This window comes from Sciurus vulgaris (genome assembly GCF_902686455.1).
Source record: "Sciurus vulgaris genome assembly, chromosome: 6".
In the NCBI taxonomy this organism is placed as follows: domain Eukaryota; kingdom Metazoa; phylum Chordata; class Mammalia; order Rodentia; family Sciuridae; genus Sciurus; species Sciurus vulgaris.
In genome coordinates, this window is record NC_136466.1 from 45,075,495 (window position 1) to 45,219,673 (window position 144,179).

The following is a 144,179-nucleotide window of genomic DNA, read 5'->3' on the forward strand; positions in this document are numbered from 1 at the left end:
CTACCTTGTATTCTATCAGATCATAATGGATTGAAATTAGAAATAAATGACAGAATAAAAAACAGAAACTTCTCCAATACCTGGAGATTAAATAATACGCTATTATATGATGAATGGACAACAGAGGACATCAGGAGGGAAATAAAAAAATTCTTAGAAGTAAACAAGAACAAAGACACACCGTATCAAAATCTCTGGGACACTATGAAAGCAATACTTAGAGGAAGATTTATTTCAGGAAGCGCATTCAACAAAAGAAGTAAAAATCAACAAATAAACGACTTAACACTACAGCTCAAAGCCCTAGAAAAAGAAGAGCAGACCAACACCAAAAGTTGTAAAAGACAGGAAATAATTAAAATCAGAGCTGAAATCAACGAAATTGAAACAAAAGAAACAATCAAAAAAATTAACAAAATAAAGAGTTGGTTCTTAGAAAAAATAAACAAAATTGATAAACCCTTAGCCACACTAACAAAGAGAAAGAGAGAGAAAACTCAAATTATTAAAATTCGGAATGAACAAGGAAATATCACTACAGACACGAGTGAAATACAAAACATAATTAGAAGCTATTTTGAAAATCTACACTCCAAGAAAACAGAAAACCTTGAAGACATCAACAAGTTTCTAGAGACATATGAATTACCTAAACTGAACGAGGAGGACATACACAACTTAAATAAATGAATTTCAAGCAATGAAATAGAAGAAGTCATCAAAAGCCTACCAACAAAGAAAAGTCCGGGACCAGATGGGTTCTCAGCCAAGTTCTTTAAAGAAAACCTTTAAAGAAGAGCTCATTCCAATACTCCTCAAAGTATTCCATGAAATAGAAGAGGAGGGAACCCTCCCAAACTCATTCTATGAAGCCAATATCACCCTGATACCTAAACCAGACAGAGACACATCGAGGAAAGAAAATTTCAGACTAATATCCTTAATGAACATCGAAGCAAAAATTCTCAACAAAATTTTAGCAAATCACATGCAAAAATATATTAAAAAGATAGTATGCCACAATCAAGTGGGTTTTATCCCAGTGGTGCAAGGTTGGTTCAACATCAGGAAATCAATAAATGTCATTTACCATATCAACAGACTTAAAGTTAAGAATCACATGATTTTTTCGATACATGCAGAAAAATCATTCAATAAAATACAGCATCCCTTCATTCTCAAAACACTAGAAAAAATAGGGATAGTGGGAACATTCCTTAACGTTGTAAAGGCCATTTATGCTAAGCCCATGGCTAATATCATTCTAAATGGTGAAAAACTGAAAGCATTCCCCCTAAAAACTGGAACAAGGCAGGGATGCCCTCTTTCACCACTTCTATTCAACATCGTTCTTGAGACTCTGGCCAGAGCAATTAGACAAACCAAAGAAATTAAAGGGATACAAATTGGAAAAGAAGAACTCAAACTATCCCTGTTCGCTGATGACATGATTATATATTTAGAGGAACCTGGAAATTCCACCAGAAAACTCTTAGAACTCATAAGTGAATTCAGTAAAGTAGCAGGTTACAAGATCAATGCCCATAAATCCAACGCATTTTTATACATAAGTGATGAATCTTCAGAAAGAGAAATTAGGAAAACTACCCCATTCACAGTAGCCTCGAAAAAAATAAAATACTTGGGAATCAATCTCACAAAAGAGGTGAAAGACCTCTACAATGAGAACTATACAACACTAAAGAAAAAAATTAAAGAACACCTTAGAAGATGGAAAGATCTTCCATGTTCTTGGATGGCAGAATTAATATTGTCAAAATGGCCATACTACCTAAAGTGCTATACAAATTCAATGCAATTCCAATTAAAATCCCAATGACGTACCTTACAGAAATAGAGCAAGCAATTATGAAATTCATCTGGAAGAATAAGAAACCCAGAATAGCTAAAGCAATCCTTAGCAGGAAGAGTGAAACAGGGGGTATTGCAATACCAGATCTTCAACTCTACTACAAAGCAATAGTAACAAAAACGGCATGGTATTGGTACCAAAATAGAAAGGTAGATCAATGGTACAGAATAGAGGACATAGACACAAACCCAAATAAATATAATTTTCTCATACTAGACAAAGGTGCCAAAAATATGCAATGGAGAAAAGATAGCCTCTTCAACAAATGGTGCTGGGAAAACTGGAAATCCATATGCAACAGAATGAAACTAAACCCCTATCTCTCGCCCTGCACAAAACTCAACTCAAAATGGATCAAGGACCTTGGAATCAGACCAGAGACCCTGCATCTTATAGAAGAAAAAGTAGGTCCAAACCTTCAACTTGTTGGCTTAGGATCAGACTTCCTTACCAGGACTCCCATAGCACAAGAAATAAAAGCTAGAATCAACCACTGGGATAGATTCAAACTAAAAAGCTTTTTCTCAGCAAAGGAAACTATCATTTATGTGAAGAGAGAGCCTACAGAGTGGGAGAATATCTTTGCCACTCATACTTCAGATAGAGCACTAATTTCCAGAATATATAAAGAACTCAAAAAACTCTACACTAAGAATACAAATAATCCAATCAACAAATGGGCTAAGGAAATGAACAGACACTTCACAGAAGATCTACAAGCAATCAACAGATATATGAAAAAATGTTCAACATCTCTAGTAATAAGAGAAATGCAAATCAAAACTACCCTAAGATTCCATCTCACCCCAATTAGAATGGCGATTAACAAGAACACAAGCAACAAAAGGGTTGGCGAGGATGTGGGGAAAAAGGTACACTCATACATTGCTGGTGGGGTTGCAAATCAGTTCAGCCACTCTGGAAAGCAGTATGGAGATTCCTCAGAAAGCTTGGAATGGAACCACATTTGACCCAGCTATCCCACTCCTTGGCCTATACCCAAAGGACTTAAAATCAGCATAGTACAGAGATACAGCCACATCAAAGTTCACAGCTGCTCAATTCACAATAGCCAGATTGTGGAACCAACCTAGATGCCCTTCAATTGATGAATGGAAAAAGAAACTGTGAGATATACACACACACACACACACACAATGGAATATTACTCAGCCATAAATAATGATAAAATTATGGCATTTGCAGGCAAATTGATGAAAGTGGAGAATATCATGCTGAGATAAGCCAATTTCAAAAAACCAAAGAACAAATGATCTCGCTGATAAGCGGATGATGACACATAATGGGGGGGGGGGAGTGGTTAGTGTTAGGGTTAGGGTTAGGTTTAGGGTTAGGGTTAGAGAGGGGGACAAGAATGGAGAAAGGAAGGACTGTATAGAGGGAAAAAAGGGGTGGGAGGGGTGAGGGGGAAGGGAAAAAAAATAACAGAATGAATCAAACAACATTACCCTATGTAAATTTATGATTACCCAAATGGTATGCCTTTACTCCATGTACAAACAGAGAAACAACATGTATCCCATTTGTTTACAATTAAAATAATAATAATAAAAAAATTTCTAAACATATGTGTGCTTAATACAATTACCTATGAAGTTGTAGCTAGAACTAGACACTTAGAAAGCACAAAGTCTCTTTTGATACTCTTTTACTTAAATAGTCAAATAGATTTTTTTATTAAAACCAGGATTTGACATGAAAAAAATATAATGTGTTCAGTTAGGATTCTTTGATTGTGAGCATAGAAACTAACACCAGCTATTTAGACCGGGGGGAAGAAGTATTTATCAGACTATGGCAACAGACACTTGGTAAAGAATAGTTGGAGAACCAGGTCTCAGTGGGCATAGGAACCAGGCTGCTCTGGCAATCAGTATAGTTGAAATCAACAGGTGTCTCTTAAAAATGGCATTGTTGCATTTGAATGAGAGCCCGCCATGTTTTAGAGTATGTATTGAATCCAGGTTTGAATCCTGAGATTGTGGATCTGATGGACCTTCCTTAGTCAGCACTGGCAGGACAATCCCACTAAGATTGAAATCACTGGGACAGTTAGTCTCCAAAACAAAATCATGAATCTGGGCCCAGAAGACAAAAACAGGTGATGCCGGGTGGTGGTAGGGAGAGGGATTAATGCCCACTGTAGACTCTGGTGACTTACTGGTAAAGATATTTTTGTCTTTGTCATGCACTTTCAAGTATCAATTTCATGACAGTGACTAATTAATACATTACCTTAACGTACTGTGGATTGGCTTAGCAACCAGGACAGACACTTGGCATAGTGATTGTCACGAATTTGCACCACAGGGAGTGTCCTGAGTTCCACTGAAGAAACTGTCTCCATTTCCTTCCTGAGCACAGCAAATTCTTTGCATCTACTTCTCACACTGCGTAAGCCATATATTTATTCTTTTATTTATTATTTTACTTACTTATTTGCAGTGGTGGGAATCAAACCCAGGGACTCATGCATGCTAGACCCTACTAGCTAGCAACACCCCCAGCTCTATTTTGTGTTGTATTTTAACATTCAGGTGCACCTTAGACTCTGTACTCTTAAAAATCATTTCTTTTCTACTTTAGCACTATTATTTCAGAGAGAAATGTGTATTCCACCGAATGTTTCCTCCTAGGAGTCTCTAAATAGACCAATGTTTTTAAATTTGCTTTTTCATTGTGAATTTATTTTTGTGTTCCAAGTAAATAAAAAAATCATACACAGAGTTCTTTGGATCTTTCCTTTAATTTTATGATTCTGACAACTAAGGGAATATTTGTTTTTACCTTTTTATGAAAAATTTAAAATAATAATTTAGAACAGTTTTAAGCTTCAATTTAAAAAATTCCATCATCACTCACACTGTTAATTTCTCGTGTCAGTCACTGACACTGTGCTTCCAAGAGGGACAGAAATGACCTGGTGCTCATCAGAAAGGCAGGTTTTGTTCTGTAACTATTAAGAACAAGACTAACATTTGTCTAGAGTTCCTGATTCCTCCCCTTCTCACACTCTGCTCATTCAGCCCCTCAGACATTCTTTAAGAGCTGCTGCTAGGCACCAGCCTATGTCCATCTTCTCCCCATTTCCCTAGTGAGTCCCCTAGTCCCAACCTCCTTCATCTTTTGTCTGGACTACAGAGAGAGCCTCCTAAAGGTTTCCCAGTTTCAACTCACAGCAATGGATTCTCCAGGCGGCAGCCAGAGTTATTCAATAACACAGAGCATGTCAGTTCCAGGTCAGAACCTTGCATGACTTCCCAACACACCCAGAATAAAATCCACTCTCCTCCACAGAGCCGGCATGACCTGGTGTAATGCCCCCGTCAGCCTCTCCCACTTGTGTTTCATCTCCTTGCTTTGCTGTTCTTTGAATCATAGGCTACAGCCCGTGTCAGCAGCTTGTGCATGCTGTTCCCTCTGCTGCCCACACTCTGCCTCCAGAAGCCCATATCCCTTGCTCCTTCCTGCCTCTCAGGTCTTAGTCCCAAAAGTAGGTCCTGGAGACCCATCATCTTTTCTCTACTGCCCCCTCCTATTCTCACTCACTCTCCATCCCTCTGCATTGGGATTTTCTGTAAAGCACCTAATCTGAAATTACTTTTCACATATCTCTCTTCCACAGGAAAATAAGCTGCAGGAGAATAAAAACTTAGTCTTAATCACTATTGATTCTCCAGCCCCTGAAATGCTGCCTGTCAGGTAGTATGCTTTTGTAATTCTTGTTGAAGGAATGCATTTCCCTATTTCTGAATACAGTGTTCGTCTCCACGAGCTACTTATGAACCCAGTTTTCATAAGGGAGAAACTGATGTGAGTATTGAAAAGGTGAGGGTGAGAATCTAGAAATGAGGTGGGATAACAGAAATGAAAATGGAAAAGACTCTGGAGACTCCAGTCACTTCAGGTAGCCTCCTACATGGTTTCAGCTTATATGGTCACCAGAAGACTGTAACTTCCTACTCTCAGTCTCTCCCAGATCTTCAGCAAGAGGCAGTCACATGAGGGTGTATTACCTGAACAGATTGAAAAATGACTAGAAAGTGCCGATTTGTTAGCAGACAAGAAAAAAAAAATTCCCCAGAAATCAAGGCCTTCCTAAAACTCCAATACCATGTCTGAACATTTTGGAATTTGCCCCGTCACCTTTGCAATGGTGGCCTGGCTTGGACCCTGCTTTAGATTCTGAAATGGGAAGTGGACACAGGGCAAGTGTAGTGGCAAAAATTCAGCATTTAAAGTCACGAGCACTGCTGCTAGCCTTGTGACTTATTTAGGTCACATTTCAGATGAACTCATTTTCTCATCTGTAAAGTGGAAATAATAAAGAGTCTGCAAGATGTGGCTGAGCCCCATGTCCAGCCTCATGCTTCTGTGGAAGTGCTGGGTGCATGCTAGCTTCCTTCTATCCTTCAGACTCTGTAGTTCTTTTCCTTTCATTCAAACACAAAAGAATGATCTAGCAAGCCATATATGCTTTTAGAGCATCAATATATAAGCTTTTAAGGTTTGTTTTCTGAGTCTCACATAATCAAATGAGTTATGTCTAATCAACCACAGATGTGGTTTTCTGTGGCTACTTGCAGCCTTCAATTTTGAAAATACATTGCCTTTGCTGCATTTTATTCTCAGTGCATCACTAAAATGACAAGCGGCTTTCCTCAGAGTGTATCAGGAATTCTGTTTCTTAGCAACGCCCCTCCCACAGGCAATAAAAGACAGAACATAATTCCCTTTGGGCATTAGGAGTCTGCTCATAATACCGAAAATGGCCAATTTCCCCTTAGATGCAGAATTACTACTCAATTCTCCACTTTTGGAAGACAATACAATGAGACCCTTCGAAGTAAAGCTTTTGAAAAGACTAACACATTTCTCATCCAGGGCCTACTATTTCATGGCTTAGTTTAAAGGATATTACAGAATCTTGATTTATTAAGTCTCATGGCTTTGCTTGTCATGATTCAAAACTAAGAATGAAGCTTCTCTAATTCTAAGCCTTCTCCTCCTCCTAGCTCCTAAATTCATCTTTCAAGAAAGTATTTCTACTTACTTGTTTTGAATACCACCTGTTCTCTTCAGTTTTATATTCTTGATTTCAGAAAATAAATATTTTACATTTTCGATCAAGTATAAAATAAGCTTATTACAGAGTAAAGTTCATTTAAAGGTCAAAATCCAAATAAATCTAGTTTAATTTAAAATATTTTAATAATCTAATTTTCCACCAAATAATAATAGATACTCATTTATTAAGACATTATTATGTGCTCTACTTAGCTTACAATGCCTTATTTACTCCTCTTAAAAACCTTGTGAGATAAGTATTAATTCTCATCAACCATGAAATTGAAGCTTAGAAAAGTTAATTAATTAGCTCCAGGTCATACAGCTAGTAAATAAAGACCCATGTGCTAAGCCTATATTAATCTTTACTTTCTGATACTTTATTAATTCCTTTTTAAAAAATTGTGTTCTGTACATCACTGCCTTTGAGCAGTTTGTGGAATATAATTGAGTGAATAAACAAAATCACACATAATTTTACATTCTAAAAAAGGTGTTGTTCAGTAGTTGCCCAAGGAAACTTGAACACATCTAAAATTAATACTTAGTCCTCTAACAGTCTAGTTGTGTGTCATAAAGAAGGTATGCTAAATGAATTCGGTATAGTAAAAAGAAGCCAATGAGCTGTGAGTTATTTTCTGAACAGATAAGTTTCTTACCACCAAAGCCCAGCTATTTCTCTGCCCTTTGATAATCAGGGTAATTGACCACACCTTCTCTATGTCTGCAATTTTGTCATACCCTGTGGGTTACTAGGCAACTAGCAAGCAAAACAAATGTGGTCACCATTATTTAAAGTGTGTTCCCATCTGATGGATCTAATTTTTTCTTTGACATCTGACACTTGAATGGCTTGCATTTTCAATGACTAAAAACAGTCTTGCCATAATAAGAAGCCATTCCATAACAAGAGCACTCCAGCAAATACACTCTTACTGCAATTGTCTCAATCTAACAATATGCATTATTACTTGGCTAGACACTAAATAGTGCCTTGGGAGGGATCTCTCTCTATTCCTATATATAGAAATGTATGCATGTAAATAAGTATATATATATATATGTATATTAAATAGATTGTCTTAGAAGTCAATATATAATATACATGTACATTAAATGAAGTGCTTGTGATGAAAGAATATATTAAATTTATGCTTCTTTTAACTACCCTGGGATATGAGTCCATTGGTAGAGGCATGCAATGTTATCTTAAAGGGCTATTTAAACATTAGATGCTTCAAATATGAGTGAATGATAAAAATAAAAGTTGTACACAAAACTAACCGATGAGTGAATTTTCCTAATAAATTAGAGGAAATACTTTGTGCAAGCTCTTACCGTCCTTTCACGTGGACCTCTCAGGAGTGTTTGCCCTACAGTCTGTGACTACAAATGAAGATAGGCTCAATGACTCAAAAGGTTCTCAGCTCCAAATCTTGGCCTCATTACAGGTTGCTTCAAGCAACTGTGGCAGAGGAAAGATAACATTTGCATTCAGAACTGAATTCCATGGGTATATCCATGGTCACATATGATTCTCAGCGCAATTATAATTCTATACTTTTCTGATCTGTTAACAAAGGGTGACTGAATTCTAGGGAGAATATCAATATAAGAATGATCTTGAATCAGTTCTAACTTATAGAACAGTCATTTTGTACTGATAACCCAGGACAAATTTTAAATGAAAATGATGGACTGACTTAGTTCAGGCCACTCTCCTGCTTCAAACATAGAAATGCCAGATAAATATTTTTTTTAAATTTGTTTTTGTGGCATTGGGAATTAAACTCATTTTCCACTGAGCTCCATCCCCAACCCATTTTAATTTTAATTTTGAGACAGGGTCTCACACTCAGCTGAGACTGTCCTTGAATTTGTCAAGTCTGGTTTTGACTTTGTGATCCTACTGCCTCAGCTTCCAGAGTAGCACGGATTATAGTCATGTACCACCAAGCCTTAAATTACACAGATGAGCTTGAAAGAAAAATCCTTATGTTTCAACACCAGCATCAATGGGGGCAGGTAGGTCTGATGGCTAAGGACTGAGGGCTTAGTACCTATAGGAGGCAACTCCATGAGTTGTCTGTTAGACAAGGAGCTGGAACAGAAATTCACACATAATGTCAGGAACTTGGAAAGACTTCTTTAGGTAAACGGGGCCAAAAAACTTTAGCCTTCTAATCCCAGGGGAGCAGCAGGGAACTTACATTGTCTGACCATTACTCTGTGTTGAGTTAGAAAACAAACTGTTCCTTTGAAAAACCAAAACTTTAAGCCTACACATTATATGGAATCCACATCCCTTTTCTTATAAGGTGCCCAAGCTGGAAATTTAATATAAAAAACTGATTCTGGAACTCCTAGGGCTCTGGTTCCCCTGTAGGGATACTCCCCAAACCCTGGACTTACAGATTTCATACCTGAGAAACATCAACTGCTGAACACAGCTCGAAAGCAAAGTTATAACTGTCATTTGGAAAGAATTCATCATGAAATGAGCACTATCACTATCAGGAGGGTTAGCACCCTAAGAACTTGAGATAGGACCACTAAAGAAGATGGTGAAGTGGGGATATTTAAAATGAAAAGATGTGTAAGAAATGAAAAAAAAAAAAAAAAAAAAAAAAGAAAACAGGCAACTGGAAAAAAATAGAACTTATAGAAATAAAAAAATAAGCACTGAGATTTATAAACTTAGTACATGTGTTAGTAGACTAGATAGGAGAAAACAGAATTTGTTAAAGATTTGAGAAAGTCACATCTAGTACAGATTGGTGGGAGACATGAGAAAAGTCAACAAAGAATAATTGGAAAATATAGCATTGATATATAATAATAATAATAATACAATGGGGGTTTCAGAAGAAAAGAATAAAAAGGAGGAAGAGTCAGCAAAGATAATAACAGGTGATAATTTTCCAGGCCTAAAGAAAAACATGAGTGTATAGAGTAATGGAACATACTGAGTTTTAAGCAGGATAAAAAATCCAAACCTAGTCCCATCATAATGCAACTGAAGAATATCAAAAACAGAAAATCTAAAAGAAAATGAGAAAAAAAAATTATTACGATGGAACAAAGAATGACAGGAATCAACCCAACTAATGGCTAAAGACAATGGATTAGTGTCTTCAGATTGCTGAGGAGAAGTTGGACATGGTGGCACATGCCTTTAATCCCAGCAGCTCCAGAGGCTAAAGCAGGACTGCAAGTTCAAAGCCAGCCTCAGCAACTTAGCAAGGCCCTGAGTAATAGAGCAAGACACTGTCTCAAAAAACAAAACAACAACAAAAAACGGTTGAGTATGTGGCTCAGTGCTTAAGTGCCCCTGGGTTCAAAAAAAACACTCCTTGCTACGCCCCCCCCGCCAAAAAAAAAAAGAATGCTGAGGAGAAACTGTCAGATACACAGTTTAACACACAGCACCATCCTTTCCTGCCCTCAAAAGAAGAATATTAAAAGAAGAGTGTAGAGAGAACACCTCCTATTCATTACTTGGGATGCAAGTAATGAATGGTACCATCAACAAAATTGGTAAGTGCATTTGAGCGCAAACTACAACAGTAACAAAATGACCCATTTGGGTGGAAGCAAGGTTAAAATCAAGATGAAGCAAACAGATTTATGACATTTAAGAAATGAGGACGATGTGGTAAGAGTTAAAACATCTTAACTTGTGTACGTATAGCTCTGTTAAGCCAGCATGCATGCTATATCAGTTTCCTAGGACTGTCATAAAAATTTCCCTCAAACTCAAAGTCTTAAAACTACAGAAATGTATTCTTTCATCATTTTTGAAGCCAGAAGTCCAAAATCAAGGTGTTTCTGGGGTTGCTTCCTTTTTTGTGTACTTGTACCACCTATTAAGTCAAACAGGAAGCTCCAAGAAGAGAAGCTGTTCTGTTCCTCTCTACCAGCTCCTGGTGACTGACAGCAACCGTTGATCTTCCTAACTCATAGCTATATCACTGTGTGTTCATGTAGCCTTGCCCTTTTCTGTGCCTTCTTTTGTTTCTTATAAGGACATTCATCGTTGCATTCAGGTCCTGCCTGAACCCAAGATGACCTCATCTCAAGATCTTTGCTTTAACTACATATGCACGTATCCTTACTCCAGATAAAAGTTGGGTTCTGAAGTTCTGGGTGCACATATCTTTTGGGTACCACAATGCAACCCAGTACTTGTGTTAAAAAATGTAAAGGTATGGGGAAGGGGGATAACAGAAATCTATTGGATTAGACAAAGAAAAATGAAGGGAAGGGAGAGGGGAGGGGAATAGGAAAGACAGTAGAATTGTTCATGACTTTCCTAGCCTTGTATTTGTACACAAGACCAGGATAACTCCACATCGTGTATGACCACAAAAGTGGGAATATAAATAGAGTAAGTTATACTCTATGTATGTATATTCTCCCAAAATACATTCTACTGTCATGTTTAACTAAAAATAAAAAATAAATGTAAAGGTATCCACTAAAAAGTCTTTCTAGAAAAGTAGAATGTGAAGGGTTATTGAAAATAATATTCCTGCAAGACAACTCCCTAAGAAAAAACAGAGGGACAATGCAGCTCAGGAGGAGGGAGAGGAAACTAGCCAAGGATTGACCTCTCAGTAAATCCTTTCCTAATAACAATGGGCCCTAAAGGAAAGGGGCAAATACTGAATGCTGGGCCCTAAATTTTCACCTCCCCCCACTGCACATTAGTTCTAAATGGAAGCACAGTAAATATTGAAACTCTGGGAAACAATGAATCCCAGAGAAAGAAAAGCAATGGGCAAGATTTGAGTACTCATTCCTCGGGATCTGGACTCCTCTCTCCCCAGATAATGAGTTTCAATCTTTTTACGACTACCCTCTTAAGTTAAAGTTTTAACCTGTACAACTAGCCCTGGCTGTCCAAACTCCACGTGCATGATGTCAATCCTCATCGTACCCTATAGAACCAAAATTCCTCTGTAACTGAAGGCCTTTTTCGCATCCAGAAAATGAGCCCCAACAGTGCCCGAGTCTGAGAATGAATAAAAGGTTTCTCTGAATCCGTTGAGGTCTGCACTCGTCATTTTGTGCTTACAGATTGCATAAATTCTAAACAAGTGGTAGTGAAAAAGAAAAAGAGAAAACAATCTCCTTGTCTTATTAAGATAGGAAAGAAGGAATAAAAGTTAAATAAAAACACAGTAAGTTTGAATGGTAGAAGTTCAAATAAATTAGGACTTATTTTACATGTAAACAAGTTAAAATACAATTATTTAAAAAGCCAACTTAGATTAAAAGCAAAACAAAATAAAATACACATACCATAAATAGTTACAGGTTTGAGCTCATTCAGTACTTTCCTCAGTGTCTTAGCAAGGCTGAAAAGCAATTTTATCGAATGTGCTCAAATTGTTTTCACCTGTGACAACAGGAAGACAAAACTGCAAAGGCTAGAGAATAAAAAGAAAAGAAAAAAATCCCTTTCGAGCCAAATTTCTCCTTTCCATATAGTAAGTAGTTAGGGAGTTAATTTTTCTGAATCAGTTTCAAGATTTTTTGTTTTTAAAAAAGGTTTTTAAAAATATGTTTAGCTATAGATGGACAAAATACCTTTATTTATTTTTATTGTTGCTGAGGATTGAACCCAGTGCCTCACACATGGTAGGAAAGCCCTCTACCCCTGAACTACAACCCCAGCCTAGATTTCTTTCTTTCTTTTTTTTTTTAATAGTACTTCTAAATGACTTAAAAGATTTAAACTGTTAAGATTTATTTTTCATCCCCCACTCATCTTTATTCTTTAGCCAAATCCATGTCTTAATAATAATAATAATACATTCTTTGAAATTCCTGACTACAAAGAATAGATCTTGTTACCAAACCTGATAGACTATGACTGATTTTCAATCATGGTGAGCACAATTTCTGAATGCACAGCATGGGCCAGTTTTAATGAGTTCAGAATACAAAAAAAAAAAAAAAAAAAAAAAAAAGGCACTTGCAAACACATAAAGGATAACTCCTATGATTTTATCAAAGGAAAGAAATACACATTGCCAAATAAAGTATAAAATAGAAGTTTCGAGCACAATAGTGATGTCAAAAAATGAAGAAAACTCAGTCAATAGACTGCACTTTTCTCCTTTTGATAAGAAGATGAGATAGACAGTCCTAAGAGTGTGAACAATGGTGGTGGTTGTTTTTTAAAGTGGACAGTGAAAAATTTTAATTCAGGACCTATCTCAATTCTTATTGAACCAAAAAATCAGAAAAAAAAAAATCCTCTGCCTTTCAGAATATAGTTGAAAATTAACTTGGTTTGCCTCCCCTAATATACTACTCACTCTGGAATGGCAGGATTGTATTATTCATCATTACATCTTTAACTCACTGGATAGTGCTTAATGGTAAATAAATTTTTGAATATTGTGAACTTCAGGATAAATTCCCCCAAAACATTTCTCTTAGGTCATAGACTCTTTCCCCTATATCTTTACATTTGTAGACCAGAGGAGGTTATGTTCCAACAGTCTGATCCCAAAATATTCTTTCCTGTCATGTTATATGTAAAAAATGTAGTTAGGGACTTCAAAAAGATAATGCCTTCAATACAGAGCACTATGAGGTATTACAAAGTCTCTTATTTTGACTTTCAGCATAAGTTAAGGTGCTTCCTTATTTAAACATAGGGAGTATTTCTTTTTAATAAACACACTTGAAAAGATAATGAAGACTCTTTCCTAACCTCACTTCCTCCTATTCCTGATGATGCTTAAATGTCACTTTATTTTTAAAGCCTTATTCAAAATGGCAAAATCATCAACTGATATTTTTTGTTTCAGTGATCACAATTTTAAAAAACCTAAAAAATCAACAAAAGCAATGAAAAGATACTAGTTAGATTTTTTTGAACAATTAGTCAAGACAGGAAGAAGAGAACAGTTGTAAGGGGCAACAGGTTTCTACCTTAAGTGTCTTTAATATGCTTCTTTATTTTGATGAAGTTGAGTAACAGATGGTAATCAGATTTTACATTACCCAGGGCCACTTGATTTAATGCCTATTTAAAATAGTCATTAAAAAAGGTTTGTTGGGAGTTTTTGTTGATGCTGCTTTAACTTTGTAATATTTTCACTGGGTAATATAAGATTGAAGACATAAAGAAACTATATACACTGTACTTTAATAAGCACATCTGATACTGGTGTGCTAGGTTAGCAATTTTCAAGTTACTTTATATGTGTACCAGGACTAGAAAAAATAAGTAACTAAATTATACATAATAGGAAGAGAAAGAAGTTACAAAGAAGGGGGAAAGCTAGAATGAATCTTATAATATTGAATTAGGAGTTGGAGAAAAGACAGTATAAGCTCACATTTATTTCAAATACATACAGATAATACAGAAATCATTATAGATGTGTATATACATGTGTTGGTACACATTCCCAGTTCTGTTCTCTAAGGTCTAGAAGCAACCCAATAGTAGCAACAAGCACATCTAATACCCAAATCTTAAATTCTAAATATTGTTCTCCAGTGAAAGGAACAGGGATCATTGGAGAAATGACTTTCTAGAGCTGGGAGGGACAAAATACAAGATGAATCTGGAGCATTTTTATGTGTGTGTGGGGGGGGGGGGGTGGAAGGGGAGGTACTGGATTTGAAACCAAGCCCTCACTCATGCAAACTGCCATTGAGCTACACTCCCAGCTTGGAACATCTTATGGTTCCAGCAAGTAAGCAAGGATAAGGAGAAAAAAAAAAGTACTCTGATGGTCAAGCCTATAACAACTTGAGCAACAAAACAAATAATTATAGTATTGGGTTGTCACAATAAAATAAAATAAATAAGGGAAAAGGGACAACCCTCATCAGAATTCCAAATATGTGTAGATAGCCCCCTCTCTAGTGGAGCTTAAGTCTTCTCTCCTTGAGTATAGTTTGGACACAGTGACTTGTTTCCGCAGAAAAGAATATGGAAAGGGAAAATCGCTTTACAATAGAAAAATCTGGCAGATACCATTTTAACCAAGTGATTGAGGTTAACATCACCAATGATAAGTCACATTGGTCTCGTGTACCACACCTCTGTGGTATTCTTCCCCAGAAAACTATAATCCCTGTATAATTATGAGAAAATATCAGATTAACCTGAATTGAGGGATGTTCTACAAAATATTTTTAAACAGTAATTTAAAATGTCAAAGGTCTAGAAAAACAAGGAAAGATTGAGAAACTGATTAAGGAGAGATGATGACTAAGTGAAGTGCAGTGTGTTGGACTGGGTCTAGGAATAGAAAAAAGACTTTTGTGGAAAAACTAACAAAATCCAAATAAAGTCTCCTAGTTAGTATCATCCTGATGTAAACATCTTAGTTTTGACAACTGTATGTTTATAGGTGTTAGCATTAGGGGAAGCTGAAAGCAGGGTACACAGTAACTCTGTACTAACTTTGAAGCTTTTCTATTAACCTAAAATTAATCCAATTTTTTAAAAAGCTTCTACAACTCTAATTTGTATATTTTATCTGCAAAATAAAAGTTTCTTAATCCATACATGTATTAAAAATTATTATCAATGATGCAGAAAGAACTAAATGCTACAAAATACCTTATTAAAAATCAGACAAATTAGAAAAGCTTAAATGTATTTTATAAGCTCTATAACTAAAAACTTTTCAGTTTCTTTTAAAATCACATTTAGATGAATAGAGGATATCCTAATATCAGCTAATGAAAAGAAGGAATTGTTGCCTATAGGCAAAGAATGTGAGACTATAATTTGTGGGTATGAGGAATATTTCTCTGAAAGGGCATGGCAAATATTCCCTCAACATAAACTTGTTTTTTTCTTAACCCTTTTCAGAATTTACCAAATTTTAGCTACCACTTGCTAATTTAGAATTTTCTATGTCTTGAAAGAACTGAAGATATAAAATGGTGTAGGGCATGGAAGGCAACATATACCTGAACATTAACCGTGTATAACTGGGAAGTGAAACAGGTGGTTTTCTTTCTGTTTTTCTTATTTTCCAGTTTTCTATAGTGGAGGATGCAATAACCATCCTGTGGCACAGTGCAGATATTCAGGGTTCCTGACTGAATGAATACTTAACTGGTATCACTTTTATTAAAGAACCAAAGTGACGATGGCTTCCAGAGGTCTCCACCCAACATCTTCACTGCTGCACTGAAGATGCTGGCCCTGTGGAATGCTGCCCAGGACTCTGGGCACAAGAGGTGACGAATGGAGTTGAAGATGCTCATGATGTTTGGTGACAAAGGAATTTCTACTTTCCCAGAGTCAGATGGTTCAAACAGATAGGGACCATCTGTGAAACAATGGCAAGAGTATACGAAGACCTGAGGTGAAAGTTCTCACTGCAGTGCCCCAGTGGCCACAACTGCAAACACACCCACAGCCAAGTTCTTCACACCCTGCTACTATCCCATCATGTCCACTGGTAACATCTGCTTGGATATACTAAAGAACAAGTGGCCTGCCCCATATTACACCAGGACCATCCCACTATCCAGCATGTACAATACTTTGCACACACATGCTGCGAAACTCTGAACACACCCCAGGGCCTTTAAATACCTGTAAGAAAACTGCTCCAATGTTTCCTGACCTGCCTTCCCCAGCTTTTCTTCCAGTGTTGCTTTCATTTTTTTCTTAGATGGTTCTTTCTTTGGTTTCTGTGTCTTAAGTTAAAGTGTTCTTTTTTAAATTTTACTTTGAGAAAGGGTCTCATTTGAGTTTTCTGTCTGGCCCTAAACCTGTAATCTTCCCACCTCAATCTTCTGAGTAGCTGGGATGGCAGACCTGAGCCCACTGTGCCAAGCTTATTACTTTTGTTTTGCTTCTGTTTGTCTCTATGCTAAGCCCTTGCGAAAAATATATTAAACACATTTGGCTTAAAAAATGAATCAGGGTGGGTGTTAAGTTTTAGGACAGGTATGTATAATCACCAGTAGCCTTTATAATCTACAGTCTGTAAGACAATTATGAAGATGAAAGGATTTAAAAATAAATGCCAGTTCTAAAAACGATTATAATTATGTAAACAAGGGGAGAAAGCTGCTTTAAGAAATTCTATTTGGTCTTCAGAGAAAAAAAAAGTAGATAAATAATGAATTAGCTCAAATATGTCTAAAGCAAATGAAGAACTTCACCAAAGATTGATCAATGGGACATTTTATAATTTTCCTATAACAGAGTGAATCATCTTTCCATTTTTAGTTTTGGCAGTAATAATGTCAAATATTTTCAACCACTCCACTCCTGAACTTATGCTGAAGAGTCTACTAACACACACCCTAACTGCACTAATGAAACTACCTCTCATCAAATCCCTCTTGAATGGGAATCTAGGTCCTAATTCCATTTCTTTTTGCTTCTCCCCAAGGCCCCGAGTACTAGGGATTGAACCCAGGGCCTTGAGCGTGCTAGGCAAGCCCTATCACGGAGCTGCAGTCTCAGCAAATGTATTTCTTTTACAAGCTTAAGTTTTAAATTTTTTAAAGACAGGAAACTTTATTTTTTAGCTCTTGGAATCAAACATAAATGAAGCGTATAAGGAAAATCAGAATTATATAAAGCTGGAAAAATTACATAAAGCTGTGATTTCTTGAGAAAATCCAACTTAAGAGTCTTTAAACATATAAGGTAACATGGTACCCAGGAACCAATTATTTTACTTAACTCCCAAAGTTACAAAGTTCTCAACAAAGACCACTGTATCTTATAGACATTAAAAGATGAAATACAATACCTCGGAGAAATCAGAGTATCTAGAGAGCATACTAAGACTTTTTTTGAGATCCTTAAAAATATAACATTCTTTCCTTATAAATTTGGCAAGATCTCCTTTTAAGTATTTAGTAGAGACAACCATAGACCAATGTTTAAAAAGGCCCTGTCAAAAGGATGTCAAAGGGATCCATGAATGAGGTACATTAGCGATTCAAAAGAGAAAAACTTGTTACGTTGCATTTCAATTCATGCTTGGAGTTTAGAAATAATGGTCAACACATGTTTGGGATCAATTAAAACTTTTTATATTAGGTAACTTAAGACATAAGTAAAAGACAAGGACTACTAGAATTTTATGATTTGTGATAAACATATAAAATTTACCTTTACTGTATCTCTATTACTGTATATGCTTCTGATACTTAGTACCAAAACTACTTTTTAAAAACTGAAGAGATAAAAGCAGTTGTTCTACACATTTCACATCAAAAGACTTCCTGTTCTTTTTATGGTCTTTCCTAGAAAACACTGGAACAAACTATATATAAACCAACTTTTTTACATAGAAGGATTAACAATACATGCTTTCTCTAAAATTCTAAGTGATCATAAATTACTAAATAAGTACTTTTTGAAAAAGGAATCCAGGATTAAAAAAAAAAAAAAAAAAAAAAAAGAGTCCCAGAGCCTACTATCATATGCTTTAAGATAACACCCATCAAGTATTAAGAGTTAATAAGAAAACACTTAAATTTGGTGCAAATTTAATTTTATTAGACCTTACAATGAATGTTGTGGCATATCGTTTTCCATTGTGTGACAATTTATTGGCTGGCATCTGAATACAGTACTTCTTCTGAAAAATACACAATGGGAACTGACAAAAGGGAAAGAAACTAGTAGTTTAGTGATACATGAGGGTGGGGGGAAGAAAAATGAAAAAGATGATGACCAATTTAGTTTCCTTAGTATCTAATTTTATAGTTCCAAGCAACAGGACTGCTGTTACAATGTAAAGAATATGGTATCTCACACAGCTCCCACAATTCTGAGAAAATTAATTACAAGCATTATCATACCTGTAAATTCAGTTTAGGGTTTTTTTTCTGGGCAATATGACTTTAAAGAGCTACTTTCCCAAATATAAATAATTTCCCCAAGTCACAATAAATGGAAGTTTTTAAAATATTACAAATTAAGGAAGCCACTTTGTAAGTGAGCAATCACCTAACTTCTGAATCACAAGGGCACCAAATTATCTTTGCTGATTTGGACTTACACTTGTCAGATTTAAAGACAAGAAAAATGACTTTTAAAATCTATAATCCATTTGTCTTCAGAAAGCAGACTGATATCTGAGCAAAATGACCTTTTACAGAAATTATCAAAACAGTGGAACATCTAAAATTCAAAAGCCCCAACAGGGTATTTTTTGCAGAAATGTAATCAAACTCAAACATTAACTCCAGCCAATACCACCATGCTACAGTTTATTTTGGCTCAAATGAGTACAATTAGTTCAAATATTTACTTATCTGTTCTTAAAATTTAAGAATTTTATTTTATTCAGTCTTACAATTTTAAGAATACTTTCTGATGAAGGCCTTAACAGTATCTGAGGTCGCATTTATGAACCAACTTCCTCTAAAATAAAATCATGGACAACTGTGATCCATTAAACTGATTTTTCAAGAGCTCCCAATGGCATTTGTAGAGAGGGAGAATTGTACCCTAATTGAAATAAGACATTACAGTTATAAAGACTGAGGACTAGTTCTAAGTTTATACCTATTTTTAGTGATGGAAAAATGGTATTTTAAGAAATCCTTATTTTACACTGGAGTTGCACAATTCAAGTTCACCTGTAAAACATTAGATGTGCCTTGCTCTAAGAATGTGTAAAACCCAATCCCTCACCCCTGCCAAAAAAAAGAAGGGGAAAATATTAAATCACTGTAAAAAATCCAATTGTCATCTTTTACCTCCAAACTGAGATGACTTAATATAGATTCACTATACTGGTGAAGTTTTCCTTTTTTAAAGAAAGTAGCTCATGCATATAATTTATATTATAAGGTTAGAGGCAGATGATTTAAAAATATTAATGTCTGATATTTCTAGAACATCTAAATCATAGATTATTCTTAATAAATGTGACAATTGAAATATTTCATCAAATTTGCCCAGAGTAGTAAGAGACAGTAAAACCTCTTCATCAAAAAGTTGGAGAGTGGCCATTGACATCTAATCCTTTTCCAGTGGTGAAATTAAATTTACAACCTAGTAAATGAGTAAGGATACCTTTTAAAAAATCAAACCTCAATTATTTAACCAAAAAGTCTAATGTTCTTTTATTTATTAACTACTCTTCATTACAAGTTTCTACTGAATTAAGATGAAGATAATCTAATGTGACTGTGCATTGAACCTAATGTGACTGTGTGCATGATGACTCTTTAAATAGCATTACATCAACCCTCAGAATAAAACGTCAACCCCAAATCCAGCTCATTTTAACTCACAGGTAAACTGAATTTTTCTCAAATCAATAAGGAGTTTTTTTATTCAGAACAGTTTCATTAAGACATTTTCAGGGCAAATATGCCACCATAAAGTTTATTCTGAATAACAATAAAGTGCTGAATGATAATTACCTGAATCTTTTTTAGTAGTTTTCACTTATCTTTTCTTAAAAGAGCCCTTTCTGTAGAATTAGCAAATCTGTGAAAGGAAACAAAGGGAGGGAGGGAAGGAGGGAGGGAGAGCAGAAGGGAAGGGCTAACTTTCAGTAAAGGAACAGGAAGCACAACAACCTTTTGTGTTTAACTGGGGTGACAAATAACTGAGACCAAAGTAATTCATGCAAGTTATCTTGAAAGGTATACATAAGCTTGAAGAAAGAAAGAACACTGTTACTGACCTTTGATACTACGGCAGTAAATTGCATAAAATACCTTAATTACCCTAGATGCCTAGATCGGGCTTGGCAAGCATCATGCCACCGACATGCTTTAGCTCTTTTTTTGTAACAAAACGTGATTTGCAGTTCAGTGACTGAATATCTCAATGTGACTTATTAAGCTGTGTGATAAACTTTGAGGTTAAATTTAAGCAAATTTTCTACACCTAATCACACCATCAGCACAAGCAGGACAACGCTGGAGCAGCATGAAAGGTGGGTCACTTTGGAGTCTTCCTTTTACTGCATGATATATTAAGATGACAGACCTAAATTTCAACTGGGTTAATGAGTTAGAATAGATCTGTTTCCCAAATTTAGCACACAAAAATTTCTGTGGATTAGAGAAAGAAATCTCAGATGTAAAGGGAAAAAAATCCAAAAAAGCTTGAGCTGAGATAGCAAACCTGCAGCTCTAAAAATTGTCATGCTACAAGAGTATTTTCATAAAATGAACTTTGTAACAAACTTAAGAAAATGGTGTTTTGAGTTGAAGTTGACCAACTGCTGCATAGAAAATATGCTGACATACAACAGTCAAGTTTAAGCCGGTGCATAGAGAAGATAAAGCACTTATGGTAACTGCAAATGGTAACAAGTCCATAAGGTCTGTACTTTGTACTACCTAGCATGGGTCCATAAGGGGAAAAAATGTATTAGAAATGGTTAAGAAAAAATAAATAAAGTGGAAAAGGAAGAGAAGCTTGGAGGAGAGAAGAAAGAAGCAGGAAAGAGACCTTCAATTGTATAAAATTCACAAACCAGTAAAGTATAAAGACACCACTGAAAAACAGTTAACTCTGTCCCGAACAACCAACAGCAAACAAAACCAAAATAGAGAAGCCTTTGGTGGACAACTTTAGAAGTTTGAACATGACATTACAATTTCTCAATAATTCACAAAACAATATATTATATGGTATATTTATATTAAATACTGGGAAACCAATCCTGTAAATTTGATGCTTACAATGCGTTAGCTGATGAGAGCACAATAATATCAAGCTAAATGAATGCTGGTGTTGTCACAACAGTGCTCATTTATGAAACAACTGTTACCAATTCGTGCTTTAACAGTGCTTAAATACAGTCAAATTATCATCTATGAAGTGAAACAAAGGTCTCTAGCTTTTCTGGAATATGCCCTTTATAATATATTCTATGATTCACGATGACACGAGCAGCCAGACACTGTAATGTGGTATGATTTATGGGCTGGATCAAATTCTTAGCTATTTCCTTCTCGTCCAGCAAGTCACTGGCAGTTTGTTTGTGCAAGTTTGTGGCATCAAAATGTGCACCTGATTTAATAAGGAGATTCATGATGTCTGGATGGTTGTTCAAAGCAGCGATATGTAGGGGGCTGTTGTCATCGGAGTCTCTGACATTCACATCAGCACCACATTCTATCAGTATCGCAGTAACTTGCAGAGATGGAAATTTACAAACAGGGTACCGCCCTACACATGTAGTATTCTTGTCCACAGCCAGATGAAGAGGGCTGAAGTTATTCTTTCCCCTTGGATGCAGCTTAAGAAACCTATAGATAGTCTGCTTTTTGAAATGGTCCTGTTCTAGAGTACAAGGTACTTTCTCTAACAAGCAAATTAAGTGCAAAATGATGGAAAGAGCCTTATTTAATTGTAATGGGTCAGCTGGACATTGAGTTTGTTTGATAGCTCGCTCTATTTCAAGAACGCTCTTGCACAGTATACCCATAAGATCATCAAACGTAACAGTAGTACCCAGCAGGCCTTTAGCCCTATCCTGTAGCATAAAGGAGAATAGTTCTGCAAAAGATAATAAGCTGCTGGCGGTCATGGGACTTAAGGGGTCCAAATTGTTCTGTTGCATATCCAAAGCATACTTCCATAGGTTGATGCATCGTTTGAAATTTCCAGAGTCTGCATAGACAGCGCCTCTATATCTAATATAGTAAGAGGTATCAGGATGAGAAGGACCAAGAATACGTTCTCTAATTAACAAGGCCTGCATTCTCATCTCATCAGGATCAGCAATAAGACCTTCTAGCTCTTCTGCACTATTTACCTCCTTGGCATAATCATAAGCCATTATTAGTGTCTGCGGTACTGGTTTACTAATTATATTAGTCCTATCACTGTACCTCATGTTCATTGCCTTTTTCCAGTATTTCAAAGCCCCCAGGAGATCTCTTTTTTTGTCTACAAATGTAGCTCCGAGAAGCTCTAGAGCATTAATACGTTCTGTCTTGCTGGTCTGTGCATGGTGTGTCAGAAAATCCACAATGTTTGTGTGACCAGTCACACTTGCTGAGAGAAGGGGAGTCATTCCATAACCATCTTTTTCCATCTTTGCACAATACATAAGAAGCATCTTCATGATGTCCAAACTTCCAGATTCTGCACAATCATGCAATGCAGTATTACCTTAAAGAGAGGAAAACAGAAAGTAATCTACTTTGAGAGAAAAGGATATCAAGTAATACATATATACACTTTACAATCTAAAGAAAAGCAGATAACACCAAGCCATCCTTAAGTAGGAGACATTTTGATTACAAAGAAAAAAACAATTTTGCTCAGTGCCTCAAATTAAAGTCTGATACACAGCAATAGCTGAAGAAAATATTTGCTAATCTTACTGAATAAATAACATGACCAAATTAGGTATGAAAAGATATGCAGAGTCAACAGATAAAAGAAAGTTAATCTAAGGCCTCTTGGTATTTTTCATTAATGTGTTAAGTGAATATTCTATGATTAAAAACAGATGAAATAAAATTAGCTATTCAGTTTTGCTGACAGTCACTTAACTTTCTGGATCAGCTTCCACATTTCTTGAGGAGAAACCTAGTATTTAACATCTAAGATTATTCTGTTTGCTTCTAATGGAAGTCAGAAAATGCCAAGTGAGCTTCAGCTATTTTAGCCAAAACTTGTGGTTACAAAGTACTTTCCCTAAAAACCTCCGGTAAGAAAAACAAATCCACTAAAATTTGAAAAATATGTGGGTGGTTCAATATGAACTTTAAAAGGAGACATCTGAAGCGTCCTTTCGTAATGAAATATTTCCCATTGTAATTTAATTTTTTAAACGTTCTTTTTAGATGTACTAAATGTTCTAACACTGTCCTGTTCTTCCCACACATGAATTAAAACTGACAACAGGCACTGACACATTAGGAAAAGCCTGTATGAAGCATATTAAGACATAAACATCAGGTATTTTAGCTATGTAAGTCTAATGATAAATATCTTATTAATTATCAAAAGAAATTATCATGCAGATCTTTGATATTTACATACAGTGTTTGCAGAAAATTCAACAGTGAGTCATTCTGGGCATGTCTATAGAAAAACAGTTAATTAACAGGATGCTGAGACTGCCATCCTCAGAAAGACCTACTTGCAAGGTTGACCCTTGGCTGGCATCTGGGAATTTTTAACAGTTCTCTACATTCATATAAAATCCTCCCTAAAGGATAAGGGTAGCTTACTGTGCTCCCTGTATCTGTAATGGATGTCAAACACCTGGTTTCCTTCTAGTCTGAAATTTTAGGTGTTAGGCAGAGTGCCTACATGACCAGCCTCCCAATAAAACCCTAGAACTAAATGTCATGGATTTCCTTGGGTGGTGTATTTTCACTGCTGGGGAGGAGTATGCTCTGAGTACCTCTTCTTGAAAGGGAGAAAGCACAAAAAACCTACACACATATTCTTCTAGATCTTAGCTGCAGCTTTTCCCCTGATGATCAAGTTCTGTGTCCTTATTACAACAATTGTATGGTACGTCACCTACAAACATTGGGGTGACTTTTGGGACCCCTGACACAGCACATGTAGCAAGAAGTTGTTTACACCTTAATACTTCAAATAACAAACCTACTTTGTTCCTAAAATTAGAAAAAAGAGTTATTATCCATTAGGACTTAAAACTTTCCATGTGCTTGTCCTGTTTTGTCTTCCATGATATCTGTGAGGACAACATAATTATTCCAAATATGTTAATTCTGACACAAAATTTCATGATCTACAATGAAATTTGAAAAAATGTACTGAGTGCCTAGAACTTCTGACTATTGAGGTTCATTTGTCTGAAATAATTTCTATTAAACATATCTACTATATCAAATATATTTTTAAACTATTTTGTTAAACTATTTTGAATTGAGAATTATGACTATTCTCATTTCCTCCCAAGACAAAGGCAATAAGCAAAAAGAAATCTCAATAGAAAAAGAAGGCCTAGATGGCATTCTTCTCTATTCAGAGTAGCATAAAATCAAAATAAGAATGCAGTAAAAGGTGGTTTTTAAATTAACTAAATTTCTACATTTCTTGAAATAATACAGCCTATGTGTACTTTGAATACAACCTCATACAGAAAGGTGAGGGGGCAGAGGAAGGAATACTTTAGCATCCAGTATTGGTGATAATGTAATGATCCACCCATTAAGAGCTAAGGAAGGTGAAGAAGCTCTTGTGGTATAATTGGTTAGCAAGTATTATTCCTAAGAACTAGGAAGGATGAAAAATGTATTTTTAAAAATCTCAGCTGGGTGTGGTGGTGCATGCCAGCGGTTTAGGAGGCTAAGGCAGGGGGATGGCAAGTTTGAAGCCAGCCTCAACAGCTTAGTGAGAGGCCCATTATATTTTATAATGATATAATGAGTGAGCAACTCAACAAGACCCTGTCTCAAAATTTAAAAAAAATTAAAAGGGCTGGTGATGTGGCACAGTGCTTAAGCACCCCTAGGTACAATCTCTAGGACAAAACAACTTTTTTTTTTTTGCTTGATAGCATTTATGAGACGACAAGGGGACAATATTCAGAAGTGAAAAAAACTAGAGAGAATCCAGAATTTAGGATGACTTTCATACAATGGTCTCCACCAATTCTAGAAGAGACATTTGAAAACTGAGCAAAACTTCTGACAGCCTTGCAGGGTCTAGAGGCAAAAACTCAAGTCCACAGTCCTCCAAAAAGAGGAACTCTAAAAATTCCTCATACTTTGGGTTACAGCTCCAAAGGATGGAACCTTAGGGAGTTGAGGTAAATTACAAATAGACAAGCCATCACAGGAACTCAAATAGAATTTAATAACAATCCACGATAAGTAGTATATATAATCAAAAGCTATAAGCAAATATAAATACTATTTAAAGGAAGATATTATCATGCTAGGACTCAAATCACTTTTTATGTTGATTATATGTAACAGTTGCTATACCCAATCAAAAAATAATGGACATAAAACACACAACCAGAACACAAAAACTAAGAGAATTAAAGAGCTGAGAGCTAAGTCTATCATGATATCCAATTAATGTAGTTATCAACACAGATTTAAAAGTAATTATGCTTAGCATATTCAAGAGTTTCTTTTTTTTAAATTGAGAATTCAACAGAAATTCTGGCAATTACAGAATATAATCAATCAAATGAACATACTAAAAGTGAAAAACTCAGTGGGTAGCTTTTAAAGGAGGTAACACACAGCTGAATAGAAGATAGGTCTGATGAAATTATACAGAAAAAAGCAAGGATGGAAAAGCAGGAGACTCTGAAGAGACAGGGAACAATGCCAGAAGCATTAAATATACATAAAACCAAAATTCTAGAGAAAGAAAATGGGCCAAAAACAATATTTAAAAAGATGAAGTTGGACACATTTCTGAGGTTGATGAAAGGTTATACTATTAATTTAATAAGTTTTACAAGCATCAAGAAGGATAAATAAAAAGAAAACTACACTGAAGCACAGCACAGCAGAATTGCTGAAAACTAAGGAGAAAGGAAACCCTAAAACTAGAAAAAGGGGGGGAATTGCCTGCAAAAGAACAATTTGACAGCAAAGTTCTAACTGGGAACAACAGAAGCCAGGAGATATAGAATGGTACTTAAAAGCACTAAAGAAAAGTAAACTGCCCACTTAGAATTTTATATCCACATCATGAATAAATGTGAAATTTTAGGTTAGAAAGAAAAAACCAGAAACTAAAATATTTATTACTAGCAGACCTAATATCATGGGAGTATTCTTTAGACGATGACGACGATGACAAAGAATGCAAAACAGGTAGCACAAATAAAAATGAAAAAAGTAGCTAGATTTAAACTCAGCTATATCAGTAATTACATTAGACAAATGTCTAAAAACACAAAATATGAAAACTCAAGAGATGCTACATGTAAGACCCGTCTTAAATATAAGGGTAAAGAAATGTTGGAAGTGAAAAGGTGGTAAAAGTATGCCCTATATAAAAACTAACCACAAAAATATAACCCATATAAAAAATACCCTATGTAAAAACTAACCATACCTCTCTGATATTAAATTATTCAAGTAGACTTTAAAGCAAAATACATGATTAGACAAAGGAAATATTTTATAATGATAAAATTCAAAATACAAAGATGCAATAACCCCAAATTTGTTTTCACCTAATAATATAGGTTTGAATTATATAAAGCAAGAGTCAAAAGAACTATAAGGAAAATCATACAAATCCACAAACAGTACAACTGAATATACCTTTCACTATAGAAGATCAAAATCGGTAAAGATAAACAAAATTTTACAATCATTAACATACTTGATTTAATAAGGACTAAGCAGCTAAAGAATCCCATTTTTTCCAAGGCTATATGAAGTATATACAAACACTCGTCACATTTTGGACCATAAAAAGAGTTTCAACAAATGTAAAAAAAAAGACTACAACAAAGTTAGATATCAAAAACAAAAAGATAACCAGAATAATCTCTGCATATTTGAAATTTAAAAGTTCACAAAATAACCTGAGTCAAAGACCAATAGAAATTTTAAAGTACTTTGATGGAATGACAACGTAAACATTAAATAACTAATCTTGTGGGATGTAAAACCTGAACTTAGAGGAAAATGCACATACTCTTAAGTGCCTATATTAGAAAAGAAGAAAGACAACAATAAGTATCCGTTTCAAGAAGTTATTTGGGGAGTGGGGAGAACAAAGCCCAGAAAAAGAAGCAAATAATAAAAATTAGAAATGAATGAAAACGGGAAAAGTATGCTAGTACGGTATTTTTTACTTTCTTAACATTTTATTAGCTGTTGCACCTTTTTAATCTTCTAAGTATGCAAGGTAGAGAAGATATTCTACATACAAATAAAATACAGATAAGTGGTAAAACATAAACTCATGTCACACAAATGCCACTTTAGTGTAATGATCATTTCTAAGATCATGTGTTAAATTCCAATCACACTAAACTCCAGTAAATAAGTTACATATAATACAAGCCAAACCTATCATAAAACTTGAACCAATCACAAAACTTTACAACTCAAAAACTTTCATACAAGAATTCTTCTAAGAAAACACAACAAAATCTTTAAGCTGGTTTTCAAAATTCTACAGCATTGATTCTCAAAGCACTATTTATGTGGAGAAGAGGGTATTGGAAAGAAATTTATAGTTCAGAAAGCATGTTACGTTAAATAAAGATTACATCTTCATTAGCCTAGATACACTTAAGATATGCTTTAGTATGTGGATTTTAAATGACAGATATATTTCCCCATCCCAAAGCCTCCAGCCTCATTTCTCATTACCACTGCTGTGAATGATTCGTCATGCATCTAGCCAAGGGGATGGCAAAGGTTAGAGTACTTTAGGATTTTCGGGCCATAAGATCTCAGTAGAACTTTGCCAAGTAGAATGAAAGTATCTACAGGAAATATGTTAAATTAGTAAACACAACTGATTTTCAACAAAACTTTATTTATGAACTTTGAGATTTTTCATTAACATGAAATATTTCTCATTCGACTTTTTTTTCAACTACTAAAGACTGTAGAGCTAAAAAATGTAAAAAAAAAAAAAAAAAAGAAAAAAAGAAAAAAGCTATTCTTAACTCTCTCAGGTAGTAAGTACTAAGTAGAGTTGACCCATTTGCCAAGACAATATCAACACTTGCCCCACACTTTAACATATTCTACATATGCTTTTATATTACTCCATCCTATTTCTCCCAGCACGAGTTCATTTCTTCCTCCATGCATCTGCTCTTGATTTTCTATAATGCACTTTTTTTCTTTACCTTTCTAACTTCTTTTATTATTATCAACTTCTTGTTCTTCAAGTGCCACCAGAATTTCAGCTACTCAAAGAGGCCTTCTTGGTTATACCATATCAATTTGTCATTCTGGGAATGCCTGGTGACTAATGCATCTCTCATCCTGGTAGATACTCAATATTAACATTTACTATTACAACATTACCTTACACTAGTATAATACTGCTGCTTCACAAATAGATTTTCTTAACTGTCTATTCCTCAAGTAAAAGATCCTGTATTGTTTCTATCCCAGGAGCAAGTAGCACACTGCTAAGGCTTAGGTAGATTCTAAATTTTTAATACTTGATATCACCCAAAGTGATTCAAATGTAGCTTTTGAGGACAAAATAAGCTCAAGAAGTACAATTAAGAGATCTCAATTACACAACAGATTAAGCAGGTAATACTACACTTTCATATCCTGAAAGACCCTAATGCTTCCCCTTGCCCCCACACCCCCAGGGAGTGAACCAAGGGGCACTTAACCACTGAGCCACATTCCAAGCCCTTTATTGCGAGACAAGATCTCACTAAATTGCTTAGAACCTCACTGGCCTCAAAGTTGCAATCCTCTTGCCTTAGCCTCTCCAGTTGCTGAGACACCACATCTGGCAAGATAAATTTTTAAATTATATCCCTGGTCCACTACTTAAAGTTTGGAAAAGAAAGACTTAATTTTTTTTTTTTTTTAAAGCACAATTTTAAAGCTAATGTAATTTTGTGTCGTCTCTCCAAGTTGTACTTTTTAAAAATTACATTATTATTATTATTACTATTATTATACTGGGAATTGAACCCAGGAGCATTCTACCACTGAGCTACATTCCCAGCCCTTATTTTTCGAGACAGGTTCTCATTAAAATACCTAAGCTGGCCTCAAACTTTCAATCCTCTTGCCTCAGCTTTTCAGGTAGCTGGGATTACAAGGCATATACCACCGCACCCAGTAAATTAATTTCAATTTAATTTGATGAATTAATTTTATTTATTTAATTTATTTATTTTTGCAGTGACAAGGATTGAACCCAGGACTCTGCATATGTTAGACAAGTGCTCTACCTCTCAGCTACACCCTCCAGCCAAATTGATTTTCAACTAATACACAAAAATAATAAAATTGTACATATTGCCAGGTGTGGTGGCACACACAGGTAATTCCAGCAACATGAGAGGCTTAGGTAAGAGAATCAAAAGTTTGAGGCCAGCCTCAGCAACTTTAGAAGATCCTATCTCAAAATTAAAAAAAATAAAAAGGGTTGGGGATGTGGCTCAGTAGTTAAGAACCTTTGGTTCAATCCTTGGGGGGAAAAATGTATATCTTAATGAGGTAACATGATGTTTCCATATATGTATACTTTGTATAATGTTTAAATCAGGCTAAAACCCTATCTTTTCAAATATATATCATTTCTTTATGGTAAAAACTTTAAAAATCCTTTCTTCCAATTTTTTGAAACATATTTTATCTACAGTATATTGTTTGTTGACAAAGTCTTAATCTGTACATAAACAACTGCTTCCTGCTTTTCACCAGCATCTTGGGCATTTTGCCATATTAATGTTACTACATGGTCTGGATAGGCTCTATAAACTATAAAGATACTACATAATTGTTCTTACAGATTAATAGTAAAAAATTAAGGGAATGTGCCAAATTTATATAAATATTTTCTTGTCGATGGACATCTGCATTGCTTAGAATTTTCACTATTAAAATTAGTGCCTAAGTCGGGCCTGGTGGCACACGCCTGTAACCCCAGCGGCTCGGGAGGCTGAGGCAGGAAGATTAAGAGTTCAAAGTCAGCTTCAGCAAAATCGAGGTACTAAGCAACTCAGTGAGACCCTGTATCTAAATAAAATACAAAATAGGGCTGGGGATGTCGGCTCAGTGGTTGAGTGACCCTGAGTTCAATCCCTGGTAACTCTCGCCAAAAAAAATTAGTGCCTAAAAAACAGTAAGGACATATGGCCAAAGATGGCCAGAGAATGGGGGAGGAGTTAAACACAAAAGGGGCTAGAAGAAAATTTTTGTTATTGTAGCAGTACAATATTTTGCTCTATCTGTTGTTTCACCCGAGAGTGTTAGATATACTTTAAGTACTGAATACAATTTCTTGTGAAAAATTATTTTAACACCCAAATTTAAAAAGTTGCTATGTTCTTGTGATTGATCTGGGTTGTTACACATCAAAGACTGTCAAAGTCATGCTTATTTTTTAAACTTTAGGTTCATAGCAATGTATGCCAATTACTACAGATTCAACTCAGGCATTTCTCAAGTTTTTAAGCCCCTTAAAAATATTCCTTTAATAAAATGACTGTTCTTCCAGAAGAATTGCATTAGCACCTCAGTATGTCTTCCTCTTGTGGTCTAAAAGACAATTAAAAAATTGAATAGAATTCAAATATAAATAATATCAGGCATCCTAGATGAGATCAAGGATTTAATATTTAATAAATTCACCTTTAACTAAGGCAAAAAAGAGTGAAAAATAAAAACACAATATTACACTATTCTCAATACCTGTTCAAGAAAAGGTTCATTTGGAGAAAAAAAATTTAAGACACTGATTTTATAGTGGAAGTTTTTATGATTTCTCAAAAGACACATTTGTTAAATGGACATCCCTTTAAAATCAAGCTAATGGCACAACATAAACTATTAATTCAATTAAAGCATTTCTGTAGAAAGCTAAAATAAAATTATGTAAATACATTAATTTTCAACTATAAAAGAACACAGAAACTGTACTTAGTACAGTTATTAAATTTGGAAAAATGAAAAGTAGCCATATTTGTTGGAATGTTTGGGGATGGCTATCAAGCACAGAAAACTATCGGAAAAGCTCATGCATGAAAGCATAGTAATATTCCTCAAGAAGTGTCTTAAGTATGAATCTTCAGTGATGTTAATTTTACAGACACCTGTTTTTTGATAGCAGGCACATTAAAAGAGAAGTCATGCTCAACTGTGAAAAGTTTCCTAAAATGATGTGAATGTTTTCTCAAAGTAGATAAGCCAGAAACATACCATACATATTTGGATAAGAAACAGTCTGAAGCTTAAGATTCTCTTTATCCATTCTTTAGATGTTTTGGTTTGACTTAATGATAAAGGCATGCACTTGTTACACCACCTAAATTGTACAAGAACTTTTGAAGGTTTATGGAAAATAATATTCCTACAAGACAGCTCCCCCAAGAAAAATGGAGTGACAGTGTGGCATGGGAGGAGGGAGGGAAATTAGCTAAACATTAAACCTCTCCCAGTACATCCTTTCCTAATAACAATGCGCCTTGAAGGAAAGTGACAGATACTGAAAGCTGGGCCCTGGACTTTGACCTTCCCCCAGTGCAAATTAGTCCTAAATGGAGGCACAGCAAATATTGAAACTCTGGAAAACAATGGATCCCACAGAAAGAAAAGCAATGGGCAAGATTTGATTACTCATCCCTTGGGATCAGGGCTTCTATCTCCCCAGATTTACAACTTTCCTAAATTAAAGTTTTAACCTGTACAACTAGCCCCTACTTATTCAACTGCATGTCTGCAGTCTCCAATGAAACTATAAAACCCAGACTCCTTTGGTACCAGGGGCAAGGGTCATCACCATACCCAGAAAATGGACCCTCCACTGCCTGACTGATTGACTTCACCCCAGATTAAAGGAAAGCTTGCTAATCCGAGGTTTGTTTCCTGTCTACTGTCACCATCATTTGCGGCCCAGGAGCTTCCAACTTCAATTTAGCAAATGTAGATATCTCAATTTGCATAAAATTACTACAACTCACCAGAATCACAATTAGGTTTCTAAGTTATCCCCAAATTAATAGAATTAAGCAGGTTTTCAATAAAACAGAAATGTTCTCATAAGAATTGCAAAATATTTAATGCAGGCAAAATGCCTATTATAATTTAAATTGCTTTTCTATCAACAATTCAACAGATTTCGCTCTCTGTAAAGTCCTTAAAAGTTCACAATTTTATGTATGTGTGTACATATGTATGTGTGTGTTTTAGTACAAGTCAAGATTAAAGTTGTGTTTTTCAAACTTAAATATACAAAATCAGAAGCTGAGTAAAATGTAGATTGTACCTCAGTTGTTATCTGGGGTGGTTCCAAGTGATGTCTATGGTGCTGGTCCTTGAGAAGCAAAGAGTTAAAGGAGGAATCTTATATTCTCATTTGCTACAGATATATTTGTCATAGCTAACATACCCAAGAGCTACATCAAGTATGTAAGTTTAAAAGGAGGGCTAGGTTGCAGCCCTATTTTATACTGTACAGAAATGAAATGCTAGCGGCGCAGTGGCACATGCCTATAACCCTGGAGGCTCAGGAAGCTGAGGCAGGAGGATCTCAAGTTCAAAGCCAGCCTCACCAAAAGGCACTAAGCAACTCAGTGAGACCCTGTCTCTAAATAAAATACAAAGTAGGACTGGGGATGTGACTCAGTGGTTGAGTGCCCCTGATGAGTTCAATCCCTGGTAACAAAACAAAACAAAAACAAAAAAAGTCAACCTGTAAAATAAAAATCCAAATTTCTATAAATAATACCATCAAAAGTGAGAAAACAATCCACAGATTGGGAGAAAACTATTAGCAAATCACATATCTTATAAAGATTTTTTATTCCAAATAAATAAACAACTCTTGAAACTAGATAATAAAAAACTCAATTTTAAAAACATAAAAAATGAAGATACTTCTCCAAAGAAGATACATAAATGCTAAATATGCATATGAATTAAGTACATGAAAAGATGCTAAACATCATTATCCACTGAAAAAACATGAACCAAAATCACAGTGAAATACCACTTCATATTTCCTAGGATGGCTATGTAACAAGTGCTAGAGAGGGTGTGGAAAAACTGAAACTCTCCAACATTGCCTACAGAAATCCAACTCATTTATTCAACAAGTTGCTTTGAAAACAGTTGGGAGTTCAGTTCCTCAAATGGTTAGAGTTACCAGATGACACAACAGTTCGCCTCCTAGATGTATGACCAAAAGAAATGAAAATTTATATATAAATGAATTTATACATAAATATCCACAATAGCATTACTCATAAAAGCTAAAAAGTAGAAATAATCAAATGTTCTTCAATTACTGAATGGATAAAAGTAATGTATCTATACTAATGGAATATTATTCAGCAATAAACTAAGCGCAATGGCTCATGGCTGGCAGAGGCCAAGGAGGCTGAGGCAGGAAGGTCACAGCTTCAAAGTCAGTCACTCAGTCACCTAGTGAGGCTCTAAGCAACTCAGCGAGACCCTGTCTCTAAATAAAATATAAGATAGGGCTAAGAGAATGTGGCTCAGTGGTTAAGTGGCACTGGGTCCAATCCCTGGTACCAAAAAAAAAAAAAAAAAAAAAAAAAAAGTCACAAAAGACTACACATACAAGACAGAAGATTAGTGGTCACTTAACACTAGTACCAGTTTCAGGATGGAGGGCAGGGTAGAAGTGGTAATTGTTATGGATTTTTTAGGGAGGATGAAAAGTTGATTTGAGGTGATGGGGGCACAACTCAACATACTAAAAAAGTCACTGAATTGTTTAAATGAGTGAGTGGCATATGAATAAAGCTATTTATTATTTTTATTTTATTTATTTATCTATTTACTTATTTTTTAAATTTAGTTTGGTACCAGGGATTGAACTCAGGGGCACTCAAAACACTGAGTAACATCCCCAGCCCTATTTTATATTTTATTTAGAGTCAGGATCTCACTGAATTGCTCAGCATCCCACCATTGCTGAGGCTGGCTTTGAACTCTATCTAGATCCTCCTATCTCAGTCTCTGGAGCCGCTGGGATTACAGGTGTGTGCTACCATGCCCAGCACTATTTTTATTTTTTATTTTTACAGTGTTGAGGAACAAACACAGCCCAGCACATGCTACGCAAGCACTCTACCACTGAGCTATATCTCTAGCTCATTCAATAAAGCTTTCTAAAAATTCAGTTGATATCAAAAATACTTGTGGTTTTGATAAAAGTGCATTTTGATTAACAAAGAGCAATTAAAGGATCTTATATTGTAAGATTAGTCTGGAAACATTATTATCTCTCCTCTTCAACCTTTCTTCACACCAACCTACTTTTCCTCAACTTTGAAGACAGACTGAGCTGAAGTGGGTCTAGAAGAGACCCACTAATGGAGATGGAGGTTGGGGTACAGTTCAAATACAGGACAATGCTGATCCAAGTATTTCATTCCTGCATGACTATAATTTATATGCACTGAGAGAGCTGAAAAGAATATAGAGAAAGAAACAAAGTAGGCTATCAAAGCAGTACTAGAATATTTCTCTACTTTTGAATGTTTCTTTTTCACATCTATATTCTATCTCGTGAGATACTCAAGGACAATAGTTTATATATTAAAAAAAAAAAGAGAGAGAGAGAGAGAGAGCCAGGTGGAGCAACTTAGAGAGATCTGTCTCATAAAACAAAAAAAAAAAAAAAAAAAAAAATTTTAGAAAAAAAAAAATTAAAGGGCTGGGTATGTAGCTCAGTGCTAGAGTAACCCTGGGTTCAATCCCCAATACAACAAAAAGAGAAACAAATTGTGCCAAGGTACTTAGGGCTCTCTTCATTAATTCTTTGTATAAGGCACTAAACTTAGAAATGCACATAAATTTTATAATATAGGTCCTGGAACTCACAACAAAGTTAAATGCTAAAAAATATTTGCATCCACAAAGGTAAAATGCAGGATCAGGACTTGGTTTTGAAAAGGGTCTTGATGTAAAGTAGAATTTTCAAGGCTAGGTAGAGCTAAGGGATGAGGACTCAATAATTTAATATCTGTAAAAATCTCATCTAAAGACTGAAAACATTACAATTCAGACTTCATGGCAATCTTTCCTGGCCAACGTAGTTCGCCAACTCTCTATTCAATTACAACTCTTCTCAAAAGGAGGGGGTAAAGGGAGGAAGACAGATATTTTAGGTTAACATTCATGGAACTTCTTTATCTGGACCTCGCCCTACCTTTTCACACCAATCTTCTATCACATATATTATTTCTGTTACCTCAATATCATAAAACTAGAACATCAAAGACTTCCTGAATTTTATTTTAAGCAAACAAATTTAATTAATCGACATAAATCTGATAAACAAGAACCCAGTGAGGGGGCTATATACACCTAAAGGTCAAAAAGCAAAACTTAACCTTTGTCTTAAATTAATGTTGCTGCCACCAACTCAGAAATAGCAGCAGTATCTGGAATTACTTATTCTCATCAATTCAATTCTCACCTTTCAATTCTGTGAGGATTCACAGTTCAAAATCCAAACTCCACGGACAGAGGATTTCATGAATACTTCCACAGTGAACTCGATCTAGCTTACCCAACTAAGATGTTAAATCTCCCTAAGGATACAGACAAATGTGCCAGGAGATACAAGAGGGAAAAGAAATAACATGGAACTTCAAGATTTGGGATTAAAATGTTAATGAATTCAGTTTGTATTATTTAAACATTATTAAATCAAAATAAAACCAGAAACTAGGAAGACTTGGATGTTGTAGAACTCTGATTTGGAATGATAATCCACGTAAGTATGGTGAAATGGATGTGTGAAAATAAGTGCTAAGGAAAGTTGTCCACACCAGTAAAAAAAAGAACACACACACACAGAGATGTCACTGAGTATAGAGAAATTTTTAATCCATTCCTACTCCCTTTTATTTACCTCTCAAGTAGGAGTTTTGAGATAATAAAAGTTGAGTTCTCTAAGAAAACAGAGAACTTCAGTTTTCGACACTCTCAGATAATATTAAAGTACACTAAAATAAGCCTATATACCATTATCTTAGTCTATATCTTTATACCAAAGTTTTTAATTTATAGGGGAAATTCTCTTAAAATTTATGTGCATTTATGATGAGGGAAGAAATAGGATTTTAAAAAAATATTTCCTTGACTAAAATACAGCCATACTCTAAAATGACTATATTATGGGAGATAAGTCCTAGAATGTCTTGGATTTGCTTTGAACTACTTCAGAGAACAAAAGAAGGGATAAAACATTTTTTTAAAAACTGGCATATGAAGATAATTGTTGAAGTAAGGTGATAGGTACAAATATGGTTCAATATCATACATGTGGTTCTCTCCAATTATTAGGAAATTTCCATAAGTAAAAGAAAAAAAAAGCCCAAATTAGCTCTTTCTCAAATCTTTCTTAATGCTAACTATGCCTGTCCTATACCTATACACATTTCTCTTTTCTAAACCCCTTCAAAGTTCCACTTATACTACTCATTTTTGACAATTACTATCTTACTTGGTTATTTCAAGTCTTCATGAATCCATTTATCTCCATACAGAAAGGACCACAAAATACACTGCCATCAAGGAGCCTACAATCTTTCCTCTCTGAAATCCAGCTCATTCATTCAATAATCTCATTTACCAAATACCCACTATGGACCAGATACTCTTCCTAATGCATGTGACAAACATCAGGTCTCTGGCCTTAGAGAATCACAGTGTAGTAGAATGCAGTTAAATCAGTTATTTTTCTGCTGAAAAACTTGCTGGCTTACTACCATGACATGACAAATAAAATTAAACTCCTTTGTCTAAAATTCATTCATCCAAATATGCCTCCTTTCCAATTCCTGGACCCTCCAAGCATAATTCTCAATGTCCCAAGCCTAGAAAAGTACCCAACACTCTCAACAGATGTGAACACAACAATCCTTTCAAGGCTCATTTGATGATGCATTCCTAATCAGTACACTCTTCTTCCAAAATTCTACAAGATAACTTGTTTTTACCATTCCTTTAGCAGATGACAATTATGATACCCTGAACATCCCCCAACATATTCAACATAATGCCTTGTCTACAGAAAGTGCCACCTTAAATATTATCAATTTACTTCATTACCTTTAGTATCTAATATGATTGACCCATGAATAAGCAGTGTCCTCTAGGCTTAATCTCCTAATCCCAACATAGAAAGTGATGTTCCTAGCATTTTCAACTGCTCAACTGGAGGGTTTAAAGTAACTTCACTTCAGATCTGCAAAGTCCTATTGAGTCCAAACAAAACAAAAACAAAAACAAAAATCCCAAACAAAGAAAGCTAATGACTATGACCCTGAAGTGCTGGGAAGAACTCTAAGAAAGCTAACTAATGCTTATCTAATTACTTCTGATTTGGAGTCTTTAGTTTTAAATAGAAATCAACTCTTGTCTCAAAAATCAATTGTAATGAGTGCTCAACTATAGAGGTATTCCTGAATATCTCAAAGATTTTCTCCCCTTTTAGAGCACTATGGGGAAAAAAAAGGAACCCATCGTTCCCCTGGATAACAAAATTTTGCTAGGGATAAAATATTTCCAAATATCTAATAGTCGAAAGCACTTCTATTGCACTTACCATATTGTAGTTTAAGTATCTGTTTATGAACCTGTTTGTCCAATCAAACCTAAAAAGCAGAAAATCAAGGACTGGACATCTTGTCTTACTCTTCTTTGTATACCCTATGTCTTACAACCTGGCACACTGAGGGATTCAAGAAATGCTCAACTAATGAATGAATTCCACCTTAAGTTAAAACATGTTCAAAATGCTAACAGCCTGTTAAAAAGTAATGGAAAGAGTTTAAATAGTATATTTAAATGTTAACTACCTGTTAAAAAGTAATGGAATGTAGAAGTCACATGCATTTTGTATTTAAGCAGACCAAACACAATCTATTGGCATTTTCTTTTTTCAGAGTATCTCTATGGATGAAATGTAAAGTGTCCTAAGAAATTGGGCTGGGGATGGAGCTCAGTGGAAAAACCCTTGTTTAGCATGCAGGAGGCCCTAGCACAGCACCATACACACACCATTAAAAAAAGAGAAAGACATTAGTCCATTTTATCCCTAGTCATATCAGTATTTTCCACTTTTTGGGTGCAGCTTCTTTGCTGTTATCTCAAATCCTTCTCCTGTGTCCCTACCTCAGTTTCAAGTGGTTCCTGCTTTTTCCAATTACCATTCACCAACTAAAAACAAAAAACCCCAAAGAGTTAATGAGAGAATAATGACCAAAGAATCAAAGCTTTGGGATCTAAGTGAAGGAGGGTGCATATTCATGTGAATCTGCCCCCAACATTCATAAAGAATCATTCTTGAAATTAAGTGCCACCATGAAAAAAGTTAGAAGTGCTGTACAAAAGTAATAAAAATCTCTATAATATGTATCTATATAAAACTAAGGCTATCTGAAACAACTTCTGGTATGCAATTGTCTTCTCATATGTACTCTATTTTTTTTTTTTTAAGGAGTACATGTTAGATATTGATCCTGGGGAAAAAATGACTTAGAATTAGCAGACCACTTGACAAAAATGGAGCATTCACAACCTCACATACAAAGATTAGGATGGTGATAAAGGGAACATTCTTTTGAAATAGCTTAGAGGTAATCAAATATTATTCAGTTTATTAGGAGGAAATGCTGATAAAAATGAGGTATTTATATTCTAGCTCTCTCATACACTATGGCTCCAGAAATATACAAAGCAGCTTAAAAAACAAGGGAAATAATACCAGTCTCATCTCTCCAGTGAAACGAGTTTAAAACATACCCAGATTTGACTTAAATATAAGTTTACCAATAATCTGAACATCATTAAGCTGTTTTAAAAACAGTCAAAAGAAATAAACAAAAAATCCAACAAGCTTAAACAAGCAGCTATATCTTTTAATCCTTCCACTTCACCAAATTCAAAAGCATTCCTAATATTAACATGGTTAGAGAAATTTGTTCTCTTGAAACAAGCGTGATGTTCTTCAAAAGGATGACATTTTAAAAAGCCAGTTTTGTCTTTTGATCCAACAACCTACCTCTAATCAGAAATAAAAACATTTATAAGAAAGAATGTTTACAGAAACTTTGTCATACTGAAAAAACAGAAGCAACATAAAACTCCATTTAAATTAGAGCTATAATTAATGACATTAAAGATAACACATTAAGCTAAAAAAAGGTTATAGAACGACATGTAAAACTGCATACATATATATGTATGCAAAATTAAAAAACATCTTTGGATTAACTGAGTGCTGGGAGTTTGTGAGATTTTCATACTTGCTCTGAAAAAGAATTTCTGAAAATCATTATTTTGTAACATTTTTACAATAAACCTTTAAAAAAAAAAAAAAAGGTCATACTATCTTCAGTAAACATGCTCATTCACTAATGTAGTGCCCCCCAAAATATGTGGTTTAACCTCTCTGAAAGGCAATCCAACACTACCACAATTATAAACACATCACTTTGATTCAGCAGTTCCAAATTCAGGTATTTATACTTCAGCTATTCTCATACAAGTATACAAAGACACATTTTTGTTCAAGAATGTCCAAGGTAGCATTGTTTACATTAGCACAATATGGGATGAGACCTAAACATCTATTAATAGTGACTGGATAAATTATGTACATTCATACAATGAAATACTGTACAGTTGTGAAAGAAGATTAAGGTAGCTATGTGTGTTGGAGAGAATAAGAGCCAAGGTAAATTACGGCTTTAAAAAAAAGAACAGTGAGTAGAAAGACAGGAGAGGGATGTACAGACAGTATGCTTATATTTGCATAGACTACCTAGGAGGACAAAACAAATAGTGGTTTCTTGTGTGTTGAAGGTCTAGAAATCAGGGGTAATAACACTTATTTTTCACTGTAAACACTGTAATCCACTTTATAATATTTGAAATTTTTTAACAAGTATTTATGCTTTTAAATTTTAATAGCTTTTCAAAATTAAGCAGTAAATTACTGTTATTGGATAGAATTATTTAAGTAAAATACAGTTTTCAAGAATCAAAATTATGCTATGAAAAATAGTTGCTTTTAAGGGTTTAAAAAGTTCTAAATTATCACTTGCTCCTTGTGGTTTATTAAAATAGATGAAACTTAAACACAATTGTAAACCTAAGCTCTTCTCTGAACAAAGGTCTTTACATTGTTGCTAGTCAACAAATTCACATTTAACAGTCCTTGTTTTGCTCCCTCCATACTGAAGCAGTTTTTAAAAATCTGTTTTCTCTTTTGCTATATTTAACCTATGTTCTACATAAAAAGATTTTCTATTGACCACAAGTAAATGTGGAATCAGGGAACAGATATTCTCCTTTTCCACTGATATTAATCCTTTCAGGTCAGTTTGGCCTAGTCTTCCTGGAGAGTAACAAATGAAATGCCTACCTAGAACAAACAAAATGATGACTCACTAACTATAGTAGTTTCTACAACAAGGATGTTCTTAAAAACAAAAAAATAAAAAGCTTGCAGAAAATTATATTACCTTTAACTACAGTCCCAAACAGATTAAATTATAAACCTAAAGGCTAGGTCAATTACCATTAACATGCTCTGTAACTTTGGCGAAAAAATTCTTTGGAAGTTATTCCAAATAAAAGAACACACTACTTAACATAGTGAAAGAGATCTTTTATCACAATTGTTCAATGTATTATCTAATATTAGAGAAACATTGAACAAGGTAATACTAGAAGTTATCAAAAAAAAAGGTCAGTAATGGCTTACTCAACACCAATGCTTATAATTATATATCAAACTTCCTTAAAGTAAGTGGTACACACATTAAAAAATTAAAAACAAGGTTGAACTCACCTTTAACACTTTTTCTATTAACATCTGCCCCCTTTTCAAGTAAATACTGAGCAATCTCTTTATGTCCTTTGTAACATGAAATCATCAAGCAGGTATGCCCATGCCGGTTTGACACTTCCAAATCAGCTTTGTGTTCTACAAGGTACTTCACTATTTCCAAGTGGCCATCGAAACATGCAGCTCGAAGAGGAGTTGAATTGGTTAGAGTCGTGTTGTTGACAGATGCTCCATGATTTAACAAAGACTGGACCACCTTCAGATGTCCGGCTGCAGAAGCCGCCCATAAGGGGGGAGCCCCCTCAATGGTTTCCCCATCAAAATTGACAGAGCCCCCGACTTCTATGGAGGCACTGCATTGCTCTAGGAGAAATTCCACCATGTCGAGATGCCCATACCTGGCAGCCATCAAGAGTGGCGTGGCCCCATTTGTTTTTTCAGAGATCAAGGAGGAAACCTCCTCTTTAGATTTGCTTGCCAACAATTTGGTAAGAAGCCGGAGTTTGCCATCCCGCGCTGCGTTAAACACTGCTGTCTTTAGATCCATTTATGTCCAGTTGAGAGACTGTGCTTTATCCTTCAAAGCAAAGCTCCGGCTTAGCTCTATTGATGCAGGCAAGAGTTACAGGAACCAAAGTTCAATGTTAGTCACTGCACCCCAGAACGGATATAAAACCACGGAGAGTATGTTTTCTCCTATTGCCTTCCAACATCTGATAACCAGAGCACCAAACTAGAGAAAGAAAGAAAAAAAAAAAAAAAAAAAAAAGTAGCAATTTTGAATTGTTCATAGGTAAAGGGAAAAACACTGTTTTCTTAATTTCTAACTCTGGGAAGAAACGGGGGAGAAAGTCGTACTTTAGAGGCTATGCTGTCCCCCCCTATACACACACACACGTGGAAAGGAAAATACAAAAGGGTTCACATAGAGACCCAAATGTTTTGGTGGGAGGCCGTCTCTTTCTCGTGTGCGGAAAATTTAAATACTACAGGCAACTGGTTTTCTCCAGCTCTCCAGAGCCAAGCTTTGTTCTAGTTTTGCTTTGCACACACCCAGGGAAAGTACAACCAAAAGAGACAAGGAGGCGAGACAGGTTCAGAAATGTTTCTCTTTCTTGCATCTGCAGAGACGGGCCAAGGGCGCCAGGCTGGAAGGCCTCATTGTGGTTGGGATGGGTTTCGAAAAGGAACAAAAAGGTCGGGCACAACAGTCGTTGGACAGCTAACGCCAAAACCCTCGCTCGAAGGCTTTCCTTCCTTTAAAACTCGACGCTCGCATGAAATCCAGCTGCGTTTTAGCCATTAAGTTCGCCCGCCTCATTCTGTGTCCCCCCCAACCCCGATCTGCGAGTTCCCCAAACCACAATCGCCCCTGGGTAACCCTTGCTCTACCTTTTCCAGACACCGAGAACCCCTCCCTAAGCTATGCGATCGATCACGACCCCCTCCCAGGATCTGACCAGTCCGTGGCCTCCAGCCTGCCGCCCGCCTTCCGCTCCCGGGGGCGCCCTCCTTCCCGCCCAGGCCTCCCAGCCGGCGCTCAGGCCGCGGCCCGGGCCCTGGAAGGCCGCCGCCGCCGCCGCCACTACCTGCCCGGGGGTTAGTCCTCCCCGCTGCCGCTGGCCGCTCGGGCTCGGGCCGCCCCCTTCAAATGGAAACCGTTGTCCCCGCCGCCGCCCGGGCCGCCCTGCTCCGCCTGCGGCCGCACAGTTCCTCCATGCCCCGCGCCCCACAGGAATGAATCCGGCCGCGCTTCTCGCCCCGCCCCGCCGAGCTGCCTCCCGCCCTCCCAGCCTGCTCGGGCTGCAGCGGCTGCAGCGGCTGCCGCGGCGGATGGTGTAATGGGCTGCGGGCCGGGGGCCGGACAAGCCAGAGCAAGGCTTCACATCACTGACGCGGCAGCCGCGCCATTGGGCCGGGGGAGGGCGGCGGCCGCCGCGAGCAACCGCCTAGGGGCGGGGCGGGGCGCCGTGGCTGAGGCGGGGCGCCGTGGGAGGGGAGGCACCGCGAGCTCTCCGAAGGACGTGTCTGCGTGCTGGGGGCGGGGCGCCGTGAGGGGGCGGGGTCGTGCTGCAGCAGCCCTAGGTAGACCGAGAAGCTGCGGAAATCTCGCGTACTCCCCACTTCTCAGTTTCTCCCTGCGCTGCTTTGGGGTTGTTGGGTGCGGTCCCAGGGCGCGCCGAAGAGTAACCAGTTTTACTGTCCCACTCACCTGAACACTTTCAAACTAATCTCTTCTCTGCTTTCTTTGGTGGGCCCTCTATATACCGAGCTCATAATTACACGTCAAAACAAACACTCAAGACAGAAATTTCAGAAAATGAGATTAGCTTTGGAAGCTACCAAACAAGACTTTTTTAAAAAATATGGTCCCTAAAATAATAAAGGCTATAAGGAATAGTAAAACCTAAGAACCGTGTAAATTCAACAAGGTCTAGTCCTTAAATTCTAGATAATAAAACTGTACATGGATGAAAGGAATTACTACTTCATACAGCAGGAGACGTTAAGACCTGGGATGTACAGTATTGAAACAAGGTCGAAGAGGAGTTTAAATGTTAGGGGAATAACAACCTACAATGAATCATGAGAAAACAATTTTTGAAAATGGACCTTCAACTTTTTGAGCACTATTTGACGGGGTTTAAATTCACAACATTCCTTAGTACTACTGGGAAAAAGAATATTAGCATCATCAAAGTGATCATCTTTCTGTTAGAAGCCATGCAACATTAAACACATTTTATTTTAAAAAATCACAACTTCATTTTGCATATTATAATGTTATCTAGGAGTTTATGTAGTTTTACATAATTGAATCAAGATTTTCATACAAATATGTATTTTGCTTTTTAACCTTGGCACACTAAATATTGCTCATATTTTACAGTCTTAGTAATGAGTTTTAAGTGAAGCACAATATTTCTCTTAGGAAATATTAGCCATTATACACTCAATATTAAATTGCCCAAATTTTGAAGTTTAGGTTACTACCACTAAGAAGAAAATACAAAATAATATAAAGGATGAAATCAACCATCGAAAGAAATTAAACAACCAAGAGAACTGTTTATCCCCACCATACAGATCACAACTCTATATTCCTAGGGTATAGCTACCAGGTATGGAGGCCTAACCTGACTTCTCTCTCTCATCTAATTCTATAAGATGATGTAAAACTTTGTATCAGTGGTCTTCAAACTGAGGTGTGTATCCTCCTTAGGCTTTTTAAGGCATGAATTAAATACATTTCCTGAATCTTCAACTTAAACACCTAATATTCTTTTCTAAAATTCTTTGCTGGTGAAGAAATACAGAGTAAGGTGTCTTGCTGGTTCATTTCCCAACTCTTTCACAACAGCTGTATCTTTCTCCATTTGCAAAAAGAAAAGCATATCTCTCACTCATTGAGAGTCTTAAAATGATGTGTCACTCTGAGGTAAAAAACCCCAGGGAATCTTTGCCAGTTCTTTATGGATTTAAAATACTGAGTTGTATTGAGAAATTATATACTTCTAATAGCTGGGTTACAAATTCTTTTCCAAGTCAGATGACTTCCAAATAACTGTTTTCAACAGAATATGACCTAATGGTCACTAAGTAAATTGGAAAGACTTCCAAGAATTGAGTGACACTGATATACAGACAAAAATCCTTATAGACCTATATACTTATTGATGTGAAAACATTTTCTTGGAATTTATAAAAATAAAAAATTGGGAAAAAGACATTGATGCTGAACTGTTTCATTCTAGTAAGAAGTAGTATTTAACCATAAAAGCCTGCACTAATTTTTAAAAAGCACTTTTAATAATTATAATTTATAATTTATTTTGTATTATTTTGGATACTTCATTGTTACTAATAAGTATAATGATGCTTCAGTCTAGAAGAAAATTTTTACTTACATTCTTACAGACATAGAAAATTTAAAAATTTTAAATGGGTTTTCACTGCAGAGATATAATAGTGGATTGATAAAAAATTTAAAAATAAAAATACATTAATTAGGATTTGCTCCTGAGGGATGGAGATATGAAATGGATTTATGGGTGTGAAAAGAAAAAATAAATTATGTGAAATATCCTATGAGTTTCCTCAGATATTTTTAAATATTTGATGGAAAGCATAATTGCTATGGTTTAGATTCATTTATAAGTACAACTGTTTTACTTTAAAATTTTTAATTTTTACAATATGTGGGAAATTGCATCATTTGCAACTACTTACACTTAGAATTAATTTTTTTTCAATGTCAGTTGAAAATATGCAAGAAGGTAGCTTGTGCATATGGACAGAAATATTTGAGGACTTCTGATTTATTAATCAACTTCTCTTGGAAGTTGTTTCTTTTCTAAAGATCGCAGCAATGTCTGTTCTTCCCCCCCTTTTTTTTTTTTCCTTTACAGAGAAACTCAACTAAATTTTCTTTTACTTTTATGCTGAAAGTCCTTTCACTAGGGTTCTAAATATCCACCTCTTCCTTATACCATCACTGTTAAGTCCAGAGGAGACACTGCCCCATACCTGTGAGGGTGGTGGGAGAAGGAATTGGATCAGCAAAGAGGGGGCAACCTTGTTACTAGAATAATGAATATATTCAGATATCTAAGTGTTTTTCTTCTTCTCACACTTAGCCTTGTGATAAGTTTCCAGGAACTCGATTACAGAATGTTTTCTCCATGATCAAAAAATATATATGTATATTTATATATGTGTAATATATGTATATATATGTAATATATGTATACATTACACATATATAAATATGCAAATATATTTTTTCATACTGCTTTCTGGAGAGTTAGACCAATCTGGCATATCACAAGCAAAGGAGTGTCAGCTTTACCAAAACTTTCCCCAATTTTTGAAAATTCTTGCTTAGCATGTGTAAGATGGTATGACAAAGTTTCCAAAATTTGCCTGATCACTCGTTGATTTTTTTAATGTAATTTCCCATAATTAGTAGAGTATTCTATCTACATTATTCCTTCTGAGAATTTTCAGTTATTTAGTTCCTGACAGTCTATGTTTAACCCAGAATCCTCAGTGACATAGTCTGTTTGCATGGTTTTGGTAAACTTTGTTAACTTGGTCTCCTTTGGGGAAAAGCCAGAATTAATTTTAAAAATACCACTAATTTTGAGAGACTAACTGAACAGCAGTTCAATCTAGAAGAATATGAAAGGAACTACTTTCCTGCTTTTGAGAAATTGATAGTCTGCGGGAGATTTGCAACTATAAACAGATTAGAGCAAACTATGTATCAAAACAACAGTGAGAGCCCAAAGTACAGAGCTGCTAACTCTGAGGAGTTGGTGTTAAATTGAATCTTAAAGGATTAATGAGAACAGTCCTGCCACCAGGCAGTAGGAAAGGGGAGGAAACACTACTCAGAAAGCAGGAGAGTTGAGAGAAGCCATGAGGTGACCCCTTGATTCTTCCTCCTTCCTCGTCAGCTAGACAGTGGTACCCTAATCTACCTTTTGAATGTACAGAAGCCCCCACTCCCCTGCATCAAAGTGCATCCTAATACACCTTTTCTCATCTCTGCAGCTCAACCATAATTCACATTGTCTCATTGCCACTGTTCTCAGCGCTTTTAGGAGTGGTGTCTGATTAAGGTTATCTGCTTAAAGCAAGAATATTTTCCTGAGGTACTAGCATTTGTAGAAGGAAACTTGTGAACCCAGATGAATCATTAAATTAAGAAATATGCAGGGCAGCATTTGTTTAGCAGGGTATCCTACTTCTAGGGTATCCCTGGATATTTTGGTCTAGTCTCTAGTTCTCTGATTGATATAAGATGAAGAGACAGTAAATTAGTTACAAATTCTGATCATTTTCTCTTGGCACAGTCTCCCTTTTTGGTATGGTGCTATTATTTTATTCATCATATCATTACAAGCTAGAAATCTTTTTCTTTCTTGTTTTCTTTCTTTATTTCTTTTCTTTTCTTTTCTTTTTTTTTTTTTTTTTGGCACTGGGGATTGAACCAGGAATGCTTAACAACTGAGCCACGTCCCTAGTCCTTTTTAATTTTTTATTTTGAGACAGGGTCTCACTAAATTGTTTAGGGCCTTGCTAAATTGCTGAGATTTGCCTCAAATTTGTATTCTCCTGCCTCAGCCTTTTCAGTTGCTGGGATTATAGGCTTGCTCCACCATACTCAGCACAAGCTAGAAATCATGTATCATTGTAAAAGCGTCTGTTTCTTTCCTTTGTTATCTATTTCCTGAAGTTGTCAGGGCCCTGACTCTAGTTTTCCAGGAGTAATAGATAAGAATGAATTGAAAAGAGTCTTAAGAATCAGCTTCCACCCATTAGTAGCTCCCCACTCCACATTCCAACCAAGCCCATCCAATGACTGGTCAAGCTTTCTCTCATAGACATCCAAGTTTCTTGGAAAGATGAGGATACAGTTGGTAACTTGAGAGCAGAGGATCTGTTCTAAGAAGTTCTAAGGGTGAGACAGATGAAGGAGGCCAGAGTCACCTCAGATATGAGGTCACTGTCAGCAGCAGGCTCTGTGTAGTGTACCAAGAGCAACTGGGACTGATCCCTGGGTGTTGATGACCTTGGCTGCAGCTTCAGTCTCAGTCCTTCCTCCTGTCCTAACCTCTGCCATGACCCTGACTGGCTGCTCACACCTGTATAAGTGTCCATCCAGTCAACCAAGAATAGCTCCAGCCTCACCAGTAATTCCTTGGCTTCATTCCCAGATTGCCTTAGGAATCCAGAAATCATCTGTCCACAACACCTATCCACCTTATTTCATTTTTATCAATTATTGTATACTCTGAATGACTGCCTATCTCCCAGATTTCTCATAATCACATCTGGGTCATTATGCATGTACCTAAAGAAGGTATATTTTACCCAGTCCTTATAAAATGAAAAATCCATCTCCGCTTGCTGCAGCAGAATGGGCCTCTACATTATTGTTTCTTAAATACGGTCCACAGATCTCAAGAAATGTGTTAAAAAGGAACTTTCCTGAGATCAACTTGCAGAAATTCAGATTCACTAATTCTGATGGGAAGCACAAGATTCTGCATTTTTTTATGAAATCCTAAAGATGAGTCCTGTGCCTACCAAGTTTGAAACTCAGAGCCTCATTGTCCCTGTACTCTACTTTCCAAAGAGAAGTTACCATCACAGTTGTAAATCCCTATCACTTGTCCAGCCACTGTGGGTCCCAGCCATATTTTCTTCTCTTTAGTTAGGACCTGCTGGCTAGGGCATGTTAGGCAGAAAAATCCAGGACTGCTACAGAGTTCATTAGCCCAGGCTAGCAATGTATGACTTTATGGCTGATGGACTTCACTACCACTGGTAAGACTCTTTTATCAGAGAGTTTATCAGCCTGGTTCACAGCCTGATGAGCCACACCCTAAATGAGGAACTCTGGTCTTGAGTTCTCTTTCACCACCCAAACTGATGTCAGATGGAGACAGACTGTTATCACTTAAAGACATATGAAACCAAGCCCAAAGTCATAGGAGTCACACTGTATTAGAGAAGGAATAATCAGATGTCTTCTAACTCAGTCTCTATTGCCTTCCCTGCCTGGGTCTTGGGCACTCCCAGGACCTCTCTCTGTCCTGGGGAGAAAGCCTCAGACACTACCTCAAAGCCCCTGCTGGCCAGACCCCAAACATTTTCTGATGCTTTACCTCTTTCAGAGCCTACAAAATGAACTTTTCTTTCACAATCTCACTTCTTTGGTTTTCACATCTGCCCTAGTTCCAGACTCTAATTCAAAGCTGACTTCCCACCACATCCACCAATACTATCCTTCCCTACACAGGAGCTCCCAGGCACCTCCTTGGACACTACTCAACTTGAGGGCCTACTCCCACCATGTGTTGGGATGAATCATTATTGATGATTCATTTTCTGCCAAGAGAAGCTTCTTTAGTACCCCCAAGGTGTTCACAGATCTAGAATTCTCATCCGTCCCACCAGCGAAATCCATTGTTATAGTGTAGAATTTAATTCAGTAAGATGATTCTACTCACTTCACTTCCTATCCCTCTGATTTTCTGAACATCTGGTTATTGCTGCTGACTCTGTGCCTTTCACTCATCTTCAGGTCCTTCCCACACACGCCCAGTGTTTTATGCTGACCTTGTGGAAAAAACCTAGTGCCTCAGCAGGGTCACTTTCCCTGGCCCCAGTCCTACCTGATTCCGATTTCTTTATCCTATCACCAGTTGGCAGTTCCAACATGTCATCCCTGCCTCAGTACTGAACTCAACCCTGATTGTAAGAATTGATTCTTGCTAGAGCCAGCCATGAACATACCTTCAGCTCCAATACTTCTGATTGGAAACCTCCTTGCCAGTTGTTCCCTGATTATGACTGAGGCTGCTATGCCTCTTGTTTATTTTCTATTTTTTAATCTTATTTATTTATTTTTTCAGGCAGGTCTCACTAAGTTGCCCACTCTGGCTTCAAACTCATGATCCTCCTGGCTTGGGCTCCCAAGTAGGTGGGATTACAGATGTGTGCCTCTTTATGAGGATGACTCCTTTCTGGCTCTTCCACTGGCATTATTCTCTGCCACTAGGTTAGAAAGTCGGACTTATGCCAAGTCTTGGCCTCTCTTCCTACCGCATATGTCCAGAGTAGCCCATCATACTTATGACCAAATCTTGAGTTATACTTTCTAACCAGAAGGGGAAGAGCATCTTAGTGCCAGTTCTGTGAGTTCAGTACTCTAGTGGAGCACCCTGGGTAACATCTGAAGACTGACAGAAGATCTGTGCTACAGACTCAAGGTTCTCCCCTTGAGAAGTATAGATCAGGAGCAAACTGGCAGGTGTGACCTTGAAACTGAATACTGCTATACATCCATTCCATTTGGGTTCGTTGCAGCTTACCAGTTAGTCATTCATTTTATTTTGATTAAATTAATATTTTATTTTGTCGATTTATTTTATTTTACTTTTGCAGTACTGATAATTGAACCCAGAGTGTTATACCACTGAATGCATCCCCAACCCTTTTTATTTTTATTTTGAGACAGGGTATCCCTCAGTTGCTGAGGCTAGCCTCAAACTAGCAATCCTCCTGTTCCCATCTCTCAAGTGGCTGGGATTAAAATTGTGTGCCATTGCACCAGATTATTTATTTTAAATAGTAAGTGTTTACCTATGTCCTTCAGACAATCAATTCCTTAGTCTGAGGTACGCAGTCCAAAGTCATCAGACTTAACCTTGTAAGTCCCTCTTGAAAGTACCCTCTGATTGGTCATTGGTGGAGGACAGTCATCCTTCATGCATTCATGCATCTGTCCATTTGTTGATTCATTCAGTCTGTCACTCATTCTTTCAGGAGACATTTATTGCTGACTGCATGTGCTGCCCATGATGAACCTGGAAACGTAGTGTGCACGAGCAAGACAGTGTTGTACATGCCCTCCTGGAGCACTAGACCTGCTTTACCTGGGTTGGGCATGGGATGGGGGAGAAGGCTTTCCACAGGTAGTGTTTTCACAGACAAAGAGGCCATATGAAGAAGGTTCCAGGCAAAGAGAATTGCTCAGAGGCAAGGAAGGGACTGGCTGCTGAAGAACTGAAAGAAGTTCTGCAAAGAGCTGGAAAATAACCTGCAATAGAGGAGCAATGAGAAATAAGAAAATTTTGAAGGAGGCAGGTCATGGAACATCTTAGGAAGTCATGTTCTATCTTTTAAACCTGATGCTATAGCAATAAAACTTTCCTTGGGCAGAACTCAAACCTGAGCAAGTGGGGCAGGAACAGGCCTAGCTCTTACTAACCTTGAGGGTGCCAAATAAAAATAAATTTATGGCTTTTCTAAGAGCAGGCTGAACGTGATGCTGAAATCTGGCTAAGTATCCACAGCCAAGGGGTCCCAAAGGACTATTCTTTTATAATTCTCAAGGACTGCCTTCTGGTAAATGCATAAAAAATAATTTGCCTATGTTCCATCTTGTTCTCAAAAATAAAATCAAAACATAAACAACAAGAACAAAACATATAAGGTCTCAGTGTAGAACGCTTGCCTAGCACATGTGAGGCACTGGGTTCGATCCTCAGTACCACATAAAAATTCATCTACAACTACATCTATAACTAAAAGTATTTTTTTATAAAAGAACAAAACATAAACCCAAACTAATCCACTGGAGCTATTCAGTACCTTCTGGCATTAGAATCCTGTATTTTTCCTGACTAGAAGAGTCCTTCCTGCTACAGTTCTGCTTCATCTTGACATCAAAATAAACAATAATATCCAGGGTGTGTTTGTTTTGCTAAAATTACTAGCCTGGGTCCCTAAATGACAACAATGTAAAATACCCACCTAGTGTTCCTGGGGAAACCCAAAGTTGCTAAAACCCTGAAAAAAATAAAAGAGAGAGGGAGGGAAAAAATGGATGAAAAAGATATTGGGAAAGTAAAATCTTTTGAGCAGTGCCCTGGTTCTGTGGTTAGGGAAGGGAGAAAGACCCAATTTTCAGAAACCATCTCTGGAGGGAAGGACAGATCAATGGAAGTATGACATTGCCTAAAATGTCATTTGTTCCTAAGTTGGTTTTGACTTTGTTGGCATTTTTGTTTTTGGAATAGCTTATAAGGCTTGATGGAATTAGAGAAGTCACAGGCCTTGCTTTGATGAAAGATTTTGTAATTCTTACTTTCTAAAGAGAATATTAGGCTGAGAGCTACAATCTCCCAAAAGTTGATCTTTAGCTATCTTTACAATCTATGTCCTGGGAAAGCAAAATGGTGAAAAGTACTTTTTACTTCTTTTGGTTGATACAGTCTTCAGAGCCAACCCTGTTTCCATCACCAACTGGATGCTGACAGTGATGATGATGATACATTTTTGAGAACTGATTGTTTTCTAGGTCCTGTATCTTATTTTCCATTCATAAATATTCTGAGAAATATGTATTGCTTTGTTTTATTTTGCAGTGCTGAGAATCAAGCCCAGGGCCTCATGCATGTAAGCACTCCAACACTGAGCTACATCCATATGCCCTAAATATATATTTTAAAATTCTGTTTGTAGAGGAAAATGGTCACAAAACTTACTTGCAAGATTTCTGCTGTCCATTTCATGGTGGTGGGTGATATTAGTCAGCTTTTTCAGTGATTCTGTATACAAGGGCTATGCAAATACAAATGCTTTTTTGTTGTTGTTGTTACTGGAGATTGAATCCAGGGGTGCTTAACCACTGAGCCACATCCCCAGTCTTATTTATTTATTTTTTATTTATTTGTTTATTTATTTAATTTATTTTTTTGTGTGGTGCTGGGAATTGAACCCAGAGTTTTGTGCTTGCGAGGCAAGTACTCTACCAACTGAGCTATATCCCCAGCCCCTATTTATTTTTATTTTGAGAAAGGGTCTCATTAAGTTGCTTAGGACCTTGCTAAGTTTCTGGGGCTAGCTTCAAACTCGCGATCCTCCTGCTCCAGCCTTCTGAGTTGCAGAGGTTATAGGAGTGTGCCACCGTACCTGGCTTGCAAAAAGAAAAAAATATTAACATTGTAAGAACTCTTTCATGGATGGGGAACAGAAGGATAGAGAGGTTGAGACTTGAGCTAGTAAATAGCAGGGTGAAATTTGTATCCAATCTGACTCCAGAATTAGGGGCTGCATAGTCCCCTCAGTACAGCATATTTTACCTTGGTGATGGGTACTTGCTAGCCAAGTTGTAATTTTTCCTGCCCCCAAAGTCCCTGGATCCTGGGGCTGAGTTCCTTGGAGGGGTCTTGCCTCTCTGGGACTTGCCTCAAAGCTTGTAGCTAGCAGACCCACATCCCCATCACTGGGAATACACTAATGAGAATGGCCCCTCCATGTTGGTCTTACTCATGGTTTCTGACCTGAGTTTTTCCCTGAGTTGTTTCCTACCTACCTTCTACTCCCATTCCTGACTTGGAGATGCTTAATCCCTGGATTCATTGCCTATTTGTAGACTTATTTGCCCTTTTGATTTGACATGGGACCATGTTTCACTGAATATCTATAAATGACTCATATTGATTATGGTTTGCACTTACCACTTTCATTTTGCTGTTTCTGGCTTAAGTTAATACTTCACCCACAAAAAAACCTGCCTCTGAGCCCTACTCAGGACAGGCATCCATGAGGATGTCCATGCCAGCATGAGACCCAGATATTGGCCTTAGTCTTTGGTCAGGATCAGTCTGGAACATTTTGTGCCCAGTTGACTGTACTCCTTTACCCAGAAGACCTTACAAAGGGTCTAAAGGTGACATTAGTGAGCTGCAGGAATTAGATGGTAGAGATTATGGTAGAGGTACTTGATCTTTTCTGTGCTTTGTGAGCCATTCAATGAATCTTTATTGTCCATTTTCTTGTGTGCCAAACAAAGTATTAGACCTTAGAGATTTAGTTTCTGCTTACATGGAGGGGAATGGACTTTCATGTTGAATGAATCCTTGTCTCTGTTCTTCCCTTTCTCTACTTCCTAACAGTACCAGACATCACTATGAGAAATGCTCCGTTCTTCATTTTGTATTATCCTTGCAATTTCATTAGGGTAGACCCTATTCTCACCTCTTAGAGGTTAGGGAATAGTAAAGGCCCAGCTAGTCTATGCTACTAAGGGTAACTGCATGGCACAGGCCTTCTGGTACACTGTGGAATACGGATGTGAAGTGTAGAAATGCTTCCACAATTACACCATGATAATGGAAGCCCAAAAGAATTAAACTTATACAAAAACATCATCCTAGTCAGTAGATTACATAGCCTAAACCAACTAACTCTGAATCTTGCTGTACCTCTAAACTTTTCAATTGCAAAATTCAGTAAGTCCCCTTTAAGTTTTAAGAAAATTGAGTTTAGTTTTCCATTGTTTGAAACCTTGAAACCTGACTGATACATGGAAGTTAAATCTGAAGGCTCAGTAGCATTCCCCCTTCTCTATATAATAGCATTCCATTTTCTTTTGGGAGATACTCTCCCTCATGAGTCTACTAGTTATCTACCAGCTATGGAAAAAGCCTGCATGACAGAGATATTAGTTGTCATTCAATATTTATTCACTTTCTTCCTTAGTAACACCACCAGTAACTTTAGTTTCACACACCTTACCTTGCAGTTAGGAATGACCATGTGATTAAGTTTTAGCCATTGGTATATAAGCAGAGTCTTGTGTTCAATTTCAAAGAAAGGCCCTTAAAGGGACAGATTGTGTCTTTCCTTTTTCTCCATCTGACTGAAATACAGACTGATGGCTGAAACTGAAGCCACCATGTTAAGTCATAAAGTAGAATTCATGAACTGAGGAATAACTAAAGGAGTTTGAGATCCAGGCACTGAGGTGCAACATACAAGCTAAAGATTACTTAACTATGGATTTCTTTTACGTAATGGAGAAATATTTTCCACTTATTTATTTATTATGGTAGTGGGGATTGAACCAGGGGTGCTCTACCATTGAACTGCATCCCTAGTCCTTTTTATTTTTTGAAATAAAAACTGAAGCCTGTCCTTCAGTTGCTGAGACTGACCTCAAACGTATGGACCTCCTACCTCAACTTCCCAAGTACTTGGGATTACAAATGTGTGCCACCATACCTGGTCCCATTTTTATTTTGAAAACAATTTGGAGACATTCCGTGGAACTGGTGATAAAGAGAAGGTTTCCCCACTGGATTTAAAGCAGGGTGGATATGACCCTGAAGCTGCTGGATTCCACCACATGGAGCAAGCCTGCTAGAAACCGAAGTCAACATAAATGAAGGAGAGATGGAATGATGCCCTTGTTTGAACCCCTGGATCCTGCCATGTCAGGATCCTCAGCTGCTACCACTGTGTTGCTTATCTCCAGAATTGCTGAATGATATTCCCTGGAGTCGAGCAAGGTGTTAACCCTGTCCCTTTCTCTCAGTTATGGGAGTCAATGCATTGTTTTTTCTTTTATGAGTTTGAGTTGGGTTTCATTCATTGCTATCAAAAGAGTCCCAGAAAACTGTTCACAAACAAGCATAATATATATGAAGTGAGATAAGCAATGGGAAGGAGAAACACAGGACACTCTCAAGGGTGTACAACAAGAGGCCATTTAGATGGGATCAGGATAGGTTGCTTTGAGGAAATGACATTTCATGAGAAAATTAGAGGAGGAGCAGTTATCTGGAAAATGAGGAGAGCAGGAAGGGAGGCAGAGTGGTGCAGGTGGAAGTAAACACCATTTCCCGAGGACGTGTTGTGCCTGGAGCAAATAACTGAGTGCACTTAAAAAAATAATAATAATAAAAGAAAAGAAAGTCAATGTGTATGGAATATGGTGAATGGGAGAGGTAAGAGGTAAGCATGGTCAGACCAAAAGTCCACAGCACTCTGTTCTCATGGCATTTCCAGACTTGTGATGGATGCAAAGTATGTTTCATACAGAAAAATAACTTGGTTGGGAATGTAATAATGGTGGTGACAGGGAGTGGGATATTTCAAAGAGTGTTCAACACTGAGGTACTAGTCTCCTATGTGATCATTCTACAAGTGTTCTTTAACCAATTTTCCACTCAGTTACGCAGAGAAAAAGGCACTATGTCAGGCTACCCTCTAAATTTAGTGACCTCTCACTGCTTCTAGGAAAGAGTTACAAATGTCAGTATGGATCCTAAGGCCTTGCTGAATCTGGCATCTTTGTTCCGCATCTTCATTTCTTACCACTCTTTTCCTCCATGGCTCCTCCTCTGCCCTATTGGTATTGCATTCTGCCTCTTGTCTCACACATAATCCTTTCCTGGCTAATGCCTTGTTAACCTCATTGCCTTCAGGATTCCACATAAATGTCCCCCCATTTGCTCTACTCCTGGAGACTTAGTTGCATCCTCTAGTTTATTCTCACAACTCCTGGGCTCCTCAGTGTTGCCATGCCTTGTTTACTATCTGCAGTTCTGTGAGTGACATGGGTCCTTTTCTAGAGCTGAGCAATAGTTGCAGAAACATAGGAAACTATTGCAATAACTATTTGTCGAATTTCTATTGTTAGTCTGTGTAGTCTTGGGCAGAGGAGAGAGGAATTTGGAGGAAGAAAGATTTTTTTTTTTTTTTTTTTGCCGTGTTGGGGATTCAAGCCAGGGCCTTGTGCTTGATAGGCAAGCACTCTATGAACTGAGCTATATCTTCAGTCCAATAAAAAACATTTTTACCTTGGGTTCTATGTGCTATTCATGGAGTCCGACTTCTCATCACTGAGAATTTGCATAAACAAAGAATTTTGAGAATTAATTTTTCCAAAGAACAGCCATTAAGTTATTTCTAGAAGCTTTCCAACAGTAAAATCCAGAGCTGTCCTTATCTCTGGGCCTAATCCTGTTCCTGGCACATTTTTACGTAATTAGCACATCAGGACAGTTGTTAATAGCTCATGCATTAGAGGCAGACATGCATTGCCCATACTGGGTTCGGAAGAAGTCAGGGTCCCTCTTCTGTTGACCTCCCAGTCTGATGTGGGCAACAGGTGTCAACAGGCAATCTCAATCAAATGGGTAAACCATGAGAGAGTATGCAGAATGCTACAAAGGCAACCACCTCTTACTAAATATGCTTGGGAAAATTGATATTTTCTTTTTCAGATAAAGTTCTTCAACTTTAAAGTGGGACCAAGAGTTCCTACTGCCAGAGGATTGCCATGAGAACAAGATAACATTTACAAAACACACAGCATGTTGTCTTAAACACAGGAGGCACTCAAAAGTGGTATCCATTAAATTATCTAATAGAGTCGGAATCCAGAGTTCTTGTTCTATCTATGCTGGCTAAATTTGTGTGATTCTACCACTACACACTGCATTTTCACATAACCCTGTGCACTGTAGTGATTGCAGCAATAACCCACTATAATCTTTGCCCTTGTTCACAGGAGAGACTGGACAAGAAATTATGACTATACTAGCACAATTCCATGATTGCCACTTGAAAAATGCCTCAGAAAACACTCTGTACTGAGAGTAGATTAGGACTATTGTTTTCATGCGTGAAGAACAAAATGTTCACATTATCTCTAGAATTCCTTCCATCATTATTTTCTCACTTCTATCTGCTAGTCCATTTTCTACTACGTTGCCAATGTTATCTGTGGCTTGCTGTTCCAACAGTATTAATCTCTTTATACTCCCTCTACTCAGAGACCTCAAAGATTCCCTCTGAATGAGAATTCATGCATAATCACTTTCTAGGCTTCAAGTCTCAGGTGGTCCTTTTTTTTTTTTTTTTAAATCTTTTGCTCATTATCAGATTACCCTTAACATTGGATGCTTCTTACTTCTTTCTTACTTCTAGGATCACTGTAGGGGAAATGACCAAGGGACTTAATCATAATCTTGTATATGGTGTTTAATATTGTGCTTACAAATTGGGGTGCCGTCTCATTAGTTTTATAAATATTTGAGTTATATTATACTTGTCACTCTCTCATGTGCTTGTAACTCTATCATGTACTCCTGTGTATCTACTAGGGATTCATCAAGATTTCTTAAATGTGGGTTACACAAAAAGTTAAGCCATTACTGCAGTAGGCAGACTTTTAAGAATGAATCCTCAATGCCCCTGGCCCACAGGCAGAACCAGGAACTGGTGTGGGAAAACATTACAGTCTAGAAGGGGAAGCAGAGAATCAAGGAGAAGTACTGTATTCCCTATCTCAGAACCAGCTGGATGTACAAACTGCTGTGGACTGATGACTTCTCTCTATCTTCTTTTTGAACTGAAATGCCTGGCACTTAGACTATGACTGTTTCAACATTGTTTGTTGACAGTGTGGAACAGGTAACTTGCCTGTTTAGTTTCATGGGTCTATGAAGAGAGAGCAATAGTGGTCACAATTAATTATACCCAGGAGCTTCGTCAGTATCTGATATAGATGATGATATTTTGAACTTTTGAGCTGAAGATATGTAGATGAAATTTCAGGCTTTGAACTGATGCCATAAAAGAAAGAGGTTTTTGTGAACCTTTGGAAAGGAAGCATGATTTTTTTAATGTGGGACAGATGTGGGATCATTAGGGTCAGGGAGTGGATTCTAGAAATCAACATACACTCCTATGACCCTTGACCTTATACACCTGTCTCCCCTTCAGGTGTGGGCAGTACCTGTGAATATAATATCACTCCTATAATTATGCTGTGTTATGTGGCAAAAGAAAGATTATCTAGCTAGAGCCTACCTGATCTAATTAAATGAGCCTTTTGAAAGCTGAGCATTTTCTCTGGCTGGTGACAAAAGAAGTTGGAGTTCCAAGCATGAGAGGAATTTAACCTGAGGGAGATTCTCCTACTGGCCTTAGAGGATTCTGTTACTGCCATGTTGCAAGAGTCTGTGAGAAGGATGGGCATCTAGAAGTGGAAAGTGGTCTCCAACTGACAGTTAGCAAGAATATGGGACCTCAGTCTTATTGTCACAAGGACCTGAATTCTGCCAACAACCTGCAGCTTGCAAGCAGATTCTTCTTTAGTTGAGTCTGTAGAGGAGAGTGCAGCCAGCTGATGCTTTGACTTCAGCTCCAAGGCAGAGACTCCAGCTCTGCTGTGCCATACTCTGACAGACAGAACTGTGGGCTAATAAATGGATATCATGTTAAGCCACTAAGTTTGTAATAATTTATTACACAGCAAGAGAAAACCAGCATCATTCCCAAATATTTATTGACTATGTTCAGTGTAATATGTCTTTGTATAAGTGAAGCCAACTATTACTCAAACATTCAATTGCTCATTTTTCTATTAGTTATGATGATTCAACTCACTAACAATTCATATAACCCTGCTTTGAAACTCAATCAAATTAACATTTCTATTTCCCTGAAACCCCCAAGGAAAATTCATGTTTATTATATTAATCATGACAGTGGAACAAAAGTAAACCAGAGATTCTATAGGTAGTAAGTTTCATGAGGAATTTAAGGATAACAGAACAGGGCAGGCCAAGAGTGGTTGGTACAGGAAGAGGAGGGACTAACAAATCATATGGGTACAGGGTGCAGGCTGTGGGTAAGGCCAAGATACATGTCAAAAATCCAGAACTCAGACTAAGATCTTCAAGAAACAGAGGATGAGGAACGTGAGCAGAGACCCTGAAAAACTCAGGAATGAGCAAACTGGTTTTGAAAACTAGCTTTGCAAACTAGTTTTGCAGGCCCTCTGCTCATGTGTTTCTCAGAATAGTGGGATCAGGAGGATAGATACAATCAAACAGACTATATACATGGATGGAAATGTTACAAAGAAACCCATTAATTTGTATAATATGTACTAATAACTTAATAATAATAATAATAAAGCATACTGGGGTTCAAAGACTAGGGCTCCAAACAAGAAATGCAGAAAAGAGATTTGGCATAACAACAAGAGGGGACTTAAAACTAGGTCATAGAAAACCAATCTCAGCATGTTGAAAGATGGGCCTTAAAAAAAGGCCCATACAACCCACCTGGTTGGGGGATCAACAGGTAGAAATATAAGTAACTCCTTCTCCGTAATGGTTTTTAAACTGCGGATCTTGTACCACTGTATGAGCAGCAATGGGCAACTTAGAAATGAGAATTCTTTTTTTTTAACCAAGATATCAAGATGTATTTTATGCCCTCAATATTTTTCCACATTTCTCATTAGTACATTAAAATTGTACATAATGGTGGGGTTTGTTATTACATGTTAGTTACATGCACATGATCTAATAATATAATTTGGTCAATATTCTGGTAGGACCCCAGTTTTTCCCCTTGCCTTCCCTTCTTCTCTTCCCCTGGTCCCTTTCCTGTATTCTACTAATTCCTCTTTGATTTTCATGAAATCCCTCACCTTTCTTTGGAAATGCAAATTCTGGAGGCACCTGAGATCTACAGTTTAAAACTCTCAGGTGGGGCTTAGCAAGTTGTGTTTTAACTCTCCATCTTGTTCATTTTGATGTGCAATAAAGTTTGAGGACCAGAGCAATAATTAATGTTTTCTTTTCTTCTTCTTCTTCTTCTTCTTCTTCTCTTTTTTTTTTTTTTCTGTAACAGTGATTAAACCCAGCGGTGCTTAACCACTGAGCCACATCCCAGCCCTTTTTTATATTTTATTTAGAGACAGGGTCTTGCTGAGTTGCTTAGGGCCTCTCTCATTTGCTAAGGCAGGCTTTGAACTCACCACCCTCCTTCCTCTGTCTCCAGAGTAGCTAGGATTACAGTTGTGTGCCACCATGCCCTGCTAGCAATAATGTTTTCACACTTATCTCCCATCGATGAGCATCTTGAGATCCAGCTTTTTCTATGTCACATAAGACCTTTTTCAACAGGACGTATTGAGTCAAAAGCCTCAAATTGCTGCTCATCTTGATTTTCCATCCTGAGCATGTCACAAAGCAGATTACTGTTGAGCTGCATGTATGCATATTAATTCAAGATTATTAATTAAAGTAGATTTTAAATTATTACTGATTAAACAAGTCTAAGTGGAATATGATCCAGAAGAGAGGGGGTGTAATACAAAGTCAGTACTCCACCCTTCCAGGTGCAGCCATTTCTCCCCGCCTCCCAACCACTTGTCAATCTGTGCTCGCTGGCCTCTTACGTTACAGGAATTTCCGGCCTACGCTATAGCCATTTTCCTGCTTCCCACATTATGTCCTAACGTGCTAGCTAGCTATTGGTTCATCAGTCAGCTTGCAAGTATTCTCCTCTGCTATTGGTTCTTTCCAGCCTGGGAGATTCCAATATCTGGGAGAAGCGTCCACACCATCTCTCTCTTTCCCTTCTTTTCCAACCTTGGAGTGGACGTGCTAGTCGTCCACATAATAAAGTCTCTTGTGTGAGGCCCTGAGTCCGCCATGGATTTTTCTGGGAGCTATTGTTGAGCCGCAACTGAGACGGGTGTGCGCAGTGGCAGTTCCGCAGGAGGGGCTGGAAACCACTGTGGGTCCCGAGCTGAGTTGCATTTTTCCTTACAGGGGAAAAACCTAAAAATCAGTAACTTAGGATAGCCAGAACAAAAGAAGAAAAACAACACTGAGAGAGCTCTAAACTGACATGCACAAGAGTTTCCTCAGGAAAGACAAAACAATTATAAAATCCAGGTGTTTAAACAGATTTTCTGTATAAGAGGATGATTTTTGCAATAAAAATGAAATAAGATTCTAACTGGGAGTCACATATATTAGATGTGTTATGAAAGAAATATAAAGAGTTTTATACCTATTTTGGTCAGTTATTAAACATCTAGTCTATCATCAAAATACTATCTTAGATTTTTTTCAGAAATGGCATTTATTAAAATATTTTTATTAAATGTCTTCCTGACTTTTTCCTATGTGGCTTATTTTCCAACTAGTATTCTAGACTCTAATTGTAGCTTTCACGGCATTAAAAAATTTCTGGAACTGAAACATAACTAAAGTTCATCTATGACTTTTAATATCCTTGTACATTAATCCACAAGTTATTACCAAGATTTTTAAAAATCTTCTTAACTTTACAAGAAAATAAACTAAGAGAAACTTAGGACAAATAATTTTTAAAAAGTAAACAATGGGTTTTCTTTCAAACTAAGGATGATAGCTGGAATTTGATTGCTGGAAGATAATTGTGAAATGATTAAAACAGAATAGAAATTCCTTTTGTATGTTTTGTACCAGGATGAAGAAATGGTTAGTCTGAGGCTCCACCCTTTTCAGGAAATATTTTTCTGCTTTTGTTGAAGTCCCTGACTTCATTAAACCAGCCTACTTAAATAAGAACTGCAGAATTTGCCCAAAGTGGACTACTAACAGATACGACAGGGTTTTGCTCCCTTTATAATAATATATCATTACCTTATTGATTCTCATTTTAAGACATGAAATGCTGTTACATATAGAAAAGTCGTGTGCATCTTACACTGCTGTACTTTGCACTGAGAAGAAAACAAAGACAACAGCCCCTGGCATTCAGAAGCTCACCTTACACTAGCTGTGCTATTCTCCCACTAGATATAAATCAGCTCAGAGATTATCAGCCTCACCCAAGGTTATTCCAAGACCTTGACAAAAGGAGGCCCTTCATGACTGTCTTTGTACAGAAAAATAAAGTCAGTGTGTCACATGCAAAATATCAAACAAGAGAGGGTCTCTTGGCTAAAGCGATTGGCTGCTATTTATTAGCCAATTTTTACAACATTATTCTCTTTCTAATCTCCTCTCACTGTAGATAAGATTTATTGAGAGATTCAGTCATAGAAATTGCCCTTGCTTTCATATAGCATCCAGTAGAGAACAACCTTTCACCAACTTAGACTGTTAGGTCGGAAAAAAGAGGCACGCATTTATGGTTCGTCGCCAGCTCCCAGAAACGCTCCACAGATACAGGTCTCATACAAGGAACCATTTATTTGCGCAGACAAATTCACGTCTGCATGGGGAAAGGGGGAAAAGCAAAGAGGGAAGATGGCAGACGGTTCCTCTCAGACATAGGAATTTTGCCGGGCTGGGAGGAACCAATCACGGAGGAGAATTCTTACAGACTGACTGATGGGCCAATGACATAGTGGGACGTAATGCTGGAGGCAGGAAGCAACGTAAGCCGGAAATTCCAGTAACGTGAGAGGCGGGCTAATGCAGATTGACAGGTGGTGGGGAGGTGGGAAATTCCTATCACCGGAGAGAAAGATGGCTTTATATCTTACATAGACCCTTCCCTAAATTACCCAACTAAAGCCTGAATCCTATATAAGTTTGTCTAACACCCTTTCACAGAGATACCTTTTGGTGTCCCTTGATACATGTTCTCTCTGCTATGAGTAATAAGTCCATCTTGATCATGTTCTTGTTCTTTCCAGTTGTTTGTATGTTACTGATACCACTGTTTACCGGTGTCAAGTCCTGGTTCCTCAGGTGTTGAAGTGTAACGCCAGAGAAGCATGCTGCGTAGAGTAGAAAGTAAGCTTTATTAAAGAAAAGTAAAAGCAGACTTCTCCAGGGTGGAAGAAGGGGACCCAAAGGCGGAATCCATTGGATTGAGCAAATCTTGTCCTTTTTATAGGTTTTATTCTCCTGTTCTTTCCCCCTTATCTCTTTCCTCCCTGCCTACGTGATTAGGCCCGGTTTTGCATAAAGTGAGAAGAAATGGACAGGGGAAGGGCCAAGGTAATTCAGGCAGGCAAGGGCCCAGGGGGCATTAATTAGCAGCTCCCTGCTTGCAGTCCTTGACAAGGGCAGGTAAATTTGGTAATCAATGGGCTCCGGAGATCCTTGGCATTCCATTCTTCCAGGGCAGTCTCCAACTTCCAGAGGCAGATGGCTTTCATGGCCTCCATTTCCTCTATCTGACCTGATCCTCTATTTCTACACTAACTGCCTGTCCCCAATCATGGCTTCATTACTTTAACTTAAAAAAATGAAAATCTTTTAATGTTTGTGTCTGTGATTCTTTAACACAAGTTGTAGACCTTGAATAATAACTTGAATGGATTTGAAAAACAAATTAATTATTGATCCAGCAGTTCATCTAATAGTTTAATGCTCTGTGCTAACCCATTTGTTATCTTGTTGTATATTTAATTTCTTGAGAAGTCAACCAGCATCAACTATTTGGTTTATATATTACAGCCAAGCATCGCATAATGAAGGTGATATGTTGTGAGAAATATGTTAGTAGGTGATTATGTCATTGTGTGGACACCATAGAGTGTGCTTGCACAAACCTAGGCAGTTTAGATTGCTTTTTTTTTTTTTTTTTTTGGTACTGGGGATTGAACTCAGGGGCACTCAGCCACTGAGTCACATCACCAACCCTATTTTGTATTTTATTTAGAGAGAGGATCTCATTGAGTTGCTTAGCACCTTGCTTTTGCTGAGTCTGGCTTTGAACTTGTGATCCTCCTGCCTCCGCCTCACTGAGCCACTGTGCCTGGCTTAGATTGCTTCTTAATGCAATCAAGAGGCATAGTTATCATGAAATGTATGAGGCTGCCACTGGCATAGCACAACACTGTTTCACAATTAACAATTTCTTTTATCAGTAGAAGGAACACACTCTAAAACAATGATTAAAAAATACAGTATTACAAAACCTGTAACATAGTCATATATTATCAACTATCATATACTGCACATAATTGTATGTGCTATGCTTTTAACTGGCAGTGCTGTAGATTTATTTACACTGGTGTCACTGCAAACACCTCAGAAATGTGTTGTGCTACAATGTTGTGAAAGCTACAGCATCACTCAGCAATAGCAATTTTTTGGCTCCATTACAATCTAATGGGATCACCATGACATGTACTATTCCTTGTTGACCAGAATGTTATTCTTTGGTGCAGGACTGTACTTATGAAGCCAGAATTGGGGATAGGCAGTTGGTGTAGAAATAGGGGATCAGGTCAAATCAAGGAAATGGAGGCCATGAAAGCCATCTGCCTCTGGAAGATGGAGACTGTCCCTGGGAAAATGGAATGTCAAGAATCTCTGGAGCCCTTGATTACCAAATTTACCTGCCCTTATCAAGGACTACAGGCAAGGCTGCTAATCAATGCCCCCTGGCCCTTGCCTGGTTGAATCACTTTGGCCCTCCCCCTGCCCATTTGCTTCTCACTTTATGCATCTCAACTGCAAAACCAGGCCTAGTCACATAGGCAGGAAGGAGAGATAAGGGGGAGAGAACTGGAGAACAAGAGACCTTAACCTATAAAAGATGTAGGGTGCCCTCACTTCTTGGGACTTTAGAACATCAGCCATGGCCCGCTTCTCCCTCCCAGGAGAAGTCTATTATTACCTTTAAATAAAATCTGCTTAATATGCTTGCCTTGGCGTGTTTCTCTGATGTTATATTTCAACACCTGAGGAAGCAGAATTCGTCACTGCTAAACGGTGGTGTCACTTACACACTTAGATCTAGTAGATATGGAAATAGTTATTAAAAAGAAAGAAATCTTTCACACCTTGTTAATGGTCAAAAGCTATAAAATGAAAGCCATGCTTAGATAACTTATCCAAGATTATAATAACCTCTGTTACTGAGCACTCTTTGCCAGTGTAGGGTTAGGGGATTTATACCATTTAGCTTGTTCAAAACTCAATAAAGGGCTGGGGATATAGCTCAGTGGGTAGAGTGCTTGCCTTGCAAGCCCAAGGCCCTGGGTTCAATCCCCAGTACCACAAAAACAACAACAACAACAACAACAAAAAACAAAACAAAACAAAACAAAACAAAACAAAAAAAAAACTCAATAAAACTGGTGTATCTATGAGTTACAGGATGTCCAACTAAAAGTAGTTTAAATAATGAAGAAAATTTACTGCCTCCTATTTCCATGATGATCTTGGCTTAGCGATGTCAACAAGGACTCTTCTTTCTGCAGCTATTCTTATTTTATCCATCGCAATCTCCTTTTGGATTGCAAATTAGCTAGAATAATGTCAGGTTTCAGTCAAGCCTATGTAATTAATTCAGGTTCCTAGCAACTCCTTTTGTATTATGGAGGAAATGTTCCTTTCTCTGACTTCCCCCTTGTCTTTCATTGACCAGGACTAAGCCATGTGTTGCTGCAAGGCCAGTTGAGGGATTGAGGAGCTGGAACTTTCGGGAAGTTATTGGAGGTGGGTTGTATTCATAAGGAAGAAGGAGGGAAGGAGGGTAACTATTTGAGAGGAATTGGGCGGTATCATTCACAGATTTCATTACTATCCTTATTTACAGAGGAGAAAACTGCAGTTTATAGAGGTTAAGTAATTTACCAATAGTTATTTAGAATGTGTGGTGCTGGGATTAAAATCTAGTCTTGTAGAATTCCGAAGCCCCAACTCTTTATTAAGGGCTCAAACAGACTCCAAGTCAAATGGACCTGGGTTTATATCTCAACTCTTCCTGTTTTTAATCAGTGACCATGTTTCCTCATTTGCAAAAAGAAAACTGAACCACTAATTTCATTGGGCTTGTAAATATTAAGCAGCTAATGTACATACAAAGTGCTGAGCACAACGCCTGCTCCAGTAAGACTGTTGCCATCATCAATAAGCAGCAGAGACGCCATCCTGCCTCTCAACTGAGGAAGCCACCCCGTGTGGGACCTCTTGGTGACGCTCAGAGACCAAGTGTTCTTCCTCCATTTCTCACAATATTTGGCATGTGGAGTTTTCTTCATCTTATGGCCATACTCTTATTTGGCTTGTGTTTTTCACTTTTCCAAACACACCTTAAGGGCAGGACCAAGTAGTATTTATCTTTGTTTTTCAGACCTCTTGCACAGCACATGGGGCATAATGTGTGCTTCATAAAAAATTCTGAGGGGCTGGGGTTGTGGCTCAGTGGTAGAGTGCTTACCTAGCATGTGTGAGGCACCGGGTTCGATTTTCAGCACCACATATAAATAAATGAAAAAAAATTTTAAAAATTTTTTTCAATAAAAATATAAGTGAAAGTAGGAATAGCCCCCTATATTGCAACATTAGAAAATCTACACTTTTCAGAAAAATATTTGATTATAAATATCTCATACAGAATAGTTTAATGATGAGCTTAACATTAATAAAAGCTAAATATTTTTAAACAAAAAATTTATTTTCCCCATCCTCTAAAATAAAGGGCTAGTGTTATGTAAATATTCTTCTTTCATTTTAAACCTTAATGTATTTTCATTGATTAAAATTTATAGTAAAGTGTCAACAAATTTCAGCCAAAAGTTGCTCATTGTCCAAGTCTCAAGAAAAATCCATGTGTACTACCAATTGTGGTGCTTAGAAAATTCAGAATAACATTTTAAAACTGCAGTGGAACTACCCTTTGGATGAAGGGGAAAATGCATTATAGAAACAATTCAAATAAAACAGAACTTAAGAAAAATGTTCATTTCTTAAAGTTGATTCCAATTATCCAGTGTCCCTGTGTCTAAAGTATCAAACAACTCCCCAGCACAGATTTATTAGCAGAAAATTTATGGCACTCACCCTGAGAGCATATAAACACACTGCCGGAAGCAGATGCTGCTCTATGTGGAACTGATATTTCAGTGGAAGTAAACACAGGGCAGACATGCCGGCATCCTCACCTGCTCATCATTCTTATCGCAATCACAGAATTAGACGCCTCACAGAAAAGGAATTCCAAAGGCTCTAAAACATAGGAGAAGTTGCTGAAACTCACTTTTTAAAAAATTCTAATGAATAGCCAGTCATGGTGGCACACACCTGTAATCCCAGTGACCTATGAGACTGAGGCAGGAGAATTGCAAGGTCAAGGTCAGCCTGGGCAACTCAGTGAGATTCTGTCTCAAAATAAAAATATAAAGGGGTATGGTTGTAGCTCAATAGAGCTCCCGTAGTTTCAATCCCCAGTGCCACACACACAAAAATCCAATCAAAACTTTAATGGTATATATTTTTTGAGATATCATTTTCTGCCTATTAGATTTAGCAAAGATTAAAAAGTTTGGCAGTGTGCTTTCAGACTAATTTGGGAAAACAGGGACTCATGCTAGTAGAAATGAAAATCGATGTAATTTTGTGGAGTATCTGGAAAAGTTTCATATGAACGTGCTTATTAATCCAGCAAGGCCTTTTCTAAATTTTTATTGATACACTAATTCATCTTTAGATTACTTATAATACCTAATTTAATGTGAATTTTATGTAAAAAGTTGTTATAATGTGTTAAGGAATAATAACAAGAAAAATAGTCTGTACACGTTCAGTACAGGCTCAATTTAAAAAAATATCTTTTTCAATCTGCAGTTTGTTGAATCCACAGATACAGAACCCATGAATACAGAGAGCTGATTCTATATGCAGAAAGTATCTTTGGAAGAACTCAAAAGGAACCAGTAATACTAATTGGCTTTGAGAATGGAAATCAGATCACTTCATCATATCCTTTGAATTTTGAAGCATTTGAATTTATTGTCTGTTTTAAAAAGTAAATGGAACAAAATTTAATGTTTTAAGTTGAGTAGGTTCCTGTAACGACAAAAAAATAGGTTGAGTCATAAAGGGGCAGTCCAAAGAAGAATAAAAGAAATAACTCAGCAAAAGGTTAATAACCAGGACCCATTGTTTCCCTAAATACTCAATTGTTAGGTAGTCTGGATTATCTACTCTCTATGCCAATCACGTAGCAGAGCACTAACCAGTGCCAGAATTTCCATGGCAGCTGAAATCAGGCCTTGAGGCTACCCACCCCTCCCTCCCCTGGCTTGTTAGCAATGAGGCCAACTCCCAGCCTTCTCATTCTTTAGTAAATGTAAAACTTAGTGGAACAAAGTATTGGGGCATATATTAGTCAGTTTTTTGTCTCTGTGACTGAAATACCTGACAAGAACAAGTCAGAGGAGGAGAAGTATTTTGGCTTACAGTTTCATAGGTTCAATTAATGGTCTGGGCCCAGGGTGAAGCAAAATGTTATGGCAGAATGGTGTGAAGAAGGAAAGTTGCTCAGCTCCTGGCAGCCAGGAGACAGAAAGAACATGTGAGGTGCCAGGGACAAAATATAAACCCCAAGGGCATGTCTCTAGTGACCTATTTATTCTAGCCACACCCTACCCACCTACGGTTACATCCCAGTGGAGTAGTACCTCAAAGTATTAATCCATCCAATGCACTGATTAGGTCAAATCTCTCATAATCTAATCATCTCATCCGTGAACATTGCTCCATTGTCTCACCTGAGCTTCTGGGGGATACCTCATACCCAAGCTGCTCTGTTTTGACAGTGATTACAGATCCTATGTCATCTCTCCTCAGAGCACCAGCCTATGAGAACCTCTGTTGTCTTGCTCCAGTGACTGGAAATCTGAATGCATCAATCACTCGGCCATGAGTAGAAGGCAGATAGATGAGACCCACTATCAGATGGGGCTGGTCTATACACATATCTTTACTTTTTTCCTTTTTTTAAATTTGAAAGCAATACATTTACTCTTATTTAAGTGGCAGATGAATCGCTTCTTGGCTGTAGACAAACTTCTCAGAGGAAAGTAAACCATATGGCCTGAAAGGGGGAAAGTAGGGCAACTGTCAAGATCTGGATCTAGTTGCTTAGCAAGAGCAGATAGAAAGCAACTTCTAAGAATACCTTACTCCCCTTGCTTCAAGTGTTTTACTTATATTAACTTATTCTCCATGACTACACAGGTAGCCATTCCTATGATTTCCATTTTGTGAATGAGGCAACTGAAGCATAGAAAGGTTACCTAATTTGTTCGAAGTTATCCAACATATAAATGGCAGAACTAAGATTGACTCCAGAAAAGTTGGCTACTCAGTTGTGCTCTCATCAAACACATGGCATTCTGTGTCTAGTTTTACATAGAGTATGATGTTAGCATGAAACATAAATTTTGCTAGATCTATCCTATCCTGAAGCTCACAGATCACAGTACGTGTAGACATGTTTCCTTTAGTCAATGCTTCCTACTTTGCTGACCAACATTTTTGTTTTGAAAACACAGAAAAGTACATAGCTACATACAGCAGAAGCTATGCAACATTAATTTTCCTAAAATAAACACTAATTCTCCTTATCCTGTTCCCTATTTTTATCCCTCCCTTTAAATCAAAGAAGTGTTTTGTTTAACATATGTATCATCTAGTGTGAGAGAAGAAAACAAATAAAATGAATGAAACAGGAATCCTTTAAATGACCATGCCAGGCCTAGTGGGCTTCTTGTTCAGAGCCAATTGACACTGCCATCCTTTTTCCCCTAGATGTGGAGGGACTGCACTGGGAGAGCTTTACGTCTGTAACACTCCTGTTTCCAAAGGCCATGGAGCTGGTGATGCTTGTTCAAAAGTTGACATGAAGAAAGTACAACAAAAGAAGGAAGGCGTTTTAGAATTGATGGAGACTTAGTTCTTAAAACTCATAAGTAATCAGACAGCTGGAAAATGTTAGAAGGCTCCTGCATCATTCTGAGTCTTCTGAAGGAGACTCTGAAAACTCGAAGAGTTAGCTAGACACCAGCACGGTGGAATTGGGACACTAGCTTTTGACTCCTAGTCTTGACTTACCTGTATTAGGCAAAGAAGACTAAAGTTCCGGCAACCTCACCATGCTCTATCTCGTTCTCACTGTGAAATTGCTCTGGTTTTCTCCATGCTACTGACCATTTCTAAGGTCCTTCACCACAGGAAAAGCAGACATTGAGATGCAGAATGATAGAGCATAAAATCCACCAGGCTTGGGGGTCAGACCACTGGATATTTCCATGACTCCACCATCCTCTCGTCTGTCATTTTAGGGATATTACTTATGTCTCCAGCTTCAGTATCCTGGGACCTATGTAGGATATGATAAGACTAGCCATATGGGTAGGCTAGTAGGAATATGGGTAATTTTGAAGATAATGTATGTGAAGCATCTTAGTAGGTGATTTTTTGAGGTATTGTATTATTACAAATGTATTTCTCTAATTTATTTATCTTTTTTTATTCCTTAAATTGCTGCATGTGTAAGTCACTTCTACAGCACTTAACACAACCATGAGTGTGTGCTAATTTTAAAAAATGATTATGAACTATTTCAAACATACAGAATATCATAGAAAATAATGTTTATCATCACCAATGCATGTGTTCATTTACAATAGTGTTTCCTTATGTTTTAAAACTTTGAAAATGGCATTGGATTGTCCATATCATTTTATAACATACTCCCCCCACACCAGAGTTGTTTTCAAGATTTACCCAGGTTCATACATGTAGCTTTGCTGGTTATTTAGAACGCATGTGCTATAGTGTTCCATTATCTGACTATACCATCATGTATTTCTGCATTCTCCTACTGATGGACACCTAGATTGTTTCCAGTTTTTCACTATTACAAAGAATGTTGCCTGCCATAAGCATCCTCCTCACATGTTTTCTTTGGGTTTCTGTGAGAGTTCCTCTAGGGCAGAATTGCTAGGTTCATAGGATATGCCTATCTTTAATATTGCTAGCCATTGCCAAATTGTGTTTCCAAATCACTGTAGTGTTTGTTGTTGTTTTTGCTTGTGTATGTATTTTTTTAGGTTCGTTGCTGAGATATGGTTTCTGTAAAGTTTGCCCTGTAAATGGACACAACTCAATGGTTTTTAGTGTATTTTCAGAGTTGCACAACCCTCACTACAATCTAATTTTAGAACATTTTCAAGTCATAGTGTTATTTATAGGTATAAATAAACATACAGAAATCTATAAATCTGGTTATGTGTCCTGTGCAATATACCCAATAGAAATCCCCTGGGAGCAGCTAGTTTGCAGAGATTTATTTGTTTTAAACCTGTATTTTTGACCAAATAGCTGGAACATTTCTAATTAGATTATGAAACTATTTAAGTGCAGGTTCCTATTATTGCTAATTTTAAAAGCATTCCTATTTATTCACCTCAGAGTAAAATGACTCAAAACCCACTCTATTTGAAGAGAACGGGGAGAGTGCTACACTTAATAAAGGAGAAATTTCCCCAGAACAATTCTTGCTCATGCCAGAAGGGAAGGGAGTTGTGAAAGAGGACAGGTGTGGGAGTAAACAATTGTGAGAGCCGACACACTGGCAAAGGAGGGGAACCCACAGTCTTTTTGCTTATTTCACAAGTTAACCTGTTGGAAGTTTTAACCAAGTACTTTCCATGCTCTGGTTAATGGTACTTTCAAATACTGTTTACCCCAACTCAGAGTTACTGTGTTAATTGACAATGAGGTTTGCCGAATAGGACTTAGAATCTCTCTCTTTCACACACTCATGAATGTTGAATATATATGTGAATGTGTGTATATATATAATGTTATATAGATATGTAATACATATATATGAATATTGTTTTTATCCAGACTCTAAATGTTCAAAATTGAATATATATTTTTCCACTTGGATCTTATAACAAACTTCAGGTTCGTGCATGAAGACATTGGTTCTCTTCTCTTCCTTTTAATCTTTGACTTAAAGTGCCCATTTCCAGATGCTATGGTTTCCTTACATCAGGTGCTTGGCAGCTTTCTGAAATTTCCTTTTGCCCTTCAGACCAGTAGGGAGGATAGAGTCACGTTCTGGGATAGCACAGCTGGTGACCTGACTGAGGAGGAGGAAAGCCGCAGAGGCAGCGCCAGTTGCCAGGGCAAAGTACATCCCACCTCACAGCAGTGCAGTCCTGTAGACAGCTTCTCATGAGCCCAGGGCCAGCCCCACCCCATTACAGACCAACAGGCTTCATCCAAAGTTGGAAATAGCCTGATTCAACAGTGTGACATGTGGTTCCTTTGTCTGCACTGAGATTGTTTTTTCTACCTGCAAACCACACAGGCAAAGAACCTGAGCCACCCTACATCCTCCAGTACTTGGGCCTCAGATTTCCCCAACAGAACACTTTGATCTTTTTTTGCAGTGTCCTCTGCTGGACAGATATAGCTTGGCAAAATCTCGTCAGGGTGTAAATTTGTGATTGCCCCCTGGAAATGAAGCAATTGGCTTTTTCTGACTTTAGAACAAAGGCTACACTTGGCAATTGGGCTTGGAGTTTAGGACTGAGCTGCAGAGGGTGAGACAGAACAAAGAAGTTGCTTCTATGACTTGTGGTGTCATACCTTCTTCAGTAAGTGCCACTTGCCGCTGACCAGTGGGACAAACGACACGTACACTTCAGAAGTTCATGAAGCAGCTTCTGCTTTATTCAGATAACACCCTCAATATATAAGCAGTCTCATGCATAAGCAATTGTAATCAGATATGTTCATCCAATCCTATTAAAGGTCAAGCGATCATGAGCTCAAGCATACATGTAAGCATACATATCTGTCCACGTGCTAAGCGGCTGAACTAATTATCATACAGCCAATGGTAAACACTTCCTGTTTTTCTCAAGGCGCATTCAGCACGCCCTTTGGCTCTCTGCCAGTCGCCATCTTGGATGCATGTGGCGTAACCCTGGGCCCCAGGTCTCGCCCGCCACATCTCCCCCTTTCTGTTTATAAAAGAGACCGTGCCTGTCTTAGGTTGTCCGGGACAGAGCCACATCCTTACCCGTCATAGGTCAATGAGGCTCTAGCCCTCATTTCCTGTCTTAGGTCGGTATGAGCTCCCCATGAATCTTACCCGTCTTTGACTACCAGTCCAGCATATTTAACCAGACTTGGGGGGATGAGCCACATCAATTGCGATGAGAGCTTGGCGAATAATGGTTGTTTCTCTGCGGCGATATATACACATTTTGTATAAACACTATATGCACAGAACAGATACAACACACAATAGACCTCCCTCGGACAAAAGCCCAAACCATTCTTTTCCTCATTGAACAGCGGACTGGAGAAATGTGGCCAATTGTTGTAAAAATAGGAAGATATAGAATAAAAGAGTTGGTAAGGGGTACAGGATAGGGCCACGTCTTTACTATCCCCCATAGTTCACACAAGTCTCCTCCATTAATTTGGTGAGAAATCTCCAACACCATCAGTGGGAGAAGCCTCCTCATCTTCTTCCTGTTTTTGGGTCTCTGTTGAGGCCTTGACCAATGTCTCTGGCACCCAAACTGGCGATTATGCATCCTGTGGGAAAACACAAACAGATCCTCGGGTCCAGATTAACACCGGATCCGGGCCTTTCCATTGTCCTGATAGAATGTCCTTCCAGAGCACTTGAGGTAGATGCTTCTTATTAGGCTCTGAATGACGGTCAGCATCCGATTGGCCCTCAGAATCGAGATTTAAAAAATTTAAGATGAACAAGGCAACAGATAATTTGTCTTTTGGGGATCTGTATGATGCCCCTATTCCCCCTTTTTGTTTATAAAGCATGTTTTTTAGCATTAAACGGGCACGCTCAACAATGCTTTGTCCAGTAGGATGATAGGGAATTCCTGTGACATGTTGAATACCAAAGGTGGAACAAAATTGTTTAAAGGCCTGGGATGTATATCCAGGACCATTATCTGTTTTAATTTGTTTGGGGACCCCTAGGATGGAGAAAGAATGTAAACAGTGTGTTATTACATCTTTGGTTTTTTTTCTCCAGTATGAGCAGAGGCCATAATAAATCCTGAAAAGGTATCAATAGACATGAATGAATTGTAGTTTTCCAAATTCTGAATAATGAGTTACATCCATTTGCCAAATATGATTGGGCTGAAGCCCTTTTGGATTTACTCCTAACGAGGGGTTAGGAATAAGTGTAGCACATTTAGCACAAGACTTGACTATGTCCCGAGCTGTTGCCTTAGTAATTTTATAGCGTGTATGTACAGTGGAAGCATTTACATGAAATTTGGAATGAAAAGTTTTTGCATTTTAAGTGTATTAAAGATGTGTGGGTCTCTGGTGGCCGTGTCTGTTAAACCATTGAGTAAACTTAGAGGACCTGGAAGGCCAGTATGAGCCTGAACATGCCCAATATAAAAAGAATCTTTTCTGTCCCAGATAAGTTTTTGTTAGCATTGTAAATATTTAGTAATAGTGGAGGTGAGGGAAATCAGACCAGTTAATTCTAAATTTTGAATAGCATTAACAACGTATTTGCTATCAGAGAATAGGTTAAAAGGCTCATGGTGGGTTTTGAATACTTCTATAGCTACTAATAGTTCTGTTTGTTGTGCAGATAGAGTATTAAACAGCAATGTTTCTGTAACATTATCTATAGTAATAGCACCCGTACCATTTTTTGATCCATCAGTAAATATAAGGGTAGCTCCTATAATGGGTTCTTTTTGGGTGACTTTAGGAAAAATTATAGGATGTTGACTCCAAAATTGGAGAAGAGGATCAGATGGCAAATGATTGTCAAACACAGCAGAAGTACTAGTAAAGACTATAGCCCATGAATTTGAATTATTAATAAGATATTGTATCTGATCAGTAGTATATGGAATAGTGATTGTTGAGGGATGTGATCCAAAGGTGGAAAGGGATACTTTTAACGCCTTAAGGATTAATTCTGCCACAGATTCAGTAAACAAGGATAAGACCTTGTTAGGGGCATAATTCATGTGAACCCATAGAATAGGACCCTTTTGCCAAAGCACTCCTGTGGGTAACTTATTTGTGGCCAAGACAATGAATGATAAAGGCTTAGCTAGGTCAATACTATCAAGATGAAACTTTTCCATAGCTATTTCAACAAGCTTGAGAGCTGCTCGAGCCTTAGGGGTAAGCACCCACTTAGAAAGGGGGTCAGAATCACCTTTAAGAATATCAAACAGGGGGCCCAAACTTGAGGTGGGTAAATGAAGATAAGGTCTAATCCAGTTAATATCACCTAAAAGTTTTTGAAAATCATCTAAAGTTCTAAGTTTGTCCACCCGAACGGTAATTTTTATGGGTTTAACCATAGTTTCATTTATGATAGATCCCAGGAAGTTTTTGGTGTCTGTCATTTGCACTTTATTAATGGCAATATGTAAGCCCCATCTTTCCAGTGACTTTAGTAAGGAATTATAACATTGCTCTAAGACAGGTTTTTCCTTATGAGCTAGCAAAATATCATCCATATAATGATAGATTAAAAGTTGAGGGTTTGCTAGGCGTATGGGTTCAATAGCCTTGCCTACATATGTTTGACACATAGTGGGGCTGTTGGCCATGCCTTGTGGGAGGACTATCCATTCATATCTTTTATTAGGAGAGCTATTATTAAGTGAGGACACAGTAAATGCGAACCTTTTGGTGTCTGAGGGATGTAATGGAATGGAAAAGAAGCAATCTTTTATGTCAATTACAATGGAGGGCCAATTAACTGGGATAGTCGATAAAGTAGGTAATCCTAATTGAATAGGTCCCATGGGCTCCATTATGGAATTTACTGCTCTTAGGTCATGTAATAGCCTCCATTTTCCTGATTTCTTTTTTATTATGAATATCGGTGTGTTGAAAGGAGAGGTGGATGGTTTGATGTGTCCGGCCTCTAGTTGTTCTTTAACCAATTGTTGGGCCGCTTCTAATTTGTCTTTTTTTTTTATTATTATTTTAAAAATAAACAAAAACAGAACAATTTTATCTGACAAAAGACAAAAACAAAGTTATTTACAGTAGTTTTTTGCTCAAATAATTCAATGGGACAACTGTGCTTTCTCCTCCAGGTTTATCTTACAACCAAACCCAAGCAGAGCTGTCTCACCCGCAGAGGCCCCCTTTACAAGCAGGGAATGCCAGACAGAGTTCAGCAGCATGGCTCCCTCTCCCCTCACACCTTCCCAGTTCAGTGCACTGTAGGAAAGGAAAATCCCACCCAGCCCAATACACTGAGTCACCTACTACAGGTGTCCTCCATCAGCTCCATCAGAGCTGGGCTCACGGACACTGCTGGGGTGGAAGAGGTGGAAGCACAGCTTCAGCTAACCTTGAAGCTGCCATGTTGACTTTCCCCAACTGAGTCCCACAAGGGTGAAGATGCCCAATTCCCTGCAGCTAAGAGGCCAGAGGGAGGCAGAACGGAGAGATTAGAAAACTTGCCCATCTACAAAGGGCAAAACTCCCTTTCTGTAAGTAACCTATTCCCATGCCCACTGCAAGGGATGGGCCAAGTCACTCAGGAGAGGTAGGGGAGCCTCCCTGAGGGTGTCAGGGATCTTCTGAGGAAGGACAAAACGTATGCCCTTGCCATGGCCAAGTCAGTCATCACCCAGGAACCCCTTCCCCTCACGCCCAACCTGGTAATATCAGGAACTACAACAGGCCAGGGCTCCTGGCCTGTCTTTTGGCCCAGTAACAATATTATTCAGAACAAAAATATTTTGGCTAATAAAAATCTAAGATCAGTGTTTCTTAAGATATATAAAGACGGGGTATACTGCTGTTGAAACTATCAGCAATGAAACAGCAAAATTAAAAGGGTAGGGGGTGAGGACCAAATGTGATATTTCACTGGGAAACTCAGGCAAGGCCCTTGCAACTCCAGTTTAAAGAAAGGTGAAGCAAAGACAAAGCTACCAGGCCCACTGCAGGAAATTCCCTGCTTCCTTCAGGAATAGCTTCCTACCACCTTTGTGGGAAAAAATTGCCTGTTCTAGTAGCTAGAAGGGCTTCCTGACCAGCAGATGGCTCACTGCTCCCCAAGTAGAGATGCTGGGAGCTTCTAACATTCCAGTCCCAAGTTCCTAAAGGAATTTAAAAACTCAGGCTGCAGGGCAAAGCGTTCAAGAAAAAAAGGAAAAATATTAACAAGGCACTTAAAAAAAAAAAAGAAAGTCCATTGCTTCAGTCTAACTTACTCCCCCCACCCCCACTCCAAAACAGTAAAAACAAAAATCTCTGATTTTATCATCCTTCTCTACTCCATGTCTAGGTTGAGTCAGGTTTTGCTAGACTCTCCCTTGGCTGTGACTATGCCCTTCTGTGCCTGATGCAAAAAGCCAATGCCAAATTTCTTTTTCTGCTCCAAACAGCTTTTTGGTAAACCAAAGGAACAACAGAACAACCATTTGGAATTTCTCATCATGCAGAGAGTCAGCTGGTCCCCCGAACAAAAGTACTCCTTCCTTGTACGACAACCCCAGTTGCAGTGGTAGATCATTCCCAGGGGAGGATCAGACTTCATCTTTCCTCTTGCAATGCACTCTCATTCCCCACACCTGGGCTAACTACTGCCCTTAATGCAAACCACAACAAAACAGGGAAAATAAACAGTTTAGCAAAAATCTAAACATTCAACTGGAGTTGGTGCCATTACATGTGCTGGGTCCCTCTTTTCTTTTGCCCACACTTAGGAATTTGGAATGTCCACACCAGGTTTGACAGAAACAGGCACAGCTCAGGAGCAGCATGAACCCAGCATAGGTCTGAACTTGGCAGGTTTCCTGAGCCCAGCCTAGGAAAGCAGGCTGGAACAAAGGGTCCCAAGGATTCCCTGAAGGAGCAGCAGCAGCACCATGCCTATCTCCAATCTCTTGGTCTCATCACTGAGGAGGCCTGGAGACAGTCAGCAGAGGTCCCTGTCAAATGCAGTGATGCCAGCTGGCATCTTCTGGCTGAAGACTTCTGGACAGAGGAGATGATCCGATGCTTGGCAGTGATCCATAGAAAACCCTCTGTATGGAAGGGAAGCGAACCAGAAACCCGGAACAGCTGGATTGAGCCTTGAGCACCCCTGGTAGCAGATGCCTACTTGGGGTTCTCAGAAACTAAAGGGATGGGAGCGTGCAGCCATGGGGGTGCTAGGTCCTGCTGCTTCTGAAGCTCCATCTCAGCAGCCCTCTGCAGTGCCACCTCCACCAGCAGCTGGAAGCTGTTGAAGTCCTCCTTGTCCTGCTCTGGGGGTGTGGGCGGTGGTGTGTTGAAGAGTCCACCTGTGGGGCTTCCAGCCTCAGCCCTGGTCAGCAGGGCAAGTGTACTACCAGGGCACTAGGGGCTTGGGGGACCCCAGCTCTCCTTGTGGGAAGGGGGCTGCTGGCTTCTACCCCTGGCCTGTGTGGAGTGGCATGGAGCACACTGACAAAGAGAGCACATTGGTGGGAGCAGGTACAGATACAGCCAGCACTGAGGGGCTGTTACCACGGGGTAGGGCCACTTCTGCAGCTTTACTGCCACGGCAGGAAATGGTGAACTGATTAGGGTCTTTGCCATTCTTCCGAAGCATGTCTGGAAGAAGCCGTCGCTGGGCATTGATGAACCAGTTATATATCTGCAGCACTGAGAGGTTGGTTTGTCCAGAAAGGCTCAGCTTCCCCTGCTCTGAGGGGTAGGCGTTGTAGTGGTGCAAATACAGCCGGTCCTGGAGGATCTTCACAGATTCCTTGGGCAGGTTCCCCCTGCGCTTCATCTTGCCCGCCAGGGAGAGGAGGCCTTCATCCTCACCCAGATCACTGTCTGACATGGCGCCTAGGAGCTAGGCTGGACCTTAGGTGAGCTTTTCCTGGCAGCTTTCGGGCCCACGCGGCCTCGGGCAGGGTGTGGGGTGTCCCAGTTGGGGCGGGGGGCACACACCGCGTACCTGCCGGGCCTGACACCCCCCGACAACTCGCCCTAATTTGTCTTTTGAGAGGGGCCACTGAGGGACCCAGACAGGTTTATCAGATTTCCATGTTATTTTAATTGCTTCAGTGGCCCCTAATGAAAATCCAATCCCTTTTTATCTTGTTTTGGAGTAACTAAAATGGGTGAAGTAGGTCCTTGACTATTTTTCCCAAGACCTTTTCCCCATATGTTAGTCCTTGGGCTAACATCATTTGATTAGCTTTTAGATTACTGTATGGGATCTTGGATGTGAGATGTAAATCCCCATCTGTTCCATGATATCTCTCCCCCATAAGTTTACTGGGAGATGTTCAAGGACGTAAGGGTGGACGGTACCATTATTACCTTCCTCATCCTTCCATTTTAATATGGCTGCATTCTTGTTAGGATTGGAAGCTATACCCAATCCCCTTAAAGTCTGATCTGCCTGTTGAAGTGGCCAGGCTTTGGGCCATTCTGTAATTTTGATAATACTTTTGTCAGCCCCAGTATCTAATAAGCCCTCAAAACTTTTGCCTTCTATCACTAACTTTGTCATAGGTCTATCTTTTGAATCCAATGTTAAAATGACCCTATTTTGGCCAGTAGTACCTAATCCTTTATCTCCCCTAATAATATTCTTTGATGGATATTGATCATGGCAGCTGGGTAAGACCAACAATTGTGCTATATGATCACCCTGAGCTATTATTGCTACACCTCTTGGTGAAGAAGCATGGATTTTTATTTCTCCTGTAAAATCAGGGCCTATAACTCCAGGGACAATATTTAATCCTTTAAAGCAGAAGAACTCTTCCCCAGAACTAGTCCCACTGTTCCTTTAGGTAATGGGCCGACAACTGAAGTTGGTATTGGTTGCACTCCCATCTCTGGAGTTAATACTGCTCTGGCAGAGGCATAGAGGTCTGATCCTGTGCTTCCTCTTGTTTGTCTAATTTGGGAGTCAAGGGGTAATGGTTCTGAGGCACGGACTGGATAGCCCCGTATATTTGTGGGCCATGAGGCTGGGGGCCCTGATTCCCATTTTTTGAAGGTAAAGTGTTACCATCTTTGTCTCTAGTTGATTTACAGTCACTTGCCCAGTGTTTCCCTTTTTTATATCGAGGACATAGTTTTGGCACAGAACCTTGGGGGCAGTCCGTTTTCATGTGTCCAAATTGTTTACATTGATAACACTGTTGGCCTGGGTGGGAGCTGGTATTACCTCTAAGACCCTGTGCAAGGGCTGCAGCCATCACCTGACCTTGAATAAAAGTCTCATTAATATCCCTACAAGCCTTTAAGTAGGCTCCAAGGTTTTTCCAAGGTCTTATTGCTTCTTTACACCATTTATTTGCTTGCTCATATGCAAGCTGTTTGACTAAAGGCATAGCCTGGTCCACATCTCCAAATATACGTCCTGCTGTTTGAATCAATCTGTCTACAAAATCAGCATAGGGTTCATTATGACCTTGAATAACTTTAGATAACTGTCCTTGAAGATCACCAGCACCTGAAAGCGTTTTCCAAGCTTTAGTGGCAGCAGCACTAATTTGTTGATACACACCAGGGTGGAAATTAATCTGATTACCTTGCCCTTCATATAGTCCTTGGCCTGACAGCATGTTTAGATTCCATTGAGAATTGCCCGCAACTGCATTACGTCGGGCAGTATCAGAGCATAACTCCTGGTTAGCCAACTTCCACATGAGATATTGTTCCCCAGATAAACATGCCTTTGCTAAATTACTCCCAATCGGTCGGAGTAAGATTTTGACTTGCAACATTCTCTAATAAAGAAATGGTAAATGCAGCTTGTACTCCATAGGACATAACTGCCTCTTTTAACTGTTTTACTAATTTTATATCTAATATTTGATGATATCTCTGATTGTTTTGATCTTCAAATACCAGGAATATTGAGAACACTGATCGAGATTCTACATCAGCCCACTGTCTGGGGGCCGCCCCTGTGCAGCAGGTACATGCACCCCTACAACTTGGAAAAGAGTGGTGATCTGGATTATATGCTGGAGGGCATGGCGCAGTAGGAGTTAAATGCCACTGAGATAATTTCTTTTCTAGCTCTGTCTCAGATAGTTCCTGTTCTTTAGAGTCACATCCCTGTTCTGAGTCTAAACATCTACTTTCTCTTTCAGAAGCTCAACTTGATTGTTCTTCTTTTACAGTTTCTAATATCTTTTCCCCTTCTCTTCTGTTCTTGAAATTTTGGTTTTTTGGAAGTCAGACAGAAACGAACTAACGTCCATATCATCACAACAACAACAAACAGAAACCAAACAAGAAAAGGTAACACAAATAACACCTTACACATATTCATTTACTACAGGATGTCCTTTGCTGTCTCTTAGGACAGCCTTCTGTCATGTTCCCTCACTAGGGGAACCTTCCGTTAAACCTTAAGGCTACCGTTTCCTCAAATAGGGAAGCCTGCTAGTTGACTGCTAGTTGACTGTGCTAGTGAAAAATTTTCTCCTTTATTACTTACCTGAGCGCTCACTGATCCCCGTACGGGCCACCACTTGCTGCTTGCTGCCGACCAGTGGGACAAATGACACGTACACTTCAGAAGTTCATGAAGCAGCTTCTGCTTTATTCAGATAACACCCTCAATATATAAGCAGTCTCATGCTTAAGCAATTGTAATCATATATGTCCATCCAATTCTATTAAAGGTCAAGCGATCATGAGCTCAAGCATACATGTAAGCTATATCTGTCCACACGCTAAGCGGCTGAACTAATTATCATACAGCCAATGGCAAACACTTCCTATTTTTCTCAAGGCACATTCAGCGTGCCCTTTGGCTCTTTGCCAGTCGCCATCTTGGATGCATGTGGCGTAACCCTGGGGCTCAGGTCTCACCCGCCACAAGTAAGGAGGTTTCAGGTCCATTCCTGGACCAACTCATGCCTGGGAATTTGCAAAGGTGAAGGACAAGGCACCTAGATATAAAGCAGCCCAGAATTTTCTGGAAAGGATTGACCCAGGCAAGCAACCTGTTGAATTCAGGGTAGAACTGAAGTTGGATGGGAAAACAAGGAGCAAAGCTGATCTGTGCATCTCTTACTCCTCCTCACTGCCCAACCCAAGGGAAAGAGTATAAACTTCAGCCTATTTCCAAATGAGGCAAAATTATCTGGGAGTTGCTAAATCCCACAAAGGGGCTACATTAAATGGGTTAAATATGTATATAGAACATTCACAATGCTGTGCAACCCACCATGTTTCCAGAACCTTTTCATAATTCCAAACTGAAACTATGTACCCATTAAACAATAACTCTCTATTCCTCTTTCACCAGTGCCTGGTAATTTATTCTTTTTTCTGTCTTATGAATATCCCTCATATAGGTAGAATCATACAATATTTATCCTTTTGTGTCTGTCTTATTTGTTTAGCATGATGTTTTCAAGGTTCATCCACTGTTGTAGCATGTATCAGAATTTTATTCCCTTTTAAGTCTGTATAATATTCCATTGTATGTTAAGAACTTGGATTTGAATGACACTTTCAAGCTGCCATACCTGAAAGAAGTCTTATTAAGTTAGATAATAACTATATCTATGGTTTAGGCTTTGTGGTACTGGGTTTTCCAAACTGACACAAGAACACAACTTACAGTTACCATCAAGAACCCCATGATGGGCAATAGGTATGTGAACTGCTAATAGTGGGTGTGGTGTGGAGGAAGTTGGAGGCAGGGAGGATGTAAGAGCATTGTCCCATACCTCTAACAAATTAGGAAAGTTGGGCCATAAACTAGAAAAGCAGGAAAATGGAGTCTAGAAGTGTCAGCTTTGAAGCCAGTTCAGGGGAATGATGGTCAGATGTAGATGCCTTCAGCTTTGTTTTATAGATTACTTTACCATTTTACTCATTTTTTAAGTGTACAATGCAGCAACATTAAGAACATTCTGGTGAAGTTCCAGGATGAGCCAGTCACAAAGTGCTCAAAATGTAAGCTCCCTAGAATTTCTGCATGTGTGTGTTTATTTATATCCATGTGGACATGGGTACACAAAAATGAAGAAGCCCACGTTTACCTCTTTTCAGCATCAGTTTAGCTATTTTGATATTCTCTTTCTACAATTGTTAATTTCTTTCTTTCTTTTCCTTCTGGTACAGAGTATTGAATCCAGTGGTGCTCTACCACCAAGCTACATCACCAGCATTTTTTGAGACAGTCTCCATAAATTGCTGATACTGGCCTCAAACTCAGGATCTTTCTGCTTCAGCCTTCTGAGTAGCTGGGATTTTTTGTTTGTTTGTTTGTTTGTTTCAGTGCTGGGGATTGAACCCAAAGGTGCTCTACCATGAGCTGCATCTTCAACTCTTTTTATTTGAGACAGGGTTTCACTAAGTTGCTGTAAGTCAGCCTCAAACTTGTGATCCTTCTGCCTCAGCCTCCTGAGTGCTGGGATTACTGGTGTGTATCATTGTGCCCAGCTCAATTTAATTTCAACAATACAGTTATTTATTGTGCCTGGTACTCTCTGGAGGAGTACAGATTGATGCGTCTCTTCAAAACACTTTTCTAGTCTTCATTGGAGTTAGAAATAATCAAATTCAGTCAAGGATTAAGAATAAAAAACATTTATTTAAAAAATACCATCAAGAATCTATTCTAGCTTGGCACGCATAAAGGGTGGGTGGTTAATGTTTTATTACGTGAAATTCGAGATACAGGAAGAATTATTGAAAAAGAAAAAGGTTAATACTTATTTAAAAACTGAAAAAGAAAAGTGAATAGTAAGCTATGGTGACAAAAAGAGACATTAAGGTTAAGAACATGTCACCATGCAATGAAAATAATCTCATTCTCTAATATGCACTAATAGAGCAGGAGGTCTGATTTACTCACATTTGGATTGTGGCTGTAAAGAGGTGAACTGCAGTAAGCTGTGAGCAAGCCCAGTACCAACAGGGGATACAGAAAATTGGGGATAAGATGAAAGAAAAATTATAAAGAATGTGTTTGCTCAAAGGGCCCTATAAAAATGTATTTTAAAAAATCTGAGAAATATGTGACTATGAAAGCATAATGGACAGTATTAAAATGCTGAAAATATTAAAAATATCCTTTATTGTAGGCATATACAAAGCCTTCTGCAACTATGCTATAACATTTTGCAAAATTATCTTTACTTGTTCTCTTTATTGCTTCCTAGTTTTTCACATCCAGGGAGAGGACAAAAGCCTTTAAAGGTCATCAGTCTGACTCTGATTTCACAGATAAAGGGGAGTAAGTAGCTTGTCCCCTGTTAACAACCATCCTTAGTGGCAGAGAATGGGCTCAAATCAGGGTCTCCTGCCTGCCATGAGTGCTTTTCTCATTTCATTCCCCATCTGTACTTGATGGCACTCCTGCAATCTCAGATGGGCAGAAGGGCTGTGAGGGAAAGGAATAGGTCTGTTTGAGGCCTCTTTGGCTTGTCTGAGCATGAGGCACTATAAGCAGAGGTGATAAAACACATCTCCTAGCCTTTAAAAATGATCAGCAACACACACACACACACACACACATACACACACAGTTGGGTCACTAGATAAGAAATATTTCCTGAGAAGAACACTATTGGTGAAGGAAACTTCTAAAAGGCCATTATAAGAGTGGCTATTGATCTTAAAGGAGAACATATAGCTAATCACACACAATCATATGCTTTTCAGAAGTTTTCCAAATAAAACCCTGATTACAGATGATGACTCACATGGACAGCCTTGGGCTAGGCACATCTCCACCAAGTCCCTAAATGCCACACTATGGAGTCCTACCACCACTCAATGGAGTCTCCGATGACTACCCTATCAAAAGGGTTGCTAATCAGTGGTGGGAATTGCCTCCAAGTATGCAAATTCCAGCAGAAGGGAAAATACATTTGACTGTGTTCTTTTTAAAAACTTCCCATTCTCACATCTGTTTCTGATTTTATATTCATCAGCACTCGACATTCTAAATGTTCTATTCTGGCAATCCATATTTCTGGGTCTCAGTTCCTGGAATGCTTTGTTGCAATGTTCACGTGCCTCAAAAGGAGGGTGGTCAGACATCTTGGGGTCATTTTCTTCTATGTGTTTTTTGAGAACAAAATTCAGAGACTGAAGTGTTGTCACATTTTGAAAATATATGCCACATATGCTTTTGTTCAAGGCTCAGTTCAAGGACTAAGAACTGAGAATATCATATCCATATTTTGTCATATCCACAAGCAAGGAAAACCATGAGAGGAAGGTTCTTGGGTTCAATGAAACATAAAAGAGTACCATACTTCTACAGATTATCCTGCAGAAATGTATCTTTCTTATACTCCATAGGCTTCTGTAAGAGCAGGCACTCTTTTATTAAAACATTTCTCAGAAATTGCTTTCTCAAGTAAAGATTAATCATTTGGCTCACAACAAAATAGGAGCCAACCATGTGTTCTGTTTCATCTCATGCAATAAATTGTCTTTGTGCCAAATTCCTTGTCTCTCTCCATATAGTTTGTTGTGTCTTATACACGGACTCCTGAAAAATTCTTACTACTTGTGTAGAAAAGCCACGGCTTTCTTCCTCTAAGGCGTTGATGGTTTGCAGAGCGAAGGGTGTCCTTTCCCGGGGAAGGGGACTGTTCAGGGGCCGCATGGGTATGACAGAGTTGTATTTGTGCTGCCTGTTCACTGAATTCATTAAGGATGTGTAGAACTGGAAATTACACCAAGTATCTCTTAAAAAGTTTTCAGTCAATAATAAGATTGTCCATGCAGAACCATTGACAGCATCATCTAAATTCTGTAAATGTTGTCTGCCACATGGCATCTCAGCAAAGATGATTCCAGGCTTGATACCAAAGTCATTTTGTAGCAGATTCTGGACTCTGAGGGCTTCATCTGTGTCATCTTCTGCATGCAGTATCACAAATTTGAGGAATACCTCTTCTTCTGCTTCCTCTTCAGGAATCTCTTCACCTGCCTGAGCTCCCTCCTGACCTCCCGTAAGATCCTCTGTGGTATTGTTATGCTCCACAACATCACCCAAGGAGATATCTTTCAATTTCATGGGGTTTGACTCATGATGGCCTTGACTTGTATCCACACTGTGGCTTGTATCCACATTGTGGCAAGAGAGAGAAAGAGGACAGATATCTACTTTAGACTTCCCGATACCCATGATAAATATCCAAGGTAGAAGAGGAAAGTTTTATTTATTTCTCAGCATTTCTTTTCAATCTAAAAACAACAAAGAAAGAAGAATATTGTAAATTCAATTACAACATTAAAAAAGAAAACTTGGGGCTGGGGTTGTGGCTCAGTGGTAGAGTGCTTGCCTACCATGCATGAGGCACAGGGTTCAATTCTCAGCACCTCATATAAATAAATGAATAAAATAAAGGTCTATCAACACCTAAAAAAAAAAATGAAAACTTTTGTTCAACTTGAAAATCTCCAAAAGGCTATATACTCAGAAAGAAATGGCAAACAGATAATTGGGATATTAAACTACTAGTCTTCCAAGAACTTTACAAGGCCTCCCAGAGGGAGTCCATGGTGAGTTAAACAGAGGATCCAGTTTAATATAGCAAGAGACATTTGGAAAATGTAAATGGAGTTATATAGCACTATAAACTTCCAGGTTAAAATAAAATTCTTTGGTATTTTAGTGAAAAGCTAATATACCATTCTCCCAATATGGAGTTTAAACTCAATTTCCCCATCAAATTACCATACAGACTAGGAGCAGGAAAATAGTTTAAAAATCATAATATTCAAATATTAAACAAGAGTTTATTTTTGTATTAAGCACAAATATCAAATAAGATGCAAATATCTTAAAGATGGCTTTAGGACATCAGCAACTTCAGTGATTTAGCCCAAAGAGAAGATCTGAAATGTCAAATGAAACAATGTGTGCAGGATTCACATTTTTTTTTTTTTCAGTCTAGGGTCAGGCCTTATTGTGGTGGCAGAGCTGGTAGAGAAATTATAATCAGGAGGTGTGAAAAGTAAGAAATATATTTTTCCAGCTGATCCTAGAAATATTGAAGACTATTTATTCACCTACAATTAACATCTCAATGTGGAAACAAAATCTAGAAAACAAAGCTTGTAATTTTCTTTAGTGAACTCAACAAAGAACATTGCTTTATTATCAGAAATTCTAAATTCTGAGTGGAAGAATTACATCAGTTGTAAAAGAAAAATACTGCATGTGAAGTGTTATTTAAATAACTACTGAAAATGTTGGCAAGGTTACTAGTGAGTCCTGCTCCCCATAGGCAGTTCTTCTATCAAAAGACAGAAAATACAGGTTTTATATTTTCTAATATGAGCCACAGTCTATATTCCAGAGCATTTTTATTAGTTATCTATGGGCAAAGTCCAGAGTTCAGAAAGGAAGTATAATTATATTCACAATGACTCACTACATAAACCTAAAATCATTCAGATTGAGAAGAAATTATTCAACAGAAGTGGTGAAACAAAAATAAACCAAAAAAAGAACAAATTAAGGAAAAATACATACAGAATTTCAATCATCTGTATACAAAGAGTAAAAGTGTTTGCTGCTGCCTCTGCCCAGCAAAGGAATTAAAATTGCTGACCACTGCCTGTCATTTGCTATGTCTGTACTTTACGTTTTGGTTCTATGATACTGTTCCACTTACCAGGAGGTATTCTAAGACATAAAAACTCTAAAATATGACAGACATACATCCCACATAATAAAACCAAATTAGTTTGGGCTCTCTCCATTGGTTAGGACTTCTGCTACTGCATTATGAAAAACGTATTACCATGCAAAGCTGCAAAAGAAGCTTCCCCCATATATGAACACAATTGTTAAACCATTCAGAAGCATCTATTTACCAGCATAGTGCCAATTAAAATGATCTTCACCTATCACTGATAGGTTTATTACTTCAACTTTACATCAATATCTTAGTCATTAGCCAGTGCCAAGCAGTGCTCTTCATAAAGAAATATCTAACACTTCTAACATAAACTGGTGTGCAAGCCAGATCACAAAATGATTAAAAATAAATGAAACAATGAAGAATCATACATTTGTCTTATTTTTCTTAAATTCTAATCAGCATAAAAAGAAAAGAAGACTTCAGAAATCTATGATGTGTTGTACCAGCTTGAAAGCACTCTCAGCCGCCTAGTCAGACCAGAGAAGAAAGTGACAACGTCTGAAAAAATGGAACTGTAACCTAATTTGGAGACAGGGAATAAGGAGCAACCAACAGGGAAAGAAGTGTAAAGCTCTTTGCTAGAGATCCATGTTTGCCACCAGAATCATGACTTCTGTGACTGACCTGGGGTGATGGTAGGATTCATCACTGTGGTTCTTTCTGCTAGAAGAAGGGAGAGAACCAGATTGTGCCTGCTCTGAGCCAGCAACTTCACTAATAAGGAGGGCTTGCCAGGCACAGTGGTGTATGACTGTAATCCCAGGGACTTGAAAAGCTGAGGCAGGAGGATTGCAAGTTCAAGGCTAGCCTCAGCCACTTAGCAAGACCCTAAGCAATTTAGCTAGATTCTGTCTCAAAATAAAAAATAAAAGGAACTGGAGATATGATTCAGTGGCAAAGCAACCCTGGGTTCAATCCCTAGTACCAAAACAAAAACAAAATAGGGATAACAGGAGTGAAAGAACAAGAAAGCAAATGTTCTATGGCAAACATGCAAAAATATTGCAGGAAATTAAATAACATGTAAAGAAAAATCATAACATACAGAAGACAAATTAAAAACTGTTTCTATTAAGGCAATGCAGTCCAGAATCTAACAGCTTGAGTGTAAATCCCAGCCCTGCTATGAAATGACTATGTGCCTTGTTGTATAAGTTACTCAATATCTTTGTGCTTTGATTTCATCATCTGTAAAATTATAATTATACTACCTATATTTAGGGTTTTTATGAAGAGCGAAAGAGATTAAAATGGCACATGGCACATAGTAAGTGCTCTCTAAATGTTAGCAGTTATTATTGTTATGAAATACATAACAAAGATGCTAAAGAAAATGTCACTAAATAAATATTTTTGTTCTATGACAGTGCTACTCAAAATGTTGTCCATGAACAAGATGCCAGACTTTGGACTGTTATCAAGATAAGGAGACTATAACAAGATAAGGAGACTGTGACTGGATTTAAATTAACTCTATCAGTAAGCAAGCCACTTAGTTCAGCCTATGCAAGACACTCTCAGTGAAGGAAGAAACATGGTTTTCATTCTAGTGTATACTTCTTACATTATCAAGGACAAACATTTTGAGTGATATTGCTCTAGGAGACACTAAAGAGAATATGTAATCAATGAAACAAAAGTATCAGAGATAACAGAATGAGATGAAGAGGAAGACTAGACACATCAAGGACCCCAATGCTATTAGGAAAAAATAGAAATAGAAAAGAATGAAATAAACATTATTCAAAGTCAAATCAGTTAACTACGCCAAAAGAACTGAGAAAAAAATGGAAAGAAAAAGACCATGAAAATAAAGAAGTCTGAATACAGATATAGCTATGGAGATAAAAATAACCAGTATAAGGAAAACCAATGCACCTGAAACAGAGAATTCAATGAATATAACAAAAGATTAACAGACGCAATGAGCTCCTTCCTTACTTAATGATCAGTTTTAGTGTTGCTGATACAATCAAGCATTACATGCCTCCTGATAAAATCTGATATGCGAAAAAAGTTGAACATGACTCTATTCAATTCTTTAGATATAACTGCCAGTTTACAGAAAGTAAAGAAGGTAAGAAAAATGTTCTTGAAGCCGTGAATGGGGAAAAAAATGTGGCATATCCTTATCATAAAATACCACTTAGCAATAAAAAGGAATGAACTATTGACATATACAATGACATGAATGAATTTCAGACATGTATTTTATGATTCCATTTGTATCAAAATCCAGAGAATGCAAACTGATCTGTAGGATAGCATTTCTTTAGATTTATTTAGGAGGCAGATTTATCACTCCTCTTAACTTGTAGCATTCTTTTTCCTCCTCCTCCTTTTATTGGTGCTGGGGATTGAATTTGAAATCTCACATGCTAAGCACTACTTCCAGCCCCAAGTATTTATTCTTTGTATAATCTTCTTGAGAAATACTTTGTCCCTTATTTTTAAGAATTGACTTTAATTATAGAGCTGTGTCCTACTGTTTTTTCCAATGAGACTTAGTTCCATTGCATCAACTCCATTGAGTGGGGGTTTTATAATTTGAAATATGCTGAGGTTGGAAAATGCAAGCAAGTCCTAAAGAGGTAGTCTGTTTTTCTTAGGACTGAGAGAAGAGCATATAGCTCTTACAAGACACTGTCTGAACACTCAACAAATATTCACTCATCATCTACAAAGTTCTAGAAGCTAAAGTTCAGTGAACACAACATAAAATTATTTTGTTCTTCTGGTGCTAAAATTCTGTTGGGAAAGACAGGTACTAAACCAAGAAATATATTTACTGTACAATACACAAGTACATAAAGTATACATACACATGTGCACTCATATACTGCATGAAAAGGTATTAAGTACTGTGGAAAAATAAAGCAGAAAATGTAGAATTGTTAGATGGAAATTTTGTTTTAAAACAAACTTGTTGGGCTGGGGAGATGCTCAGCTGGAAGAGTGCTTACCTCACAAGCACAAGGCCCTGAGTTCGATCCCCAGTACCACAAAAAAAAAAAAAAAAAAAAAAAAAAAGAACAAAAATAAAACATACTTGTTAGGGAAGAAGGATGACATATAAATAAAGGACAATGAAGTGAAGACTTAATCTGTGCAGATATGTGAAGCAAGAACATTCTAGGCAGAGAATCATGAGCACATGAGCCCTAAGGCTGGAAGTGTCTGGTGTCTGGAGGGCAAGGGGAGATGGGCTTGCAGTGGGAATCAAGTGAACCAAGGACAGAGCAAAAGGAAATAAGTGAGAGGAGAAGTCAGGGGAGCATTTGACCAGAGGGGTGACATGATCTGACTAGTTTCCATAGAATCACTCTGGTAGTGCATTGAGAATAGAACAAAGAGAAATAAGGGCAGAAACAGGAACACTAGTTAGGAGTCTGTTGCAGAGACCCAGTAGACAACAATGGTGGCTTAGGACAGGGTGGTACCAGAGGAACTGTGTCAGGGGCTGAATTTGGAGTCTTTTTGCAAGTAGAATTGACAGGATTTGCTGATGATGTTGGGCAGGCATTGAATATACAGTCTAGAGTTTCAGGGAGATTTGTAGTCAGGAGAAGTATACCTGGCATTTATCTTTATAGAGATTATATTTGAAACCTGAAGACTATGTTAGGTCATTAAGGGAAGGAGCATGAAAAGTAAAAGGAAGTGGTCCAAAGGCTGAGTCCTAGGACACTCCGACATGATGGAAGTCAAGAATGGAAAGAACTAGCAAGGAGGCAGAAGGGCAATGGTCAGGGAGGTCAGAAGAAAACCAGGAGTGTGTGGAGCCCCAGATGCTGCAGGAAGAAAATGGCTCAAAAGAGAGTACTTAAGTGTCTACAAATGTGAGTAACTGGTCAGGTAAGATGAGCACTAAAAAAAGGGCCAATGAATGTTGTTATGTGGAAACTACTACTGACTGAAGTAAGAACACACCTGGCAGAGTGATAGGCAAGGGAAGGAGAAAGTCTACTTGAACAGGGTTCAAAGGAAGAAGAGAAATTGGAAAATGAATATAGGATAGCTGGACATGGAGGAATACACCTGTAATCCCAACTACTCTGGAGGCTAAGGTAGAAGCATAGCAAGTTTGAGGCCAGCCTGGGCAACTTAGTGAGACCCTATCTCAAAATAAGAAATAAAAAAGAACTTGGGATATAGCTCAGCAGTAGAGCATCCCTGGGTTTAATCCCTGGTACTGCGAAAAAAGGAACAAAGAAAGAAAAAAAAAAGATAAAAGGAAAAGAGAGGGAGAGAGAGACGGAAGGAATATAGAAAATCCTTTTGAGAAGTTTTGATACAAAAGAAAGGAGAAAAATGAGGTAAAAGTTAGAAGGGAAGCACTGCTGAGAGGTGATTTGGTATCAAGATGTTAATGACAAGAGAACTGATAATCCTGTGATTATCTAGTGTACAATGAGAGTCACCTGCCTTTGCAAGAAAAATGAACAGAGTTCCATGGTGACAATCAGGGAAGGCAGAGCTAACTTATACAGAGACAGGTAAACTGGGGCTGTGGCAGTGGATGTCTGGGTAAGTTCTCTTCTAACTGCTTCTCTTTCCTGCATAAAACAGGAGTCAAGACCCTTCTAAGAACTGCCTCAAACCTCAATCTCATTTCGAAACAAATAAATCAGGAGAAAGCCTATGGGGTGAAATGATCATGTCTGCCTGGTTATTGCTCTTTCTCATCCCCAACACTGATTGGTTCCCGAGTGTACTCTTTGCCCCAGGAGAAAACCTTTGTGTAGAGAGGGAGGTCAGGGCAGCACAGTCTCTTCTTCCTGTAGAAATTTCCCAGGAGACTCCTCTGGGGCAGTTCCAGCTGCCAACCCCCTCATCCTACCCACAACTAAAAATGGATATACCAGTGTGAATTTCTTTTTCATACCAAGTTCAGCTTCTCTTGCTATTTGTGATGGTTAAATTTATGTGTCAGCTTAGTGAGACCATTGTGCCCAGCTATTTGGCCAAATACCAGCTTAGATGTTTCTGAGAAGATATTTTTTAGAAATGGTTGATATTTACATCAGCGGCCTTTGAGTAAAGCAGATTAGCCTCCATAATCTGGGTGGGCCACATCTAATCTGCTGAAAGGTCTTAAGAGGGTTATTGAGGTTTCCCCAAAGAAGGATTCTCCTGTAGATGGCAACATGGATAGAAATTCTGCCCATTTCTAGCCTTTCGACTCAAGAAAGAATATATCAACTCTTGCCTTAATTTCCAGCTTGCTGCTATTCTCTATAAATTTCAGATTTTCCAGCTGATTCTTGTAAAGTTTGTTGTCCTAGAATTAAGAGTTAATATTTAGTTTGGGCCCCGTGGTTCATGCCAGTTATTCCAGATACTCAGGAGACTGAGGCAGGACGATCCCAAGTTTGAGGCCAGCTTCAACAGGTAAGCAACACACTTGTTCAAAATAAAAACTAGAAAGGGATGGGGAATATAGCTCAGTGGTAGAACTCCCCTGTGTTCAATTCCCATACTGCAAGAAAAAAAAAAAAAAAGAACAGTTAATGTTTATATTTTTAAAATACTTTGATCACTTGAGAAGAGGTTCTCAAATGATAGTAGTAAAATAATTGTCAATAATAATTTGATAATAAAATATATACATATATACAGCTTATATTAGCGTGTTTATCACAGGAAAAGCTTAGGTATTTGAATCACCACCTTTGAAATTTAACACATTAAAAATTGTGGCATTTAGTATTGACTCCTTTACCTTGAAAAGCTTTTTTCTTTCATACCTGAACAGCACCATCTTGTGGCAGATATATGTAAAATCAGTGATTTCTTGTTCAATTAATATTTTATTTGTGTTTTATTGATTTTAATACATAAACTTTGTTGAAACACTCAATGCTGACACCTGCTGAATTTTAGGAATATGAAGCCAGGGTTATTGGACAGATAATCCGAACTCACTGTATGGATACTTTATTTGGAATATCAGGTGCCACCTATGGTACTGTACATTTCACATTCGCAGGACCAAGAGAAGTAGATATTTTTCAGGTAGCAAGAACAGAATTTTCAAAAATGTCCAGGTGAGGGCAAAGTAGGTTAGGATAATTTTGTACTAGGCATATATACATAGTTTAAGTGCACACATGTTGGGGTAGAGAAGGAGGAAGGCAGTAATGAGACAAGGAGAAGGAGGATTAAGAGGAGCAGAAGGGACTTAAAATATGCTCAGGACTTCAGATTTAGTCATACTGGCAGATAAAGAGCCCTGGTGGGTGTTAAGGAAGGGAGTGACATGCTCTTACTTATCTTAGGTTAAAGGAGTTGTGGTAAACTGACTAGGCTAGAGGATGTAAGTCCTAGACTGGGAGAACAGTCAGTTGAGAGGTTATTCTAATAATCTAAGTAAGAAAGCAGAGCCTGGAACTAATGAACTGATAGTAGAGTCAAAAATATCTAGGAGGTAATGGAGGTGAAAGAGGGAAGATCTTGGATGGCTCCCAAGCCTGTGCCTTGTGTAACTTGGTAGGTGGTGGTATGCTTATCATTAATAACTATTATTGTTATCTGGGAGTTTAGCTATGCAAAGAAAGGCATGTATGGATGTTAAGTAGCCAAAGGTGTGTTTTGTAGCAAATACTGCAGATGTGCTTATTCCAGACTTATTCCAATCTCCTTTTAATGTACCTTCCTGTACCACAAATACTAAAAACTCTACTTCTGAGACTCCTTTGAAGTTAATGTCCCCAGAAGTAATTTAAGTTCCATTGGTCAAAGGAGCTGACATATTTGAGTTAAATATGAGGTACCTATTTTCCAAGTTAAGATTCTGGGAGAGTTGATGTGATTCAGGAACTGGTGGCTTCCCCATCTTCCAGGAGGCTTCCTGGTTGTGCCAAAAAGCCCAGATCCAGCAGACCAATTCTGCTACCTGGTTTTGAAAGGTTCTGAAATCTTGTAATACCTTGTAATATTTTTCTGCTTAAACTTCTAGTTGTCCATAACTAAACAGTAATGTACATAATATCCAAATACAAGGCAAAGAACTACAGCATGGATTAGCCATGAAACAGCCTACCATCTGTTTCTGTAAATAACACTTTTATTGGAAGACAGTCATGCTAGTTGATTTATATAGGCAGGGTTGAGCAGGTGTAACAGAAACTGTATGGCCCATAAAGCCTAATGTTTATTATCTAACCCTTTACAAAAAAAGTTTGCCAATCCTTCAACTATAGCACGGCAATGACGAGCTCTGTCAAAATGCTGGGACAGATCTGGGCTAGTGAGATGAGAAACACTGAACTGTTCTTGAACTCCTTTATACCAGAAGTATTTTTAAATCCCAACTAGGCTAATAAATACTTTCAGAAATAGAATGGGTAGGATTTGGATCCATCTTGATCTTAGATTGTGATAATTATCTTGAGAATCAGCTGCTATTTATCTTTTTCTCTTGGGGCTTGCAAAGAATCCATAAGGATGGCAAAGAACCAGCCTGAATAAAAGGATTAATTATCAAATGTTACCTATGATACTTATTTGCCATCAAAGTAAACCAGTACTTGTGCCTTTCATTTTTAGATATTAGAGCTTCCATTAGAAAGTTTGGAGATATGGAATCTATCAAGGCCTAGCATTTTCTATCTTTCCCTCATGGCCGTAGTCATAACTATAATTATGTTTATGATTTATGCTAAGTTTCTCATCTTTTCCACTGGACTCTATTAGAAAAAGGACCAAATTTATCTTGCTCACTGCTATGTATTTCCAGAGCTTAGCATATAGTTAGCATTCAATAAATAACTTTTTAATAGATGATTAGATAATTCCAAATAAAAGTCTAACAGAGTTATTTAGGTTTAGATAGCCAAACATCTCTTTATCACCTCTATCATATAAATTGTTGATTCAACCAGAATAGGAACTAATAAATCCAAATTATTATTTTTTTTGGTACCAAGGATTAAATCCAGGGGTACTTAATCACTGAGCCACATCCCCAGTCTTTTTTATTTTTTATTTTGAGACAGGGTCTTGCTGAGTTGCAAAGGTTGGATTTCAACTTGTGATCCTCCTGCCTCAGCCTCCTGAGTAGCTGGAATTACAGGTATGCACCACTGTGCCTGATTCATTTCAAATGTATTTTGTTGGACTTTTAAAAATTGGTACATATTAATTACCCAGAATAGTAGTTTCATTGTGATAAAATCTGTACTTGTAGGATTTTAAAATGAGCGATTCTGTTACATGTTTAAAGATCATGTGAATAGAAATATGGCACATTCATTATAGGTTAAGTTAGAAAATAGAAAGGATTACAAAGTGAAGAAAAGAACCATCATTCCACCATCAAGACACAAAACAAAACACCTTTCTACAGTGCTTCCAACTCTGGATTCAGAGATTTCTATACAGGCTGGTGTCTTTTGGATAAAAAGCAATTATTACTGCACACTTTCTACACTGCATTTTTTTTTTTAAATAAGGGAAATCCTTTTAGGGGATATATTGTGTTAAAAACTCAAGTTCACTTTCTTTGATACCCATATCCTGTCTATCAGCATGTAGCTGTCTGAACTGTTTTCAGTCTGCTCCCTTTGATATCTATCAGGTTGTTTTATTCTTCTGCTTTTACTCGCCATGCTGTGTCCATTTAATTATCCTTCAGAACCATAAGCCTACCTCCAACCCCCCACTGGGTTTCCCTGACTAAAAATTTCTCTCTTGGCCTGTTCCTCAAATGTCAAAATGTGTTTATTTGCAGCTTCCATTTCTAGTAATGATGGACTAGGTAACTGGACCAATACTGCTATTGAGGGCAACTAGAAAGCTGGAAAAATATAAACAACATAGGCTCAAGGCATCAGAGAATAACATAGTGGAGAATTATGAAACCCAAATCTGAAAGAAAGAATTCTAGAGACCTCACCTCACCCTAGGGTATTTTTCAATTTGGCTGTTGGGGGAGGGTAGTGCTGTGCTGTGATTTAGATGGCCACTCACAGTCAAGGAAACAAAAGTGTGATCCTGGGGTCCACCCAAGTGATATGCAGCTGCATACTTTGGGTTAGGACCCTGAGGTCTACACAGTTGGTGTGAGGGTGAATAGGAAAAGATGGATCCTTCCAGGAACAGAAGCACCATTTTTAATAATCCCCAAACTAAAGTCAGATTAAAGTGACCACAGATTGTTATTGCTTCCAGGAATCTGGCAGGACCAAAGTTAAATCCTCTCTGGAAGAAGAAAAGAGAACCAGCAAAAGCAAGTGACAGTAGGAACAAACCTACAAGAATTCTAGGCTTTCATTAATAACTCTGGTTGCTATGTTCAAGGAAAGAGAAGTTTGAGAATTTTGTCAGATAAATGGAAACTTTTAAAAAAAGAACATGAAAGGTATAAAGTATCATGATTTAAAATATAAGAATTGAAATTAAGAAGTTAATGAATATTTTGAATATCAGATTAGGAAAGCAGAAGAAAGAACTGAAAACAAGTTTCAGAAACTGGAAAACAGGCTAGACAAAGTCATTCATAATAAAGCACAGGAGAGAGAGAAAAGAACAAAGCAATAATTTAAGAGAATATGAAGACTCTGCAACAATGCAGACATCAAATCACAAATTAGAAAAATCCTATGAACCTCAAGAAAAAGAAATTCACACTTTGCTTCTTCATAGTAAAATTGCTAGCAGTTAAAAATAACTAGAAGTCTTTTAAAAAGCAAGGAAAAATAGATTACTCTCAAGTGTACCATAATTAGAAGGTTTCTGAAGAGATACAATGATAGCTTTACAGTGCTGAAAGAAAATAGCTGACAATCTAGTCATACACACAGTAAGAGAAAGCACAAAAAGTCAATGTCAGAAATGAAAATGGGATCTTACTAATGACCTTGCAGACACGAAAATATAACAAAAAACTATCACAAGCCAGGCACAGTGGCACATTCTTGTAATCCTAGCTGTCAGGAGGCTGAGGTAGGAGGATTGCAAGTTCAAGGACAGCCTTGGCAACTTGGTGAGATCCTGTTTCAAAACAAAAAATAAAAAGGGTTGGGAATCTAGCTCAGTGGTAGAATACCCCTGGGTTCAATCCCCAGTATCAAAAAGAAAGAAAAGACTATCAGAAGCAACTATATACCAATAGAAGTGAAAACCAGCATGAAATAGACACATTCCTACAAAAAAATTTCTGAAAACAACCACAAGAAGAAATAAAATCTGAATAATTCTTTTATTATTGAAGAAATAGATTCATAATTGAAAATTCCCCCGCAGATAAAATTCTAGGCTCAAGTGGTAACCAGGGAAATCCACCAAATATTTAAAGAAGAAGTAATAAAACCAGAAGATTATTTTAAAAAGGAATCCTTTTCCAGCTCATGTTTATGAGGTCCTGAATAATTATGACACCAAACCTGATGTTTCACAAAAGGGAAAAGAACATGCCAAGCTAACCCATGACTTCTCAAAAATCACACATGCACATTAAACAGTAGAAAAGTGAATCCTTTTTAAAAAGGGATACTGTATCACAACCAAGCTTGGTTTTTCTTAGGAAGGCAGGATTAATTTAACGGGTAAAAATCAATGAACACAAGTAATCACATTGACAGAATAAAGTATAAAAATATTTTATAAAAAATATAATTCAACATCTCTTCATTAAAATACTCTTAGCAAACTAGGATAAAAAGAACTCTTTCCTTTATCTGAAGAAAAAATTATCAAAAATAACTATTAAAAAGTTTAGCAAGATCATTCTATATGAACAACATAAATAATTCAATTGTATTTCTGTATACCAACAACAAAGAAAAAGAATATTACCAAAAAAGTCATTTTAACAGTTTCAAAAACACCAAATACTTAGGCATAATAACAAGTGACTTTATATAAAAACAATGTCTTTTTAAAAGACAATCTTTATAGTATATAATGGTTGGAAAAATGATGAGAGAACAGTTACATGGTTGCTTGCTTTTTGATTCACTCAACTATATACTTTGTACTGTGCATTTTTGTGTTATATGTTATCACTATATTAAGACATTTTTTAAAAAATGCCAGTAAACAGCCTGGGCCCTTTTCTCTTCTGCATGACTGTAGCCTCACTCTTCTCTAACTTCACACATGAACCGAAAGGTGTTCACTTTGATTGAAATGCCTTTGAAACAATATTTATTCATCTTTTAAACTAAAATATACAATAATATTTATACCATGATCCCAACTCTGTTAAAATTATATTGAATATAAGTCTTTGCTTATGCTTGCTTGAAAGTATGAGTATATATGTATGCATATAGATTCGTACACTCATAAATACACACAATTGCTATTTTTCCTATACAATACCAATTCATGAGGGCACTCTTTCATAATTTGAAATATATGTATGTATGTGCATATATATTTTTCAAGTATATATACGTGTCTCTCGTGTATATATATGTATGCATGTGTGTATATATATTTAAATCTATAACAATACCAAAAGCAGATTTACAGGTTTTTTTGCAGTAGATCAGACAGTTCAGGAGACTTCAGACTAAGTTCTGTCATTGGCTCTTGGCCAATAAATACTGAATTGCTCCTTACTGAGCTTTCCTCAGTCTGAATGGCAGCTTGACAAGGTGTTTTTACTGTGTGCCGAAATTTTGTTTTCTAGCAAACAAGTTCTCATGCATAATGACTAAGGACAAGAGTCAGTAGCTGGACCTGTCATAAAAAATATGATAAATGTTTTTAGCTAAATGCATCTTCAGGAAATGATCAAAGAAACAAAGCACATGCATATTATCAGGCAATCAGGAACTGGTAGAAAACCTCTGGCATTAAGAAGGCAGCATGACTATTCCTGCAGCCTTGCAGGATTGACTTAAATTGTGAGAAGTGGAAGAACTGTAGCTGAAGGTATATCATGACTTCAGGAGATTTTCCAAAGATGGACAAGCTCATCTCCATCTGAGATAATGACTGTAGACCTGATTAAGCTAGTGATCCTGTTTCTGAGTCATCCCCTGCTCTAGGTTTGTAGCACTTGCAGCTCTGCACACTACTCTAGAATGATTTAATGGAGGCTGAGCCACAGAATATACCAAACTGTGTCTTTGAACAGTTGACCTCTTACAAGGTTAAGTCAATAGTATCTGGTCAATAATGTTCTCAATAAGTTAAGACAGATGGAAAGAAGGACCAACAGATGAATAAATTATTCAATCTTTCCTCTTCAATCTGTTCTACCTCAGATATTCTGGATCTTTGTCAATGATAGTAGTAACTATCTACCTCTGAAAAGAGAAACCTGGAATCATTCTAACAATCTTTTCCCTATTCAAACTAACCTTCCCCCAAATTCCATGCAACTAATCTTTAATTCCTTCTAATAATGCTGTCTTCTAAAGGTTTTTCAAATCTTTCCCATTCTCTCCATGTTCCTGCCTTGCATTAGTCCTATCATTAGTCTTTAGATTTCCACAAATATCCAGCTAGTCTCATTGCTTCTTGATCTCTTTCCCTTTAGATTATTTTTAGAAAGATATTTCTATGTCTGGTGCAGTAGTACATATCTATAATCCCAGTGGCTTGGAAGGCTAGGGCAGGAGGATATTGAGTTCAAAGCCAGACTCAGCAAAAGCAAGGTGCTAAGCAACTCAATGAGACCCTGTCTCTAAATAAAATACAAAATAGGGCTGGTGATGTGGCTCAGTTGTCAGGTGCCCTTGAGTTCAATCCCTGGTACTCCAAAAACAAACAAAAAGATATTTTTGCAATGAAAGACTATTTTTCTTTTGCTTAAGTATGCTCTTGATAATACCTTACATCTTCAAGAAAAAATTATATCCTGTTAGAATAATATGCCAGCTCCTCTATGCTTTTATCCATAACATCTGCTCCTACCACACTACTCTTCAGAGCTACAATATCCAACTATTTGCAATCCCCCAAAATGTCTTGCTTCTGTGTCCCACCTGCTCAGCATATACTATTCCCCAGTGTCTGCATTAAGAGTTCCTTGTTTAAAGATACCACTCATGGAATCTATTAGCCAGAAAGCATTTCCTTTCACTTTCTAAGTTAAAATAAGCACTCCTCCTCTGTATTCTCAAAATATCCTGTTCACAGAACTCAACTTGTGTTACTTACAGACCTGGGAAGTGGCTTCCACCTCTTTTTCTCTGTCTTTTTCATCATGATCAATGGCACCATTGTTTGCTCACTTATGAAAAAAACCTGAGGTATCCTTGACACCTCCCTCTTCTTCTCCTACTCCTTTACATCCAAGAAATCACCAAGTTCAAACTCAAAAATTGTTCCACTGTCTACTACATCTTCATTCTAGATCAACATCTCTCCCAGGTGGACTGCAGTGCCCCTTAGGTCTTCAACTTTTGGTCAGTCTAATCCATTCTTCCGTCAAACTGATCTTTCTAAACATACATCTGATAAGTTATTACCATTTTCAACCCTGTACTGGTTTCCTATTGTGTCTCAAATCAAAATTTACTAAGACAATCAGTGATCTGCATGACCTGGCTCATCTTCTGCTGCACTGCCCTTTGCTCCTCCAGCCTCTGCACAGGGGTCTTCATGGGCTTCCCCATCCCCTGGCAGTTTCTTAAATGGACTCAGCTTTCTGTCACAGGATGTTCGGAGACTTTTCATTGCATGTTTGAAATGTGAGTTATATGACTATATTTTCACAGACTATCCAAAATTCTATTGGAGGTAAATAATTAAAATGCTCCAAAACTGGGAATGACAACATAAACTATGTCATATTCATATGATTATTCATATTTATATGATCAAATCTTATTAAATCATTAAAAATATTTAGGAATGTTATAATTTTAATGATAAGAGAAAATGTTTCCATAAATAATACATGAAAAAGTAGACTATAAAATAGTAAATACAGTATGATTTCAGTTTTATAAAAGAAAATAAAGTAATAAGATATAGAAAAATAAATTAGATAGAAAAAATGTATACCAAAAAGTTAGCATCAGACAGGCACAGGGGTGAATGCCTGTAATCCCAGTGACTCAGGAGGCTGAGATAGTTGAATTGTAAGCTTGAGATCAGCCTTAGCAACTGAGTGAGGCCCTAAGCAACTTAGTGAGATCCTATCTCAAAATAAAAATAAAAAGCGCTGGGGATGTGGCTCAGTGATAAAACAACTCTGGGTTCAATCCTCAGTTGGCACTAATTATCTGTGGATTATATCTTTGTGTATATATATATATATATATATGACTATAAATATATAGAAATTTATATTTTTCCTTTGTTTACACATATATGAAGAATATGTATATTACTCTTCTCACACATATATATATATATAAATATAACTTTTTCAATGATGATTCTGCAATCTGAAAAAATAAGCTTTTAATAAATAAAAAAATTGTTTTGGCTTAGAATTTTTAAATACAGGGCATGTTAACTTGATGCCCAGATAGCATCGTCTTCAAATGCCATATGTACAAATTTCAAATAGGTTTAGCCAATCTTCAGGTTTAACTCTATTTCATCTGTTTTTAACATAAATGCAGACTTTCAAAGAGCACAAGTTTGTGAACTCTAAACCAAGTAGAGCTCCTCCAATATTTTAAATAATTATAAGAACTATGGGACAGTACATTCCTCTCCATAATATCTAACATGAGAAGTGAATGTTGAATTAGTTTTTAAAAACTAATCCTGGTCGGATCCAAGATGGCAGACTAGAGGGTGACTGCATCTCCAGTCGCTCCAGAACCCAGGATGCAAGAAGGGGAGGCATTGAGAGACTCGGATTAAAATAGAACCACGGGGTGAGTCTTCCCCCCATCTGGTGAAGCTTGGCTCGGCGGCAGGCCCGGATTCGGGCGGCTTATTAGAGTAGGGCAGGGAAACTAGAGTCTCCCTCAGGCAGCCCTGAGCACTCCACCGGTGGGCTCCTCCCACAGGGCCAGATATTCCAGCTTCTCGGAGCAGGCCGCCCAGTGAGAGCCTTTCTGCACACAACCAGCTCCAAGTCCCTGATCCAGCGCGCGGCGAGCTCCAGCCCGCCCACACGCTGCTTCAGAGACCAGGACAGGGCAGCCAGGGACTTCCCCAAGCAGCCCGGCTCCCTCCGGCGGGAAGTGCCTTTTTAGGCTAGCTTCTCAGAGCAGACCACCCAGTGAGAGCCTTTCTACACAGAGCCAGCCACAAGTCCCCAAGCCAGCGGAGACCTCCGACCAGCAAGCAGCCTCTGGGACCAGGGCAGGGTGGCCAAAGACCTCTCCAGGCGGCCCTGCCCCCCTCCGGCCGCAGGCTTTTTCAATGGGGTGATCCAAGATGGTGGACTAGAGGGTGACTGCATCTCCAGTTGCTCCAGAACCCAGGATTCAAGAGGGGGAGGCACTGAGAAACTCGTACTAAAATAGAACCATGCGGTGAGTCTCTCCCACCCGGTGAAGCTCGGCCCAGGCGGCAGGCCCGGATTCGGGCGGCTTATTAGAATAGGGCAGGGCAGCCTGAGTCTTCCCCAGGCAGCGCGGCGCACTCCAACAGTGGGCTCCTCCCACACAGCCAGCTTCTTGGAGCAGGTCCCCCAGTGAGAGCCTTTCCACACAGAGCCAGCTCCAAGCCCTGGAACCAGTAGCAGGCTAGGGACAGCTTTCTTCGGAAGTACTACATTATCAAGTTACTCCAAGACTTCAGACTACTGAAGGCTGGGAGGTGATACACTGGAAATCTACAGGGATACTATAAGCCACTAGAGGAAATCTGCAATATTACAGAGTCCTACTGACATCTGACCAATATGAGAAAACAAGGGAAGAAAATGTCTCAAACAAACCTAGATACTATATCAATAAAACTCAATGACAGCACAGCAGAAGAAATGTCAGAAAGGGAGTTCAGAATGTACATAATTAAAACAATCAGAGAAGCAAACGAGGAGATGAAAGAGCAAATGCAGGCATTGAAGGAGGAGATGAAAGAGCAAATGCAGGCATTAAATGAAGGCACCAATCAACAGTTAAAAGAGCAAATACGGGAAGCAAGAGATCATTTCAATAAAGAGTTAGAGATACTGAAAACAAACAAACAAACAGAAATCCTTGAAATGAAGGAAACAATAAACCAAGTTAAAAACCCCATAGAAAGCATAACCAATAGGATAGAACACCTGGAAGAGAGAACCTCAGATATTGAAGACAAAACATTTAACCTTGAAAACAAAGTTGACCAAACAGAAAAGATGGTAAGAAATCATGAACAGAATCTACAAGAATTATGGGATATCATGAAAAGGCCAAATTTAAGAATTATTGGGATTGAGGAAGGCTTAGAGAAACAAACCAAAGGAATGAACAATCTATTCAATGAAATAATATCAGGAAACTTCCCAAATCTGAAGAATGAAATGGAAAACCAAGTACAGGAGGCTTATAGGACTCCAAATATACAAAATTACAACAGACCCACACCAAGGCACATTAATATGAAAATAGCTAACATACAAAATAAAGACAGAAATTTAAAGGCCACAAGAGAAAAGAATCAAATTACATTCAGGGGGAAACCAATAAGAATATCAGCAGATTTTTCAATCCAGACCCTAAAAGCTAGAAGGGCCTAGAACAACATTTACCAAGCCCTGAAAGAAAATGGATGCCAACCAAGAATCTTATACCCAGCAAAACTTACTTTCAGATTTGACGATGAAATAAGATCCTCCCATGAAAACCAAAAGCTAAAGGAATTTACAAAAAGAAAGCTGGCATTACAGAACATTCTCAGCAAAATATTCCATGAGGAAGAGAAGAAAAACAACGATGCAAATCAGCAACGGGAGGAACTAGCTAAAGGAATAGCCAAATAAAGGGGAAACCAAAGCATGTCAAAAAAACAAAAATGAGTCAAATGACTAGGAATACAACTCATATCACAATAATAACCGTGAATGTTAATGGCCTGAACTCATCAATCAAAAGACACAGACTGGCAGATTGGATTAAAAAGAAAAATCCAACAATATGCTGCCTGCAAGAGACTCATCTCATAGAAAGAGATACCCATAGACTAAAGGTGAAAGGATGGGAAAAACATACCATGCACACGGACACAGCAAAAAAGCTGGAGTATCCATCCTCATTTCAGATAATGTGGACTTCAAGCCAAAACTAGTCACAAGGGATAAAGAAGGACATTACATACTGCTTAAGGGAAGCATAAATCAGCAAGACATAACAATCATAAATATCTATGCCCCGAACATTGGCTCATCCATGTACATCACACAAATCTCTCTCAATTCCAGAAATCAAATAGACCACAACACAATAATACTTGGTGATTTTAACATGCCTCTCTCACCACTGGATAGATCACCCAAACAAAAATTAAATAAAGAAACCATAGATCTCAATAACACTATCAACAATTTTGACTTAACCGACTTATATAGAATATAAAAAGAATACACTTTCTTCTCAGCAGCACATGGATCCTTCTCTAAAATAGACCATGTCTTATGCCACAAAGCTCCTGTTAGCAAATACAAGAAGATAGAGATACTACCTTGTACTCTATAAGATCATAATGGATTGAAATTAGAAATAAATGACAGAATAAAAAACAGAAACTTCTCCAATACCTGAAGATTAAATAATACACTATTATATGATGAATGGATAACAGAAGACATCAGGAGGGAAATTAAAAAATTCTTAGAAGTAAATGAGAACAAAGACACATCATATGAAAATGTCTGGGACACTATGAAAGCAGTACTTAGAGGAAGATTTATTTCATGGTGCGCATTCAACAAAAGAAGTGGAAATCAACAAATAAACAACTTAACACTACAGCTCAAAGCCCTAGAAAAAGAAGAGCAGACCAACACCAAAAGTAGTAGAAGACAGGAAATAGTTAAAATCAGAGCTGAAATCAATGAAATTGAAACAAAAGAAATACTTGGAAAAATTAACAAAATAAATAGTTGGTTTTTTGAAAAAATAAACAAAATTGATAAACGCTTAGCCACACTAACAAAGAGAAAGAGGGAGAAAACTCAAATTACTAAAATTCGGAATGAACAAGGAAATATCACAACAGACAGGAGTGAAATACAAAACATAATTAGAAGCTATTTTGAAAATCTATACTCTAACAAAACAGAAAATCTCGAAGACATCAACAAGTTTCTAGAGACATATGAATTTCCTAAACTGAATGAGGAGGACATACACACTTAAATAAATCAATTTCAAGCAATGAAATAGAAGAAGTCATCAAAAGCCTACCAACAAAGAAAAGTCTCGGTCTAGATGGGTTCTCAGCCGAATCCTACAAAACCTTTAAAGAAGAGCTCATTCCAATACTTCTCAAAGTATTCCATAAACTAGAAGAGGAGAGAACCCTCCCAAACTCATTCTATGAAGCCAATATCACCCTGATACCTAAACCAGACAGAGACACATCGAGGAAAGAAAATTTCAGACCAATATCCTTAATGAACATTGACACAAAAATTCTCAACAAAATTTTAGCAAATTGCATACAAAAATATATTTAAAAGATAGTGCATCATGATCAAGTGGGTTTTATCCCAGGGATGCAAGTTTGGTTCAACATCCGGAAATCAATAAATGTCATTCACCATATCAACAGACTAAAAGTTAAGAATCACATGATTATTTCAATAGATGCAGAAAAAGCATTGGATAAAATACAGCATCCCTTCATGCTCAAAACACTAGAAAAAATTGGGGTAGTGGGAACATTCCTTAACATTGTAAAGGCCATCTACGCTAAGCCCATGGCCAAAATCATTCTAAATGGTGAAAAATTGAAAGCATTCCCCTAAAAACTGGAACAAGACAGGGATGCCCTCTTTCACCACTTCTATTCAATATCGTTCTTGAGACTCTAGCCAAAGCAATTAGACAAACCAAAGAAATTAAAGGGATACAAATTGGAAAAGAAGAACTCAAACTATCCCTGTTCGCTGATGACATGATTATATATTTAGAGGAACCTGGAAATTCCACCAGAAAACTATTAGAACTCATAAGTGAATTCAGTAAAGTAGCAGGTTACAAGATCAATGCTCATAAATCCAATGCATTTTTATACATAAATGATGAATCTTCAGAAAGAGAAATTAGGAAAACTACCCCATTCACAATAGCCTCGAAAAAATAAAATACTTGGGAATCAATCTCACAAAAGAGGTGAAAGACCTCTACAATGAGAACTACAGAACACTAAAGAAAGAAATTAAAGAAAACCTTAGAAGATGGAAAGATCTCCCATGTTCTTGGATAGGAAGAATTAATATTGTCCAAGTGGCCATACTACCAAAAGTGCTATACAGATTCAATGCAATTCCAATTAAAATCCCAATGATGTACCTTATAGAAAGAGAGCAAGCAATCATGAAATTCATCTGGAAGAATAAAAATCCCAGAATAGCTAAAGCAATCCTCAGTAGAAAGAGCGAAGCAGCGGGTATCGCAATACCAGATCTTCAACTCTATTATAAAGCGATAGTAACAAAAACGGCATGGTATTGGTACCAAAATAGACAGGTAGATCAGTGGTACAGAATAGAGGACATGGACACAAACCCAAATAAGTACAATTTTCTCCTACTAGACAAAGGTGCCAAAAATATGCAATGGAGAAAAGATAGCCTCTTCAACAAATGGTGCTGGGAAAACTGGAAATCCATATGCAACAGAATGAAATTAAACCCCTATCTCTCACCCTGCACAAAACTCAACTCAAAATGGATCAAGGACCTCGGAATCAGACCAGAGACCCTGCATCTTATAGAAGAAAAAGTAGGTCCAAACCTTCAACTTGTTGGCTTAGGATCAGACTTTCTTAAGAGGACTCCCATAGCACAAGAAATAAAAGCTAGAATCAACCACTGGGATAGATTCAAACTAAAAAGCTTTCTCTCAGCAAAGGAAACTATCAGTAATGTGAAGAGAGAGCCTACAGAGTGGGAGAATATCTTTGCCACTCATACTTCAGATAGAGCGCTAATTTCCAGAATCTATAAAGAACTCAAAAAACTCTACACCAAGAATACAAATAATCCAATCAACAAATGGGCTAAGGAAAGGACCAGACACATCACAGAAGAAGATTTACAAGCAATCAACAGATATATGAAAAAATGTTCAACATCTCTAGTAATAAGAGAAATACAAATCAAAACTACCCTAAGATTTCATCTCACCCCAATTAGAATGGCGATTGTCAAGAACACAAGCAACAATAGGTGTTGGCGAGGATGTGGGGAAAAAGGTACACTCATACATTGCTGGTGGGGTTGCAAATTAGTGCAGCCACTCTGGAAAGCAGTATGGAGATTCCTCAGAAAGCTTGGAATGGAACCACCATTTGACCTAGCTATCCCACTCCTTGGCCTATACCCAAACGACTTAAAACCAGCATACTACAGAGATACAGCCACATCAATGTTCATAGCTGCTCAATTCACAATAGCCAGATTGTGGAACCAACCTAGATGCCCTTCAATTGATGAATGGATAAAGAAACTGTGGCATATATACAATGGAATATTACTCTGCCATGAAGAATGATAAAATTATGGCATTTGCAGGCAAATGGATGAAATTGGAGGATATCACGCTAAGTGAGATAAGTCAATCTCAAAAAACTAAAGGACGAATGATCTCGCTGATAAGCGGATGAGGACATATAATGGGGGGTAGGAGCGGTTAGCGTTAGGGTTAGAGTTAGGTTTAGAGTTAGGGATAGGAGGGTGGTAAGAATGGAGGAAGGAAGGACTGTATAGAGGGAAAAGAGGGGTGGGAGGGGTGTGGGGGAGGAAAAAAATAACAGAATGAATCAAACAACATTGCCCTATGTAAATTCATGATTTTTATTGAAAAAAAAAAGCTAATCCTGTGAGATTGAAAAACAAAAAATATAAAACTAATCTTCACCTGGGCACCTGTTTTGCCAACTTGAAGACACTGTCTCTCTTTGCTCAGTAGGTAGGAATCTCCAGATTGCCCAAACTCCTAGAAAAAAAAAAATGATTTCTTCCTCTTTTTGGTAAACTGAATAATAATTTTCTTCCATTTTCTGTTTTAAAAATGAGAAATGAGAACTGGTATAAAGGGCAAATCTTCTCAAAACTAGGAAAAGATTTTATAAGAATACAGAATTTAAAGGCAAATTGTCAAAAATGACATTGAGGAAAAATAGCTGTGCATTTTTAATATCAGAGAGCATTAGCAACCAACAATGTTTTAAAGATATCATAAGCTTCATGTAATATACAAGCTTTGTGTAAAATACGTTCTCCCTTTTCTGCAGTTTCTCTTTCCCTGGTTTCATACATGGGGTCAAATGCCGACCAAATAAAAAATTCCAGAAATAAATAATCCATGAGCTTCAAATTGCTTGCTGTTTTGAGAAGTGTAATTAAATCATGTTCTTTCCAAGACAATCCAACCTATACATGAATCATTCCTTTGTCCAGTGTATCTAAGCTATATATGCTACCCACCTGTTGGGTATCAGATCAACTGTCATGGTATTGCAGGATTAGTGTTCAGGTAATGCTTAGTTTACTTTCCGAAGCACAAGAAGAGTTAGTCATGCTGGTGATCACTACTCCATATTATAGTATATTGTTATCATTGTTCTATTTTATTATTATTGTAATTTCTTAATATGACTAATCTATAAATTAAACTTTATCATAAGTACCTATGTATAGGAAAAATCTCATGATATATAGGATTTGGCTTTTTATCTAATTTCAGACATCCATTGGAGGTCCTGGAATGTATTCCTCACAGATAGAGGACAATGACTGTACTATAGAGTAGCATTCAGTGTCTATTATCAGCCCATCCCACAGAAATAGTAGCAAAAAGGATCTTGTTCTAACAGGACAATGAGTAGTGAGGCAGCATGTAAAGGAGGGAAATGAGGGAGTATAGTCTGCAATGGTCTAGCAGAGACTCCCTGCAGGCAAAGAGAACGACATCAAGATCAGTGTCACTGTAGTTGAGTGGGTGAGAGGGAAGCTAGGAGATGAGATCAGAGTAGTCAGGGGCTAGATCACACAGGTTTCAAAGCCTTTGTAAGTATTTGGTTTTTATGACTCTGATGAGAAGCCACTAGAAGGTTTTGAAGGGAAGTGAAAGTTCTGATGTGTCTGAAAAAAAAAAAAAAAAAACAAAAAAAAAAACTGGTGTTGCTTGGATAAAGACAATAGAGCAGGAAGGGCAGAAGTAAGGACTTTACTACTATGGTTCAACTGAGGGACAGAGATGTAATCAGATTTGAGATATCTTTTTCAAGGTACAGTCCACAGAATTTTTTGGATGTTTAAATGTAGAGTCTGAGCTAAAAGGAAGAGTCAAGAATGATTCCTAAAAAGAAAAATCAGCAATGATTCCAAGAGTTTCAGTCTACTTGAATTGCACTAATTTTAACTGAAATAAGGACGATTACTGAAAGCACAAAAGAGGACTACTAGTTAGGTGTGGAATCAATAATTGTGTATGTATATACTAAATTTAAATGACCATCAAATTTCCAAGTGGAGATATTGAAAAAAGAATTGGATACATATATATTGGAACACAGTGAAGTAAACCTAGAGATAAAAATTTGGAAGGCGTCAGTTTATAGATGTTATTGATAGACACAGAATATGGCCTGGGACAGAAATAACCTTTGGGGGAAAATATGTCTAGAAAGAGAATAGGGCCAAGAACTGAGCCCTGTGCACTCTAACATTTAGTAGTTAAGAAGCCCTGAGACACAGGGGTGATCAAAGAGGTAGAAGGAAATCAGGAGAATTTGATGACACGGAAGCCGCGTGAAAAAGAAAGACAGTGATGAAGAAAGAATATTGAAGTGGAGGGATGGTCAGCTGTGTCAAGTGAGACTGAGGGTCATGGAAATGAGAACTGCGCACAGACACAGGTTCCCAAGACGTTCACTCATAACACCCAGACAAGCAGGCACAAGGAGGACAAATCGCCTGAGATGGAAGTGGGGAGAAGTAAGTAGGAGAAGAGGAACTAGAGGGAGGCAAATCTTTCAAAGAGATTCTTTAATAAAAAGGAAGCAAAGTGGGGTGGGATGAAGAAGGGGATGTGGGGCCTAGAGAAGATTTAAACGTAAGATTTAATAGCATATAGTTTTTAATTGAACAAAAAAGGAGAATGACAGCAAATGACTCAACAGATAAGGCATAAATGATTTAACAATATAAATATGACTTATACTTCAAGATCCATGAAGTTGGACACACCAGTAACATTTACCCTGTTTGCTTCAAATGTGGGTTGATCATTAATTTAGATTTGCTCACCTCTTTTCTGATTTAAATGAGATTTTAAATGGAGTTAACCCCATTTATGTTGAACACTCTATAGTGTTAAAATGGAAGGGTCATATGTTTAAACTCTAACTTGGGGAGAGGTGGGTAAATCTCCAGTATCCAGGGTTACTCTGCTACTGATTTTCAGATGGTGTCTTGCCCAGGCTGGCCTCAAACTTATGATTCCTATCTCAGCCTCCCTAGTAGCTGGGTTTACAGGCGTGCACCACTGTATGGGCAACTCGGACTTCAAAAGATCTTAACTAATACTGAAAAATAGTTCAAAACTACTAAACCAAATTATTTTGATTCAAATTACTTTGACATGAAGCCAAATAAAACTCAAATCAAAATCTTCTGCACTGGCTCTGCACCTGGCTGATGCTCACACCAGATTTCTAAGCCATTTAAGACACTGGGCTATTTGCCTATGGTTCTGAGGTTCCTTTCGAAAAAAAAGTTTTCTAGTCAAAAGGAAAACAGGCACAATTGAGCGGGATTTCCCATCGCAGTAAAGCAGCCCACAGAAAGGAGGTGCTCGCCCACCGCGCCTTGGAGCCTTCAGTGCCCCGTGCCTTCCTCCTCGGGTCCTGAACCTTACCCTATCCCACCGTAGGGGCTCCCGCCTGAGCGCCTGGAACTTGCCTGGCAAGACGGAGTTGTGCTGTCAGCCCTGGGCTCCTTTGTCATCTTCTCTCATCTGTTAGCCCAGTAGGTGTGCGACTTAGTCCTGAGGGAGGGCTTGTCCAGGTCACGAGGGCCGCAAATCTGGTCCCAAAAGCCACTGCTGCCTGCTGTCTATGCGCCCAAACTGAGTCACACGAAGGCCCAGGACTGCGGAGTCCCCACGCTTTTGGAGGGGCAATGAAACATAACCTTTGGAGGTCGCAGCTCGCCAGGCCAGCTTGCCACTCAGGGCAGGGCTCCGTGTGGCCACAGCAGGTTTAGCCCTTGATGCTACGCGGCGGGTGGGGGCGACTCTGCCGCTGCCAACCAGTGTTAAAGTGGCCGCATCACTCTGGGCAAAAGGAAGTCGCTGGCCAAAATGGGCGGAGGGTAGGAAATCTCTAAGGGGAACTATTGCCCAGGCAAATAAGAACTTTGCCTGCGCTTCTCGTTTTTCTTGTTTTAACACCCCCCTAAATCCCAACTTCGAGGATTGAAGAAATTTGGAAACGAATTCCACTGTGTCTGTTCTTTACAGACCCAATAAACCCTAGACCATCTAGAGGTAGAGCTATTCTCTTGGTTCGCCAAGACAGTCTTGATTTTTTCCTCTTGCTTTTGGGCTTTCCAACTACTGCTGCTTTACTATATCCCTGGCTGGGGTCCCTAACCCACCGCTCCGATCCCCACCCTCAAGAAAGTGTTTTTTGTTGTTTCATTCTTGGCTTTCCAGTCAAAACCGATTAAAACTCTAGTGAACACTAACAGAATAAAAAAAAAATTACTAAGCCTAATCTTAACACTGCCAAATCTTTTCACTGTTGCTACTTCAGATTCCCAATCTTAGTCATACCCTAGGAGCTCACTTCAGAAAATCTCTCCTCCTCTTATTTTCAGGCAGTCCCTACTCCCTGCCCAAGAAGAGGAACTGTTACCAAACCTCAGAGAAGCACCCATAGTAAATGGGCTTGAAGGTCCCTACCTGGGTCTGAGATATACTACAGATAGAGCTAAAAGTTATTTTCTTTTCTCTCCCAGCCAACAGGGTGGAACATTGAAGGCAAGCACTGGCAGAAAGTAATTACTTGGTTAAATGCTGCTGTGTGAGATATCATATTAAGTACCATGTCAACCCATTTCATTATCCTCTTACAGTTGTTTCTTCTTACTCTACCTTTCAACAATTCCCTTAAGACTGCTCTGGCAAACAATGGCCTCTTGTTACTAAATCCAACTGATACTTTTGTTGACCCTATTTCCCTTGGCAATTGACCACTGTCTCTTCTAATTACTGTATTTCCCTGAAATTGCCAACCCCCTTTCACCTTATTGCTCATCCTACTTGTTAAAATTCTTATTTCAGGTTCCTCTATTTCAGTGTTCCTCTTTTTTTGCAACCCTTCAAATCAGTGTTGCTTAAACTTTTTTATTAAAATACCACTGATGACAAATAATCATGTACTTCCCCATTCATCACTTATTCAAGTGCACAAATGAATCAGAATTAACTAATGTCAAGGTATACTGACTTTAGCTGTTTCATTTTCTCTTCTAAATTGCTCCAAATTTTGCATTGTTCCTCATAACATATGCATGTTTTACCAAGAAAATGTTAAATTGGTTTCAAATTTAATTACATAACATTTTCTCTCCAGTTTTTCAAGAAAATGCACCATTTATGCCACAAATATTTAGAATGCCTTCTCTAAACAGTAGGGATATGGTGTGAACAAGAGAAATGTGGGACCAGTACTCATGGGGATTTTATAGTCTGATCTGGGAATCAGATGGACATGTAAACAAGTAAGACAATTTCAGATGTATGCATTGATAATGAATAAATGGATGAAAGAGAGTCAGTGGGGAGTGCTAACTGAACCAGGGAAAAGACAGCTTCTCTGATAGGTTAAGTATTTTTCCTATGGTTTCACACCCTTGCAACCTTTTGCATTAAACGCTGTTGTTTTCAAGGTCTGTTTATAATTTCCGTGGATAATTCACACAGTCTCAGCATACACACACACATAAATCAGTAAGGAAAGACATATATAGATTATGGCGCCCAATACAATTTCAGAATACATATTCAAGGACACATGAAACATTAACAAAATTGGGTCCTGTGTTGGGCCACAGTGTAAGTATCATCAAAATCTGAAAGGCTGAACATGGCATGATGGTGTATGCCTATAATCTTGACTGATTGGGAAACAGAGGCAGGAAAAGTTTGAGGCCAGCAGGGGGCAACTCAGTGAGAATCTGTCTCAAAATAAATACATTTTAAAAAGTGAGGGAGCTTGAGGATGTAACTCAGTGGTAGAGCTTCCTTCGGTTCAATCCCCAGTACTACGAGAAAAGCATCCAAGTGTTTGGAAATTAAAAACTACATTTCTAAATAACCCATAGGTGCAAAATATAAACCATAATAGAAATAAAATATTTGATGTGAATATTATTAAAAATTCTATGAATCAAAACTTGTGGAACATGGCTAAAATCATATTAGAGGGAAATTTATAGTCTTAAATGTACACATTAAGATCCAGGAGCCATCTTGGGACTGCAGCGTGGCAGGGCCTACAGAAACTGAAACCCAGATTTGTGAGGTACTGGCAACCTTCAGTGACACTATAACTCTACAGAGTAGAAACTGTACTGCCTCAGAGCCCCACGGCTAGATGGGAAGACACACAAACAAAACGAAAAAAAAAAAAAAGAGAATAAAGCACTCCTAACAAACCAGATGCTCCAATTATAGACTCCATTGACAAAACAGTAGAAGAATGTCGGAGGAGTTCAGAATTCACTTAGTAAAACTGATTCATGACTTTAAGGAGGATATAAAGAGTGAAATCAGAGCTATGTTTCAGGAGAAGGTAGATAACTTAAATAAGGAGATGAAGACCCTGAAATCTAGAAGAAATTTTTGAAATGAAGGAATCAATAAACCAAAATAAAAATTCAATGGCAAGTAGCACCAACAGAGGAGACCACTCGGAAGACAGAACCTTAGGCAATCAAGACAAAATTCTCTGCCAAGCTTCACAGTGAGGTAAAGAAGCCCCTAATGAACTTTCGTGAGAACTTCAAGAAAGACATGAAAAAGTGTGACCACCATTATAGCTGACCTCTGCAAGCAACTTGCCAGCTGCTATGCATTGATGGAGAAGGCCTGGAAAGCCCTCACAGAGTGGCAGAGAGACCTGGAGATGAAGACCCAGCAGCTGGAGATCAAGCTGAGCAACAAGATGGAGGAAGACATCAAGGAGGCATAGAGGAAGTCCACAAAGGCTGGTGATGACCTCATGTGCTGTGTAGAAATCTACAACCAGGTCCAGTCCAAGTGGTTTGAAGAGATGGTGACCACCACTTTGGAGCTGGAATGGCTGGAAGTGGAGAGGGTGGAGATTATCTGGAAACATTTGTGCCAGTACACACAGCTGTGGCATGAAACGGATACGTTCAACCAAAACAAAATTGAGCCTGTGGACCAACTGCTTCGAAAAGTGGACCCGGCCTAAGACAGAGAGTTGTGGGTCAGAGAGCACAAACAGGCAACATTTGCCCTGTGGACATGGAGATCCAGACATGCCTGTGTGGTCCCGGAGGTCCTGCCCAGGAGAGAGGCTGGGTGTCCCACAGAGAGGAGATGGTGGTTCCTGATGGGTGAAGCTGCCCTCCCACCCACTCTCCTGTCCACTGAGGAGAGAGCTGGTGATTCCAGAAGGGTGATCTGGATGGCCCAGCTGGGGGATCCCAAATATTCCCAAGCCAAGACAGACCTGCAATCCTGCCCTTGTCTCCAAGACTGAAGCCCCCCAAACCCCTTGCCATGCTTGTTGCTTTGAGAACAAGTGAGGTTGGAAAAAAAAAAAATGCACATATTAGGAGAACAAAACCTGATAATCAAGTAACTAAAGGTTCATATTAGGAAATTAGGGAGAAAAACAGGGAATAAATTTAAATAAATAACAAAAATGTGAATAAGAAGACCAGATATTAAAGAAAAAAAAATAAAGTAGGCTCAATAAGAACAAAAGATGTTCCTTGAAAGACCAATAAAACTAACTATTGGTGAAACTATTCAAGAAAAAAAGGGAGAGGAAGAAAAGCCAAATGCCAGAAATAAAAAGGAGACATCACTGCAGATCATATCTAAAAGATGTAGGATGTTGTTAACAACTTCATTCCAATAAATTATTCAGATGAATGTGCTGTCCTAGGGCTCCTGCATGTCTTGCTGGGTATGCCAACCCTGACTAGTCACTCTCCACTACCCATTTCTTGGGGTAGTGTGCATAGTGAACAACCCTGAGATGTGATATAATGTGTCTCTCCAAGATAAAACAAAGACTAGCTAACTACTTGCTATAAAAGTGGTAGATTCCTTAGGCTCCTTGTTCTTCAATTGTGTCACAAAAATCACTGCATGTATAGCATCACCTGGGCCCCTTCATGTCACCCCTATAAGGATTTGTGGGCAAGAGGAATCAATGAAAATATTCTGATAGAAGTGCTAGTCATTGTGCCATAAGTATTAATAAAGTCCTTTGTCTCTGATCCAACAATTTCACATCCTCTGCTGATATTCATGTAATAGGCTAACTTGGTAGAGTGAAAGTAGGATAAATAAAATTCCAAACCTGATAAAAATGGACAAGTGAGACTTTTAGTGATGGTGAAGATATTATCAACGCCCCCCCCCCCCCAAAAAAAAAACACATACAAAACTGGTCAAAATTGTACATAGCTATATATACAAAATACAAAATACCTGAGTTGGTATAACAGCACTACCAGAACTACAGCATTGGAAGGCAAGCTAACTCGATATGGACTACACGGCAAAAAATCAGACGTAGTGATGCTGTCAGAAAAAAAAGAAAAGAAAAAGAAAGAAAGAAATCACAAACTTAGGAGGAAATAAATGGAGAAAGCACATAACTGTGTTAGCTTGAGATCGCAGTTTTACAGAAGTGAGCATCAGACCAATGGACTAGCCAGAAACTTAACAGGGAGATCTTAGAAATGAGAAAGCCACCAAGGATCTAGATAAGCTTTTCACACACCTCCACATGACTGGAAGACTGCAGAGGGGAGACACAAGAGAATTCACGATCTCAATACATTCCTTGTTAAGAAATCTGTGTTTATATGCAGAAAAGATGAGAGAACTCAATGAAAAGACTCTACACATCACTGGCTGAATGGAAGGCTGAATACACATGCAAGAGAAACTCAAGAGGACCTGGCAAAAAGTAAAGCTAGGGTTTAAATACCTTGAACTTTGAATGTATGTCTCAGCTCATACACATTCGTCAGAGAATATATGCCTTTCAGGTTTGAAGTGTATGAGTGCAGTCTTTGACCAATCATTGGCTGACCACTAAGTTATGATGACACAGGGATACCCCTAGGAAGCCAGGCATATATATATATACCACATTTACATACACATGTAATGCTCACAAAAAAAACCAAAACCCAAAATAAATAAAACTGAGCAGAGATATCAGCAATTGCATCCCAGGGATGGGTAGAATCTATAGATTAAATCCAGGAGAGTTAATAGAACAAAACATTCTATCAGGTTTCCAGAAAATCCCATTGGGAATAATGCCATATTAGGGGAATGTAGATTGATACAGCCATTTTGGAGAACAGTATGGATTTTCCTTTAAAAAAAAAAAAAAAAACTACCATACAATCTAGCAACTCCTTCTGGGTATCTATATAAAGGGAATGAAATCAGTATCACTCAAAATAGCCAAGATATGGAAACAACCTAAGTGTCCATCAACAGATGAAGAGATAAAGCAACATGGTATTTAATGTATAATGGAATATTATTCAGCCAAAAAAGGAAAGGAAATCCTTTCATTTGTGACAACACAGATAAATCTGGAGGATATAATACTAAGTGAAATAAGACAGAAATGGAAGGTCCAATACTACATGATCTCACATATATACATAATCTAACAAATTAAATTCACAGCAGAGTAGAGAGGTGGTTGCCAAAGACCACTGTGGAGAGAGATGAGGAAATGTTGGTCAAAATGTACATAGACTTGAAGCTGGGTTCAACAGCACAGTTGTAATCCTAGTTACTCAGGAGGCTGAGGCAGGAGGATCACAAGTGTGAGGCCAGTCTGAGCAACTTAGTGAGACCCTGTCTCAAAATTTTAACAAGGGATCGGGCATGGTGTGTACACCTGTAATCCCAGCAACTCAGGAGGCCGAGGCAACTTAAGTGAGACCCTGTCTTTAAAAAAAATATAAAAGGGCTGGGGATGTGGCTCAGTGGTTAAGTGTCCCTGGGTTCAATCCCTAGTACAAGACAAAAAAAAAAAAAAAAAAATTCACAAGAGAACATAGCTGGCAAGTGGTATGTATGAGGCCTTTTATGGGGGGGGGGGGGAGAAGGCCTAACTTGTTGGATCTCAAGAAGAATGAGAATAATGGGCAGAGGCAGTATTTATTTAATTAGATTATTACTGAGCATTTCCAGAACTGATAGATGAACTCACAACTCTGAGATGCTAAATAAAGTACAACTGGGAAAATATAATAGGCTTAATCCTCACTTAATATGCAGCACAATGAAACTATATAAAATCAGATACAAGAAGAAAATTTGAAAGTAGTCACAGGAAAAAGACAAATCTCAATGGAGCAGATGACTAAAAGCTGACTTCACAGCAACAAGACTTTAGGACACAATGGAAAGACATCTTCAAAATAACCATCCACTTGGAATTCTATGCCCAGAAAAATAGTACTTAAAGAAAGGTAAAATAAAGATATTTTCAAAAACCTAGAACAAAGTAAATTTGCTACCAGAGAAGCCACATCAAATTCTAAATGTTATACTTGAAGCAGAAGGAAAATTATTTTAAATGGATGCACAAAGGCACATTAAGGAATGGGGAACAAAGGATGTGACAAATTTGTGGGTAAATCTAAAGGAATATTAACTATGTAAAACAATAGTAATGACTTGCATTAAAGAGACAAAATATGTGACAATAGCATATAAATTAGGAGGAAGACAAATGGAATTAAAGTATCCTATGGCCCTAAGTCACACATACATATTGAAATTTCTAGCCAGGAAAAACCATTAACGGAAAAGTATACAGCTTCTAATAAACAGAAAAGAAAGAGTAATTTTAAAAAATCTGTTCAAAAAGAAAACAATAGCCGGGTGCGGTGGGGCATTCCTGTAATTCCAGCAGCTTGGGAGGCTGAGGCAGGAGGATCCCAAGTGCAAAGCCAGCCTCAGCAAAAGTGAGACTGTTTCTAAATAAAATACAAAATAGGGCTGGTGATGTGGCTAGGTGGTTGAGTGCCTCTGAATTAAATCCCCAGTACCAATCGAACAAAAAAACAAAGAAAGAAAGAAAATAGAGAAGAGTAACGTGATAGGGATCAAACCTAGGGCCTCAGACGTGACAGGCAAGCACTTTACCAATGAGCCTAGACTCAGCCCAGGACAAATAATAATAGTAATAACAAAAACATAGTACGTACAAAAGATGCATCTAAAAGTTAAGGATACATAAAGGGTAGAAGTGAAACTGTAGAAATGACATACTATACAAATGCTAACCAAAAGTAAACTGATACAGTCATATTACTATCAAGATGGATTTCAAGACACAGTTTATTAGTGGAAATAAAGATAATTTTTAAATGATAAAGCTTCAATTCACCTGGAAAATATAACAATTATAAATTTGTATGCACTCAATATGCCACTAAAATTTTAAGAAAAAGGAAAAAACTGATAGAACTACACCCAAACATTTGGAGATTTTAATACAATATAATAATGAAAATAAGTGTGGTGGGGGAGTGCGGGGGAGAGAGAGGGGGGAGAAAAAAGAAGAAAAAACTTACAAAAACCACCACAAAGGAAATAAAACCAAACATGATTAAAATAATCTAATGGATATATAGAGAGCATTGTGCCTAATGACTGCAGAAAAATAATTTCTAGTACACTAACACTTACAAAAATTGGCTACTTGTTAGGCCATAAAGCAATTGCTATCTCACTGAAAAAAATTTAAATCATATACAGACTATCTTCTCTGATCACAATGCACTTATGTTAGAAATCTATCAAGAGAGAGAACTTAAGTATACATCTTTATAAATTGAAAATTATAGTTCTAAATATCTATGGGTCAAAGAGCAAGTAGTAATGAAATCAGGAAATTCCTTGAAGTTAATTAAAAAAATGCTAGATATTGAGACTTACAGAATGTGGTTGGTGGTAGGAAGAATTCTAAGATAGGTGTACAAATCCCTTCTCAGCCCTGTGTCCTTTCTTTGGTGCAGGTACAACATGTAACTTGCTTCTTAGTGAGGTAGGATAGAATAAGAAATTGGTAGAAAGGAGACATAAAGGAAGGACAAAAAGATAAGATTTTAACTCAGAAGTTCCACCTGCTTTTCCAGGCCTGTCACTCCCTCCTAAATCCTGTCTCTTAATCCTGTCTCCCTTCCATTCGATAAATCTACCTGTGAACTGTTAATTAAATCCCCAGGAAACTTATTATGTAGACAGAAATCTATAATTTATGGGACTTTCCAGCATTATCTACTGATCAGATAATGAAGACAATGTCAGTCTGAGGATCCCGAGAATGACCAGACTACCATAAAGCACCCTAAGATCACCAGACTGATATTATTCCTACATACCTTTTCATACCCAACACACATTACATTTTCTTTAAAAGAGCCAGGAACACCCAAGACATGTCTCTCTCTTGAGATCACCTGCATTTTCCATGAACCTCTTTCCATATCTCCATCAAGTAAGCCAAGAATCATGCTAGTACTAAATTGAATTACCCTTCTCTCAGGGAATTCCTCAGACCCTTCTTTAGAGACATCACTTCTCCCATGACATTACCAGGAAATTATGGCCAAAGTGAAAGGATTTTGCAGGTGCAATTAAGCTTTCTATGCAGTTAATTCTGAGTTAAGGGAGATTAGCAGATGATAACAGGTGATACCAGGGATAACAGGTGGCTCTGAGCTTATCAGGTGAAACTTTTCAGGCCTTCCCCTAAAGAATAGATTCAAAACAGATGTTCTCCTGATGTCCTAAAACAAAGCAGTCATGCTGTAAACTGCCTTTATAGAAGGGAGGCCTCAAATAGTTGAGAGCCCCAGTTCTACAGCTGTAAGGAAGAGATGGGCTTAGAAGATGATTCTGGGCTCCAGATGAAAATACAACTCAGCTAAGTTAATTGCAGCCATGTAGGACCCAAAGTAGAGGACCCAGTTGACCCATGCCTAGACCCTTGACCCCTAGAAATTGTAAGATAATAAATTATGCTCTAATTTGTCATTTATTACATAGCATAAGAAACAACACAGAGATAAAGTAGCATTTGGAGGGAACTCTACACTTTAAATATGTAAATTGGAATATAAAATTAAGGATTTGAACTAAGCATCCATTACAATAACATAATGACAAGTAAATTCAACCTAGAAGAATTTAGAAAGTTGTAATCAGTGAAACAGAAAACATATATAACAAAGAAGAAAAAACAACATAAGTATTGGCTGTTTGTAAAAAAAAAAATAATAATAAAATGATCAACTTCTGCTAAGACTGATCAAGTAAAAAATAAAATACAAATAATTGCAGGATACAAAAGTAACAGCTCTCCTATAAACCAAAAATAATGCATCTGCTGAGAAAGAAATCAGGAAAACAATTCCATTCATAATAGCCTCAAAACCAAAAACAAACAAACAACAAAAAAACACACCTAGGAGTAAATCTAACCAGGGAGATAAAAGACCTTTACAATGAGAAACACAGACCACTGAAGACACTAGAAGGTGGAAAGACATCCCACGTTCACGGATAGGAAAAATTAATACTACTAAAATGGCCACATTACCAAAGTGATCTAAAGATTCAAAGCAATTCCCATCAAAATGCCAATGACATCCTTCACAGAAGTAGAAAAAACAGTACTAAGATTCATTTGAAATAAAGGATCAAAAATAGCCAAAGTAATTCTAAGTCAAAAAGCATCACAATATCCAACTTCAAATTATACTACAAGTTGTAGTAATAAAAACTGCATAGAATTGGCATAAAATTAGACACATAGATAAATGAAACAGAAGAGACAGAGAAAAACCTGCAGAGATACAGTCACTGATTCTTGACAAAGTGCCGAAATATATATTGGGAGAAAGACAGCTTTTAAAACGTGGTGCTTGGAAAACTGGTTGTCCACATATAGAAGAATGAGACTAGATCCTTATCTCTCATCCTGCACAAAAGTCAACTTGAAATGGGTCAAAGACTTAGGGATTAAATCAGAAACTATGCAATTCCTAGAAGAAAACACAGGGTCAGCACTCCAACAGGCACAGGTAATTATTTCTTCAACAGGACTCTTAAAACTCAGGAAATAACACCAAGAATTAATAAATGGGATGGTATAAAATTAAAAGGCTTCTACACAGCAAAATAAATAATTGAAAATGTGAAGAGAAAAACTACAGAATGGGGAAAATCTCTGATAGCTTTCTTCTAACACAGGATTAATATCCAGAATATATAAAGAACTCAAAAAATTTAATGCCAAAAAACAAATAACCCCATCAATAAATGGGCAAATAAACTAGACACTCCTCAAAAGGAAAAACACAAATGGCCAAAAAAATATATGAAAAAGACCTTTGACATATTTACCAAGTATGGAAAAGCAACTCTAAACTACATTGAGATTTCATCTCACTCCAGTCTGGATGGCAGCCATCAAGAAAAATATAATAAATGCTGGAGAGGATATGGGGAAAAAGGAACATATTTACATTGTTGGTGGGATTGCAAAGTTGCGCAACCACTATGAAATGAGTACGTAGGTTCCTCAAGACTAGAAATGGAACCACCATATAACCCAGCTATACCACTTGTTGGTATTTATCCTAAAGAATTAAAGTATCATACTATAGTGATACATGCATATCCATGTCTATAGCAGCACAATTCTCAAAAGTCAAATTATGGAACCAATCTAGGAGTCCCTCAATGGATGAATGGATAAAGACAATATGGTATACATGTATAATGGAGTTTTATTCAGTCATAAAAAGAATGAAATTATGTCCTTTGCAGGAAAATGGATGGAACTTGAGAACCCCATGCTAAGTCAAATAAGCCAAATTCAGAAAGTCAAGAGTTGTACGTTTTGTCTCATATGTGGAAGCAAGAGTACAAAAAGGGAAAAAAGGTCAGGGGTGAGAGAATCTCATGAAAATAATAGGGAGACCAGTAGAATAGAAGAAAGGGACCAGGGGGAGGGAAGAGGGTAGGGAAAGGGGAAATACTGGGAAACATTACTGACCAAATTATATTGTTGTATCATGTGCATGTATGAATATGTAACAATGAATCCCACTATTAATTACACTTTGTAAATAAAAATATGGAAAAAAACTACAAATAATCAGTGTCAGGCATAAAAAAGGAGGACTTTATTACAGATCTGGAATATGTTAAAAAGATAAATGGGCAGGAATAACACTGTACCAATGAGAAAGGGATTAAAGTGACACATAAATGCTCAGGTCTTATTTCATAATCTGTTACTAAAAGCCTTTTCCTATGTATGGAACGTAATTTCCCTACTCTCTTGGTCTTAATAAAATCAACCATACACAGCAGGTACAGGATGACACCAGCTAATACCGCAAGTTCTTGGGCCTTAATTCATAAGTTGTTAACTTGCTAAAATCTTTCACACTCTAATCTCAACTTAGAATCTTTGTGAGCTAAAAGTCTTTTCCTACTCCTCCACTTTTACAACCCATAGGATATGCCTTTTCTCATTCCTTTATTCTTAATCAAATCAATCGTAAATTTCAGGCATGGAATAGTGTCAGATGTGTACAAGTCTTCCACAAGAAACTCCAGAAATTATCATGAAAATATCAGACCCTTCTTTACCCTCCCCAGCCACTTTAAAAGAGACTGACCCATTCTCTTAGTTTTGACTTCTCTCCCATTCAGGGTTGTCTGCCCCCACCCCACTGCATTAAAGCTTGGCCTGTATATTTGTGCTCCTAGACTTCGATTCTGTTTTTACCAGCACTGAGTCCAAAGTTCCAGTTCCTGTCTCTGGTGTTGCTAATAAATGTGAAAATACAGATATTGAAATGGAAAGATTTTTCAGGAACCAATATTACAGAAGAAACAAAAAGTGTGCACTCTAATGATAAAAGAAAATGAAATCAACATCTCAAAGAAGACATGAGGCCCAAACAACATTTCACTTATGACTTCTAAAAAACTTTTAAGAGGTAACACAAATCATATAGAAGCACCTCTAGAAAATAATCAGTTTCTGACTCATTTTGTAAGACAAATACAGCCTTGATAAATTAAGCAAAAAATCTTAAATCAAATCCAGTTAACAAAAACAAACCAACCACACCATGGTCAGATTGGTTTTATGCCAGGAAGAGATTGGCTTTTGTTGATGCAGGAGTAAATGATCAGATTATGAGAACCATAACCTAATCAGTCTATCCTAATTTGAATGGACTAAGTGGGGGGTAATTAGGCAAACGGGTCATGGTTGAAGGGAAGTCAAATCAAGCGGGGCATGGGCCTTGGAAATTATGTCTTGTTTCCTGGCGCCTTCCTCTCCCTACTTCCCTGCTACTAGAAGGTGAGCAGCTTTCCTCTGCTGTGCCCTTACATCATGATGCTTCATCTCACCTTGGGCTTAGAAGAATGGATAAAGCCTGCAGACTATGGACTGAAGCTCTGAAACCATGAGTCAAAATAAACGTTTTTCCCAAAATCTTTATGGGGTATTTTAATCTTATGAGGTATTTTGGTCACAGCAACAAAAAGCTGACTTAACACAGCTGGTTTAATAGTAGAAAGCCAATTCATATAACTGGGTCCATTAAAAGAGTAAAGGCAGAAAAAACATGATTTTTCTCAAAAATTATAAGAAGTTTTGATAAAACTCAACCTGATTTATGATGATTAAAAAACTTCTCACACTTAGAAATTTCTAAATTTAATAAAAATACTTTAAGATGCTTACAGGATAACTTAAAAGCATTCCCAGAAAACAGGTATGCTTATTAAGATCAGTTCTATTCAATACTGCACTGGAGGTCCCTGCAAACGAAATTTCATAAGAAAAAAAGATGCAAGAACAGAAAGACAAATTCATTATTAATTGTAGACAAAACATGCCTATATATATATAAAGTCCAAAAGAATCTACAGATAAATTAGTTGAATCTATGAGAGAATTTGGCAAGGTTGATGAATAGAAAAGTCAATTTGAAAATGATTTCAATATACCAGCAACAAACAAAAAATAAAAAAACCTTAAAGATATATAAGCCACATGTGGCAGCTCAACCTATAATCTCAGCTATTCAGGAAGCGAGGTTAAGAAGACAACAAGTTTGAGGTCAGCTTGGTCAACTCATGAGACTGTTTCAAAATTTAAAAGAAAATTTTTTAAAAAGGCTTGGTGTATACAGCTCAGTGGTTGAGTGCTTGCTTATCATGTACAAGGTCTTAAGTTCCATCCCTAGCAGCACAGGGGGGTAAAAAGAATAAAGACAAGATACCATTTATAACTGCATCAAAAAATATGAAGAATTAACAAGATTAATTAATTTAATGAAACACATGGACTTCTTCTATGAGGAAAATTATAAAACTATCAAAATTTAAGACCTCAACTCTATAAAGATTACATATTAGTTCACCAGAAAATGTACTATTATAAACATAAAATTGTTCACAGACCAAATATAATCCCAATCAAAATCCTAACAGATTTATATTCTTCAACTGAAACTTGATGTGCTAATGCTAAAATTTGTACAAAACTGCAAAGGACTGATAGCCAAAATCTTTAAGAACAAGGTCTAGAAAGACTTGTTTTACCAATAATATTCTATCTTAATTACTTAAATTTAAAGCTTAAATGGACAATCTGCTCAATGAAATACAACAGAGAACAAAGAAATAGACTCATGTAAATATGGGCATTAATATATGACTGAAGTGGCATGGTCAATCAGTAAAGATGACTTTTCAAGACCTAGAGGAAAAAAATAAAAGAACCTGGTTACCTACCTTACCCCAAACACAAAGTTCAATTTAAGTACAAGACAAAAATCATACATATTTTTAGGATACAGTAGATATTCACAATTTCAGGAAATTATTTATTTATTTATGTATTTTGGTGCGAGGGATTGAACCCAGTGTTGCTTAACTACTAAGCCACATCCCCATCCCTTTTCAATATTTTATTTAGAGACAGGGTCTCCCTGAATTCCTTAGGGCCTCACTAAGGTGCTGAGGCTGGCTTTGAACTTGAGGTCCTCCTGCCTCCTGCCTCCTGTCTCCTGAGCTGCTGGGATTACAGGTGTGCACCACGGTGCCTGGCCAAGAAATTATTTTTTAAACAAGACACAAAACACCAAAAGAGAAAACAAAATCAATCAATTTCACTAGAAGCAGAGTGATAAAAATAAAGTGTGCAAAGACATTTTATCTATAGTTGATGCGTTATAGTTGTATATAAAATTAGAATACTCATATATATATATATATATATATATATATAAAACATAATTAGGTTCACATCATTACCCCACTTTTCTCCTTTTAAATAACTCTTCCTCTACCTTAATCCCCTTCTTCTACTCTACTGTTTCTCTTTCCATTTTTACAAGGGGCCTTTTTTAAATTAATTTTTCTCCTTCTAGCTTGTGCATGAGAAAAAAATTGTCCCTTAACCTTCTGAATCTGGCATGTTTCACTTAGAATGATGTTTTCCAATAAGCATATGGAAGACAAATAGCATAGAAAGAGGAGATCAGGAGGAGGTACCAGGGGAAGGAAAAAGGAAATATTTGAGAATGAAATGGACTGAACTATGTTGTATGCATTTATGAATGTCAAAATGAGACCCACCATTATAACTATAATGCAGTAATATTAAAATCAAATAAGGAAAGCATCTCAATGAAAAAAAAGACATTTTAAATACTTATGACAAGAGGATGTTTCTTCAATATGTAAAAAAATCATATATTTTTTTAAAAAAATTCAAGGCCATCCAATTTTTAAAAATGGCCAAATGGTTTAGACAGGATCTGTCTGGAGAGAAAATCCAAAGGATAATAAATCTGTGGAGAGAATCAGATTCAAGGAAATACAAATTAAACAAGGAATTACATGTTAAATATCCCTTATTTGAAATGCTTGGGACCAGAAGTATTTCAGATTTGTGAGTTTCTTGAATTTTGGAATATTTGTATAGACTTTACTGTTTGCACATCTTTAACCAAAAATCTGAAATGCCCCCAAATTTCTAAGTGTTTGAGTGATGGTGCACTTCAGATTCAGATTAGGAATGCTCAACCTTTACCATTACATGTACAAAGGATTTTTTTTTTAAGTTTTATAGTCTGACAATATTGAAGGTGGAATTTTCTAACACTAGCCACACAAATATTGATACATAACTATTTCGGAAAAGTTAGTTATTACTTAGTGAGGTTGAAGATACAAATATCCTATGACCCATCATTCCATTCCTAGATGTATTCTCAAGATCCTATGCAGGACAACAGAACTTATATACAAGGACGTTCACAGTGGCTTTGTTTGTAATAATAAAAAACTAGGAACAATACAAATACCATTACAGTAGAAGAAACACATAATTATGATATATTAATATGAAAGACTACTACACAGTGAAGAAAACAAACCACAGCCACAAGCACTAACATGAATGCCACAGTTTGGGTGTGCTTGGTCTCTCATGGGCCACAATCTTTAAGAGGTGAGTTACTGAGTAATCAGGCCACTGGGGGCACTGCACTGGAGATAAGACAGTTTTTGTGGGGCCCATTAGTTCTAGCAAGAATGGGTTGTTATAAAAATAAGGAAAAGCAAGACTGTCCTCTTTCTGGTGTCTGACTTCCTGTCTCACAGTATGATCTTTCCCTCGAACAAACACTTCTGCCAGAGGTCCTCAAATGTGGTTGCCTAATCTGGAACTTTAAACCTCTAAAACTGTGAGCTAAATAAACCTCTTTTCGAACACCCAGTTTCAGCTACATAAACAAGAGAAAATTAATACGATGGATGATTCTCAAATGTTGAGTAATAAAATGTGTGATTTTTCTATTTATTAAAAAGAGTTTAACTTTAAAATTCTGTTAACATTTACATCTGCCTGAATTTTTAGACCAGGTTAAGGAAAAGAGATATCAATCAGCATACTTAAAAGTGCAGTCTAAACCACACTGATCAATGAACTATTTTACAGGCTGACAAAAAGTTAAGTATGTAAAGGAGTAAGCATTTAGAAACACTGAACAATTTGACATTGCCAATACACAACTTGTATCTGCAAAAGTTTGTCATAGTTTGGAAATTTTTAAACAAAAGGTGTGAGGACTAGTATATGTAACAGGTAAAAAATATAGAGAAAAATAAGGAAATTATTTTCATTAGAATAATGACTATCTCTAGATTCAAGAGTATGACCAGGAAAGCACAGACAGGTTTCTAAGGTACTGGCAAAATTTTATTTTTAATCTGAGCATTGGATATAAGTGTAATTCATAATTTTCCCTTTAAATTGTACATGTATTGACAGATTTCATAGTTTTAGAAGTTTAAGAACTTGTTATTAAGTGTATAATATCAATTTATTTAAAAATATTAGTAAGTATCTATAAAAATAGCTGAACTACGTCAAAATGGTGGAATTTTATTCTCTAAACCATTATAAAATTCTTATGTTGGTACTTTTTCTTTTTAAAATAGTAGTTATCACTAGTAATTACCAGCACTGAAAACAGATTATACAAGTGCTACTTCTAAAAAATCTGGATCTCAGCAAGAAATCTGATTCTTAATGATGCTATTTCATGGACAGAAAAATGCAGACTGAAAAACAGAATATCCCTGTCTGTTCTTCCAGAATATGGATTCCAAGATGAAGTTACTTAGGAGACCAATCAACTCCAATGTTAACAAAGTTAACAAGAATACAATTTCCAATCTGTAGCAACAGGGACTGGATAATACTCCCTGAATGAGATTAAATAGCTCATTTATTGGCACAGACACACAACCACTGGTGTCCCTTGTGGTAATGCAAAATTAAACTCTTAAAGAATAAGTCTTTTGATCTACCTATTCTCTTCTTCCTCTAGCAGCCCTCAAGTATCCTGGACCTCTAAAGTTCATTCTGCTCTAATACTTCAATTATATTAGTTGCTCATGTAGCTATTCTATCTCCACCAATCAAGTTATGTTCCTAAGGGTCTATCTTCATTTTTGAAACTTCTAGCAGACTATTACGTTGATGATAAACATTCAAACACTTTCAAATTTGTGTCACAGATTAAGAACCATATAAACAGATGCCACGGTGAGAACATAAGAACTGAAGATTAAAATAGAATTGGACAGATGAAAGATACTCAGATAAAAACATAGTAACACAATGCTTGTGTATGTGAGACATTCATCCTGTATGTTTTATAAATACATTTCATTCTTATTATACTGAAGCAGATGAAGAAATGGAAATAGTTAATAAAATCACTTGTGCAAGGTCACACAATCATGATTCAATTTGGTATGACTCCTAAGCACTGAACCTGTATTGAGTTATAGTGATATAAAGATAGTTAAACCTTCAGAGATCTATCCGAATTGGTGTTAAGGCAATACTATATAGTGGCTGAGAAGGAGGGCTCGGGAGACTGACCACTAAGGTTCCTTTCAGACTCTGCTAATTTCTGTGTGATGAGATTTCATAACCTCTCTATGTCTCAGATTCCTCATCTGTTAAATAAGAATGAAATCCCCAGTTCATAAGATTAGCACAAAAAGGAGATATGTAAGTAAGTAAAATACTTACTACAGCACCTAGCCCAGGGTAAGCATTCAACAAATGTAAACCTATATTTACGATTATTTCTCTGCTATTTTTGCAGAGCTATGCCCAGGAACTAGATGTCTTTATTTGATTGTATTATGAAGGGAAAGGCGGGGGGGGGGGGGGGGGGGGGGGAATCAATGCTCCTGGATGTTACACAACGTAAAGTTAATTTACTTAAAAATTTAAGTCTTTTAGAGCAATTGATGGCTTCAGTGTCTTTTACCCCTAAAGACTTTCAATAACAAAAGCGAAAAGAAGATACAAAATGAGGCAATGGTGCTTCTTTAACTGTCTTTCTTGGCTAGTCCCTCAGATATCATAATGAAATACCAAATAAATGATCACTCTTGTTACAGAACTACTCCATAGTGTGTGTTTAAGGAGCTTTAGAAAGATTTAAATCCTGACAGAAACAAGTGAAGTCAGTTTGCTGAAAGATTCTTTTATTCTACGAGAAATTGATGGGTGCAATTTTGTGGAACCAACATCTATTAACTTAGAGAAATTTCTTTTTTCTTTCTAAAAGTAAATGAAAAACCCTTTGAATTATTTAATTTGTGAAAACAAAATTCATAGGGTCTGCTTTGTCCTATTTAACTATAAATGCTATATACGTTTACAAACCAAAAGGAAACAAATGGATATAGTACAGACATTCCAATGAAATCTTCCAAAGAATTTCAATCCACTGTATTTTCAAAGCTGATTATCATCAAGCCCAGATGAAAGCTGTAAACCAAAAACTGTTACTTTAATAGAAAAAAGAATGTAAAGATTAATAAAGTAACATCTGAAAATGTATCTTCACTCAATTGAAATTTTAGTATAAACCTGTGTATCAAGTCGCTTTCCATTATTTATTCTACTTTAAAAATATATACAACTATCATATTCAAATATGTATTGAGTCATATGTCCAAACATAACTATTTGGGAAATTCAAACTACTGCAACAAATTATGAAAGAATTAAAGACAAAAAAAAAAAAAAAAAAAAAAAAAAAAGAGCTGTAGACTATGTAGTAGGAGGAAGAAAAAAATGTTATTTAACATTTATGTCTTGGATATGTATTTTTTATTTATATATACATACCCAGTTAATTAGATAGCTGTCAAATTAAGCCAGCTACACAGAGACTAGAATAAGACTATACTATTTTCAACAACAGATAACGGGTAATTTCAAAAACTTTAATATATCTCAATAGTTCCATCAAAAATTGTGATAATAGTCTGATATCATGAAGTTCTTAGAGGCACAGATAAAATGAGTGCACTATCTATGCCTAACTTGGCAAGATCTATTCCTGACTCTGTTCAATTATGGTGTAAGTAGCTGAACACATTAGAATCCATGGGCAACCAGAAAATGACATTTTATATATACCCATATTTGTCCATACTTATCAATCACATTAACATTAGTGCTCAAAACTTTCATATCTAAACATAAAGCAATGCTTATAAAGCTGCAGGACAACTTTGACACAAGAACCCAAATAAAAATAAATCTGCAAAATCTTGAACTTCTCATCTTAATTCATTGATAAATTTTGTTTAAGGAATAGCTATTTGGTCTTTAAGAATATTAAAGGGTTGAAAACACATTTACCCCTTGCTGCACTGTGACATCTGAAATTAGCAAGCATGATAACTTGAATTCATTTTGTTCTTACATGCAGAAGTGTATATATATACTTATATATATACTTATATACATATATATAAGTATTATATGTATATATATGCATTTTTAAATCATCTCAGAATTGAGAGTTAACTTCTAGTCAGTAATGGTTAAGTAACTAGAACTGTTATTCAGTGTTCTATGGTATCACATATCAAAGCGTACAATATGACAGTCTTGTTTTAGTAGTCATCACTTGGGTGAAGATGGGAAGGTGTAGCCAAAAAGCAGTTGCAATTTTTTTTAAACACTAGAAAATCCTTAAATATCTACACAATTTTGCATTATCTTGTATTCTATTCTGGAATATTTGGAAAAAAAGTCTTACTCCAATCAGCTTTATCCATACATATTATAAGATACAGTCTAAACCCTAAAGTGTAAAGAATGTGCTATTTCTCATTAAATGAACAATCAATAAAGATTATTAAATAGGAAACACACATAGCATTCTAAATTTTTAAATCATTTTTGGGTTGCTAACCAGATTGTAGGAAAAAAAAAAAATGTGCAAGACACAAATGAAAGCAAAGAAGGAAAAAAAAAAACTAACTTCTCAGTGCATCACACCCATGAGGATAAAATGTATGGCACTTATGTGATACTAAATTACAACTGTCAATTTTAACTGGAAATGACTTGAAGACATAAAAGCCACAAAAGGGCAGGAACTAGCTAATTAAAATGTTAAAATGACACAGACCACTTTTTTTCTTTGTTAAAGCACTGGAAATGTAATGAGTGCAGATAACTCACTACAAATTTTCCCATTTCATTTGCCCCCATTGTAGTGTCTCAAATTATTCTACCTGTTACAACCTTCTCATTTTTAAAGTCTGTATAAACTCTATTTTGCTATAGAAACCACTGTTTTCAGTGTAAGAATGCCTTTATAAAAAAAAATATATATATATATCGAACTAGTTATAAATCACAGAATAAATCCCAAAACAAAAATCTGACATTTTACAAGCTAATGAGAAATAAATTATACCATGATATATCAATTAAAAATTGTATCAATATTAACTAACAATTCTATGGTAGAATTTTTTCCCCATAAAATTAAGCAGTGCAGAATAGGGCTTGGGCTACAGTTAATCACATTTGGTTTTCTTAAAAACACAACTTTATTCACTATAAACAATTTAAAGGCAGTTTTCTTCCTCCATAACACATGTAGAGATTAAATCTAAGGTTTTTAAAATATCAACTACCTATAAGAAAAGTACTTTTAAATGGTTAAAAGGAATCAAAATACCAAAGTTTAGTGTGTGAAGAGTAGATATAAACAACCAAGAAAAAAGTAGGTCATTGGTGTTGAGTATTTAACATGAATAGCCCAAAGTAAGTTCCAAAGTTTTTCCATCTTTACAAATTAAAAAAAAGGCGTCCTTTCCACAGTTTGGGGATATGCATTGTACATCTCTCCCAACAAGTGTATGAGTAAGGTTTTAAAATGTTGCCAATATTAAGTTCTTCAGTACCTAAAATTAGAGGACAGCAATATTACAGTGGCAATGGTGCATCAATTCTTAAAAAGTAGTTATGATCCAACACGAGTTGTGGTGGTTCTTTTATCTGAGAAAAAGCTTTTCAGAAGAAATACCTGCCCTATGCTAACCACCAGAAGAATGAGGGCTTCTCCTACTGACCAATAGGCCACTCTTGTATTTAGATCCTCTGCTCGGCTTCGGCCTTGAGCTTCTCTCAATCGGAAATGAGTCTGATAGTCAATGACAGACTTGAGAGCTTCATGAATGGAAACACAGGCAGATTCCATCTAAAGAGAAATAGTTTCAGTTAGTATGTTTAATACTTTCTATGCTCTCCATATCTAGCATATTCATCTTAACTTTCAATTTGATTTCAATTCCTCATTGGATTAACAATCTCATGAACTGGCACTCACTCATTCACTCACTTATGTCAGCTGTCCTGCAATGTAACTCTTCTACTCATCCCCCCTAGGACAATGGTAAGCTAAAGATATCACAAAACAGTTGTTTATCCTTAACACAGGTGTGGTGTTAATAAGGCAGTAGACTGAACACTAAGTTAATGACAGCAGACATACTTATCAGCTAAGGTTGGTGGCTATAGACTTTCAAGCTCAAATTTTTGAAAGAATTAGGAAGAATGGAAATAACTTTTTGTCAAAGTTATCTGAAGTATTTGTGTCTAATTTTTTTATACCAAGGTTTACTATTTCTTTTATTGCTTAAAACTTAAATCCAGTGATGAAATACATACTTTATTACTATTTTATCTCACAAACCATGTATTAAGAATTAAAAAAAAATCTGAGCTTGCCTTAATTCTAATTAAGATATGCAGAGATGAGGAAATAATTTAAACACTTAATAAAGTTCTACCAATTAAAATATGAAAGGAATAATCATAAAAATATTCAATTAAAGATGCTTTTAAAAATGTGAGAAAGTATAAAGTTAACAAATTTATCTATTAGAATACTCATGTTTTTGTTGTTCCCTAGGAATAAAAAATTACCAAAACTTCTAAAATGAATAACCTCTAAAGACAGAGAAAAAGGTGCTTCTAGCATTGCTTTGCTTTCTATGAATGCTCAAAATGAAATGTAGTTCAAGTGTTCTTCACTTGGCAAGTACACATAAAAGCAAGGATTTCACACAAACTCAGAATGTGTAAAATCCTTCTGAATCCTCTCCAGGAATCTGGATTAAGAACTGCCAGAGTAGAGAAAAATCATAGAAATTAAGAAACTAAGTTAATGAATTCATGTAATTTTTGAGATGTGTAGGATTTTTTTTTACACTTTTAAAGTGGAAATTCTCATTCATATTCAAAAGTACAGAGAATAGTACAATGAACCCCATATCAGTAATTAACACATAGCTAATCTTGTTTCAACTAAATTCCCCCACCTATTTTCCCCATTTTAAGCAAATCCCAGATATTTTAGAATTGCAGCTAATATTTTTACTTACTTTCTAAAAGATAACATTAAAAAAAACTCCAAAGTAACTCCAATGGCATTATATATAATTAGAAATAGTTCTATAAAGTCAGTAAATGCAAATTTAGTGTTTGAATTTCCTCTAATGTTTCAAAGTTATTTTCAAATCAGAATCCAAACAAGGTCAACACAATTATTTGGCTGATAGGTTTTTAAAGTCTTCTTTAAACTTTAGGCTCTTCTGCTTTTTCCCTTGTTATCTATTTGTTGAAGAAACTGGATACCTACGGTATTTCCCACTTCCTGGATTTTGCTGACTGTATTCCCATGATGTTCTCTAGCTTCTGTAGTTAATGAAAACTGGCAGGTGGAGTTGGAGACTTGATGGGATTGAGGTGTAATGTTCTGAGCAGGGAACTCCTCATAGTGTTGTATACTTCTTGTTGCATACGATCACAATGCATATAATGTTGATTTCTCTCCATTGGAGAATGACCATTAGATTTAAGTGATATCAGTTCAATCCATAAATACAAAGTTTCCCACCAGTCTTTTATTTCATGATTTTAGCAGTGCCTGCCTATTCTAGATCCATTATTTTATTAATGCATAACAAATGATGATAGTAAAATTCATTCATTTATTCTCCACTAATTAGCTGAGATTTTTCTTAATTTTAAAGTATAAGTAACTAAGTACCCCTACTATGAAAAATTTACTAGCTTTTTGAAAGTAGAAGAATGAGACAAAGATTAAAAATGTGATATGAATAAAGGAGACTAAACTGCTTTACTGTTACTCATTTCCTATTTACCCACTTAAGTTTTCAGAATAGCTACCTTTGTATATAAGTTAAAATTCATTAAAAAATAGATACGAGTTAAGTTATAAACAATGACCCCAAGGAAAAGCCAAAAGTACAAAGCAAAGTGCCTTTTACATAGTATCCTAAAGAGAACTTTATAAAAATAAGGGCATTTGAATATATCTTATTAATGCTTACACTAGGTTTAGGAATTAAATAAAACTGTTACACATTCTTAAAATTGCCTCTATCATCTGAACATTAGCAAGAGATTCAATAGGACCTGTAAACAATAAAATGCCAGTTTAAGGTTTTCACAAATATGTGGCAAATAATTTCTTTTGATAGGAAGATAACTCATTAGGTTATCTTTTAGATATAATCTTGTACTATATTTGAACTGGAAACAAAACATTCTCATCATCTAAGCAATATCTATTCACTAGCTTTAAATTTCTTTCACTCTATCAACATTTTTTCAAAATAAAACCAAATTTAGCTTCAATAACTATTGTTAGACAACTTATAATTAATCTTCAACATTTTACCTTAAGTTATTGCAAATTTATTGTAACAGCAGCTTGAGTAACACTAAGTATGGTATAGACTACTGTGTGATGTATTTACATATTAATTTAGGCATCATTTTGCTTCCAGTTACATCAACCTACTAAAATAGCAACCTTCACAGATCACAGAAAATGCTTCAGAACACTGAGCAGCCTTCCTGTTTCCTTTACTATTGATGTTTCTATTTTAGTGATCGTAATGGTTTAGATCTTAAATATCTGCCAAAGGCACAGGCTAAAGGCTTGGATGCCAGTCTGTGGTGCTATTGGGAGATGGTGGAACCTTTAGGAGGTGGAGGCCTAGTGGGAAGAAATTAGGTCACTGGGCATGCCTTTGAAGGGGATACTGAACCTGGGTCCTTTGCTCTTTTTCACTTTGCTTCCTAGCTGCCATGAAATAAGCAGCTGTGCTCTACCATGTGCTCCCAGTTATGATGTTCTGTCTCACTACAGGCCCCAAAACCAGTACAGCCAGCAACCATGGAGAGAAATGTCTGAAACTGGGAGCTAATATAAAACTTTCCTTCTTTTATCTCAGGTATTTCATCCCATTGTTGGAAAACTAACAGTAATCTCTTATTTTTAATGCTTCTTCCTTTCTTCATATTTAAAAGTTCATAAAAACCTTTAACATCGATTTTCTACATTAAAGTATAAAGTTACCTGTGAAATGACTAATGTACCATAAGAATTAAGTTTGAAAGATTGTGTTAAAATCTCAAAATTCTATATTCACCAATGAATTAATGCATGATATTAAATTATAATTTTTTTCTTCCCTTTAAATATATCAACATTATTATTTACCTGGGTAAGAGCACTGACTCGGTTCTCACTAGGAAACAAAGGTGGGTCTTCTCCAACTTGAAAATCAAAATATACGGTTTTATGTGTGAAAGTAGAAAATTCATTACTGAAGCAAAACTTATATGTTCCATTTTTGGAAGCTGTGAAGGTGAAACTATCATACTGTTTCTTCATCTCTTTGTATAACACTTTACCATCAGGATCTTCTAATCGACAATCTACATCATAGTGACCGCCAGTTATCACCTATAAGAGAGAGAGAAATCACTGCAACTTATGAGCTTGAGAAATTAGCCAGGTTTCCTGTTAAGATGGCAATAAGGACTCTTACTGTCACAGACAATTTTTTGATTTTACTCTATGGATAAAACTTCAGAGGCACATTTCAGTTCAATTAAAGCTTTGTAGAAATTGCACTTCAACCTACTCAGACAACTGTGCTAATAAATATGAGTCTATCATATCACTTAATTTAGAAAGAGGTGATGAGGAAAAGGCATTAGGTTTGAGAACTACTGGGCAAGAGATTGGGTGTACAAGCTTGTTATTTTCAGGCTTGAACTCTCTTGGGTAACATAATATTTACATTTTACATCAATAGAAAAAAAAGAAGTCAAATTTGAATTTCAAAGGAAGATCTGCTATTTATGTGACCTTTCATCATTAAAGAGAGGTGACAATTGAACTATGTTACTAGATCATTTTGATAATAAATTATGTATTTAGAAAGTGTAAAAGTATGTAAATATTAACATACATGTGAAATGTTTTGAGGTAAAAAAGTGTCTCAATTGGGCATTTATTCCTCCCCAAAAAAGTCAATAATCTTTTCTCCAGGCAAAAGTAATGACTTCATTTTGATATAACCAATTATTCATCCTTGATCACTGTACTTTGAATAATCAACTACAAACTTACAAACTGTATAGTATGAAAACTGATCATTACCTCACTTTCATCATAATTTAAAACAAACAAATAATCCTATTCCAGTTAATAGTATCCTTTTCAAACCTTTTTGGTTACCTATGATTGAAACTGCAGATCATCCCAAACTTAAGTGTTCCTACCTGTCCAAACAATGACAAAAAGTTCTTGATCTTACTGCCTCTCTCAGATTCATCCCATTCTTTCCATTCCTAATCCATAATACACTGTTGTCACAATTTCCTAAAAGGTCTTCCCACAACCTAATCTCTTCTCACACTAACTCCAGGTTTTTTAACCTTGGCCTTACATTTTGAGCTGTATGATTTAATACAGCAGGGGCTGTGTTCTCCTGTGCATTGTACAATGATTAGCAGCATCCCCATTCTCTATGTACTAGATGCCAGTAGCAGCAAATGTCTCCCAGGTGTAGTTGGGACACCTCCCATCTTTCTTCGCCCTCCAGTGGGCACTCTAAAACCTTCTGACAATCACTATGGACTACCAAAAATCCAAACTTCTATTAACAATGGTGTATCATTCTCCTGTTCCTCCTCTAAGTAGCCTCAGCACCTCTTTTGTTCATAATCTTAGTTATTCTGTATTCCTAAACTATCAGACTACCAGAAGTTCTCTGAACTTTTGCTTTACATTTGCATCGACAGTGGCAGTTCAACAGGGCTTGTTTGCTAAAGAAAACTAATAAGACCCCAAATGGCAATGCTTACAAAATTTTACTACAGGGAAAGAGTACAAATACAAAACACTGCTAAAGGCTGTCTCACAGCAAGAGGTCTGGAGAATTCAATGTGGGCTCCTCTGTCTTCCCTCTGTGAGATTTGTAGCCAAGACATTCTCTCTCAGATTGGGAACCACTCTAAATTGCAAAGAATACCTCAGAGCCAGGGAACCCAAAATAGAGCGTTGGCTGGTTTTTAAATACTTCATCACACAGATAGGCATATTCCTACTAAATAACCTGTCTCAATAAAAGCCTTTCCAGAGAGGGGGCAGTCCTCACAGAGACCCAGTGAAAATCATCTATCTTGTTGATGTGGAAAAAAAAAACCAAAAATGTTGACAAACTGATACAAACTGCCCACAAAGCCCCGAGACCCACATTCACAAAGCAAAACTATTAATACTCAGTATACTGCAATGCCACACACAAACTTTAATGGAGGAGCTCAGGCTAATATCAGGCCTTCAAGAACTCTCAGAAATACATCCACCTAGAGTGCCCTTTCCTCCCTCCTCTGCCACATCATAAAGTATTTAAATTCGATTTATCCTTCCAGACTTAGGCAAACATCAGCCCCTCAGTTAAATTTCCCCTAATGTTCCTTCTGTCCTCGGCCATTGTTCTTCCTTGCGCATATTTTTATTTTGGCATTTAGCACTATATAACTCTAGTGTCTATGAAAGCTCTTTGAGGTCAAAGTGACTCTTATCTTTGGGAAGTAATATAATAAAGTAGTTAAAAGTTTAACCTGGCATTGTACACTGACTGTTGTTTTTAAGTTGGGTGACTCATGGTCTTACCCTATCTATGCCTCAGTCTCACCAACAAAACAATAATAAAATATCTACTTCACATCAAGATTTCCTGAGAATTAACAAATACACCTAAACACCTGGCATACTATATACACATAACAGATGCTAATATTTTAGCTATTATAGTATCCTCAACATAAAGACAATGTCTGTACATATAAGAATTCAAGAAATGTTTATTAAATTGAAATACAGGAAATTTTAGCTTTCACTCATAGTACAATTCCTGCTATCTTCTTTTTTGTCTCCTGGTCCTAATCCATAAATTTAGGTAAACCTAAGAATTATCCTTAGCCTCTTCTCCCTCACCCACTATAACAAAATAATTACCAAGTACTATTGACTATACCTGTTACATTCTCTCCAATCCTTTCATTTTACTCTTTCCCCACTGCTACCACTTCAGTCTAAGCCACTATAGTTTTTTTGCCTGGACATCAGTCTTACACATCTTCTCTGAAATGCCTTATCCACCCTTTCAACCTGCATAAATTATAAACCATTCATACCATGTTGGTCATGCTGTCACTCATCTATCCTATCCCAATGTCAATAAACTACTTAAAACCTTCTGATGGCATCCTATACTGCTAAGAAAAACTAAAAACACCCAACATGACCAGCAAGACTCTACGTGGTCTGACCCCTGCTGAATGCCCCTCCTCTGGCTCTTTATTCCAGACCATACTGGTCTTGCTCAGATTCTCTGCGTTCTCTCCTACGGTAAGTTATTCCCATCTCCCTTACTTACCTCCCTTACTCCCTTATTTACAACTCATCCTTCAAAGTACATCATTAAAATGATTTTCTAAAGGAGCCTTCCATGATTCCAAAGAGCAGATCACATATTCCTTAATTCCTGCTCTTAAAAAACAGTTCTGAGCACAAGTCTGTAACTCCAGCAACTTGAAAGGCTGAGGCAGGAGGACTGCCAAGTTCCAGGCCAGCCTGGGCAACTTAGCAAGACCCTGTCTCAAAAAAAAAAAATAGGGATAGGGTACAACTATAGAAATGAAAAGTTGTACCCCATTTGTGTACAATGAATCAAAATGCAGTAAAAATAGAAATGTAAATTTTTTTAAAAAAGGTATAGGGATGTAGTTCAGTGATATAGTGCCACTGGATTCAATCCCCAGTACCATAAAAACAACAACGAAACAAAAAAACAGGTTTGATGAACAGGCAGGTACTAATTAAGAAGGGTAGGATGAAAGGGGAATAAAAAATAATGGTAGCAATCTTAAGTCATTTCTGTATCACCAGTACCTAATGCTCAAAGCTGCTAAAATGCTAATGAGCTAATGAGTGAAAATTCAAACAGTAGATAGTTCTACTCAACTAAAGACATCACACCCTGTTAAGTTCCTTTTTCACACCATTCCAAAGATGAGAAGAGGCCTCTTATTCGTTACAATTCTTTCTACACATTTGCAGATGGTCATTCAGCTTCTAATGTAGTTCTTATAATGACAGAACCGTATTAACCAAGAGTCCTAATATCACGGGAAAAAATGAAAATGAAGACAAATACTGGCAGCCTCTAATCCGATTGAAGTGGAGGTGTGGAGTAGAGTGAGAGACTGACACTGGGCATTTCAAAGCAGGTATAACTTTTTTTTTTTTTTTTAAGGAAATCTTTTAAGAAAGAAAGTTTAACAGGCCTTAAAACGAAGGCCACTGGAGAATGGAAAGAAAATGTCACAGCTAGCGGAAGCATTTCTGGAATTCACATCTTAATATCCGGTCTTAAATGTCTCCTGTCCAAGGTATGGAAGAGGAAAGTCAAATGCCCTGCATCAGCTACCTAGAGGTGATTCTTGAATTAACCAAAGAACGGAGAAACGCGGACCCGAGGGAGGCACCCCCGCAGTTTATTATCGCGACCCTGGAGCCGCGGCGAGCTGGGGACCCGAGTCGCGCAGGCCCGTGGTACCTGGAACTCGAGGGTGCACTTGGTGCCCTGAGCTATGTCCTCGTAGAAGCACTGCTTGGCGTTGTCGGGCAGCTCGAAGGTAATTTCGGAGGCGCAGCCAGGCCCGGTCACCAGCAGCACCAGCAGCAGCGCGAGCAGCCAGCAGCCCCAACGGCCCGCGGCAGCCACCCAACGCTGCGCAGACCCCGGCCGCGGCATCCCGAGAAGGCGGCGGCCTCGACGGAGCTGCGCTGAGACGCGGGGTCAGGTCTGCGCGGAGTCACAACGCGCTGCAGGCCTCAGTCCAAGGCGCCCTGCGAGGACGCACGCCAAGAGCCGTCCCGAGTCTCAGGGAGATGTGGGGTGACAGCAAGCCGCCGGGTTCGGAAGAGGGGCGCGAAGAGGCTGGGCCACAGTCAGAGAACCACCTGGAGAGTAAAGGGAAACCTTTCAGAGAAGCAGCGGAAAAGGCCTGAAATGGCCGGAAGTGGGAGTGAGAGCTTGAAGGGAAGGGGCGGGGCCTGAGGCACCTGCTCCAGCGACCCGGATGTGTTCTCATCGCGAGAGAGGCACTGGAGTGTGTACGTGGAAGCCACTCAGGCGTCCTCTGTGCTTTCGCCGCAACCAGAGGCGAGAGGCGGGGCCGGCGTTGTAAACGGATGGGGCGGGGCCAAGGCAGGAGGTGGGGCTAGCGATACGACTCACCTTCCAGGATTAACGACGTGCTGCTGGTTTTGAACGTCTCGGAAACTCTGATGAACTCATTTTCTTCTTCGGGCCTAATCACTGGTGGTAGAGCGCTTTGCAATTCAGAGTTTTCCGAAAAGTAATAATATTTTAAGGACGTAGCATGGCAAAGACTGGAGACTGTAGGGGTTTTAATTCTTGCTGTCTACTCCTGGCCATCTGACCTTGGATCAGTCTGCATCAGTAAAATGAGAATAATGATAGTACCTACTATGGAGGATTATTATAAGATTTCATTATTTGAAAAAAGCACCTGGAAGAGTGGTTGGCACAGGGTAAGCACTAGATAAGCTTTTTTAAAAAAAATAAACATTTATTGAGCATTCCTATCAACAAGCACATTCAACCTTTCAAACAACCCTAACTTGTTAGTTATTAAGGCTGTATTTCTGACAAGGATGTTAAGGATCAAAAAAATTGAGTAAAATGGCCTATGATCACACCACTGGTTTGGTTGGAGTGCTTATAAAATAATAGAAGGTAATGTTAATAATTGTAGCTAACATGCTGTTTCTTAACAGTGCATTATACATTTTCTCATGCATGTTACACGAATCAGGTGTAATTATTATTTTTTAAATAAATGACCACTGTGGACTCCAGTCAGAGGAGGTTGAGTAGAGGGTTTTATGAAAAGGAAATAGAAATAGATAGGTTAGAGTCAGGCAGGGAAATGAGGGTTGGGAAATTGAAGGATGAATGATGGGCTCTTCTTGGCCTGGGCCACCCATATTCTCTACAGAGTGGAAAAAGAAGTAGAACACACCTGAAGTCAAAATCCTTAGTTGGTGGGAGGCAATCTGGGCAAACAGACCTTCCTGAGATCCAGTTCAGAAACAGAAGCATTATTTGTGTTGGAGAGTGAAAATAAGACAATTTGAAAGTAGAAACGTGGGTTCTGCTTACTAACTGTGACCTGGGGCAAGTAACCTTGCTCTTTTAACAGATCTGTTTTTTTTTTTTCCTACATAAAATGGCAATACAAAGGAACTGGCAAAAAAGAAAGAATAAGATTAAAACAGCAATGTGATAGATCACATATCCCTAAAGAAGCATAGATTTTCAAGTGTAGCACTACCAGATATTTTTAATCATATAGAGCAACAAAATCTCTGTGCTGCTAGAGGAACTGTAAATGGGTGCAAGCATTTTGGTATGCAGTATGGCATTATCTAATAAGTGTAGAATATATACATGTGTGTATACAGAAATACACATACACATATATTTGAGAGAGTAAAAGAGAAAACACACCTGGAAATTTCACTTTACATATGCTTTAGAGTGTATACTTTAGAGCAGTGTTTCTCAAAGTATCCTTTGAACACCCCTGGGACCTCTCAAACCCTTTCAGAGGGTCTGTAATTATGTGTGAGGCTGGTTTTTATTAATCACGTGTTAACCAAAGCAACATGTGAACAGAGCGAATGTAAAAGGGAGATAAGCATCTATCTTCTATGAATCTAGAGGTAGGAGATTTATAAACATATGATGTCACTCATTCAATTTTTATTTGGCAAATATAGCTGTGCTTCACTTTTAAATGTGCTATTTGTGTAATATGTGTAGTGGTTTGAATCGTGTCCTGCAAAAAGCATATCCAACTCCTAACCACTATTTCTGGGAATATTACCTTATTTAGAAGTAGGATTTTTGCAGATATAGCTAATTAAAAATCTCTAGATGAGATTTTTGTGGGTTTAGGGTGATCCTTAATTTTAATGACTGGTGTTCTTATATGAGAAAAGGGAAATTTAAGACACACAGAGACACATGGAAGAATACCCCATGAAGACAGAGGTATGAAGTGTGTATAAGTCAGGAATTACCAAAGATTGTCCATAGCCACCAGGAGTAAGAAAAGAAGTTTGAAACAGCTTTTGCTTCAGAACCTCCAGAAGGAAATAGCACTGATTATACCTTAATTTCAGACTTCTGGCTTCCACAACTGTGAGTGAATAAGTTTCTGTGTTTTAAGCCATCAAGTTTGTGATTACTTTTTATGAGAGCCTTAGAAAATGAATGCAATGTGTAATGAGTTTAATGTTATTTTAAATGAATCATTCAATAAATGCTTTAAATGTCTCATCTTAATAATTTTTCATTTAAATGTTTTAATTTTAAAACTTTTAATTTTTTATTTATTTATTTTTTGGGGTGCTGGGGATCAAAGCCAGGGCCTTATGCTTGCAAGGCAAGCACTCTACCGACTAAGCTATCTCCCCAGCCCCTAATTTTTTATTTTTAATGTTCTAAGATGAG

The 144,179-nt window shown here is 37.5% G+C and overlaps 3 protein-coding genes and 1 pseudogene across 7 annotated transcripts; all 4 read right to left on the minus strand.

The window, feature by feature from the left end:
- Positions 1-14,304: 14,304 nt before the first annotated feature.
- FEM1C (fem-1 homolog C) lies at positions 14,305-43,321 on the minus strand. The gene is made up of 3 exons (XM_079143889.1): positions 43,001-43,321; positions 41,415-42,144; positions 14,305-23,069 (listed from the first exon to the last, which is right to left on the minus strand). Exons 2-3 carry the CDS (start codon positions 41,956-41,958, stop codon positions 21,760-21,762), a joined length of 1,854 nt encoding a protein of 617 aa, XP_079000015.1. The 5' UTR covers positions 41,959-42,144; positions 43,001-43,321; the 3' UTR covers positions 14,305-21,759.
- A 32,980-nt stretch (positions 43,322-76,301) lies between these two features.
- LOC306663203 (homeobox protein TGIF2-like) lies at positions 76,302-79,198 on the minus strand (annotated as a pseudogene). Its single transcript has one exon. The product of its transcript is annotated as a homeobox protein TGIF2-like (transcript).
- Positions 79,199-83,835: 4,637 nt separating this feature from the next.
- Positions 83,836-114,675, minus strand: TICAM2 (TIR domain containing adaptor molecule 2). 3 transcript variants are annotated; one of them, XM_079145348.1, is made up of 3 exons: positions 111,947-114,675; positions 93,173-93,244; positions 83,836-86,497 (listed from the first exon to the last, which is right to left on the minus strand). In XM_079145348.1, exon 3 carries the CDS (start codon positions 86,436-86,438, stop codon positions 85,722-85,724), a length of 717 nt encoding a protein of 238 aa, XP_079001474.1. In that variant the 5' UTR covers positions 86,439-86,497; positions 93,173-93,244; positions 111,947-114,675; the 3' UTR covers positions 83,836-85,721. The 3 variants fall into 3 exon arrangements, with proteins under 3 accessions (XP_079001474.1, XP_079001473.1, XP_079001475.1); XM_079145347.1 differs by having other exon boundaries at positions 93,173-93,442; XM_079145349.1 differs by lacking the exon at positions 93,173-93,244.
- A 15,716-nt stretch (positions 114,676-130,391) lies between these two features.
- TMED7 (transmembrane p24 trafficking protein 7) lies at positions 130,392-142,002 on the minus strand. Of its 2 annotated transcripts, XM_079145351.1 has the most exons (4): positions 141,876-142,002; positions 141,192-141,598; positions 136,775-137,020; positions 130,392-133,438 (listed from the first exon to the last, which is right to left on the minus strand). In XM_079145351.1, the coding sequence occupies exons 2-4, from the start codon at positions 141,387-141,389 to the stop codon at positions 133,202-133,204; spliced, it is 681 nt and encodes a 226-aa protein (XP_079001477.1). In that variant the 5' UTR covers positions 141,390-141,598; positions 141,876-142,002; the 3' UTR covers positions 130,392-133,201. The 2 variants fall into 2 exon arrangements, with proteins under 2 accessions (XP_079001477.1, XP_079001476.1); XM_079145350.1 differs by lacking the exon at positions 141,876-142,002 and having other exon boundaries at positions 141,192-141,666.
- Positions 142,003-144,179: the final 2,177 nt, after the last annotated feature.

Bases quoted from the DNA above. Each gene is read 5' to 3' on its own strand.
- TMED7 (XM_079145351.1), bottom strand. From the start codon at position 141,389: ATGCCGCGGCCGGGGTCTGCGCAGCGTTGGGTGGCTGCCGCGGGCCGT. The intron at 137,021-141,191 runs GTACCACGGGCC...TCTCTCTTATAG, and splicing joins AGTGCACCCTCGAGTTCCAG to GTGATAACTGGCGGTCACTA. The intron at 133,439-136,774 runs GTAAATAATAAT...ATTTCTCTTTAG, and splicing joins GAGTCAGTGCTCTTACCCAG to ATGGAATCTGCCTGTGTTTC.
- TICAM2 (XM_079145349.1), bottom strand. From the start codon at position 86,438: ATGGGTATCGGGAAGTCTAAAGTAGATATCTGTCCTCTTTCTCTCTCT.
- FEM1C (XM_079143889.1), bottom strand. From the start codon at position 41,958: ATGGATCTAAAGACAGCAGTGTTTAACGCAGCGCGGGATGGCAAACTC. The intron at 23,070-41,414 runs GTGAGTTCAACC...CCTCTCTTTAAG, and splicing joins TAATAGAAAAAGTGTTAAAG to GTAATACTGCATTGCATGAT.